This window comes from Xenopus laevis, chromosome 9_10L, assembly GCF_017654675.1.
Source record: "Xenopus laevis strain J_2021 chromosome 9_10L, Xenopus_laevis_v10.1, whole genome shotgun sequence".
Classification (NCBI taxonomy): Eukaryota; Metazoa; Chordata; class Amphibia; order Anura; family Pipidae; genus Xenopus; species Xenopus laevis.
In genome coordinates, this window is record NC_054387.1 from 1,493,145 (window position 1) to 1,632,558 (window position 139,414).

The 139,414-nt window shown below is 40.9% G+C and overlaps 6 protein-coding genes across 9 annotated transcripts in view; 5 read left to right on the top strand and 1 right to left on the bottom strand.

Moving 5' to 3' along the window:
- tns4.L (tensin 4 L homeolog) overlaps positions 1-7,638 on the top strand; it is a 12,712-nt gene extending 5,074 nt beyond the window's left edge. Inside the window, exons 4-13 of the mRNA XM_018234698.2 lie at positions 142-524; positions 1,168-1,254; positions 1,386-1,499; positions 2,849-2,941; positions 3,029-3,106; positions 3,420-3,491; positions 4,044-4,212; positions 4,303-4,371; positions 5,334-5,360; positions 6,571-7,638. Coding sequence (XP_018090187.1) covers positions 142-524; positions 1,168-1,254; positions 1,386-1,499; positions 2,849-2,941; positions 3,029-3,106; positions 3,420-3,491; positions 4,044-4,212; positions 4,303-4,371; positions 5,334-5,360; positions 6,571-6,712 — 1,234 coding nt within the window. The 3' untranslated portion in view covers positions 6,713-7,638. The remainder of the gene's footprint in view (positions 1-141; positions 525-1,167; positions 1,255-1,385; positions 1,500-2,848; positions 2,942-3,028; positions 3,107-3,419; positions 3,492-4,043; positions 4,213-4,302; positions 4,372-5,333; positions 5,361-6,570) is intronic.
- A 20,387-nt stretch (positions 7,639-28,025) lies between these two features.
- Positions 28,026-47,022, bottom strand: igfbp4.L (insulin like growth factor binding protein 4 L homeolog). Its single transcript, XM_018234699.2, has 4 exons — positions 46,503-47,022; positions 30,555-30,706; positions 29,650-29,778; positions 28,026-29,389 (listed from the first exon to the last, which is right to left on the bottom strand). Exons 1-4 carry the CDS (start codon positions 46,849-46,851, stop codon positions 29,255-29,257), a joined length of 765 nt encoding a protein of 254 aa, XP_018090188.1. The 5' UTR covers positions 46,852-47,022; the 3' UTR covers positions 28,026-29,254.
- Positions 47,023-55,338: 8,316 nt separating this feature from the next.
- On the top strand, positions 55,339-56,453 carry arf11l.L (ADP-ribosylation factor-like 11 L homeolog). The gene is given in 1 exon segment (NM_001096857.1): positions 55,339-56,453. A coding segment is annotated over 1 exon segment (570 nt). The 5' UTR covers positions 55,339-55,460; the 3' UTR covers positions 56,031-56,453.
- Positions 56,231-71,074, top strand: LOC121398112 (collagen alpha-1(XV) chain-like). 2 transcript variants are annotated; one of them, XM_041576693.1, is made up of 23 exons: positions 56,231-56,318; positions 58,048-58,143; positions 59,060-59,493; positions 60,158-60,269; positions 60,570-60,628; positions 61,000-61,053; positions 61,564-61,740; positions 62,330-62,788; positions 63,081-63,200; positions 63,281-63,334; positions 63,447-63,470; positions 63,871-64,023; positions 64,127-64,165; positions 64,655-64,726; positions 64,960-65,001; positions 65,988-66,012; positions 66,272-66,309; positions 67,297-67,425; positions 67,657-67,716; positions 67,922-67,990; positions 69,003-69,197; positions 69,372-69,487; positions 69,958-71,074. In XM_041576693.1, the coding sequence occupies exons 3-23, from the start codon at positions 59,119-59,121 to the stop codon at positions 70,166-70,168; spliced, it is 2,583 nt and encodes an 860-aa protein (XP_041432627.1). In that variant the 5' UTR covers positions 56,231-56,318; positions 58,048-58,143; positions 59,060-59,118; the 3' UTR covers positions 70,169-71,074. The 2 variants fall into 2 exon arrangements, with proteins under 2 accessions (XP_041432627.1, XP_041432626.1); XM_041576692.1 differs by lacking the exon at positions 56,231-56,318 and having other exon boundaries at positions 57,907-58,143.
- A 2,510-nt stretch (positions 71,075-73,584) lies between these two features.
- Positions 73,585-96,451, top strand: top2a.L (DNA topoisomerase II alpha L homeolog). The gene is given in 35 exon segments (NM_001089033.1): positions 73,585-73,683; positions 75,739-75,888; positions 76,106-76,196; positions 77,661-77,724; positions 77,811-77,956; positions 78,339-78,436; positions 78,759-78,971; positions 79,146-79,319; positions 79,404-79,505; positions 79,882-80,019; positions 80,105-80,243; positions 80,335-80,492; positions 80,684-80,809; positions 81,203-81,313; positions 81,402-81,507; positions 81,928-82,037; positions 82,567-82,659; positions 83,163-83,277; positions 83,383-83,504; positions 83,792-83,940; positions 84,815-85,046; positions 85,207-85,341; positions 85,703-85,903; positions 86,357-86,552; positions 86,636-86,727; positions 87,898-88,038; positions 88,632-88,715; positions 88,797-88,994; positions 89,106-89,238; positions 89,331-89,480; positions 89,906-90,080; positions 90,474-90,535; positions 90,721-90,879; positions 91,100-91,314; positions 94,582-96,451. Coding segments are annotated over 35 exon segments (4,740 nt in total). The 5' UTR covers positions 73,585-73,662; the 3' UTR covers positions 94,723-96,451.
- An 11,447-nt stretch (positions 96,452-107,898) lies between these two features.
- Positions 107,899-121,402, top strand: gjd3.L (gap junction protein delta 3 L homeolog). 3 transcript variants are annotated; one of them, XM_041576428.1, is made up of 3 exons: positions 107,899-108,601; positions 108,718-108,840; positions 117,496-121,402. In XM_041576428.1, the coding sequence occupies exon 3, from the start codon at positions 117,522-117,524 to the stop codon at positions 118,437-118,439; it is 918 nt and encodes a 305-aa protein (XP_041432362.1). In that variant the 5' UTR covers positions 107,899-108,601; positions 108,718-108,840; positions 117,496-117,521; the 3' UTR covers positions 118,440-121,402. The 3 variants fall into 3 exon arrangements, with proteins under 3 accessions (XP_041432362.1, XP_041432361.1, XP_018090189.1); XM_041576427.1 differs by lacking the exons at positions 107,899-108,601; positions 108,718-108,840 and adding an exon at positions 108,863-109,447; XM_018234700.2 differs by lacking the exons at positions 107,899-108,601; positions 108,718-108,840 and adding an exon at positions 109,471-111,899.
- The last annotated feature ends 18,012 nt before the right edge of the window (positions 121,403-139,414 follow it).

Sequence of the window (139,414 nt, forward strand, 5' to 3'; positions counted from 1 at the left end):
ATGCAGCAGGATTTTGTTAACAGTCTTGTTTTCTTCTTTCTATTGTTTATGTTGTAAAATTCAATAAAAATTACTCCTTACAAAAAACAGTCATTAGTGTTATGACGTGAGAATTAACATAATCTCTGTTGGAATCCACAGCACTCATTCTCTTCCTCAAGATGAATTTGATGGCCCAAGTTTACATGGAAGAACATTAGAAAGTCCTTGTGGATCTGTGGGGTCTTTTTCCAATATAATGAGTCCTGGACTAATGTCCCCTACAACTACAATCTTCAACTCCAACTCATGCCTGCCCAAGATCCCCAACCAAAAGATATATACTACCAAAGGAAATGCCAACAGCTGCCCTCCATCTGTTAACAGCTCCAGTATGGATATACCAATACTTTTGGTAAATGGGTGCTTGGAGAGAGAAGACAGTCTAAAAAAATCCTCAAGGACACTCCAGCGCAAAAGTTCTTCCAGTTTCAACAGACCAAACAAGACCTGCTCTGAGTCCTCCATTCATAACTGCACAGATAGTAAGTCACCCCAATGGCACAGCTCTTTATGATTCTGGAATGGAGGGCAAAGGGTTGCATCAATCTGCCTGCAGAGGAGATGATAGGAGGGTGACACATTGGTGTCCTCTTGATGAAAATGTAGACTTAGCCTCCCCAAAAAGAGATCAACTGATATCCTACATATTCATATATCATTTGTTCCCCTTAATGTTGTCATTTTATTATATTTTGATAAAAATAGTAAATTAACTTTAGTCTTGATGATGGGAATTGTCCTACAGTGGGGCCACGCCCTTTTGGACCTTGTTGTAGGGCATTACCCATCAACTCTACAGCAGAGCTAAATTCACAGCAATAAAATTTACCACATTTTACAGTATATCTAAGCATGGGCCTTGGAAATTAGGTTCTCTATTGGACCCTGGAAACCCAGCTGAACGTTGGTGCCATTTGCTCCATTTAGTTTTGCATGTAATTAATATTATTATATCAAGATATTATGTTAGTTCAGTATGTGTTGTTTGTAGAAGAAAAAAAGATTAGGTTGAGGGACCACACAAGTAAGCCATTCATTATCTAAAGATGGCGAGACCTGATGAAGCCAAAGGGGCATTTATTATCATGAATAATATGTATGATAATATATTTGCTGTTCACTTAGATTCTGCCAAAGACACTCAGCCTGGCATGAAATTTGTAATGGACACGTCTAAGCAATGGTTCAAGCCCAACATGAATCGGGAGCAAGGTAAATTGCTTTATATTAACTTTATTAATACATTTATAGCTAATTATTTGTAAACACAACTGTGCTTTGCTTGTGGTTGTGCCTTAGGAAAGAGATAAAGGTGAAGTATGTTTTCTTTGGTTTTTTTTTAGCCATTGAGTTCTTGAAGGACAAGGAACCAGGAGCTTTTATTATAAGAGACAGTACATCTTACCGGGGATCATTTGGATTAGCCATGAAGGTCCCTGGGATGACAGCTAAAACAGGTAAGTGTGTGTGTGTGTGTGTGTAACCAGATGTATCAATGATACTTGGATATTTCACCGGATATGATTAATGCATTCTAACAACACTATAGCAGTAGCATGAAGCTCACCTGCCTTTAAGGACTGATTGGCATAGAGAGTTCCCTAAATAAAGAATTAAATTTGCTTTTCTTTGACACGGGTAGAAAAAACAATCTCCAGTTTATGGGCAAAGTGAACTGCTGCCAGGAATTTTGCTCCAAAAATTGCCGCTTGGAGGGGTTTATTTTAGATTAACAATTTGTTAGTCACTGAAGCAGTGAAAGGCAAAGCGGTATGATAACCCTTTAACACCTCAGCAGTCTCTTGGTGACTGACTCACTCTGTGACTCACAATATGCAGTAATAAAGGTTGTCTCACCCAGGTGTTACTCCCTTGCAATTCTACACAAGATTGTGCTTTTCTGCTCCCAGTTCAGTGGACCTTTGTTCCCAATGTCAGGGTAAACAGCGTTGGTTTGATGTGGTTCCAGGATTGGTCTCTTACTGGAAACACAAAAAGGGATCTGATCCCATTTCTTTGGAAAGGACTTGTGAAATAGCCAACCTGTTTCGGAAACCGGTTTCCAAGAAAAAAATAAATCAAAAGCAGGCAACTGTGGATACAAATTAACTGATAACATTTGCATTTGCATTAAAAATATATTAATATATTAATATTATAACATATTATTATATTTTCATTTTCTATAGTTCACTATAAAGTTATAACCATTCAGCACATCTCAGCATACCCTAGTGCACATTCTAACCAGTTCAGACTAATTATTGTATCCCACACATTCTAATTATTCTTTCCAGACCAACACGCTTTTTCTAAATTTATTCTAATCATGGTGTCATTGGCTTTCTAAGTGAAGTTTAAAAATGATTCAGTAAGTCAGCATGCAATGGTTTCAGTTGGGTAATAGTAATTGTCCCTGAGGACCAATGCAATCCTCCAGGCCACCAGATTTCACTTAAGATGTATCAGTCCCTTCTTGGATGTATAGAAACCTAGGCCCAAAGAGGCAAATGTTTGAACAGGTCATAGTCACAGGTCCCACACATTAGCTTTAGATTTAAGAGTCAAAGCCAATAGGGCTGTCCGCTAGGACTGAGCACTACTAGTTGGCCATGTGATGGCTTTCCTCTGTATGTACATAATATTTATCCCCTTAGGAATTGCTGACTCTAGCCTCTATAATGAGGGAACTCATCGAAATGTCCAACTCAATAGATGCTTTACCAGTAGACATTTTCCTTCTTGTGGTTCTTCTGATCCAAAGTCAGAACATTGTGGTTTGAAACTGCCTGTCTTCTGCCCACAGGAAAGGGGACAAATGATCTTGTAAGACATTTCCTCATAGAGTCCTCTGCCAAAGGCGTACACTTGAAGGGAGCATGTGAGGAACCCCATTTTGGTGAGCATCTATTATTCCGTTCCCCATTCTATGTCAATGGGATTACACTGCATGTAATTAACATTTCTTTTTTGCTTTGGATTTTAGGGAGTCTCTCTGCTTTGGTTTATCAGCACTCTATCACTCCATTATCGTTACCCTGCAAATTGGTTATTTCAGACAAGGGTAAGTTCTCATAAGTGAACATATAAAAGGGAGTGGTTCATTTTGCAAAGAAATACAAAGAAACTTGGCAAAGTGATTTAATCTCCCTGTGTGGCAAATACCAAAATATATTGTGTGCCAAGGCTACCCCTGATAAGTTATGCGAGCAGTACTGCGTACAACCTTCATCTCAGCCTAGAAGTCTTGTATATTAATAAAAACATTTTCGAAAGGAAAAAGGCCGTGATGAATCAGTGGATTTTTACCAATAAAATGTTTTTTTTTCCTATTATAAGGATGACGATTATTAAAACTCATGTTTTGCTTCGTTCAGATCAGTCAGAAGGGGACAGCAGTCCGGATTCTCCCCAGGTGCCCACTTTGTCCGACCTGAAGACATCATCATGTAAGTTTAAGACTGAAGGCAGTGCTCTCTAAATTTGGGGAGATGCAAAACATATTACAAGACAATAGTAGAATCTATGTTTTAAATATTTCAGGGATAATATATATTTTACTTTTTTTGGGACTAGTAAAACAGCTTGGTGTATGGTCTGTGCCTCTTGAGTTGCCACTTTAGAGCCGATCTTTAGATACTTTTAGAATTCCTACTTAGTCATACAGAATGTTTATTTTCCTGAAGTGGTTCCTAAGATGGTTGGCTGCATTATTGGATCTACTAGATACTTCTGGAAGCCCAACATCGAGGTTAATTAGAGCAAGATTTATGGTGCATACTTCTTTAATACATTAAATCTTCTGGAACTATAGTTGATTCGCTGATTTAAATACGTCATATATGTTTGCAGCCTTATTATGAACTAAGACCAAATCTTGGGCCTCAAACAGGGGGCTTGATGACCATTGAGCTCCTCCTGAAGCCGAATACCCTGTACTATTAATATTTCAATAAACCTCAGCTGATTAACTGATTGTTGGCCTAATCCTTTTTCCACAGCTTGCAATGTCCTTTACTTAAATTCTGTTAGCACCGAGACCCTTACGGGGTCCAGCGCAGTCCAGAAAGCTGTGTCCACCACCTTTGAGATGTCCAACCAGTCCATGCCAACCATTGTACACTTTAAAGCCACTGATCAAGGAGTCACCCTGACGGATGTACAGCGCAAGTATGAAGTGACCTATCAAAGTATTTTGCAGTCATTCAATTAGTTTGTTCCTCCCAGGACTGATTGTGGTATTATCTTCAATTCTTTTAGAGTTTTTTTCCGTCGACACTACCCTCTGTCAACAATCACTTTCTGCAGTGTGGACCCTGAGCTCAGAAAGTAAGTCATTGCTAACTACTCAGTTGGGTAGCTTGGTTAGTAAAAAGTACTAATGTTAGATACTGTTCATGGGTACTCGCCCTAGTGTATAATTCTTTGATTTTTATATGTGTGCCACTCCAATTACTCAATGTAAATACAAGTGTAGAGACGTGGTACATTTGCAAGTCTATGGCACATATTTATCAAGGAGTGAATTTAGAGATCGCCACAGTCCTCTCCATTCATTTCTATTGGATTTTTGAAAGAGTATTTATGAATGGGTGAAAGTTCATCCTTTGATAAATATGCTTTTTAAAATCCCATAGAAATGAATGGAGAGTGGTAGAATTTCACTGTAGAGGACTGTGGCGATCTCTAACTTCACTCTTTGATAAATATGCCCCTTTGCCAGATCCCCTGGAAACTCAAATACACCTCTAATTAATACATGTTGCAGAGTTGCATTGATTGGAATTTCATCGAAACGCTGAATTTTTTAGATTTGGATTTGGTTAGATGTGAACGGTGATCTGGTAACCCTGGGAAGTTGTGCAACGTAATTGAAGGGTCCCTCATAGAAAGCAACAGAATGTTCAGCTTGACATTAAGCCCAAAGTATAACACAGTCACTGTTGTGTATGGCTTGTTGAGACACGGCTGGGGTGGGGATCGGATTCACACCCTATTAAATTATGATCTGTAGCTTGAGGGTAAGACTGTGAACAAACTGTGAGTAACTGCACATGTAAAGGTAGATGAGAATATGAATGGAACCGTTCCAAGCAGTTTTGAGGTGTGGCTCTCTCACTTCTCCATAAAGCTAACTGAGAGGGTCACAAAGACCTCCATTGAATCTGGATAGGCCACCATTTCTAATTATTCTTTCTAGTGCTTGGAGCAATAGTAGATGTTTTATTATTATTATTATCAAGCCTTTGTGCATAGCTACAAGCTTTAAGTTTACCTTTTTTCTATTGCAGATGGCAGAAACAGTGCAGATCTTCAAGGTAAGGCACCAAAACTTTACCTTACCCCTGCATGAGCTGGTCCTATTTTATTGCTTGCACATGTAATTCAGATAGCCGTAGCTATGCCAGGGTGGAGAACTGGAAACCAATGTAAATACAAGCCAGCGTTTCAGCTTTCCTTGGCCCACTTCTCTTCCTCTTGTCTTGAAGCTCAATACTTCACTGACTGTTGATTAACAGGAAATAAGGGAGGCAAGGGAAACCTTTTTTTTCCCAGAAAAACATGAATGTTCCAGCCAGCTTGTCATGTATTAACATATTATGTGAAAATGCTAAGGTTATACCAATATTTTATTAAGTGCTTGTTGATCTACCAGATTCACAGGGCCTTACTTGGGATGAAATCCAGGTCTCTTTGTGTTAGACGGAGGGGGTGAAGCACCACCAACTCCAATGTAATCATTGGGATTTCCAGTTTCTTCGGCATCCCCCAGTGATTATAAGCACTAACCCAAGACCTACGCTGGGTGGTGTACATACAAAAGTAGCGATTTTTTTTTCAGTAGTGCACATGTACATCCCCTGGGGCACCTTCAAGGAATCTCTGGGGAAGAGACAAGATGGCATCACCGCTCTCAATAGAATAGGCCCCTGGGTGCATTTTTCAGCAAGGAGAAGCAACAGTCGAGGTCTTAAGTTATTGCTTATAATCACTGGCAAATTGGTGCCCCAATGGATTACTCCTCATTTGTTCTTCAATTTAAACAGACTGAAGACCTCAGTATACATTTTTGTGTAGCATGGATATTAGAAGGACCTAATCGTGGACATCTGTGCCCCATAGCAGGGAAGGAAGCTGTGAATATCAGGGTGGGAGACAAGATAGGCATTTGCTGGGTTGGAGCGATAGAAAGTCTTGTAGAATGTGCAATAAAGCAGATTCTGAAATCATTTTGGCTTCTCAGAGAATGAAAACCAAAACATCCAGACATTGGGTGTCTTCTGTGCATGTAACATCCGGCTATTTCTGGCTAGAAAAATATCACTGCAGTACTGGACCCAAAAAAAGGGGCAAAAGCAACAGTAATTTCTCTTCATTCATGTGCCGATCTTGGGGTACATTATAATGACAGATACTAAAGCACAGTCCTGGCTAGTGAACAGTTACTTACAGACTATATTCAAAATATCATCCAAACCTGTTTTTCTTAGCTGATATTTACATATTTGTATACGTTTTTTTTTCTAGACTTTTTGGCTTTGTGGCAAAGAACCCGACAGATGCATCAGACAACGTGTGCCACATTTTTGCCGAGTATGATGCCATTCAGCCGGCCTCACCGCTAATAAGCTTCTTGACAAACCTAATTCAGCAGCAAGAAAAGGTGTAATCGGCCCATGGTAATCTGCTTTTAGATATCAGATAGATGTATATTGATTTCCAGCTGACGCTGATAGCTACTGGAGAATTCTGGTTCCTTCTGATCATGTCCATCCAGCAGTTTATCTGAATCTCCCTATATGAAACTCCATTTGGGACTGGTCTTCTTGTCGGTTATTGGTAGATATCTTCTCATGTCCGACCAACTGCATCTGCACTAATTAGCATGGTAGAGTTTGTCTGCGGCACTTATTGGCTGGGTGAATTTCCCACGTGCACTTTACATGGTCTTGGGCATGGTTACATAGAGCACTGGCCTAGGATTAGTTAAAATATGGAGAGTTCAGTAGGGTCTCGAGGAAAAGTCCAACTTGTATTATTTCAAATTATATTTTTGGCACTGACCATTTATTAGTGTTCCAGCAGATGACAGCTTCTTGGGCTGCCCTGATTTTGCACATACTTGCGTCCAAAAATGGAAATTATATCCATGTCTATTCCAGCCTAATGGAGTCAGACAGGGGAAAAACAGTCCAATACTCCCAGAAGAGAAGGCAATATGGTATATAGAGTTAGACAGCAGAAAGAGAATCCCATTGGCCAGAGAAATTATTATATATATTATACTATATATGGCTCCCTTCCTAATGACTATTTTTTTTTTATATTTTAAATAAAAGAGAACAGGGAAATGATAAAAATCTGTTTCTCTAGTGTAAAACCTCCTAAGAGGAGAGCTACATTATTGCTGATGGGACTTCTTGCATCCAGACCCGAAATTCTCTATGTTATCATTCTCATTCCTGTCCCTCGTGGGTAGATATTACTTTTTTTTAGGTTTGATTCTTGTTTTATATTAACAGATGTTTTATTTATATAGATTTTTTTTTAATGCAAATAAACATTGTTTCCAATAAATGTTTTTTTATAGATAAACTAGATTATATTCTTCACTGGTTGTTTTTACAATGTAGACTTTAATTGCTCATAGCAGGATCCCCAACCTTTTTAACCCATGAGCAACATTTGTCTCTGGGTGACAAATAAGGGCTGTGATTGGCTATTGGTAGCCCCTATGTGGACTGGCAGCCTACGGGAGACTCTGTTTGACAGTACATCTGGTTTTTATGCAACTAAAACTTGCCTCCAAGCCTGGAATTCAAAAATAAGCACCTGCTTTGAGGCCAGTGGGAGCAACATCCAGGGGGTTGGGGAGCAACATCCAGGGGGTTGGTGAGGAACATGTTACTCACAAGCTACTGGTTGGGGACCACTGGCTTATAGCATATTTATTATGGCCTTCTTAAAGGTGGTGGCCTATCCACTGATGAATGGGTCGCTAAGTCATCTTGTGATTAATCAAAGGTTATATTACATTTATACACAGGAAAAACGGTTTGCCTTGCGCATATTTTCTTTGTTAATGACTTTGATTGCATTCCTCCATTTGCATCACTGTGAGACCACTCAAAATGCTGTTGCGCCACCCAGTGGCAGAATGAGGCACTGCAGGGTTTTCAGCAATATAGTGTATGTGCCCCACTCAACTACAAAAGTAACGAGTATCCCTTGGCCATTGGAAAACTCCACTCTTTTCACATTAGATGCATACAATAAAGCCGTATTGCCCATTCCCTGGGATTGGCACATAATAGGTTACAGTGTTAGGGCTATTCACACTGACAGCACCAGCTGGCCCCCCGCCTGCCTCTCTCCCTCTCTGGGTTCGTGCAGGGTAATGTGAAATGATCTACAGAGAAATACATTTCGCCCTATAAATCTTGGGCCATCTGGATCCCATAAACACAACGGCTTCTTATGGAACATCAACAGCCAATGGTGCATGAGACTTAACCCATACATCACTGCCTATAGCGGCCTATATGTACATGCTCTATATAACCGCAATGTAAGTCTTCAGTGACTGATAGTAATATGCAACCGGTTGTTGATCAGCTGTCCTATAACATCCTGCTTTCTAGAAGAGACTGCTGGGAGTTGTAGTTCTATAATGGCAGATCCCATGCCTATGAGTATGATGTATGTCTGTACAGGTGTGGGACCTGGAGTTATCTGGATCAACATGCCTTAACTCTACTAAAAAAAAAATAATTTAGATATTAAAAAAACCAATAGGATTGTTTTGCTTCCAATAAGGATTAATTATATGTTAATTAGGATCAAGCACAAGGTTTTATTATTACAGAGGAGAAGGGAATCATTATTGAGTTGTTTGATTATGATATGGAATTCAGAGCTTTCTGGATAACAGTTTTCTGGATCACGGATCCTATACTTATAGGAAAGAGTGTTTATTAAGAGGGAAGATGGGAGAGATCCGATGGCTGTAACACAAGACATGAATTGTGCCACGTTCATTGAAGCCAATGCACCAGCTTACGTGACAGCGGCTATTTAACCCTTCAAAGACGTCGCAGTCATCAGATCATTATGCTGCTACATAGGGGCCCCGGGGTAAATCCATGGAAATAGGCTTGTCAATACAATACCAAGCAGAAATGATTTCTCAGCTGACGCATTTCACACACTGGAAAAAAAAATCAAACAAAAGGCTTTCTTTTTATTTAATAATTGCCATTTAACTGTCAGCTGTGACGGGACCCCCATCTAGAGGTCTAATATTGACTTTAATTCATTCCTGTCATTGGGTCAGTTTCCTTCTCAGCAGGACGGACCCTTTAAATGGATTTACATGTCACTGTCCTCAGGTCACTCTCTGTCTCTGTATTGGGGGCAGTCGTCGGGTTTCCAGACGGGTGGAATGTGGCACGGTTTGAACCAAGGACATGTCTGCTGCAGAACTGTAACCCCCTCCGGCTGCACAAGAAAATGTCTCGTTACACATGGCTGCCAGTCCGTGCCGCCTGGTTTTACATTAATTAACAGCAAAGCAGAGTTCCGCTGATTCATTGTTCCACACGCACGGATCAGCATTTTGTGCAGAGCTGCAGAGCATACAGTATTTATGGGACAGAATATACATTATTATATACATTAATAGCTGAGCCCCAGCAAGATAAGAGAAGGCAAGGTGGCACAGAAACATCTAGGCCACCATGTTTTTTCCCTGTGTCCCTGATTAGAATTTATATTTAAAGGAGAAGGAAAGTCATTTGGTAGTGATTGTATTGACTTAGCTGAAACCCCGGCCGGTGCTCCTATCAGCAGAAAACTGCACCGGCCCAGGGTTATACAGTGAGCACCACGGAACGATCCTCTTCCGGTTTCTTCTTTCTTCTCGCAGCTGCACATGCGCATTAGAGTGAAAAGCTGAACTTTAACAAAAAATTGGGCTTTTTCATTCTACTGTGCATGCGTCTGCCCCGGGAAATTTGAAGAAAGAAGAAGCTGGAAGAGAAGCTCTCCGTGGTGCTCGCCGGTGCAGTTTTCTGCTAATAAGAGCACCGGCCCGGGGTTTCAGGTAAGTAAATAAGTAAATTAATTAAAGGGTGCCTGACATCCAAGTGCTAAACGACTTTCATGCTCTTTTAATATGCAGAAAACAGAACAAATTGGGAATGAGATCCTGAAAAGATGTTGTTATGGGGTATAAAGTACAGGTATAGGATCAGTTATCCAGAAACCCGTTATCCAGAAAGGTCCAAATTACAATAAGGCCATCTCCCATAGACTCCATTTTATCCAAATAATCCAAATGTTTAAAACTGATTTCCTTTTTCTGTGTAATAATAAAACAGTCGCTTGTACTTGATCCCAACTAAGATATAATTAATCCTTATTGGAGGCAAAAACCAGCCTATTGGCTTTATTTAATGTTTACATGATTTTCTAGTAGACTTAAGTTATGAAGATCCAAATTACAGAAAGGTCCCTATGATTCCGGATAAGAGGTCCCATAGCTGTATCTACTAGTTATGCCGCTGTATAAGTGGAATGACCTTTGGGCCGATATCAGTTCTGCTCATGGAGCTTCCTGGAACTGAACCCTGTTATTCCTAGCTCTTTATCAACATGTATTAAATGGCTGCAAAGTGTTAATCAGTGTTAATAGAGTGCAGTGGATTGCTGCAGGAGGAGGTGGGTTTGAAGGGTCTCTGAAGCCCAGGGGGTAAATATGAGGGGTAATAGGACAAATAATTTCTTTGCCTTTGTACCTTTCCTCCATTTTGTTTATTTTTGCAGTTGATAAAGTGACCAGCAGTCACGTTGCCCATGGGATTCTGTGTTGATGTTACGGCTACAAGAGCTGACACAGTAATGGTTGGGATATTAAAACTTGGGGGTAGATTCATTAACGGGCGAATATTCGTCAGCTTCGCACACCTTGCGCCACTTTGCCATGCGTAAATGTGCTACGACTAAGCCAATTCACTAATATACGAAGTTTCGTCCTGGGAGCATTACTTCGGCAGTGCAACCTATCATAGGGAAGATGCGCTAGCGTTCGTTTGTGCCTAGCGAAAATTTGCTACTGATCTTACGCTTATGTCAATTTGCATAGGGGGGGTAATTTAAAGTTGTATGGACGTCTTTATTATAAATGGTGCAAATGCTTGAAGTTACCACTTTTTATTACAAATGTCCAGGGAACCTTAATAAAGAGAGTTAATATATTGCCCTACACAGGAGCCCACTGTAAAATGAATGTTCCATATGTTATGAAATGTCTGGAGAAAAGCGGTTACCCAAAATAAGTTTGAGTCAGGACTTCTGCAGGCAATTCCGATTAAAAAAAAGGAAAAGTCGCCAGCGTTTTTTGAACTTGATGCATTTTCGGCAGACAGGATATGATGTAAGTGACAGAAGATTGAGGAAGATTTCGCTTCTTTTTAGCACTTCGCCTGGTCTGAGATGGCAAAGTCAAATCTGGCGAAAGAGGTTACGTTCAGTAAAATCCGCACTTTCCTGAATTTGCGGAGTAACGTCCTTTTGCGAAAAGTCACCTAGCGATAGAGTGTGAACGAACGCGATGGTCTCTTTCGCTAGCGAATCAACGCCTGCGCTTGTTAGTGAATAGGCAATGTCCCTGCGGATGGTAACGCTGGCGAAAAGCCGCTAGCGTTAGCCACTTCGTCCTTGAACCTGCCCCTTGGACTGGTACAGCCGGATCCCACATTGAGAACTTGCAGAAGACGCACAATCATTAACTTGTATAACACTCCTGTGGCAACTGGCCCGTGCGATTTTATTCCATGTATGGAGAAATGCCGTTAAGGGTTAACTATTGACAGGGATGGACAGAAGTGAAATATGTGAGTAAAGGGTTAGATGTGATGGATGAAGGATTTTTCCCAGTAATTTGGATGAACAGCCCAATCACCCCCCACAGACAAGCAGCACTATTATTACCAGATGTAATCTAGGAACATGCCGTATTATACAAAGTCTCCAGCAATAGAGACATAGAAAAGAATGAATACACATCATGGGGTCTGTTTATAAAGCCTCTGGGTTGGTAGAAGTGTTGGCAGATTTTGCTGAAGTTTTTCAAAGTACAAATTTGATCGGAATAAAACTGCTGTAAACACAGAACTGATCCAGGGCACAGGGAACGGTTAAATGTCCACATTGAGCTGATGTTTCTGAGCAGCGGAGATTGAGGCTGTGGTGCAGGCTGGACCGGCAATCTATGTTCTGGCAACTGCCATCAGGTCCCATAGGAAGTCACTATTTACTCCGCCGCTGGGACCTATTTGGGCCTCTTTGTACCTCCCAACATTTTGGAAGTAAAAAGAGGGACAAAAATGTATATCGCATGTAGAGCAGCGATTTTTTTTACCACGCCCCTTGCTGTGGCCGCACCCCCTAATAACCATGTCAATTTTACAAAATTTAGCAGGTTATGAAAGTTTGAAAATATTTCTCCTTATCTAAACTGTTTTTTTGTGTCTGAAAATTGTTACAAAGTATCTTATTTGCACCTGTTTGCTGTTCTGGGCTCTCTGCTAAAAGCCAATTAAGTTAGAAACTTTGTTTCTTTTTCTGGCTGTTCAGTGCAGAGAAAAGAGGGACTTTCCAGTACAAATGAGGGACTGCGGGTTGAGCTGTCAAAAGAGGGACTGTCCCTCAGAAAAAAAGGGACAGTTGGGAGGTATGTACTTGGAATGCCAGGGCCTACTTTGACTCCCAGTCCAAACCTGCTGTGTTGGGACTTGATAAACAGAGAAATAGATATACTATTTTGGAAATGTTGTTGCTGGTTCATTGTTTGTACATGTAGTGTCACTTCATATGTGGATCTGGAGTAGGGTTGCCACCTTTTAAAATCATCTTTACCGGCAGGTGGAGGGGATGGGGTTAAAAAGGCGGGGCTGTGACGATAAATGGGGTGGGACCATGACACTCTATTGGCTGGCCGGGTCGTGACGTCAAAGGGGGCGGAGCCAAGCGTGCGCAATTGACAAGAAGCCCAGCAAAAAACGGTAAGTTTGAGCAGACTGGGGCCAGGCCACGGGCTTTTTCTTAGGTGTATTACAAATTTACCGGCAGCTACATTGCCGGTAAATTTGTAATACTGGCCCCGGCCTTGGCTGGTGTTTAAAATACCGGCCGGGTGGCAACACTAATCTGGGGACATTTATTTATGACTTCAGAGGTGAATTAGATGTGTTGTTATGGGAGAGACAGTGATTTGAGGGTAGGGTTGCCACCTGGTCGGTATTTTACAGGCCTGGCCGCTAAAAATGATGCTTGATGTAATGTTATTAATAGGAAAAAAAGGCAAGAATATAAGAAGTCCGATATTTTTTTCCAGAAAAAGCGCCAACACTATATGAGGGACATCAAGTGGTTTGGGGTTGAATTGTTCCTGATATTTCACTGCTCCGGCTTGGGCAGGATCCCTGCTTTTACTTTTTGCAGGTAGACAGTGGGGGAAACTCTCATAAATTGGATCTATTTGTATATTTGCTATAAATGTCTGTCTCTCACTCTGTGGTGATTCTGTGCAGGGAGTGGGAGGAGTCTTCACTCCTGGGAGCTGACAGGAAGTGCTGGGAGAGAGGCTGACAGGAAGTTCTGCTGAGGGAGTTGTGTGAGAGAAGGAAGGAGAATGAGAGAAAATGTCTCTCACTGTGTGTGTGGAAAGTCAGTGGGGAACCCCAGTGGCAGAAAAGCGCACTCTGTTTAGGGTGTGGAAGGAAAGGGGGTCCTTGTCAGGGCTCTGAAGAACAAAGCGTGCTCTTTTCAGGGCACAGAAAGCCAAAGGGAGTCCTTCTCAGGGCTCTGAAGAAACTGCCACATAAGTGGGACCCCCCCAGCCACTCAGTGACCAAACTATCTATAATATTATGTGACATTGCTCCTGGCTGGCAGGCTCATGTATCAAATATATATATATTTAAAGGTGCAGCGTCCTGCAAATACACCAATCCTATCTCTGGGGGTTATTGAGCATCATAGAAGTTCCCAGGGAGGGGTATTACAGCCTAATCTGCCCTGCCCCTGGCTGGAGGCTCCCCCAAATCATAATGTACCTGCAAGGCTGTTTACACACACCCTGTGTATAGTGCTGGGAGAGAAGCTGAGAGGCAGGAGGCCTGCAGAGTAAATGCTGAGAGACAAGGAAGGAGAATGAGAGAAAATGTCTCTCACTGTGTGTGGGGAAAGTCAGTGGGGAACCCCAGTGGCAGAAAAGCGCACTCTGTTTAGGGTGTGGAAGGAAAGGGGGTCCTTGTCAGGGCTCTGAAGAACAAAGCGTGCTCTTCTCAGGGCACGGAAAGCCAAAGGGAGTCCTTCTCAGGGCTCTGAAGAAACTGCCACATAAGTGGGATCCCCCAGCCACTCAGTGACCAAACTATCTATAATATTATGTGACATTGCTCCTGGCTGGCAGTCAAGTCAGGTCTTGACTGAGAATCAAAATAGGCCCTGGCATTTAAGTACACAGAGACCCACACATATGGCATTTTACAGCAGCCCCCCATTAAATAATGAATGTCTATGGCATCTTACAGCAGCTCCTCTGCCATGTCCCACAAGTCACACAATGTCAGTCTGTATAAATGCAAGTTATTTAAAGATACAGTGTCCTGCAAATAAACCGTATGTCTGGGGTGATTGTAGATCAGAGAAGTTCCCAGGGAGGGGAATTACAACCCAGTCTGTCCTGACCCTCGGACCCTGGCATGCCAAATTATAGTGTGACCCCAAAAGTTATTCCAACTGACTGCGCCTCTCACACAACAGATATCACTTGTAGAGGAAGCCGAGGCTGCTGTGCAACAGGAATAAGCAAAATGATAGTGTCTCTAATGTAGCGGACACACAGGACTCCTGTAGCGCCAGAAAATGAAAATCAGTGCAGTATTTTCCACCGCAGCAGAATTCAAGGTCAGTGACAATGTACAAACAGGGAAAAGAGCAAGAGTTTATATTCAGTGTAGGGCATCTCCCAAGCTAGCAGCAGGGGCCCACACACACCTCTGGGGCCCGCACCTCAGTTGTGAGGTTCTCCACATGCCCATGCTGCTTACCTTCTACTTTACCCTTACAGCTGTGGGGAGAGTGAGTGTGCCCTACTGGCCCAATCCAATACTGTCCTGAAGCAGTCCCAAATTAGCTCACAAAAATCCAAAATCTTTAAGGGAAGAGCAAATATGTTTTGCTCATTAAACAGGCCTCCGGGTTCAGGTGCAGTGTTTCTAATAATTGATGCAGTGTCACCAAAACCAATTTTACATACTGAGTACTTATGTTGTCAGCTCCATAGGACAGAGACCCCCTTCCTACTGTGTTATCTCTGGATAGCTATTCTTTCTACATTGTATACAATTGTACAATCCTAGAAGCGCAATATAAAGTTACACATACAAGTGTGCCTGGGTACTCACAGACACCCCTATTAACATGTATCCATCGTATAACCACACCTGGGGTGTACTGGAAGGGGTTCACTGGGTGCCATATATAATGGGTTCCTTTAATACGATTGGAAGTTATCCAGGAACCTCAGAGAGGAGCAGATAAAAGGAGGCTGCTCTTACAAAAACAAGCATTATGGATTATTATTTTATTAACATTTATTTATATATCGCCAGCATATTTGTCAGCCCTGAAATTAAAAGGTTATGCTTATTAGAACCCCAGGGGTTAAATGATCAGTGAGGTGTCATCATTTTTGTAGGTCGTTGACTAATGGATGTTTATTCTTTTTCTTAAAACACAGTGCTGCCATTTGAATTGAAAACGAGTGAATGGTAAGACGCATAATTATTACTTAAAGTTACAGTAGTTGTAATGTTGGAAGCAATCATTGAGAGATGTGTTTTGACTAACCGTGGCTATAGCAGGTCCTGAGTACAGAGGTCAAGTGATTGGTGCCATAAAGTGGATGTTTTTAGCTAAACTACCGTAGAACCCCCATTTTACGTTTTCTTTACCAGAAGAACAGGAAAATGTAAAATTAGGGAAATGTATTATACATAATATATAGGTGGGCCCACAAAACAACAATGTAAAATGAGGGAAAACTTAAAATCAGGGGATGTAAAATTGAGGTTTCACTGTAGTTGGGGGTCAACATGGACTTTTGATTAAGATGGATTAATGGACATACCCATAAAGGCTATGTGGTCTGGAAAGCAGATACAGTTGGTGTGTGAAGGGAACATATGTTTCTGTGGGAATAGTGGGACGTAATACATTTCATACATTTTCATGAATTCAATTATTCAAGACAGCGCAGATGAAAATGCATGAGCTCAATCTAAGTCCACACAATGTTCTATTCTAATATTGATGCATGAAGAAATTTGTTCAATGGCAGTGAAACGGTTGCGTGGTTTTCTCGAAAGTGGGAAAGTGCACAAAGAAACTTGCAAGTGCTTATGGTTTTCTGTCCATAAACACCAGAAATAATGCAATTTGCTCCCCTATTGACATAAAATACACAGCATCTGCCATTGCCTTTGGCCCAGTGTAGACACTATTATGGTCAATTATATATAATCATTTATATATATTCTCTGTTACGCCTCTCCTCCAGGTGGGTGCAGCCGGATCACTGCCCCTTCAGAATCTGATTTACACACTGAATGCCAACAAAGTGTCATGTTCCTTTTGGTTTGTATGAAACAGTCTTTCTCCGAATGTTTCATATCACAGTGAAAATTCTGTCTCTCTGCCTGTTGTCCTACCCCATAGCATTTACAGAATGTTATCTCTGCTTGTTTTATAAGCCATTCTGCATGTTCTCTTTCACTCAACGTGGTGTTATTAGAGGCCGATGGGGGCTGCATGTATTTAGACATAATTCAGATTTTAAGCTTGGACTAACTTGGTGGCGACTCAGTCTGTAGTTTATCAGCAACAAGATTAGATTAGCCAAATTTTCATGGGATTGAGGACACATTAGCTGTGGCAGCTCTCAGCGAGAGACTCCATTCCTGTTTGGCTCACATCTACTGTCCAGGGTTCTTGCCAGCATTGCTGTCTTTGCAGCTCTTCCAGACGGTCGCTTTTAGCTTTCTTTTCCCTCTTGTGTTTTATTATATCTTTGTTTCTATGTATCCATTGTGTTGATTGTGTTGCGGGTAGTCTCCCTACTCAGTGATCTCTTGGGTTAAATGTTTTTTCTGGCCCCATACTGTGCAACCCTTTATGAAGATGTTGGTTTGCACAGAAATATAGATAAATATTTTAATCTCCCCCAAGTAATTGTAATCACTTACCTGATACCCCAGGCTGGTGCTCTTGTTAGTACTTCTCAGCAAGCACTATGGAGCAGTTGGCTTTCTGCTTCCTTCAAGTGGTTCCCCAATAAAGCTGCCTATTTCACTCAACTGTTTGTCAGCTCGGGGGCATTGAAATAAAGGGCTCCAGATGGATTTTGCTCCTGTAGATTTTTCTACTCCTACTGGATCATGAATGACGTATAAAAAGGGGTGTACATAGAGGTAGGCCCAGGAGCAACCCAAATGCATTTTCTTAAAATAGCAGGCTCAACTCTTTGGCCTCCTAACTGGACAAATCTAGATGCAACCCCCAGTGGGTGAGGTACATTTATGGTTGTCAACTTCCTGGTGGAATCTCATGAGCCAGTTGTCAACTTCCTGGTGGAATCTCATGAGCCTGGGGGTCACACAATGATATCATTGGGGGTCAGGTCAATGCCATCACAAAAATGGGCAAATCAGGGAATGGGTGGATCGTGTGAAGGTTGGGGATCTGTATGTGGTGGGACCCGGATGAAGGGCTTAAAAGGTAGGATCAGGTAGCGGAATAATTCTGGGAGGGGAAGAATGATTGAGAAATTACAAATTTCCCAGCAAGTACAGTATATTTCCAGTAAATTTGTAATACCAGCTATCAGTCTAGCTGGTGATTTACTGGCTAAGCACAGGAATATAGAGATTCACCCCCATTCATATTATTTACCCCTTGATAAGTAGACCTCATAGGTTTCTACATGGATGTATGCAAACTGTGCTGGGAGAAAGCATATATTTTTATAACTATGTAACATCTGTCAGGCAACGTTACAAACCAAAGTGAAATATCGTTGCTATGAAGCTTTGGTTTAAAAAGAAAATCACATAAAATACATGAATCCATTGCCAGTGGTGATTAAAACTAATGAGATTCTTGAGGTTTTGGCGGGGAGAGAGTTTAGTACGGAGCATTTGCTAAATATCTGAGCCTACACACACAGCATATTTTGCTATATTGGCAAACTCTAAGGTTATTTCCTGCCCTTGTGTCCTTGGCTCTCCCTCTCACCATATTTATTTATTCCAAAAAGAGAAAAAAAACAGTATATTTAAATAAAACATGCAAGAATCCCTTGATTTTGTTTCATGCTGTTCAACATTAATAAAGCATTGCCGTCAGCTCCCTGTGAACAAGGATATGATTAAGTGTGAGCAGGTACCCCGGCGCTAACTCCATCTGCAAAATAATCACTGGCACGGCCCACTTCATCTGGCACCGGCAGTGCTGAAAAGAAACAGGCAAAGAGGCAAGGACACAAAGAGACTGAAAGTGATATAAATGCTCAAAAACTCAAGTTGAAATGTTCCTCTAACTCAAACCCCTTGAGTGCCATTTTTCATCTTGGATGCAGCCTCATTAGAAGTCTTTCTGACAATTGTTCCAAACAAAGCTTTCAGCAGACTGCTGGATAATAGAAAGACCTTCACATCTTCATTTCTGTCTAAAAAAAGGGAAATTAAAACTGTGAAACCATAGGCCTATCATGTTCTCCTCTTGGGAAGTTTACCATTTGAGGCTATGGGATGTTCTCTATTAAGCTATATACATACCGTAAACCAGGGGCATAACTATAGAGGAAGCAGACCCTGCAGCTGCAGGGGGGGCCCAGGAGGTATAGGGGCCCCCATGAGGCCCTAATTCATATACAATTTCAATAAATATTGGAGAAACAAGTCAACCTCTAAACATTTTGGGGGCATGAAAAATAATTTGCTGTGGGGCCCAGTAATATCTAGTTACGGCACTGCCGTAAACCTTTGAGGCTAACAATCCATTTTCATCAACAAGCTGGACTATGGGAAATCAGTAAGTAATCAGTAATGGTAAGTAATACCTTGTATTGGTACTGTAAGCTTTCAAGACTTAAAAAGCTTAAGTCTTTTGTCCTTCAGGTTCCATTGCTGAAGAAGAAACTCAAGCAGTGCCGAAAGTTGGCCTTTTGTAATCTACTAAATCAACAGATACTGGGTATCATTTTCCCTGCACCCCCGTATTATGTCAAAGTTTCCCTCAAGGGGTCAAATACGGAATAGATAAAGCACAAACGACTGCACTCAATGGGACTTAATGAAAAGTTTCCGTTTATGAAAATGTTAATATCATGAGTAGCGTTTGCTTCCAAGTACATTATGGAAGTTTCTTAGAAAATCCCCAACGTTTTTTGGAAAAGTTTATACTAAATTTGATTGATTGCTTATTGCCCAGGCACGAATTTGGGCAGAATTCATAAAAGAGCCCCTGTATGTGTAAATGTGTAACATATCCATTAAGGCTACACCATGGACCATATGTAGTAATATTTTGTATTGGATCACAAGATTAAAATGAGCCGCACCTTCTTTCATACCTCTCAATTCATTTATTTATCATTATTATTATTAATAATAAAAGTAATGCAATGTATCAATTATTAGCTATGGCGTTAGTAATTAAGTATGCATCTTAAAGTGTTCTGTGGGTTAAATCTGAACAATCTTCAAATATGCCTTAGGCCTCATCTAACAGCGATTGGTCACGAGAGAACAGGTAGATGTATAAGTAGATGAGTAATGCCTATAGAACTACTTGTTCTGCTGCTGGGCCTGTCTGTGTCCTCAGAAAGTGTTCTGTTTGTTGTATGGATGTACAATGTGCCAATCAAAACAGTTTCTACATCAAGTGCATAACAAGGGCACTTTTGAAGTTAAGTACATAAGGACAATGCATTGTTTCTATTTCTGCCCTTAAGTCCTAGCTAGACTATACTGAATTAAGCAGTTTCAGTCACAACACTTTGGGGTACTTTCTTCTTGGGTGCTGGCCACCATGTTTGATCTATTAGTCAAGTATCTAGGCAGGCGCTTGCAAAAGTGCTGTAGTGCATATGCATCTGCCCAGTGTTGATTGTGGCAAAAAGACATGGGGGTAAATTTATCAAAGAGTGAAGTTCCGCCACTAGAGTGAAATTCCACAGCTCTAAATTCATTTCTATGGGATTTTGAAAGGCGTATTTATCAATGGGTGAAAGTGAAAGTTCACCCTTTGATAAATACGACTATAAAAATCCCATAGAAATGAATGGGGAGTGGCGGAATTTCACTCTAGTGGCGGAACTTCACTATTAACTTCACTCTTTGATAAATATAACCCATGGTTCACTTCTTTAATAAAAACCACAGCAACTCCATTCTAAGGTGCTGTGCCACCATATTTGATCCCAAGTATCTGCTCTGCCCTGGGCAGGCTCATGCAAAGTATTGTCCAAGGTTAGTGGTTTGCCTCATTCGAGGAAGATTTAGTTCTATAAGTGTGGCAGTGATTCTTTAAACATCATCAAAATAGCAAAAAAATATGTGACAATTGCCTTGTTTTTTTACTCTCCTTGTGCTGGATGTACTTTGCACCTTCCATTGATAAATAATATCTAAATATGGCACCTAACAGCACTCCTGCACATCCTATGAAACATTCTCTTCCCACACTCTTAAGGACTTAATGGAAGATACCATTCACCAATTACTGGAGTCTATTCAACATATTCTAATTAGGACTTAATGTGACGCTCACAGCGAGTGATCTATGCAAGCAGTCTGCTCGTTTAAGTTGGGGCGTAAATTAAAGTTTTGTTTTTTAATGTAGTTTCCCATTTTATTGGCAGTTTTCCTGAGCCCCCCTATACAGACCACGTCATGCACTTATTCTGTTACACATTGTCTTGTGTTACTCTCCCCATAATTTCCATAGACCACTTTGCAGGACACCATTGTGATCTGACCCCCAACTTGTGAAATAGGGCAAAAAATATATTTATCAAAGAGTGAAGTTAGAGATCACACAGTCCTCTAGCGTGAAATTTTGCCACTCTCCATTCATTTATAGGGGATTTTGAAAGGGGTATTTATCACTGAATGAACTTTCACTTGCACCCATTGATAAATACTCTTTTAAAAATCCCATAGAAATGAATGGAGAGAGGCGGAATTTCACTCTAGAGGACTGTGTGATCTCTAACTTCATTCTTTGATACAGTAAATATACCCCAAAGTCTGAGGGGTACATTCACTAAAAGGCAAATTGTCGCCATCGACCGCTTCGCACACCTCGCACTACTTCGCCAGGCGCAAATTCACTACCACTACGCTAATTCACTAATATGCCCAAACATGGGCGACTTTTCAGTAGCGTTACTTCGGCAGTGCGAGCATTTCATAGCGAAGATGCGCTACCGTTCGTTTGTGCCTAGCGAAAATTCACTAGTGATCTTACGCTTAGGTCAATTTGAATAAGGCGGGTACGTTAAAGTTGTATAGACGTCTTTATTAGAGATGTTAAAAGTTACCATTTTATATTACAAATGTCCAAGGAACCTTAATAAAGAGTTAATATTATGCCCTACACATGAGCCCACTGTAAGATGAATGTTCAATATGTTCCATATGTTCTCAAATGTCTGGGGAAAAATGTTAAGCCAAAAAAAGTTCAAGTCAGGACTTTGAAGGCAATTCCGCTTAAAAAAAGGAAAAGTCGCCAGCGTTTTTTAAACTTGAATGCATTTTCGACAGACGGGATACGATGACACTGACATAAGATTGAGGAAGATTTAGCTTCATTTTAGCAGTTCACCTGGTCTGAGGTGGCAAAGTCAACTCTGGCGAAAGAGGTAACGTTCAGTAAAATCCGAATTTTAGTGAATTTGCGGATCAACGACTTTTCGCCTGAGTGAAAAGTCGTCTGGTGATAGAGTGTGAATGAACGCTAGCGACGTTCCTGTTCGATAGCAAATTGTCGTCTGCGCCTGAATTGGCGATGTCCCTGCGAATTGGATTTCTAGTGAATTTTCGCTAGCGACGGCTACTTCGCCCTTTAGTGAATCTACCCCTCAGACTTCCAGGTCCTAATTATGGGCTTATTTTTGCCTGAAGTCCCATCAATGGTAATATGGCACTCCCCCGAAGTTAGGCAGCTTGAAAAATATCCCAGCAGCACCCAGAGAAGAAATACAAAAAAAATGTCAGTTGGGGGTAATGTAATAAAAGGTCTAGTAACCCTTAGCAACCAAACAGGCAAGGCTTCTTATTAGTTGGGATTTGTGGGGTTTTTAAGCTCAGCTTCTACGTAACAATATATATATATATATATATATATATATTATATATATATATATATATATATATATATATATATATATATATATATGTAGCATTAGGTAATGGGAGCCATCCACCTTTAACCCTTTAAGTGCTGTCATTACTTCATCATCCCAATACCCAAGGTTAATAGTTTGCTTTATTGTGCTGTGTTAGCTTCAGTTTGCACAATACTAAAGATTTAAAAATAGACAAATAAATAGAAAGCTCCCTGGTTAATAAGATAATAAGAGAAACAGCTACGAGTTTCACTGGGTCCATCCTCTCCGGTCATTCTGCTGTTTATACAGATACAAATAACTGAACATAAAGAAGTCATTCCCAGCGGGAAGAAATCAACCAGCTTTCCAAAATAGTAACTAGACTATATTTCAGATGGGTAAAAAAAGAAACATGAATATATAATTCTGAAGTTCAATCTATGCTTAATCTAAAAAGGCATTCTTCTTACACTAACATGGGATAGAGACACTAAAATAATATATATATATATCTATATATCTGTGCTATCTGAAAGGTACGCCTGCTAGGGAACATTAATAAGTAGAGGATTTAGTATCAATTTCCGTTATCCGGAAACCTGTTATCCAGAAAAGCTCCGAAATACAGAAAGGTCATGTTATCCAAATAATCCAAATTTTTAAAAATTGTTTCCATTTTCTCTGTAATACAGGTATGGGACCTGTTATCCAGAATTCTCGGGACATGGGGTTTTCCGGATAATGGATCTTTCCGTAATTTGGGTCTTCATGCCCTAAGTCTACTAGAAATTCATTTAAACATGAAATAAACCCAATAGGCAGATTTTGCTTCCAATAAGGATTAATTATATCTTAGTTGGGATCAAGTACAAGCTACTGTTTTATTATTACACAGAAAAAGGAAATCATTTTTAAAAATCTGGATTATTTGGATAAAATGGAGTCTATGGGAGACGTAATTTGGAGCATTCCGGATATCGGGTTTCCGGATAAGGGATCCTATACAACTGTACCTAGTACCAGATCCCAGCTACAATATAATTAATCCTTATTGAAAGCAAAACCAGCCTATTGGCTTTATTTAATCTTTCATGATTTTCTAGTAGACTTGAGGTATGAAGATCCAAATTATTGAAAGATCCATTATCCAGAAAACCCCAGGTCCCGAGAATTCTGGATAACAGGTCCCATACCTGTATTATGAATACAAAGGGATTTTTTGTCAAGCCTTGTTGTTTCTGAGCAGCTACTTCTACCCCAGAATCAATGAATGTACTTCAATGCATGCCCTGCCCCAAAGGGCTTACAATTTAAAGTTCCATTTACTAATATTCCAAAAATATGTATTACAGGAAAGAAATATGTTACATACTAAAGTAGAGAGCATGAACAAAGCAATAAAATCATTTTCCCATCATAGGTCTCTGCAGCTTGAAGATACAACGGACCATAGTGTGTAAGAATGTGATAGGGACTTTAGATTGCAAGCTCCTTTGGTACAAAGATTGATATATAATCCCTGTAAAGCACTGCAGAATATGTCCGTGCTATATGAATAATAATTGCAATAATCTAGGAGATTTGACATAAGCGCTGTCTACTACTATGGAAACCATTCCAGTCTGTTTTTAGATGATCTTTTTATTATTTGCAGAAAATATGTGTCTGGAGGCGTCCGTCTTTATTGTTTCTGCATGTTTTGTGTTACGGAACATTTATGAGGGCAATTGAAAAGGCCCTGACATGGGAGAACAAAGTGCGTGTGTGAATCATATAGTTTCAGAGATACGAGGGCATGTGATCATTGCACATAGAACTAGGAGCTAATTAAAGACTCTAGACATAATACAATGTATATGACAACATTTGCTCCTGCTTTAAAGGAGAACTAAAGCTTAAAAAAGCAGCTCATTCTCTGCTGGATGATTTGCCACGACCCCTAGGCTTAGGGCCCATGGCTTGAAATAAAGTGGAAGCTATGAGTTTGACAGCTTTTGGGGAGTGCAAGTGAACTTCCAGTGACTTTGACCGAGACATTTCTTGGCATTGCAGATGGAGTATAAACAGCCAGGCAGGCCATTTGTGTAAGTGCCTGTGGTTTACTGGATGCTCTTGAACTTGCAAAATACAATACAGGCAATGGAGACGTGGGTGTTCCGTGTCAATTATTTCAGCTGGGCTGAACCAGTCTACTGGATAAATCCATTTACAGGCTTTGAGAAAAAAAACATGAAGGCGTATGCAAGTTGAGAATGACTTTAATTGCATATTTTGGTCATCGGGCTTGTAAAATATACCCACAAAGCTCAGCCATTGCACCGCACCCACCATGCCCTGTTTATGCTGTGACATCACAGTATGGCGTGATGTAAGCCTGCAGGTTGCACAGAGGGGCAGCTTGCAAAGACATAGGATTATCATGTCCCCCTTTAAAGCCCCCAGGTTAATTACAGATAAATGTAGATGCACAGAAACCAGAGGAGTCAATATCAGATGTGTGTCTGCTTTTAAAGCTACAAGATGGCAGCCCTAAGGCTACTGCAACAAGGGGCAGTTTCTCGGTTTCTCGGCCTACACTTATACTCAGATCAAGGAATCGTCCCATGTGGCAGTAGCCTAATGTGAGTTCAACTCCAACCGAGAAAACCATCCCCAATAAGGAAAGGCATATGGTCCCCACACAAACAGGACAGAATTAATAACAAGCTCATATAGAGGTTGACTGCAACCTCTCCTGCCTAGCCAGTCGAATTCCTTCTTTTTTTTTACTGTTTAATTGTCTTATGATCAGACATTTCTGTTTAATAGTTTCCTGACCGTAGCCGGATTACTGGCTCATGGATGTCACGCTCCCTGGCTATTTCACTGCATCATGGCTTGACATTTTGGCCTCCCTCTTGCCAAAACCAATATGATTAGAGCTGCAGTTAAGCACAAGTGTTGAAATATTGTTGTTGTTGTTATTATGTAGTATTTTCTTCTTTGCCACATTTGTTTCAACTGGTTATTAACCACATGTGAATAGTGAAAATTCAACATTTCAGATGTGTATAAAAGTGGACTTAAATCTAATTGTTAGTCCTTCCATTGCTCTGGAATGTAGTGGTATCACGTAGCACCCAGTTCTGTATATCAGAAGTATATGGACATCCTAGCCCACGGCTAGCACATGCTCTGGGTCTCATTTGAACCCTGTGTGTAGAAATGCAGGGTAGGGAAAGCTGGAAGAAAAGGTGAGGGAAGGGTAAGGTCAGGAATGTGCTAATGAAGTATAAAGAAAGGAAATAGGGACATAGAGGCCTAGGGCAGAGGAGAGGAAGGATGAGGGCTTAGATTTAGAAATGCCATTTACATTTCGGACATTCTCAGAGCTGCATATATATGAAGTATCAGTGTATAAAGGATGCCAGACTTTGCCCAAGGCCATCCTAGTCCCAAATGAATCCGGGGCTGGCGCCTGTGTATGAGGAGACTCTCAGGGACACCCAGACACATAGTGAGCCCAGGGACAATCTTAACCGGCACAGTGCTGGAGAGAAATCAACCTCATGCAGGCAAATATGAGTTATCAGAAAGATCCGACTGTGATAGCAGCAGTGTCAGACTTCAGGGCCTCTTGCTTCTAAACATTTGGCCTATTCTCTATTCCTTTACGGAGCTTAATTATGGAAAAATAGCATATCATATGTATTGATAAAAGACTAGGAGAATAAAGAGGTAAAGTTAGGAGAGGAGGAATCATAGTTTAGAACTCTACAGGGCAAGACTCTTTCTACACCTAAAAGACAAGGGACACTCCTTTGAAGATAGCAATGTCCAAAACTTGGATAAAGAAGACGCTGGTTTGAAAGAGGCGTGAAAGAGGCGATTCAGGTCAAGGTGGAGAATCCATCCCTGAACAGAGACGGGGGCCTTCGACACCACCTGTCTGCTACATACAATGCTGTTCTAAAATCTGTACCCCAGCGGTTTCAGAACACTTCATAGATCCATTCATGCAACTCTCACAAGTAACACCTGTATCTAGGAATTGCATGACACATTGGTAAACCTATCACAGTAACTACACAGAATCAACACCTCTGTGAATTTCTTCAGATGTCACCTTTTTGAAGAGTTACAATGTGCCGTTGTGATTGGATTATTGGAAGAGTTTTATATGCCAAGAACTTCCCCCACCAGTCAGTTGAACTGAAGAAGCTGCTCGGATGAGTAGTGAAACGTCTTCAATAATTACTCAGCAAGTCCAGTTGTTTTTTGAATTACTTATATCAGATATACCATGACCTGGATGAATGAAAATCTTCATAGTCATAATAGTTTAGAAAGTGGGTCCATTGTGTAAGGCTTTCTGGTGGGCCCCTGGCATCCCAGTTCAACACTGGATAGCAGTAGGATCAGTCACCTACAAAGCTGTGTTTGGGTAAAATGCTGTAAAAATAATACACCCCAAGAGAAATTCCAAAGATAGGGGAACAATTGGGCATGATATGCATAGGAACAGGATATTGTTTAGCTTGGATTTTGGGAAATATGTGGGTCTAGTCTTCGTGGGGATCCAGATGAGAGGATGCGTTAAGTTATATAGATTGTGTCTGGTAAGGATCATGGTTCTACTGGTCAGTTGATGGTTAGTTGGGTAGAAGGAGTGACAATGGCGATAAGAAAAAGACAGTAACTATAAGTGCAAAGGTTATTTTAGGGCAGAGGTCTGGCCTCGGGTGAAAGTGACTGAAAGGGGCCCTGTGGAAGAGCTGTGAATTAGATGGTAGAGAACCAGGTCTAGGGGGGACTGCAGGTACATTATCCACTCTTTCTTCCAGGTTGACAACCACTCAGAAAACCTAAGGCCTTAGGGCATTGACTGCTCTAAACACCTCCCATAAGTCTTTGCACCTTTTATTCTGCAAGTGGTTAACTCCAACCACTATGTGACAAATACTGATTTTCCGTGTTTAAACAGGTCCTAGCACACACGGTTCCGCTCACGCATAAAGATGTTCATGAATGGAAGTCATTTGTGCCAGCTTGAACAAATTAGGTGCATGGAGGGAAATGAAAGTGAACAGTCGGAGGAAACTTGTTTCACAGATCCATATTAAAATGCTTCTAGAACACAATAAAACAGATGCATGTGCTGCCTTTTTAATAGGCTGGGGGAGAAATATTTCTTTTACTCAAATACACATGTAGGTTAAGTGCAAATCTAACTTTTTTTCCCCGCATTATTCTTATACCGGCTCTGTGTCTTCCACCCAAGGCTAGCGGTGTTTGTGGTGGCTTATTATATCAATGCTGTTGTACAGTAGGGCCAATATATAAATATATATATACACACACACCGATGGTGTAATATATTGATATATATAGAAGCTAATTCCCACATTTAATCAGGTTCCCCAAACTCGCATCTCCTTCTTTGTCTCTGTTTCATATTAACAGGCACATGTATGTATTTATATAGGCACAGCACTTAACTGAGCAAATTACTGTCTCTGACAAGGGATGACTACATAACGAATGGTAAGAAATAATGTAACAGTGTCTTTATTGTTCACATTTCATTTCAAACATAGTAGATATGTACATTGAAACACTCTGACGCTACGTTGCCTTAGGCCTGTCGCAAACTCTAGACGTGTCGATGCGTCGCAGGGTCCAACTGGTTCTTGAAGGTTTAAGACTCTGCTTAGGTTTAAATGATGGAAGCATCTTGATCCACAGGAAGGGGTGCCTCTGTCCCCCTCTTTTTTTTAACTTTATTTATTGGTCCCCGGCAAATAAACTGCATACCAGTCTGTTGTTAATGGCAGCCACAGAGGAAAAGACTAGAATTCGGCAAAAATCGAAGGCCTTGGTAAAATAAACACATTTGCATAGTTTGTAGCAAAAAAAGTGACATTTTAGCTTTGTGATCCCTATGAAAGCACCCTAATAATGCTCCTTATTGCTCCCCATTATTCCTACTAGCTTACCTTATATATCTGCATACTGTTCCACACCTTATAACCTCCCCCGCCCTACAAGTAATCGAATTGTTCTAAATGCCCCCTGTATTCACTTCCCATAAATCCTCTCTCCCTCCGTTTAACACACCCCACGTGTATTCTATCATTTTAGCACCCAACACACTCACAAAAAATGATCACACTCTGGTTTCAGTCACAGGGCCAGATTCGATTCAGTGAGAAAAAGGTATCTCCTGGTTTATCACGTGAAAAGTCATGGACAAGATTCAATCCAAGGAGAAAAAAACTTTTCTCCAAATTCAGTTCCAGTTTTTTCCCATAGACTTCAATAGAGTTTTCACGTGATAAACCATGAGATAAGTTTTTCTGAATTGAATTGCATCTCAAATTGAATCTTGTTCATGACTTTTCATGTGATAAAACTTTTTCTCACTGAATTGAATCTGGCCCTTAAGCTTAATGTGCTAAGCATCAGCCACCCACTAAAGGCCAGCCCATTCTTAGATGCCTTAAAACCCAATAGCAATTAAATAAAAAACATAATATAATCCCACCCACCCCCTTAACCCTTCAAGTGGTATAATAACCCATTCACTGTCATATGGCCAGCAGCACAATGGATACAAAGCCCCATAGTACATGCAGGTCCGTATGGCAGAGATGAGGTTACATTTGTGGTGCTGGTTTTGATATGGTTGTCAAGGTTAGTTCCACAAGTCCTGTTAGAGTTGGATTCCTTTATTAGGATTCATTGAGCGGCATATAAGCTGCATGAATGACCCTTTCATTCCTTTCCCCGTTCAGATGCCAACTGACAGTCTGCATCAAGGACAGGGTCATATGGAATGTGGAGCTTCATCCCTGTTTTCCGATCCACACACCAGCACTTCCCACGCTGTCCATCGAGAGCCGGGTGACACTGTAAGGAAAATCATAAGTCATAAAGACTAACAATAATTCGTAGCTGCTGGGGTCAGTGACCCCCAACAACCAGATATCAAGTTACATTGGAAAATGGAAAGAGCAGAAAGTGAATGTGTAAAGAGGACAATTGGACTCTTTGCAACTATGATGCCCCTTCAATGTCCATGCCATGAGAGGTAAGCACCGGTGCTTGTATAGGTGAACTTCTAAATAATGCACCAAGTTCTAACAACCATCCCTCCCTTGCATATTTACCTGCTTAGGGTTAAAATTCCCATTGCGGTCACAATTTGGTATAGGAATACTCAGGAAATCCTCCTGGGTTCTGGTCTGATACGCGGAGAGTTTCTCCACAGCTCTGTGTAGATCCTTCTGGCACAAACCCTACAGAAAACCAGGTCAAGGTGAAGTGTTACATTTGCATCAAGAAGAAAAAGCCTGCAGCATCTGGCAGTTTTCAGTAGAGTTCAACAAGAACTGGAAAACTGTGGGTGGAACATCCTTGTTCCAGATAAGAAATGTGTTCTACATAGGAACACCATGACCTAATGACAAAGACATATCCTACCTGCCAAGTAATGAGAGATCAACAGTGTGCTAATCATTCATCCCTGAGAAGCACCAACAGTTCCCAGGACACTTTGCCGCTGGGCCAGTGCCTGATATGAGACTGTAGCTCTACACAGACCCAATGGAGTATATATAGGGTCGATATACTAGGGAATGTGGCTTCAGCGGTTGGGAGGTTGCAACCATAGCACTGTGTCCAGGTATAAGGTAAGATGGCATAGGTAACAGTTTATATGAGAGCTGCAACCTGAGGCTCTGACTGTTGACATGCAATTACTTGGCAGGAATGATGTGTTTTTCAATCCCACCGGACAGCAAAGTGACCTTATTAGAGCTCTATATTTAGTGCCTCCCACATATGGGCAAACATACAATAATGACTATAAAACACACAATTATTTGCTTAAACATTAGACTTTGTACGTTGTCTGGCTCAGGTGAAGAGTGGAAAAGAAAAACTTTCCCAGGCTGCCAGAAATAGCACATGTGCAATTTAATGCTTCTACAGATATGGGATCCGTTATACAGAAAGGTGAAAGCATTGATGGGCCATTAGTTCCAATTTGAGAGATTTGGACAGAGGGTCTCACCAAGTGGATTTCTGTCACGGGTGCATTGTTGGTGTTCTTGGTAAAGTGCTTTCCACTCTGCATTTGGTACCGGTTCTTGGCTTGATGTTTCTGGAGGCAAATCCTGTCCTGTGCACTGCATGGGTGGATGCTTATATTGGGGTGTTCACCACCTGTGGAACGAAAGGCAATTTATAGGTGAGTCAAAATGGTTCTACAATAGTCAGGAATGAAAGTAGCACCTATTACATAGCATGATGAAACTTGGTAGAATATGGGTAGAAGAAGCAAACTCAATGCACATATGCAAGGGGCACATGTATGGTGCAGGAGCAGAAAGTGTCACAGTCATGTCTTCTCTGTGCTGTACTGCTAATGGTTTACTTAATTCAGTCAACACTCTTCACTGGAATTCAGATGTTATACTAACCTGACTAATGTCCCAGACCAATCTGTTCTGGAAAGTCTGCTGTTGTATAACTTTCTGTACTTGGTCTCCATAGAACAAACTGTACCCAGAAGTGAGTATGCAATGTTTTATCTAAGAAATACAAAGAAAAAGCTCTTGGACTCATATTTCGCTAGGGAGGAAGAGGAAACTGCCACTTAAAATACCTCTAGGCTCCATGAAGGTAAAACAGCTGCTACTGCAACGTGCAAGGAGAAAAGACTCCACGTAAGCCCTACCAGACCTACAAGCAAGCTGTAAAGAGTGAGGATAGTCTGATGTAAAAGCTTGATCTAAAGGTGTGAATACTCAATCAGATCTATGGGGCGAGGGAGAGATTAGGACTGGAGAGTGGAGAAGTAAAGGAAATTATATCAGAAGTGGGTAGTTTAGGTTGAGGAGAAGAACTAATATTCATGAGTCAGTTAACAGAGTACTTAGATTACCTTACCCTACCTAAACAATTTTGCACAATGAAGTGAACTGGACTGTTGGATTTGTTTGAAAGGTGTAGATGGAGACCCTGCTTAAACTTGAGTTGACTGCCTTTAAGTGTTTGTGGAAGTCAAAGGATCAAGGCACCACCCCTATGTGTGATTATATCCATGCAAGACTGCCAGCACCAGTTTCATTCCAGCTGCTTCCTGGTGGGCCATTGTGTGTGCCAAGCAGAATAAACACCAGGGTGAACATGAATAAGGAAAGTCACATATTCATTATTTGCATATGAGCACCCTTTTCTATCTTACTTTTTGTTTTTCATTAGAGCGGAAGATAATTCACATGCACTCCCAGAGGAGGACTGGCAAAAACCCAAAGTTTAAAAAAGAACTAGTTGTGGTTTATGGGTGCTGAAATGCAAGTGATTTCCCGTAGCATGATTGTCCTTGTTCATGCATGCCCTGTGCCTTTTAGACTTGGCACACATATTGGTCCACCAAGAAACTGCCATGGTGTTTCCATTCTTGCATACAGTGTGGTGGCTCTTTCTTACTCTATGGTTTGTTACTGGGGCACAGTTATACAAAGCAAATAGCTTGGAGAATCTTACTTTAAATCATTGGAAAGAACAGGTCATTGTTTTAATAAAACTACAAAGCAGTCATGTTGTGCCAACATCTAGGATTATATGACTGGCTGAATACTTTACATTGCATTTTGTAGACTGCCCCAAGGTGGGCGCTGACTAAGCAATAAACTGGTGAAGAACATGTAGCAATGGAACTCATTATGTAGGCAGACACTAAGACACTGCAGGCCTCATGCAGTAATCTCAGCTCAATTTGGCACGTTCTAAAAACACTGAATGCCTACAAGAATGAGCTGTGTCTGGCAATTCCAATAGTAAGCAACCCATAAAAAATATAAGACATCTACTAGAGCCAGGGGATAGTATACTCATGGCCACAGCAAAAGACAGAGAGCATTTTATGCCAACATTTCTGTGTAATTTCTCACATAAAAAAAGAGAGAGCTTTTGAAGAAAATGAAAAGAAAGAGAATACAAACCACAAACAGCTTGTGTAAAATATTGTAGGGTGATCCACTTCCATTGTGGCCAAAACCAAAACCAAATTCTCACAAAACAAATGAATAGGAGACACAGCATGGGCGTATACTGAAAGAGGAGGGTGCTACAATGTGCTAAATGCACTCTTAGAGGGCCAAAGAAGCCTTTATAATAGCCAAAAGCACATAGCAAAGTCTACCATAGAACGATTTCCTTGGCACGGCTTTGTATCTGTAAAACAAGGCTAGGAATGTTAAGGTTCCCTTCTTTAGAGATTTAGAGGAATGCACTCTTTGTGAGGTCTTGTTACACAAAAATTAGGCAAGTTGTTTTTAATATATTGGTGATGATTTTTCTCCACCCAAAAAGACGGAATTTGTTTGGCAATCATGGCTCATTATCCCAATCCATTTTCTGATGGTGTCCAGAAGACCAAACATTATAAGGACAACTGTCCCATGCCTGAGTGAAATGTTTGGAGAGGCTTCTAACAGAAGCCTTTTCATTGGAGAAACCTTTTTGTGCATAAAGGTTCACAGAAAATAATAATGAAACCATGAAATTTCTCATTTTTTATGTTTGCTTTTGGTTACTTGGCTTGTGCAGAAGGATATGCAATTGATTCTCTGTTACTCCCTGTGCCACTCAAAATGTAGCATTTGTTATCATTTAGCCCATGAGATCTTTGTGACTGGCTGCCAGCCTGTTTGAGAACTCCATCCCATTCCCATGTGTGATCCTGTTTGCTTGGAACACTTGCATTGGAAAACCTTGTATCATGAAATATAAACAAAACCAAGTTAATCAAAAAAGCTCGTATTGTTTCCATTGCGTCTTCATTTGTGCAGTGCGCCCGAGGGTTCCAGTTTTAAGACGAATGAAGAGACTGCGCGGTGCCTTTATTGTTATTTTATCCGATTTTGTGAAAGTTGGCCACATCTGGTTAGAAGGTTTGCAGTGATTAAATCCTCTTGGCTTTTGTAGTTTAACCCTGCATTTTGAAGGGAAACTCAATAAATGGTATACAGTATATACAGTGTATATCTCAAACATACTGTGTATATTATAGAAGGCTGTGTTTGGAGCATGAAATTAAAGCTCATTGGCATGGTTATAGACTTAATTTTCAAAGGTAGAGCACACCAATGGGTCAAATTATCTCTGCTGGCATATGTTTGGCCCTGATTCCTAGAACCAGGCATGTCTGCTGTTTATAAGCCACAGGCTGCCAAGAAGAAGATCTATTTCCATCATTTAGATGTTCACCAAACATTTATAAACAGAAGAGCTGAAATGGGCTTAAATGTAATTCCTATTAATGGAACACAAGAACTATACAGTGCCTTGTATTTCCTAACTGGAACTTGCATTTTAGTGCCATGAGTATATCCATGCTTATGATAATGCCCCTTCTATATAGAAGATTTCAACCAATAAAACACTGCTATGTGATAAGAGTGCCAGCTCAGTTCATCTTTGTACCGGCTTTGTACATGTCATTTTTTAATAAGAACGACATGACAGATGTATACTAAATTTCCTTGCACTTCTCTATGACAAGTATACCATTAGATATTTTGGGAAAACAAATTCCTAGTAACATTTTTTGGATTGTTGACAACTATGCAGTGACAGAGGGGAGCTCTGGACTATGGAGTCAGTTCAATGCAGAGCAGTTGGACATATAGAAGGTAGCTAAGACATAAGATTTGCACCTCATGGGCTGGCACTGGCACCCTAGTGTTTTACCTTTAGTTCAGCTGCTACAAAACCATAAATATATGTCTACTAACCTAAAATCCTTTAATCTTGTGTTGGGGTGGGGCGGCCCCGGACTGGCAATCCATGAGTTCTGGCAAATGCAAAAGGGGCTGTTCTGAGATGCCATAGACATACACTGTGGAGAGGGCTGGTAAGGGACTGGTTGGGCCTCTGTGTACTTGAAGTGCCAGGGCCTATTATGAGGGGATGATAGGGATGGAAATGTTGGTTCCTGTCTGACTTTAAGCATAAGGGGATATGGACAGATATTATTAGTGTTACTCATGTAAAAGAGACCCAGATCCACATCCTGGACCGTTGATACAGGGAGTGCAAGGCCAAGGAAATGGGTTTAGCAATTCATTCCAGCTGATAAAAACTAGGGACCTGCCTTTATGATGTTTAGTCTACAAGGTAACACTGGAAAACCTATGGAAAACCTGCAGGACACACGGTGTGTTTCTACCCTTCCAAGGTCCTAATAAGAATATGTAAAATTTGATCCCTGTTACACAAGTTATGTGATGGCATAGTATATTGTCCCCTACAAGGTGATCCAATTGCACATGGTCTATATGTTGTATAGATATTATGCTGCTGGTTTTGGAGCTAGTGCTGGTGTTATATCCTCAAAGTTCCAAAGAAAACTCCAGCATTGGGTCTAAGGTGTTAACAAGGTCACCTCTGGCTCCTATTTCTTCCTTCAGCTGCGCTGTCTCCAAACAATTCTACTTTCTGTTGTTCCTCATCTCCAGCTTCCTCATGACCTTATGGAAAGTCTGACGGGTTCTCCAGAAGGTGATGTCTGGTCCAAGAATTTCTTGAGCTGAACAGAACTGGCGTGACTTTCATGCAAGATGGTAATCTCTGAGAGCGAGGTTGGAGCTCAGCCAGGTTGACAAGTGATGCCCATCCTTAAAGGGCAACAACAGAAGATGTACACATTTTTAACCTGTTGGGGGCTGGAGGTCTGTGGATACAATCAAGCCAGGAAGGGCTCCTAGTGCTGCCATCCATTGGATAACTAAGGCAGCAATGAAATCTTTGTGTCTTTGTCATCAGACAATGAAATTCAATGAGACGCAGATCTGCTATTTTTTCAGTCTGAGTGACCCCATTGTTCTTTGCCTTTTATTGCTAATATGTCTGTAACAAAGTGACTTTTGGACTTGGAATTTGGACTTAAATAGACTTAACTCCTTTTATGCCAACATGCACTGCAAAACAGTACAGCATTCTTGCATATTTTTGGCAAGATCTTTATCCCACAGCTTACGTCTTCGAATCGCCTCTCTCTCCGACCTCCCCCCCCTGTCGGTCTCTCTTCTTTCAGGCTCCCAGTTTCTATGAAAATATCTCCCCCTATTAATTCTTCAGCCTTATATTACCAATCCCTGGCCTTCTCACTTTCTACTCTAATTGCAGCTTTTCTCTGGCCTTCTCGAGTTCTTTGTTTCTCCAGCTTTCTTATCCTTTGCATACATCTCCAGTGGTATAACTAGCAGTAACAAGGGACCAGAACACTAACATTCCCAATGATCTGATCTTTTTCTACATCATCTTCCCCTTTCTCTTGTCGCCCCCGCCCTTTATTTCCAGTCATATTTAGTCAATACATGGTCTTGTGCTAAACGTTTTTCTATAGTGCCTTCAAAATCTATTTCTTCTCATATTTTATCCCTTCTATTCCATCTCATATAGACCTTTTCTTCCCCCACCTCCCCTACTTTTTAATAAAGTTTTCTGACCACACTTTCTGCTCTCCCCACTCTCCTTTACCTTTCCGTCCCCACTCTTCCTTCCCATTCGACCCCCTCTCCTTCTTTGCAAGGTGATGTATGCCGGGCCTTAAGCGTTTCCTTCTGATATCCAGGAAATCCTTGCATATTACTCCCTGCTGAAGCTTTATTGCTTTAAACTCGAGGAATGTGTGGACCGGCTCCAACTCTCACTGCTCCTCGATCTCCAGCTGCCGAGTGAGCCAAAGACCATATCCTTCCTCCTCCTCCTCCTCCTCTCTCATGTAGCTAACCATGTCTGCTTTTATAGAACTGTTATAGGGTGTCAGGGAGATTTATACAGAATTTCTTCTCATCAGCAATTTACCAGATGGAATTGAATTTGACAAATCAGTAATGCTTCCTATTTCTGCATATTGGATCCTTTCTTTCTGCATCATTTAATTTCTTATTGGTCCTCTCCCTCCCTATTATGCATTTTACTGTTCCTTATGCTTATTATAACCTCACCCTGTACCGTTTCATATTACTGCATATAACCCACAACCTGTAATGTCTACCATGCCATTCAATTTCCTTCAATTTTCTCCTGCTGTTATGTCATTCAGACTATTTCTTGGTAAAAATCCTTTAATTCCATGAAACACCCATTATAACTCATTTTATCCTTCCTAAATCTAAATAACTCTTCAAATAGTCATACTTTTTTGTTCCCTCTAATTCTTCCTATTACTTACCCACCCCTGCTACTCCCCTTTTGCTCTATATATCCATCACAACTATTGCACAAACTATCCTACTTCTCTAACATATGTAGACTTCCTATAGCTCCATTACAAGTCACTGTCCCATAAAAGCTCTGTAAAACACTGAGATGTGCCCTGCAATTGCCTATCATAACATTCCCTTACCCTCTCTGGGATGCAGAGCTGGAGGAATAGACTTTCTGAGTCCCACGAGCAGATGACCAAGCCTTTACAGTTTTTAAAACAGGAAGGAAAACTAATATTCTATAATATTTATAGGAAAGGGGTGGTGTTCTGGAGGGCTCTGCAGAGATATATCCAAGCTCATTAAAGATCAAGGCCAGGAGAAAAAGCCAAAATAGACCTTTATTACACTAATACTAGCAATGATTTCAAGTTAAGTCAATAAATAGTTATTGTTCTCTATTCTTTACATGCAAGTGAAGGACCCTTGCTCTATAGAGTGCCAGGTTATATAGATTCTACATTTCCAAGGGTATCATTTGGGATTATGGAAATCTCACACCTGTGCACTGCTGCCAGATGAAAGCAGTATTACAGTTACCATCAGTTATATAAAATCTGCATATGAAAAACTACAAGAATAGGTTTTTACCTTGCACCAGGGGAATGTGTAGGCTATATGCAAATAGCCCCCTATGCTTTGGTCCTGATATCATAAAACCAGCTTAAGTACAAATCAAGGAATGTATCTTCAAAAACAACAGGAAAAATTCTCCAGTGATGATGTCTCTTTAATTAGATATAGATGTGGCTTTTCTACACTGAAACAAAGTCTAGCCATTCTAATTCTTTACATGTTGATGAGTTTGGATTTCCTCTTTGCCTCCAGTTCCCACAAACTAATTTCCAATCTCCCACCTTCACTGTATAATTATTGTCTAGTTCCAGCAGATCACCCACCGTGATCCCTCCACCTTCTCCTACGTGCTCTCAATAAAACTAAACCTACATAATACCACTTGTCATCTCCTAGAATATATCTCTCCCGCAGCACTGCTCCCAGACATACTTTACTCTGGCTCCCTCTGTCATGGGATAAAATAATATCTGGAAACCATAAAAATATAAAGCTTTCCCGCCCAGTCATTTAAATTGTACAGACGGAAATAAAAATGGGGAAATCTGCAGAGTCTGTAATACAGCTAATCATAAGCAAAAGCCATGAGTAAGGAAATTATTCCCATGTGGTTTATCTATTCCGATTGTCTGCTGTCCCCACAGAGGCCTGATTTTTGCTCCCTGGCACAAACAATACAGAGTCGTGTCCTATCTGGAGAGTCAACAAAACAAGGTCAGATGAACCTCTTTGCTTAAGTGTATGTTAAACACTCTGAGCTATAATATTAGTTGTCTGTGTAGGTTGCACTGCATTCTTCTTCTCAGTATTCAATATTTATAGGCAATGGATGAGTAGCTTTGATTCTCTTTGCTTTAGGTGCTTCCTCTCTATTGGTATCCATCATCATCAATATCTAGTAGTAGTAATGTTATATTCATTGTCACATGATGGGTTGTTAATGTTTTGATTGTGCTTCTCGTGGGTTATTAACTCATGGTTTAATGGCTCAACCAGAAATGTCTTGTTTACATAAAGCTCTTTGTTTGGCAGTATCAGTATCCAACACATTCACTTTAACTCAAGAGTCCCCAACCTTTTTTACACGTGAGCCACATTCAAATGTAAAAAGAGTTGAGGAGAAACAGAAGCATCAAAAAGTTCCTGAGGGGGGTTCTAAATAAGGGTTATAATTGCTATCTGGTAGCCCCATGTGTACTGGCAGCCCAAAGGAGACTATTTTTGGCAGTAAACCTTGTTTTTTATGCAACTTGCCTCCAAGCCAGGAATTCAAAAATAAGTACCTGCTTTGAGGCCACTGAGAACAACAGCCAGGGGGCTTGATGAGCAACATGTTACTTGTGAGCCAATGGTTGGGGGATCACTGTTCTAACCTTTAAATGTTCTTTTAGGAACTGCCTTTCTTTTTTGCAAGATGTTTCTCTTGCTGAATCTCAAGTGCAACCAACTCAGAAGCAATACTCCAAACTTTAGGCCAAACTCCTATTGGCTCAGCCTTCTTTTTTTGCTAGGTCAATAACTCTCAACCAATAAGCATCATAGCTTAGCAGAGGATACTGAAGCATCTGGTACACAGCACCTGACCTGTCCATTCATTGGCATGACACTTACATAGTAGCTAAGGTTAAAAAATATCTACACTCCATAGTGTTTAACCTTTTTGCTCTAATTAATCCTTCCTAATATCCATTTGTTCTAGTTGTAAGTGCAAAATTGTAGCTGCCTCCAATTGGCCTCACAATCTAAAAAACCTTCTGGACTCCATTATGGCCAATAACAGACTACTTCTTGGATTAACATTGTAGAATTGTCTCTTTTCTCACTTCCTGAAACAGCACCCAACCCTTTCATAAAACAAATTTGTTTCCAGTAGAATCACTTTAGGGAGAGGAATCCACAAAAGTGTTTAACCAGATGCTTAATGTAGCCTGTTTGGTCCATTCAAGATTATTGAAGGACATGCAGAAGAAAAGGAAATAGCAGACACAAATAAAGGACAAATAAGGAAGGGATAAGAGGAGAAGTGATCTTCTGCCTTTTTGTATTGATGAAGGTGAGACAAAGAGTGAGTGGGAAGAATGATATACTCAGAAAGAAATAAACTAATAACAAGGGAGACGCCTAAATATCCGTTGGGCATTTGGCCTAAAATTGCAACTAGGGGAGTGGCTGAAGATGGGGGGACGTGGATGGCCGCAAGATTACAGCTAAAGTTCTCAGTATTGCTGGGCATTGACACTGTCACTGTTTGTGCGTCTGGTTAAAGTTTAATTTAAAGCTGAGCGCGGGGTTACAGGCAGGTCTCACAAAAAGAAATGTCCCAATGACACCCAAGTCCAGGATACATTTTATTTGGGTGAATGTATCTCTCCTAACGTATATATTTTATTTGTCCATATATATATAATCATCCATAAGGGCATATGGCATTCAATAATATCACACAATGAAACTAATTGCTCTTCAGCACTGGACAAAAGTATATCCTCGCCCCTCTTATTTTTCATACAAATATTCAGTCCTTTAAATAATGGAATAGATATTTTGCAGTTTATCTTGCACATTCTCCACTTTAAGGAAGAATAAATGAGACAACACAGCTGATAAAGAATCTAATCTCACCCGCACCATCTCGATGCTTCCTCCTGTCACTCTCAGCCCTTTCTGTGCAATTATGCACTTGACAGTTTTACACATTCTCACATGTGCCTTTTCTATCGCTTCCTTCCTGCTGTGGTGTGAGCAAGGCACAGGCTTTATAGCACATTCATCTCATTACAGTATGTCCTGTCTTGGAACAAAATCCAACAGCACATTGTTCATGTAGTCCGCAAAATAATTATCTTTATTTGTTCCCTTTCTTCTGGAACCATAGGCCACCCTGCATTAGTCAGGGACCTCCATTAATGCCATTTCAAACCCTTCTTACAGTATGTGGGGTCACATTCATGGATGACACCAATTTGTTTTTTAAACTTGGAAATGTGTTGCCCAAAATCTGCCCCTCTTTCTTCCTATTATGCTTAATGGCAGTGAAGTTATCCCTGAAAGACTCTAGCTGCCTCGTTCAAAAAAATCCTATTAAATACAAAAAAAGTCATAAGCAATTACAAGTATTTTGACATTACCAGTATTCACATTCTAAAAGAAAGTGTCAGTAATATCCCTTGGGTGCAATACACATACAACCTATCGCCTTGAACTTATCTCTTCTGTTGCCATATTTCTCTCTTTCGGGACAGGAGACTGAATCCAACTTTGACATTCATGTATTTGATTTTATCAGATCATGTTCATTGTTGAACCCCTATGTATGCAAAGGTGATGCTCACCTGTGTGGTACATGTATGGGACCTGTTATCAAAAATGCTCGGGACCTGGGGTTTTCTGGATAACTGACCTTTCCATAATGTGGCTCTTCATACCTTAAGTCTACTAGAAAATCATGGAAACATTAAAGGGATACTATTTTTTTCAAAATGAATCAGTTAATAGTGCTGCTCCAGCAGAATTCTGCACTAAAATCCATTTCTCAAGAGAGCAAACAGATTTTTTTTATATTATCTGACATGGGACTAGACATATTGTCAATTTCCCAAGTCATGTTACTTGTGCTCTGATAAACTTCAGTCACTCTTTACTGCTGTACTGCAAGTTGGACTGATATCACCCCCCTCCCTTTTCCCCCCCAGCAGCCAAACAACAGAACAATGGGAAGGTAACCAGATAGCAGCTCCCTAACACAAGATAACAGCTGCCTGGTAGATCTAAGAACAACACTCAATAGTAAAAACCCATGTCCCACTGAGACACATTCAGTTACATTGAGAAGGAAAAACAGCAGCCTGCCAGAAAGCATTTCTCTCCTAAAGTGCAGACACAAGTCACATGACCAGGGGCAGCTGGGAAATTGACAAAATGTCTAGCCCCATGTCAGATTTCAAAATTAAATATAAAAAAATCAGTTTGCTCTTTTGAGAAATGGATTTCAGCGCAGAATTCTGCTGGAACAACGCTATTAACTGATTCATTTTGAAAAAAATGTTTTTTTCACATGACAGTATCCCTTTAAATAAACCCAATAGGCTGGTTTTGCCTCCAATAAGAATTAATTCTATCTCAGTTGGGATTAAGTACAAAGTACTGTTTTATTATAACAGATAAAAAGGAAATAATATTTAATAATTAATGGAGTCTATGGGAGACAGCCTTCCTGGAGCTCTCTGGATAACGAGTTTCCAGATAATGGATCCCATAACTGTACAAGTAATATATAAATAACAGCAGTAGAGCTCAGAAGTTTGTGCCAGAGCAGGAAATATCCAGAGCAACTCTCACACGGTGGGGCCACATCAGCTTGGAATTGCTTTTCTTGAACCCCTCTGCATTTAAATCCACTGCTAAGGCTGTGGCAATAAAATCCACAAACTTCCGTGTTGATTTTAAAGGGCTCTAAAGGTTAAGGGAGACAGTGTCTATTCTCTAGTGAACATTTCACAGCACCTCTTGTTTCCATTCCCTGAATGTCAGAGCCTTTTATCTCGTCACAGAAATAAAGCCAATGAGTTCTCTATAAACATTCCACTCCTCGTATTAAATGAACATGGAAAAGGCAAATGTGTCCTTTACAATTCCAAGTTCTTCAAAAAGAATGTTTTCCCTTTGGCCATGAAATATATAAAATGGCTAACATTTTCTTGCACGAGGAGGCTCCCGGCACGCTATGCATCTGTAGCATATAAGTAATACATAACATAGGTAAGGTAAATGCAGTTTTGCATGGTTTTGCAGAACTCGGAGCTGGTTTTAATGCTGCTGTTGGACCTCAACCCACCTCTTCCCTACAGTCTGTGCATGAACTAATTGTGATTGCACCTATACCCCTCAGGTCCACCCCAGAATTTAGTCATCTGGTTGGCTGGGGGGACTTTATTTAAGCAATTTCTTCCATATAGGCCAACCCAATGAAGCCCATCCCTCAGGTACCTATATAATAAGAATGGCCCTGATTTTATCCCCAGGGTCAGATGCCTTGGGTTGGACAACTTTCTTTAAGAGAAAATTGATAAAATGCCACCAAAAAAAAAAACAGCCTACTGCTGGATAAAAAAGTAGCATTATCATAATCACCATTTATTTATTTTGCACCAGCAAGTTAAACCATTAATTGACTGTATAGTTTGAATATCTGGCTCTGGGAATGACTTGCTCATCAGATGTCAGTATCACTTTACGTCCCTTGGATTACCAAGAAGACTGACACAATTATATAGAAAAAGAAGTGGAAGTGAAGTTTCCAGAAATAGAGAGGGATAATGGCTGTAGAGTGATGTCTAGCACGCTGGGGGAAGGTATTTTGCTGGCGCTTCTCCTTTCCTGCTAGGGTAAATAGATCCCACCGTGTGCTGATGTCTTTCAGCAGGCTGGAGGAAACTGTTGTCCTGGCACACGCCACTTCTTGCTAGAGTTACACACACAACAATATCTATTTATAAAAGATGCGGTGGATTAAATCGGGTGCAAAGTCATTGCTCATTACATGTAAAAGAAACCATTTCCCAGGATAGACATTTTAGGAACCGGGAGCAATGACTTGGCACCATAGTTATGCCATCTCCCCAATCAGCACCAGTCTCCTAATTACTGTTCAGGCTGGATCTGTAAGGGACAGATATTTAGGCTAATGTTGCTCACAGAGTAAAGGTTAATCATATAAATACAAATAGTTTTAGCAGCAGACAGCTCATCTGCCAAACAGGAAGGGAAGAGAACGACCTTAAATTCCTTCCCTGGGAACAATGCTTTCCAATAACCAAGTGCAATGGGCAGCTATTCACGTGTACAGGTTAAAAAGACGAAGGGGAAATATTTGGGCACATGTATCCTTACTTTGTATATATAGATTTGAGAGCCTGCAGAATCATGGTGGCTCCTGTGTGATACTCATTAAAATGATACGCCATTAAAAAAGAATTTATTAGCCATTCCTTCTATGCCCCTGTCTGCTTCTCTCTCCAGCCTGCGTTTTAATTCTCCCTGTCTGTCATTCTGTCTAGTGTTTCTTCCACCTTCCTCCAACTGTCTGACTGCTCTCACCCCAGCAGAAAAGTAATCTTATTGTGCACTTGTCATCCCTTGGCAGGAAGGTTATACAAGGTCCCCAAATGAGTGAATTTTTGAATAATGTCTTAATGAATTTTTTGCTCCAGAGTCAACAATGAGATTCCCATACAGAGTGGCGCAATAGCATTTCCCAACCTTCCTGATCAATATGTGCCTGATATCCAGATATCAGATGGAATCACTGCTGTTCAGGTTTAAACCAACTCCACCTGGAGTCACTGGAGAGTTAGAAGACATGTCACATCACAAAAACATTTACAAATAGTTACCCCTTAAAGTAAAATTTCCCCCATAAATTATCTAGCTGAAATGGGCTGACTGTTGGCCACATCTTGACACTTTTAGGCAGGCAGACCACACGAAAGGAGATCGGACTTTGATCCCACCCATTAGGTAGACACATGGCTCTTATAATAAAACACTTGGCCATAAAATTTGACATTTTCCATTGAGCATTTTCACACGGAATCAGATACTGTACAAGAGCATGTAATGCATTTGTCTCACCCAGATGGGATTTTTCTCCAGACCTTTCAAGCCTGTTTGGTTTTTTTAGCTCTGCAAGTGGATTGGTCAATAAATGTTTTACTGTCATTGTAAAGCTGCCTTTGAATCAGAAAAGATAGCATGCACGTCTCATTTTTATTGGCCAAAGTCAGGTTGCAGTGTTGGGGTTCTTTAATGGATCCTAGCCATGGCATTATCTGCAAGGGCTTTGTCTATTCTCTATGATCCCCTCCAGACAGTGTCATAACTAGAAATTATTGGGCCCCACCGCAAATTATTCTTTGGGCTCCCAATATGTTTAGAGGTTGACCTGTTTTGCCAATATTTATTGAAATTGTATATTAATGAAGGCCTCATGGGACCCCTATAGCTCCTGGGCCCCTTCCACTGTAGTAACGTCCCTGCCTCCAGATGTGTTCAAGTGGTGAGAGATAAGAACATTTTATCTGATACACCTTCTGATAAACCCAGTTCTTTCCCAGTCTTTGGAAGGTAAGTTGCTATATCCACCTTGCAGGCTCTAGACCAGCAAGGCAATGATGTCCTATGATTGGCTACAGCACAGCAGCCCACAGAAATCCCTTAATGTTGCCCCTTGGCAAACCACTCATTATTTTCCCCTACAGTAGAGGCCCCCAACCTTTTTCACCCATGAGCCACATTCAAATGTAAATAGAGTTTACAAGCATGAAACATGTTCCTAGAGGGTACCAAAGAGGGCTGTGATTGGCCATTTGGTAGCCCCTATGTAGATTGTCAACCACTTTGAGGCTCTGTTTGACAGTACAACTGGTTTTTATGCAACCAAAACTTGCCTCCAAGCCTGGAATTCAAAAATAAGCACCTGCTTTGAAGCTACTGGGAGCAACATTCGAAGGGTTTGTAGGCAACATGTTGCTCCTGAGCCACTGGCTGGGGATCACTGCTCTACAGGATTGCAGAAATGACCATTAGCCAAGCACTACCTATTAGTAAGTGGATAGAGCCCAAGCCAAGCCAATTGTGTATGGTTGAAATCAGCCAAACAATCCGACCAGTTCTGTTCATGTATGCTCAGCATTACCCCATGCACAACTGGGTGTCATATGAAGTATAGGTTTCCTCAAGGGCTATCTCAGCAACCAATCTTCAGCCAAAGGAGGCCCAGCTCAACATGTCCATCTAATAGAAAGAGGGTAGCTCAGCTGGGCCTGGCCTACTTAAGCTGTTGAGATGTTCCTCATCATTGTATCTATTGAGAAGCATATGGTTGCCTCCAGCAGACCTGCTAGACATGGAGGCTCACAGACTTCCAGCTTTGGGAACTCCGTGTAACCTCGGACATCTGTTTCAACTTGACATCTTAAATAGAAATTAGTAAAATCATTTGGCAAGATTTTTTAAAAATGACCAAATGTTGCCTTTTTTGTGTGCCTGGTGATTGTTTATTGGCCCCAGGTTCCGATCAGGGCCCAGCACCAGACATGACATAGCACTTCCAGTCCACAAACAATTTTTTTTTTTTTTTTGCCAAACGAAACAACTGTTTCAGAACCAAGAACAGGAGGCTCATTGTTGTGCTTCTCTGATGGGGTAAAAGGCAGAACTTTTAGTTCCAAAAACAATCATTTGGGCAAAGCTACAGTTTCAAAGGCATGAGTATCGCACTAAAACATTTACATTTAATAGACTACTGATAGAATGGATTGTCACACAAACATCAGCAGGGTGGGCTACTGATGTCCATGGCACGTGGGTGAGAGTTCTGAATACAGTCACCCCATAACATCGTCCTATGTACAGAGTCACCTCTCCCCTTATACATTCCAATTCTCTACAAACCACTGCATGAGACTGATTGCATGGAGAAAGGCAAAGGCTTCATTTAAATTGCAAACCCAGTCGTAATTATGTGTTAATTAAAAAAGTCCCATTCAGTGGGGGATGTAGGTGATTAAAATGACATATTGTGTAGACATTTCCTGTTGATGAAATGCTTGCAGTAAAAGGAAAAATATACCCTATTTATACACAGGGTCTACCTTGCATTGAACATCAATAAACTACACAGCATATTCCCTTAGAGGAAAATTAAAGTAAACTTAAAGGTTCCAGCTAACTGTAGGCACAAAATATTCTTTCTTTGGTGTATTCTTTATAATAGCACCCCTAGTAGCATATAAATACATTTTGCTAAATTCCTTGGTTCAGACAAGCAATATGGCAGCTTCCCATGGTTGGTATAGAACTGACTATACATTAAACTATTTAATTAGTTTTAATACAGACAAAAGTATGTTACAAAGGATTAAGTATAGTAGGCCAGTGTTTAAAGGATATTTTTAAGGATTAACCCTGTCTCATACTAACACCACGCTGTAATTCTGCAACGATTCTTACAGACAGACACACGTGATACAGTGAAACAAGAGAGAGGTAACGGACAGAGATATATAACAGAAATACACTACAAATACAATACGAATAATGATGGGAGCAGTGTAATTGAATATTTTAGGGGTAACCAGTTAGAGTTGTATGTATCTTGTTAATACCTGGTGTCGGAAAACTTTCCAGGATGGAATCAATCTCCCCAATCTCAGTGCAGAGACCCTGCCCGTGCATGAGGGTGTGCAGTGGCTTTTCGCTCCCCCTGGGGGGGTAACAGCGGAGTCCAGAGCCACAGCGGGCAGAGTACACCCCACAGGGAGCTCCTTTTGAGAGAGCACAGGTAGCACAGCACCCACAACCTGGCTCTTTCACCAGTTCTTGGCACCCAACAGGGTCCGAGCAGCGGATGAGCTTTTCTTGAGAGCAGGGGGGGCACTGGATGGCAGCATCTTCTGCTATGCCAAAGGTTGCCAAGGCAAGTAACAGAAGGGCAGGGTGGCAATATCCAGACATGATGTTTAGGTGACTTGCTGGGCTGGAGATGAATGAGTGGGTGCAGAGTCTGCAGGTTTATAGGCAACGTTAAAACCCAATGACACACTCAAGGCTCAATGTACCAGTGTTGGCTTTGCTGCTCTCCATAGCAAGAACCAGGGGGACTGAGGATTTACTGCGCTGGGCTGAAAGATGTGGACTTTATACAGGAGCTAAGCCACTCCTATCTCTAGTCCCACTGCCAGCAGAATAGACGAGTGGGGGGGAGAGGGGAAAAAGCAGGGGAAAGAGACAGAGGAGCACGGTTGGGAGAAAGAAATGAAAAAGAGATGGAGAAACAGAAAGATGTTATATATACAAGTCCCACTCATTTAGGAAGGACAATGAACTGATGAGAGGAGAAGAAACTTTTCAGCCGGTGTCACCATCTAATAAAACTCCAAAGGGGAAATTAGGAGGAACATTCACCAATGTAATTGGCCACTTCGTTCAAGTGCCGAGAAGGTGTCTGTGGGCTCTTCAGCCGACATCTGAGAAGCGGTGGGAAGGGAAAGCCGGGACTATCCCTCATGGTCTGGACTTTTATTTAAAGGGGATCTTCATCAACAAGTGACATCTAAAAAAAAAAACTTTATTTTTGAAGCGTAGATTTAATATTAACATGATGTTTTAAAGGATCAACCTATTTCGCAGTGTTAGAATAGAAGTAAATACACGAAACATACAGATTATTTTCATATACAATCGGTAAAGAGGACCCTGCTCTTTGGAACTTACAGGTTTAAGGTGGCCATAGACGCACCGATAATATTGTATGAAATACATTTTCTTTTTACGATATTCAGTGAGTGTATGGTGGGAGACAAACTGATCGATATTGGATATCAATACTGGGCGCCTTTGAAGACACGTGAACTTCGCCCATTGTTAGTGCTTAATGGTCAGATACAGGTAGAATTGTATTGTTTCTCCTTGTACATCTGACCATTCAGCTCTACACGTGTGTATTGACACGAACAATCTTTCCTGGAAATCTATGGCCACCTTAGGGGTATTGGCCGATGGGAACATTTTGTCACTTGGAATAAATTGGTGCTAAAGTGGGCGACAAATCTCCCGAAAATGCTTCTCCGCCGGCAATAACTGAAATTGGCTGTGACAAAACCTACGCATCCCTTTGTTTTTCAGTCTTGTGAGGTTGCCTTTGTGGCATGTAGGTTTTACTCCAGTGATTTCCATTATCTCCCAGTCGGCCATTACCCTTAAAGAAGAAAGAGAGACACAAGGTGTTGCAATCAGAGGCCCTGCACAATATTTTTTAAGTATTATTTAGCACTTCTGTTCTACCTCTGTCAGGGTGCAAAGAGCAAAAACAGGAGATGAGTGCCATGTTTTTTATACTATAACCAGCGGGCTATGGTCCTAGAGCTGTATTTATGAGGGGTGGGCAGGGGGAGGCATTCTGATCCCTAAAGCCTTTAACTTGTGTGTTATTCAGACGTGCAAGTTAGGGTGCACCTCTGGACACAGGGTGCAAATGACCCACTAGCCGAGTGAACCGCACCTTGCAGCCGATAGGCCTCGGTGAAAATGGCTACTGAATGAATACTGAGGGGTGGGAATTTACACCCCTTGGTGCTTTTTGCCCTTGTGTCTGAGCAGTGTCAGACTGGAGTGTCTGGGCTGGCAACTCAGAGTCCCTTAGCCCCATCATGAATCCTCCACATGCCACCTGCCCAACTGCACTTTCCCTATGGACGGGCCCAATTTTCCTGCCAGCCCAATCCTGCCCTGATCAGTCCCAGAAAGTGGTATGAAAAGACATTGGATTGTTTTTTGTTGGTTTTTCCTCAAAGACCCGGCTTCCTTTTTTCCCGTTCATTTCTCATCACCATTATATGAGTGAATCCGCTATGTGACAGCTGCAAACATCTTTGTACCATTATGTAGAGCTGAGACGGCTGTTTATATGATATTATATGTGTGTGTGTGAGAGAGAGTTTTATTCTCCTCCTCAGCTCAAAATCCCAGCTCTGGCTTCAAAGATTCTCAGCTTGAATCTATGGGCTGGGGCTTAGCAGGTGAGAAGTTTGGTTGCTCATATTTATATATATATATATATATATATATATAGATTTAAGGAAGGGTTCTTGAATGCACCAGAAGTATCTCACAGCAGAAAGGTTTGCTGTCATTCTATCAAGTGTTCAGATAAAAAGTGGACATTGATCTGAAACCCTGGCAAGGTCTCTCAGAACTGGACTGTTGCGGCTCAACTGAACTGTCCTGGTTGAACTGGAAATGTAGAGCATGGAGAGTATATATCAGTTATTAAATGGAAAAGATTTGAGGAAACACAAGGTAAACAAACACATGGGAAATGGGTGATATTCTTTACAGTCAATATCTACCCTATTTAAAAGGAATAAACATTGTCTTAAGGACAAGTATTTGACATTACATTACTCAGGCCCAGATTGGCAATCTGTGGATTCTGGTAATTGCCAGAGGGGCTCTGTAAAATGCAAATTTAGTGGCTGAATCCCAGTCTGGATCTGGTGGTACTTGCAACTCTCCCTTAAATATTAAGCTTAATTAGAGGTGTCTAGTAGTGTATTTGTCCCAAGATTTTGTACATTGCACTGACACCAAATATAACTTTATTTGTCTCATGCCTTAATGACATATTAGTATTCACTTCTTTGGTGTAGGGTCATCCACAAAGACACTGTTCCATAAGAAAATGCAGACAGTTGAGAGCTTATAAATTAAAGTAAAGGAAAATAATTAGGAACTACCTGGAGGGCACACTTGGGCATTGTTTGCAAAATTCAGATTTTTTAATCTTTGGTTGATTGATAAAGACTAATAAAGTGATCAGCAAAATATCTAATAAACTGCATCATGTTTTGGATGCAAGTCTGGAAAGTTTTAATTCCCAGACTTCAAGTATATTGTAGAATAATATCGCCTGATTTTCCCAATCAGTCTCAAACTCCCTGCACTGTTGGTAAAGCCTCTGGTTATGTAATCAGTGCCAGAACACTCAGTTTAAGGTTGACACAATAAAGTGCTCTGTGATAATACAAGAAAGTGGAAATATTGACCTGTTGGAATTCATGGGATAATTATTTTCCATTTTACCCAGGCACATGGACATTAGATTTAGACTGGGCCGGTCTCTCAACATGTTTTGTAGAGTTTATCCTAAGAGCAAGTATAATGATATCTGGAAATAAATAAGGTCCATCCCCTGATAAAGTAAACAACTTCTTCAGTTTTAAACATGCTAACTAGCTAGAATACAACACAAGTGGATGGGCAAGGTGAGAAATGAGAAGAGAGTTGACAGAATACAACACAAGTGGATGGGCACGGCGGGGAATGAGAAGAGAATAGACAGAGTACAACACAAGTGGATGGGAAAGGTGAGGAATGAGAAGAGAATTGACAGAATATAACACAAGTGGATGGGAAAGGTGAGGAATGAGCTAGAGGTTTTTTTGAGATATCACTGTAGACAAAGTTGAATATCTTCTACAAATAGAGATGGAAAATAATTATTGGCCAGATTGAACAGATATCAAGATATCAAAGCTATGTGAAAAATGTAATCGTTTCAGCTCTGAATATTCAAATGATAAGTCCCATTTCAGAGGATGAGGTTAAATCAGTATTAAATCACTGGCGAATGGAAAAAAGCCCAGGACTGGATGGTCTGACCGGAATTCTCTAAAACATTTTGTTGACTGTTAAGCTCGACATCTTGCACTCTTTCATAATGCAATGCTGGCGTTGTGTGCAAAAAGAGTATTTTAAATAAATGAAGTGCTCTGGGGCCCACACTGGGCCCTTGAGCTGTATTAGCTAGAGGCAAGTTGCACAGTGCAAACAACAGACAGGCTTTGCACCCATTTTCAACCTTTTCCGTAATTGATAAATGAAGCCTAACATTTATTTATTTAAAAAGCCAAATGAAAGACTATAGGGCTATTTGCTAAATTTGATCAATTGTGCCAGTGCAGTTTCCCATAGCAACCAGTCAGATCTTTGCAACCCTTTCCCAACTGGTAGCGGACTGACGGGCAACTGCAGCTGTGCTATTTGGCACCTTGTGTTGGTATTTGGGCCACTGGACAACCTGTCATTTGTTTGGAAAGCGTCTGCCGCCATGACATTTAATAATAATGTTAATGAATTGTCTGAAGGATGAACGCATAGATTCCTTGGGAGCTAGCTCATATTCCTCCCTGCCTGTTCCTTTAATAATAGAGTCTGGAATGAAATGGTCAGGTAGGTCATATGCTCATTTGGCTTGTGCCGCAGATATGTTGTAAAAATGCCGTCACCTATTGCTTGTGATATATGAGTCGGCTAAAAGCTGCAAATTCACTGTATAGTGCTGTATCCTCCATAATGAATGGTGTAAAACAGGTACAGTATATGCCAGGGAAAACTCATATGTCTTTTGTTTGATTGCTTTGTTTAAATGTTAATGTCATTTGAGGAATTAAACGGTATTTTATTACAGTAATGTTAAATAGAAAAGTCCTCCTATTGCACCATAAAATCTTTATTCAGGGAGTCCTTGAGTTACATACATCCGACTTACATACAACTCACACTTACAGTTGGGGGCTGCTACAGTAACATACTATAGTTTGCTTGACTTTTATTCGTATTTAGCTTTAATAAAGCACCTGCCCAAATCCCCTCCGGTGTGTGTTGTCTATTGTGGAGCACAAAAAGGTAAAAATAAATACTATGTTAAGACAGACGTCTGTCTAATTTGCATTTAATAAGTAAATGTTTATGTTTCAACTTACATACAAATTCAACTTAAAAACAAACCTACAGACCCTATCTTGTACGTAACCCCAGGAATGCCTGTATATCTCTTCTATATTATGTTATATAACTCTCCCTATAGCTGCTTCTATTGCTCCATATAACCCTATGGATCTTCTTGTTGCTCCATATAACCCTCCCTATAACTCCTCCTACTGCTCCACCATATAACCCTTCCCTATAACTCCTCCCATTGCTCCAATAACCCTCCCAATAACGCCTCCTCTTGTTCTGTGTACTTCCATATTCTCTTTTTCCTCCCAAATCTGCCCCATTTATAAGAGGAAAGCTCAGTATTATGGACCCAGAAGAGGGCTTGCTGTTAATTGGAGGTGGTATATTATTGCATGATACAAACTCTTCCTAGAACTCTTATAGCTGCACATAAAACCTCCATGCAGCCCACCCTACAGCTTTCCTTAACACTCCTCCATAGGGTTGCCACCTTTTCTGGGAAAAAATATGGCCTTCCTATATATTTATCTTTTTTCCCTATAAATAACATTGGGATAAGCCATGATATTATACCGGCCAGGCTGTTAAAATACGGGGTGGCAACCCTACTCCTCCAGTAACTTTGCCTATAACTCCTTTGTCTTCCTTATAATTTCAATTTCTCCTGTTGCTCCATACCTTCTCCTATTTCTCCATGTAAATCATGCCAGTAATGCATTTCTCTATGAAATCCCAAAGTCTCCATCTCAAGCACATTATGCTTATGCTCATTAGTGGCTTGTGCATATTTCCCCAGGAATAGGAAAAATCCTACATAAAATCCCTTGTATTCACCTCTCTTGTGACTTTTCATGCTCGGCAGGACATGTCTGACATAGTTCTCTGTCATACTGGAGCTGGCAGCTGGCCCTGACTTCCAGGAACACTCCCTGCTTTTGACTTTCTGTCCCTGGAAATGTTGTGTCCCCTGGAAATGTCCCAGCTTATTAAATCTGACCAACTGCACAGAGGAATTTCAATCATCTTATGGCCAGCAATCAGTCCAAACAAGATCGCAATGGTTTCATCATGATCTTATGGTCTTTCAATGGCAGGTATGGCCCCCTTTTAGCTCAGTTCTTATATGGTGCTTGGGACTGAGGACAAAGGGTTCCTGGAAATTATTTTGAAATATTGCAGCTAATGCTCCATTCACCTTGGACTGTGGGCTTTGAACGGCCATCTTCTGAAATTTCATCAAAACAATTTTGCTGTTGTTTGTTCTATTATCTTCTTAAATTCAACTATCCAACCAACACTATTCTGCTGTTTTTTTATTACTATTATTATTACTATTATTAAAGGGATACTGTCATGGGAAAAAAAACTTTTTTCAAAATGAATCAGTTAATAGTGCTGCTCCAGCAGATTTCTGCACTGAAATCCATTTCTCAAAAGAGCAAACAGATTTTTTTATATTCATTTTGAAATCTGACATGGGGCTAGACATTTTGTCAATTTCCCAGCTGCCCCAAGTCATGTAACTGCTCCATCTAATGCCATTCCCCCATCCTCTGACATTAAGAGCAAAAGCAACCTGGGGCAATCAGGAATAGTTTGCCTCCTGCTCAGCAGATGGGATCTATTATTGACTTATATGGTAACCACCTGCTCCGTGATGGTGCTCTAGTGGGTCTGGCGATTCCCATTTAGGACATTTGAGGGGCAACTGTGAGTGTTTGGTGCCCACTTGCTGAGCTGCCAATTGAGTGGACAGCAAAACACTATTTGCTATTTGCCCTAATACAATTCTAGGGCATTGTGCATGTATGTTTTTTTATCAGCAACTGTTCAATGCTAAATACAAAAGTAGGATTATACTGTCCCCGTCTGGATGGTTTTTGTACAGCAACTAACAAATGCCGTACTTCCCAAGAACACATGAGTGTGGTTTCAGTTAGTTTAAACTCTTTTCTTTCAGAGATTTAGGGGGTTATTTATTAAAGTCTGAATGCAAAAAAACTTCTTATACCCCGAGGATGGAAAAAGTCCAAATCCAAAAATCCTCCATCTCAGACCTGCCGAGGTTGTATATCAGTCAATGGGAGAGGTCCCTATCCTATTTGGAAGTTTCTGTGGTTTGTGCTGGAATTAGTCCAAAAATCTGACTTTTTCGGGCAAAAATTTCTGAAAAAAGACCAAAAAAATCAAGTGACTGTCTGGTTTTTGTTAGATTTTATCGAGTTTTTCCCTGATCTGTGCTTTTTAACAATAAATAAGGTCAAATCATGGATTTTAGTTTGCTCTGACTTTTTTTAATAAATTATCAGAAAAATGCATTTTGATAAATAAATGAAGGATAACTTGCACCCTCAGCTACTAACCAAGCCTTATAAAAACACAAATATGCAGGGACATTTATTTCCAATTTATTTCCAATAAAGTGGGTCATATAAAGTAGTAGATTTGCTCAGACTGTGTGATCCCCTGTGAACATTTCTACAAATAAATGATATAGTCCTCAAGGACAAGGGGTGCAATTTACAGGGGTGCTCTCTGAAATCTCCCCTGAATCTTTCCCTCTGTCTGTCAGCTCACAGTCCTGAGTCCTGAATATTATGGTGTCAGATATTTTGCAATATAATGCTGCTGCAGTGTGTGGAAATGATCACAAATGTGTCCATTCTTGGTGTATTATTACTCTTACCTATTTACTGGCTGCAAAATCAACAATCACCAGCGATGATCTCAATGGCTTATTATCAGGGTATCTGTACGGCCATCGTGAGCTGAATCTTTCATTATTTTAATAACTCAGAGCCTGTTTTCCACTTTGGAATTATTGTTTGGCATAGTCCTACCGTGTACCAAAGGAGTGGAAAACAGTGATTTTGTTTATGTTTATTTATTCAAACATCTTTCTAGCGAATGCACCCATAATAGTATTCAGCTTCAGGCCATCAATTATAAAGTAATACAGTATGAAACACATCTCCTCAAATGCAAATATCAGGATTTAACACCAGATGGAATTCGACCTTTGCTGTTACACCCTATTCCTATACAGTATATACAGTATATCTGCCCCTTCACCTTTGCTATTACACCCTATTCCTATACAGTATATACAGTAAATCTGCCTCTAGACCGTTGCTATTACACCCTATTCCTATACAGTATATACAGTATATCTGCCCCTAGACCTTTGCTGTTACACCCTATTCCTATACAGTATATACAGTAAATCTGTCTCTATCTATCTGCTATTACACCCTATTCCTATACAGTATGTACAGTTAACACAAAGTACTTCTGTTGTAGTTGCAGTATGTGAATATATGAGAGTTGTAATTCAGCAACAGCCCCCTGAATGAAGAACATACTGGCAGTGAAGTTAGGCAGCAAATAATTCAGCACCCGTCGAAGCACTTTCGGCTCAGTTTCAGTGCTTTTTGAAACCAGTGTATTTTTGTTAAACTTCAGTTTGAAATAAAGTTGTCTCGTTTTGCGTGAAGTCACTTCCTATGCTGCTGTCATCTCTGAGTGTGTCACAAGAGACTGCTGTGAATTGTTCCAACAGAGCAGAGAGTGACGGAGCAGGGAGGGGAATTCCTGCAGGCGCAGCGTCTCTCTTGCCAGGCAACCAGTGTTGTCTGTCCAGCAAAGATGGGGATATATAATGGAAGCAGCAGACAGAGCTCATTACACAGGCTGAATGAAGGAGACAGATCTCCAGTGAAGAGGCTGGAAAGAGCAGGCAGATTCCCAGTGAAAGTAGATCCTAAGAATAACTGTCAAGAGCAAGAACATCCCTCGTGAAAGGACAATAGAGAAGAACTGCAGCCATGGGTATTCTTTTTAGCTCCCTCTACCAAGCCCTTGTGGGCTTCTCTGGCACCAAGGCTAGAATCATTATGTTGGGTCTCGATGCAGCCGGCAAGACCACCGTCCTGTACAAGCTGAAGCTTAATGAGACCGTCACTACAATCCCCACTATTGGTTTCAATGTTGAGACAGTGGAGCCCATCCGTAATGTGTCCTTCACTGTGTGGGATGTGGGGGGTCAGGAGAGGATCAGAGCCCTTTGGAAGCATTATTTCATTAACACGGATGGCGTGGTCTTTGTTGTGGACAGTGCTGATTGGGAAAGGTTCCAAGAAGCCAGACTGGAGCTGGAAGCAATTCTGGACGATGATAAAATGAGAGGGGTCCCATTTCTGGTGATGGCCAATAAGCAGGATCTTCCCGGTGCCAGGAGGCCAATGGAGGTGGCAGAAGAATTGGGCTTGAGGAAGATACAAGGCAACCAGTGGCACGTGCAGGGCTGTTGTGCAGCTACTGGGGATGGACTTGTGGAGGGCCTGCAAGTATTCACTGACTTGGTGAAACAGTTCCAAAAGACCAGGTCCTACTGAGCTGAGACTCAACTACAGCTGTTATCTGTGCACATATAATGCACTGATTATATTCACATTATTGTATCAGTGCTCAGATCAAGGCTACTTAGTGTGCATATGTGGAAAGACAGTGGGACATCTGATCATTTCAGTTTTCCGTTGGCCACCAATGACTTGTATTCAACAGAAATTCAACATTGCAATATTCTGCTTCTCTGCTGAACATTTGTATATGCAGTCCCTGACCTTTTTACTTATTTAACTACAAATCTCTCCCCACCTCCCAACAGCAAATTGCCATTGATTGTAAGTGGTTATGTATGTTATCCCTATCAAATATGTATATGTCTCTTGTTATCATTTCTCTTCTGCTGTTTTTCTTCTATAAATATTTGACTAAATTAAAGTTTATTTTCTAATAAAAAATACACTCAAATGGTACAGAAAGGAGAGATTCCTGTAATTCTTGCACTTATTCTGCACCCCACAATATAGAATTAGATGTTCTATTACAGATGGCTGTCATTTGACTTTTGGTTCCCCCCATCCCTGTAAATACCCCTTTCTCCCTTTTTCCTCCCTCACAAGTCTGTTTTCTCCCCTGCTAAATGCCTTACCTATGTCTCTCTTCTTCGCCTATTGTTCTCTTTCTATACCCCTATGTTTGAGGGTCCTTATGACTCTTTGACTTCTACCCTAAATTATTTTGTTTTTATTAAGTATGCCTTCAGAAATCCCCAGTATAATGCTGAAATTGTAGGAATAGGCTCAGACTACCATGAGTTGTATAAAGGGCCCTGTATTACAAAAATATTGTGTTTCCCTAATCACACCCATATTCCCTAAGAGGGGTCTCCATTGAACAATGAAAGAATAAGTCATTCTAAGCAGCTTTCCAATATATGTTAATTAAACATTTTCAGTGGTTTATTTGCAAATGCAATTGCTACTGAAAGTAATATTTGGAAGAGCAGTGTTTATGGAATTCATTAAAGCTCTATTTGCTTTCTATAAAGAATTTACTTCAAAGTTTGTAGGGAATGGGCCTTCAAAGTCCTAGTTCAGGAAGGGACTGCCTCCAATTGTCCTTCTACCAGCTTGTTTTTCATCAGGTGTATCATCCATAAGGGGGCTTAAACATGCCTATAGAGCTCCCCTTCCCCATTTTTATGAACCACTTTTCCTCTGATCCCTGCCCTAAAACCTAATTTGGGTTCCCACCAATAAGTCCTTGAGGAGAACTGAAAGAACAATATGGAAGGTAACCAAGTTCTAGACTGGAAGACTCTTGGTTAAGCAGTTCACCAAATGTTCACGTTCTTTTTATGCAAAAGCTTTGTATCTGCTATTTACCCGACAAACTGTTTGTACCCTGGATTAAATCCAGATTTAAATGAATACAACTGTCTATACCATATTTCAGGAGATATATCTGTATGTGAAGGAACTAAAGCATCTAATTGTAATCATCTTGGGAAGCTCAAGTATGTCTCTAGTCTGGGTGGAAATTACGAGGCAAAACATCCTTTAGTGGAAATAAGTACAGCCGTATTATTGTACGTAGTATGTGGGTGCATGTAAATTCCTTATGGGTATCAGACTGGGCGCGGCAACTGGCCATGGTATTTATTGTCATTTATCAGATGGTTATGGAGCGATGTGCGTTAGTGTTTGTAGTCCATCTGTCTGCTATATGTGACCATGTATAATAAATATATATATATATATATCACAAGCACCTGCACAGATCCATGTACAGCACAGATATACTCAATATAAGGCATGGGGCAATTCTAGGAGCATTCCAGATTATCCTCCAGGATGAAAGGTGAGCTCAGGGCGTGTGCTGGCTTCATTGCACAGATGATAAGAGCACTGGGTGCCAAAGGTTACACTGGTAGATCTTTTTGTATTCACAAAGACTACAAGAAACCTGTGTTGCAGAACCTGGGATCCGCATTATCTACCATGGAAAGAATGGGATGCAGGACCCTATTAATTGTTGCACTAATAACAATGAACCATCTCCTTCCAGCGCAGGCTCAGTGGTTGATATTTGGAGACCGGGACAAAGAAAAAGAGATCAGTGCTCCAAAACCCACAAGCCCTTCACCCACATCCAAACAATCAGGTACAGAAGGGGCAATGGGGCGGGTGTCATTTTCGGGGTAGCTGTTTGCAAAGAAATATTTAGATATCATATTTACAGATCAGATATTATAATCACTTATTCTGTATGCGTTTATAATTCTAGCGCCTCCTGTTTTCCTTCCAGTCTTCCATTGCATTACAGATGTACAAAATGTTCTAAATTCATATTATTAGGCTTCAGACTAAGACTGATGAAGATGAAGATGTTTTCTCTGAAAATATGGGTCTTGATTTTTAACAAAATAAAGCATATACAGTACTGAAACGTTTATTGTAGAAAAACCTAGAAGAGGTGTATGCCATGGATTTTGGTTTATCAAGGAGGCTCAACACCAAACCCCAATAATATCTTTCTCTTGCTGTTACTTTAACTCTCCTCTGGCTTTCCCCTTGTCCCTCATACTGTCTTGGCCATAAACAGAAATCTTGAGAAACGCACACTCAAATAATTGTGACTATGAATATGTTAGTATATGCTTAATTTAAAGCCTTGTTATATGAATTTAGAACATTTTGTATGAAGGCAACATATGACCCACTATTTTTTCCCCGTATGCTTCCTTAATCATAGACTAAATCCTATGACTGTAACAATTGTGTATTTGTACATTTACGTTGTTGTCATGTGGTCTAAAGACATTTGATTTCAAGGGATCTGGTTTTGCACAGGTGCTTGGGTTCAGCCGAATCTCAATCCTGCAGAAAACAAAAAAAGGCTCAGATTTGGCTGAAACCCAAACTAAATCCAGAATTCAGTTCATCCCTACTTAGTCCTTTACCAAAATCTTTCCCAATAAATGAATGAAGTTCATAGTTCTGTTTATAATATCATTAAAATAAGGTATTTGTGGTCTTGGTTTCAATGCAACCCCCTGCTATGCTTGCCCCGTTAACAGAAAATGAGCTTGATGACCTTGATGAGGAAAGTGAAAGCATCAAGCTAACCCCACCACCAATGATGCCTCATTCTACCATACACCCTGAAGAAAAGAAAGAGCTTTTTCACCAGACAGAACCTCCAATAATAATAATCCCTGAAGAAACCACTACTCCTGTAAAGCCTACTACTACAGCCATGAAGAAGACCACCGGCATGACCCAAGGGCCTACAACACTAAAGGAGGCAACTGTCTCAACAGCTGGTAATATAAAGATAAGAGAAAGTGAAAAACCTGCAAAAGAGTTCCATGAAACCCCTCGTTATTTCAGTGAGCCGAGGGAACCACCAGCACTACAACCTGAGCTGCAAACTACAGTTCCTGCGGCCGCACGTGAGACCACCCAACTTCAGAGTACAACATCTCACCAGTATCCCCTTACTGAGGGTCAAGTAAGTATGAATATGCAACACAGTTTTCACCTAGTTGTTCTTAACTGACTATATATATTCAGGCCCCTTTTAGTGTGACCACAGCTGAGGTTGCAAATGAGCTGTTTTTTATATTGGTTTGGACAGGGCTGAGCATAATTTTTGATGCAATCCCATCTCTTCCTTCTTACTAGAGCACTCACAGGAACAACGGCAGCCAAGAGTTGCTCAACATGTATGCACTCACTGGCTGCCGTTGTGCCTGTTACAAAGTGTGTGAATAGGAGTTCATTGTCTTAAATAGCTGAAGAACAGCCTTAATCCTTGCAAGGAGGAGAGACATTGGACACAGAGAAATCTTACAGTCCCAGTTATCTCACTGTCATCTTGAAAAAGGGCCAGAGAGCAAAGTCCAAAGCTCATCACATCCCTTTTTATTTCCAAGTAACTATACAGAAACACAAAACAAATAATCAACTAGGGATTTGGAAACTAAGCCCCAACATTGGAAACAGTATCAAAACTATGCTGGATTATCACTGATTTTTTTTTAACCTCAACGAAAAGTAGTAAAGAATATCTTGTGGCATCAGTGACCCACCTACCTACATATTTATATGGACAGATGATATAGAAATGATAGCATGTAACAGATATAAATTGCTGGTGTTGGTGTCATACATAGGGATTTGCTGAGTTGATTCCATCAACCACAACATTGTTGCCAGATATTCATAAAGCCAAGAGTGAGGAGGATTTTAGTCCAGAGGAAAGCATTGTGGGAAAACAGGATATTGGTGAGTCTGTATATAATTATGGATAATGTTATAATTATGGAAATCACCCTTTGTCCAGGAATTGCTCCACTTTGTATAGTTGAATTGGCCAACAGCTGCCATGGATCACTTGGCTGGGTTATCCATCATTCATCTGTTAAATGTGGAACTTTGTGTATAGGCAAATACAATCTGGCAATTGCTGGCTACAGCCTTTATGTAAAAAGCGGACACCTCTTTATTTTTGGATCACTTCTTTTCCTTCCTGTTTTCATGAAGCTTTCCCATGTTATGTTTTCCTTCTGCTCTCTCTCTCTCCAGAACCAGTAGAGATCACACCACGTTCTCCCTACCGATTTCCTGATATAGACCCTGAGAAGGTATATTTTCTGTATTGTTCTGACTTAATTGAGTTGTGCTTTACTGCTACAATGCCTGCAGCTTCGGGAGATGTATTTGCGCAATATGCAGAATCAGATAAACTCAACACAAGCCTCTTGTCTTTAGTGCACTGGATTGCAGAATTTGGCACATTGTAGCAGGTGGAGTTCAAATGTGGCCATTGATACTGTAGGAAAGATTCATTATTCCGTGTATAAACAATTATGGAACTAGTACATGCTTGCATTAGATGTATAATTTACAGCAGGGCAATGTAATAAGCTTGGACATCAGGTTGCAAAGTCAAGACAACATCATCATCCCATCACAGATTTAATGCTTACTTTGTGTACCTTTTATTTTTCTCTAGCTCAATCTCTCAGGCTGCACCTGTCCTGCTATACCTGGGCCACCAGGATTAAAGGTTAGTAAAAGTAGCCCGTGGCAAATGCATTTCAGTTACTGAAGCTTAGTCTTCCATTACTGCTGCCAAGAGACCATTTTGCATTGCTCTAGCCAACCAGGTAAACATTAGGGGTCATTTATTATATGCATAGTATAAAAAAATCCTGCTCCAAAACTGTATTTGGCAGCACATTATGCATTATGTCTGAAAAGAGTGAGCATGAATGTTCTCCAAATTCAAAAATATATTTTTAACCAGTGTTTAGAGTCCCAAAGCCCATTTCCAATAGCTCTAGTGGAAACACTTTATAACCGAAGACAGAAGAGATTTTCCAGATACTAAAAGGCAGACATATTTTGGAAGGTCATACAGGTTTCCAACTGACCTTAAACTAAGTGAACATGGTTTATGTGCAGCACTGTGACCAAGACCAAGTTATACATTCAGGGTATCTAGTGGTCGGTTCTGGTGCACTATTTCTATTTGTCTTGGTAAAATTATTTCATTTACAAAAACATGTTTTTACAGGGGGACAGAGGCGACCCTGGACCCCCAGGACTTCCAGGAAGCCCAGGTCATACTGGCGAAAGGGGTTATATGGGGATGCCTGGACCACCAGGCCCCCAGGGTCCTCCTGGACCACAAGGAATTCCAGGACAACCTGGAACAGTGGGGATATTTAAGGCAAAAGAGAGTGAAAATGAGGTAAGGGAATGAATATCTGGGGAGAGATTTGTGGGATAAATGTTCCTATAAAGCTTCAATAGGTTGAAAGGAAGTGAACTGGTTGTCAAAGTATTAATCAACATGTTTTTGTAGAAGTAAAATCCCATTATTTCAATGTCATTTCTGTTACTTCAAACAATTCGCCAGAAAAAAAATTGCATTATTCACTCTCCCATAGAAAATAATGGGAGTGATATAATACAATGAGTCCACGCTATTTCTAGAGTTCTAGGACTGAAGAAATTAAATAACACAGGTTGAAAAAGACACAAAATTCTTCCCTGCCAAACCTCTCTGATCTTGGGGAAGGCAGACAAACCATAAAACAGTCTTTCAAGAGGGTACCCTTCTAATTGACCAACATACTGTAAGTCAAGTTACTTATAATAAGTGGCGCTTAATATGTGTAGCAGACAGCTATTTGCTTGGTGATCTTACTGATGTCTGGTAGCTTACTCCAGTGATTTAACTTATTCCTAATAAAAGTTTAACTTATGTTTTGTTTGTAGTTCCTTAAGGGTTGTGTATGCTACTTGCCTAGTTTTTTTAACACTGTCACCTATTTTAGGTTGTTCTGGATCGTCCTGGACCTCCAGGGCCCGAAGGACAACGTGGACCTCCAGGGCTTCAAGGTCATCCTGGACCTCAAGGACCCGAAGGACCCGAAGGTCCTCAGGGACCACCTGGACTTCCTGGGCTCCCAGGAGTTCCAGGACACCCTGGACTTATAGGCCCAAAAGGAGATCAAGGTCCAGAAGGTCTGCCAGGTTTAAGAGGACCCCCAGGCCAGAGTGGGTTTCAAGGTTATGAGGGGCTCCAAGGATCAGAAGGCCTAAGAGGACCAGAAGGACCACCTGGACCTCAGGGTCTTCCAGGAATAGAAGGCCCCCAGGGACTTCCTGGCCCAGAAGGTAGCCCTGGCATAGCAGGGTTACCAGGTTTGCCTGGCATGGATGGATCACCTGGACTGTCAGGTCACCAGGGACCAGAAGGGGCCCCTGGAATACAAGGTCTCATTGGACAAAAGGTAATTTACATTACAAGTCTTGCACTTTGAATTTCTTTAAGTCATCCAGGTGGACTATTCCCTATTTTTTTAAGAAAGAGTCCCTATTAGCTGGCAAAAACGTGGCCATTCATCTGCAAAAATTCTGACGCCAGTCCATGGACAATGTGTTAGCTAGGGAAGCATACATAATAATTTCTAAATTGAGATACTCCTGACTTCTTGTAGAGTGCAGTATGTAGTCATATAATAAGCTTATACTGATTATTATGATTGTTTTAGTATTAACGTCCTGAATAACCTTTCTCCATAGGGAGAAAAAGGGGACACTGGTGCTTCTGGTCTTCCCGGAATCCAAGGGCTACATGGGCAAAAGGGAGAGCCAGGCCCACAGGGGCCACCAGGGCCAGCATCTGAAGGATTGTGCTGTAAGGTGAGTACCTGCACTGAATTATTTCTCTGTAGGACAGAGTTCCAGTATCCACTGATTCAACTTTCTGTTTCTGTAAACAGGGTGAAATAGTTCCATCAATCCCTGCAGTTGTGCCTGGGCCCCAAGGACCTAAGGTCAGTTCTTTACCACTTCACAGATCAGTAAGATGAGCATTGTGATATTCATTGTTTGCATACATGTTTGTCAATGTACTTCTATTGCCTGATGTTTTTGTTTGCCTTCTAGGGAGAAAAAGGAGATCCAGGAGAGGTCTGTATATAGTAAGAATACTTTATTGTAGAGGGGAAGTTTCAAGTGAGTCAAAAGCAGCCTGGTTTAATAGATATGCAACCTAACTGTATTGACTCATTAACTAGCTTAAAGGAAAGGAAAGTCATACCTCTGGTCAACTAATTGGAAATCCCATCAGCCTTCACTAGCACGGATGAGGATGGATGAGGATAATAGGAATTTTACATTTATTAATGAATAAGCACACGTTTTCTAGCTAGAAAGGTAGACCAGCTGTTTGTTTTAAACCCACCTTTGGTGCTGTAGGCCACATTTCTACAGTATAAGGGCTATGGCCTATGTATATAATGCAGACCTTCTGTTAGGTTCAGTATGAGTTAGCCCATACTAGAAATAACTTACTTTTTATTTGCTTAAGGGCTGTGCTAATCACTGCAGTCATACTTTATCTAACGATATCAGTCCCCATGGGCCTCCTGGACCTCAGGGCCCACCAGGTCCTCCCGGACCCCCCGGACTACCAGGACCCCCTGGACCCCCACAAACAAATCTGCCTTCTCGATTCCAAGAGGTAAGAGAAAGCTGTGTCAAAGTCCTATGTTGTCCATGCATTTATTTTCAGTCTTCACCACTTTCCTGGAAAACGAATCAACAAAAATATTTATTTTTAACAGGATGGAAGATCAGATGTATATGGCTCTCTCCTGTACTCTGTGAGTTGAATCCCCCCATCCGTATATTGGCAGAAACATGTAGAAAAGATGCCAAGGGAATTCACTTGAACTTATAAATTGATTTCTAGCTTTATCCTCTGAGGTCAGACAGTACCAGCAATGGCTACTGGGTTGTTTTTGGATATGAAAAGAGAATGATAATTTAGGGGATGGGGAAACACATTTGTTATCCTAAATATTCTTGGGGCTGTGGCTGAATAACTGATACATCAATGTCACCTTGCTGTGAGGTAAGAGAGTTCTGAGCAATGGAGGAAGAAGATGTCTAACAATCACTGCAATATAGTTTCATAAAGAAAACAGTGACTAAATGCCACATTTCCAGAAATACAGTGTTTATGGTAGCTACTGTTGCTAGCCTACAATATAGACTGAAGCCTGCCCTTGAGAATTACTCCGCTAAATGAAAATATGAACACAGCTTTTGTGTGTGATGGCTACATCATCGTCCTCTACATTCATTTATAGGGTCTTCCTGGAAGCCCAGGTTCGCCAGGACCTCCAGGCCCTCCCGGACCCCCAGGAGTGGTGTACATCAATGTGAGTTTTGCTTTTGCACAAGCGTTAATGTAATATTGCCTTTCCTTGTTCCAGTGCCAAAAAATAGCCTTTTTTTGGTGATAATTTATGTAACACCAAAATATATTTTTGTTTCCAAGGCTCATTGTGAATTATGTTAAAGTACAATGGGGACAAAGTAGTGCCTTTTACCATCTTATATTTGAAATGTTTCAGTATATCAAACACATTTCATCTCATGTCTTTCCTTGCAGAGAGTGTATCCGGTACCGCCGCGGCCACACTGCAAACAGACGGTAAATTAAGATATTGTGATGCATTCCTGTGTATAGGCGTACAGCACCTAGAGCAGTGATCCCCAACCAGTAGCTCATGAGTAATGTAGGTTGACAATCTACATATGGGCAACCAAATGGCCAATCACAACACTTATTTGGCACCCCAAGAACATTTGTCATGCTTGTGTTGCTCCCCAACTCCTTTTTCTTCTGAATGTTGCTCACAGGTTCAAAAGGTTGGGGATCTCTGACCTAGACCCTTCAAAGCTGCATTAAAGCCCATGATACCTCACATGTTCCTGCAGAATAAGGGTTACATATACCTAAACTGCCACAGATTCATGAAATCAGTCATTACAGGTTATCTGGAAATCTATGTAGTTTTTCTTGCTATGAAGACTTTTCATATGACTCTGCCCATTTAGGCTTCTTCTGATGGGATTATAAACACAGAATGAGATCTAGAGAAGTGGCAAGGAGCTTGTAGCCAGCATGCCAGAAAGAAAATGGCTGAAAAATTAATGCAAGTGGTAGTAACCCTAAATATATGTTCAGCTCTTAATATTTCAAAATGGTAAATCAATAAGAAAAATTAAAATATTAAATCTCATCATATACACATCCTCTATTAAAATTGACATTTTAATTGGGATGCTAATGGGCTTTTTTTTTTTTGGGATGCTAATGGGGTTTTTGTATCTGCAACATGCTGGAACAGTGTTATTCTCATATTTAGTCACATAACAATGGGTTATGGAATCATATTTAGTAAAGATTATATTTTTTTATGTAAAATGTTAGTTTGTACAATAAGTACATGCATTAAACAAATACAATAAACAATGAGCACAGGTGGCAGTATCTTGAGTCACATCAATACTAGTAGGCAGAGGAATCGGGCCTCTCAAAGCAAATACAGGAGGAGTGATACTCACACCTACAGGATTATACTGATGTTAATTATATAGGCTCTATTTATATATCTTTCATTTTTTTCCAATTAGGTACCCATTGAATCAAAGACCACAAGTAAGATACCAAGCAAATTCCATTTAATCTGTATCTGTTTTTCTTATGCTGTATAACTGTTCACAGGTATTCTGGAGTTGTAGTTCAATAAAAGCTGGAGCTGCAGGTTTTATACCATGACTGCCTATGTATTTCTCTCTTCCATACTTCCATATTATGTATATATACATTGTGTTTCTTGTGTTGTTACTTACAGTTTATACATTACCTGTGTACCTTTATTAAAACCTGTTATATTTATTCCATTGCTTCCTCCAAGGATCTGATTCAGCTGCTGAACCTCAGAAATATCTAAAGGTAACTTTCCTCATTGTCTCATGTCTCCTGTGCTGCTTTAGGACAATGGCACACTAGGGAATTAGTTGCCTGTGGTATAATCTCTGCTACTGTGGGTGATTTAATGGTAAATTATACAAAAAAAATCTCCTTTTCTCTAACATCCTTTGGGGGACACAGGACCTAGTGGTTCCTGTGTCCCCAATGGACTAGAGAGAAAGAGATTTAATGGTAAGTTATACAAAAATTAGGGATGCACCAAATATTTTGGGTTCCTTCGCAAAAGATTCGGGCGAATACCGAACCGAATCCTAATTTGCATATGCAAATTTGGGGTGGGAAGGGGGAAACATTTTTACTTGCTTGTTTTGTGACAAAAAGTCATGCAGTTTCCCTCCCTGCCTAATTTTGCATATGCAAATTAGGATTCAGATTCAGTTCGGCCGGGCAGAAGGATTCTGCCGAATCCGAATCATGCTGAAAAAGGCCAAATCCTGCCCCAATCCTGTAGATGCCTACAAAAAAAATCTCATTTTCCCACCAGCGATAATATAAATCACATACACAAAAAAAACATACACGTCAATTCAGATTTGTCAGGGTTCCTCACAAGGAAACAGTGGCCTACTTTGGAAAGTTACTCTTATGTTTCCCACCGGTGATTTACATTATTGCCGGTGGGAAGGCAAGTAAGGATACTTTGTCTCTTGTAGTAGTGCAGATTTATCATGGGTGCCAGGGACCTTGGAGAGTTCTCAACATTTTAGTCCAATGGTTTTCAAAGTGTTTTGGTTCAAGCCCATGAAACCATTAATGTATCAGCGACTGATGAATTATTGCAAGTATTTCTAGGACATCAAATAAGTGTTCACCATACTCACTGAGCGGCAACTGCTTCGTGTTGCAAGTGGGGGTAGCAAATAATGCTGAAGGCTCTGAAGGCTCTGAGACATGCGGTTCTGTCATTGCAAACATTTCATTGTGAAACAGCATTTGTTTTTCTTGCAGAGTTGGGTATTTCAGACCAAGGATGAGATGTCCCAGGCATGGGAGGAAGTGACAGAGGGTGCTTTGGTTTATGTGAAGGATCAGAGTGCTGCCTATTTCCGATCCAGTGTCGGTTGGAGTAAAATCCTGGTAGGTACTATCAATTCATTAGTGCTAGTGTAGCATTTATAGTTCCATGTACCTTCCTAAAAAATTCCTGAGTCCATATAAACATTTCTAAAATGTATTTTTATACATACAGTACTGTTTTGCTTCACAAGACCTCTCCCTATTCCTATTGGACAGTACTGACAGCCTATCTATCTGTATCTACAGTATATGTATAGCTTGTCCTAATTCTTTTCATGTCTTTTCTTCCAGTTGGAGGATATAGATCCCATTTTATCTGCTGATGATCCATTAGTCCAAGAGGAATATGCAGTTAGTAGAAGAACTTTACTATTCCATTTTATTCATATAAATTCTTATTTACAGTATAGTGTGTATGTAGGTGCATTTGTGAGAGGGTCCACACACTGTTTTTGATAAATGCATGCCTCTCTCGAATATTGTGTGTGTGTGAGTGCATTGACTGTTTTTGTATGTATATCTGCCTCTTTTCAGTATTGCCTTCCTTTGTCTACAGGAAGAAGACCCCGAGAGTACCAATGAGCATGTGTCAGTGCCACAAAGTATCAGTTACCGAATCCCTTCTGTAAGATAACGGTGGTTCTGTAGTGGGGCTGGGGCACCTTACTGAGGTTCTTCATTGTGTCTCTATCTCTCTCTGTCTCACTATGATCACAATGTAAGACAATGACAACAATTTTCAGGAGATTTGTTGACCACGGTACTGCAGATTTACTAAAGTCCACAAATCTTATAATGTGCAACTGCCCTTACACACACTGTTTTAACTGTCCAATGCCACGTATACAGACTTGTACTGTCTGGGAGGTATTTAATAAAGGCACAAAGTTTACACCAGGTCTAGTAACCCATAGCAACGAATCAGATGTTTGGTGACTAGAAAGTGCTCTTTCTAATTGGTTTCTGTGCAGTGTCGGACTGGGAAAAAACCCGGTGGGCCCCGGCCCTCTTGGGCCCCCCGCCGGCCCAGACCTGTCCCCCGTTCAGGCACCCCCTTAAAAAACTTGTGCTGCTGCGCCTCAGCACAGGCTTGTGGCATTATGACAGCACCAGCATTCGCGCAGGCCCACAATACACCAGCATTCGTGCAGGCGTGCGATGAGGTTAGTTGGGAAGGGGCCCCCGTTGACTGTCTGGAGGGCCCTTCATGTGGCAGTCCCAGTGGGCCCCCATTGCTCCAGTCCGACCCTGTTTCTGTTGGTTATTAGACGTAGGGAAAACTTTGTAACTTTTGTTACATTACCCCATTAAAATAATGCCTACTCCAAGCCTGTGTAATCTTCCAGGTACATTTCACACTCTGCTGACTCTTTTGTATGATACTTGTATGAACTACCTTTTGTATGTTACTTATTTTATTTTTCTAATGTAAAGCAAATTCCATGTGTTTTTTAGCCCATTCTGATTCTTTCCTTATGTCCTCTTTTTATCTTTGTTATTCTTTGTGGCCCACTCAGTTGTCTCTTGCACTATATCCAGTCTATTCCTCCTGATATCTCCTTCCAAGCATAGCTCTTCATCTTGATGCTTAAGCCACTTTGTATTTGCTCGATAGTCAACCTTTTGTCTGCTTCTAGCTGCGCCTAGTGGCTCTCAATGTTCCAATGTCGGGTGGAATGAGTGGCATCCGAGGGGCTGACCTGCAGTGCTACAACCAGGCCCAGGAGATGTCCCTTTATGGAACCTTCAGAGCTGTTCTGACCTCCTCCAGCCAATCCCTCTCCTCCATAGTGAAAAGGACAGACCAAAACCTTCCTATAGTGAATATAAGAGTGAGTACTAATAAGACTTGTCAGCTACTTACAACTATATTGACTGTGTGCAGAGCATAGACTGAACTGCAGTGCCAGTCCCTAGAAATAGGTTGTGTTTTTCTCTTCAAATCCAAAAAAACATAATGCAGAGAAAGTAATTGTTTTTAATGCAGTTATTTGGTTCTTGTGCAGGGTGATCTTCTCATGATGAGCTGGAATTCCCTGTTTGAAAATAAATCCAAGCCATTTAAGTCTAATGCTCCTGTTTACTCATTCAATGGAAGAGACCTTCTCACGGACACTCTTTGGTGAGCACAGGAGCTTCACATTTTATATATTCCGTCATCTTGTCCCTCTTCCCATTTCTCTACTTTGTCAACGAATCCTCTTCTTAACACGTGACTATCCCTACTCTTTCTCCTCTTCCTTCTCCCATTCTATCTAGCGCTTAATCATTTCATTATTTGTTGCATTGTTGGACCATTGATAAAATGGTTGGGGCAGATGCCAGTACTAAGAGCTTCATGGTGCTAGTAGAATGATACTGGTTGTTCAGTAACTCCTAGGGACCAAGTTATTATACTTGGGATGAACCCAGGGCCCAGAGCTATATAAGGTGAGCAGGATGGCCAATAGTTGGGGGTCTTCAGGCTTGTGTCTGAGTTACTGCCCTTCTTATGTTGTCCTTATCATACACCCTTATTTGCACCCCTGTCCTTCCCGAAGCAACCACTTTCCAACATATTATATGACAATAATGTTACTGTACTTGTTTCAGGCCACAGAAAGCATTCTGGCATGGTTCAAGCCAAAAGGGGAACAGTATCAGGAACAGAAACTGCAGGGAATGGAGAAGCAGCAGTGTAGCTGAGGGGCTTGGATCCCCTCTGACTGGGAAATGGATCCAGGACAGTGACTCATACGAATGCTCTAAACCCCTTGCTGTCCTGTGCATTGAAATTGCCTTCCCCTATCAGCACATGTGGTGAGCTGAAGTATTTACAGGGCTTACTGAATGAAGGAACAGGCGATGCAACACCTCCACAAATCTGCCTAAAATGTTACCTCTCCTACTGCTGCTGTGGCATGGGCTGAAGAAGAAGAAAACGGTGGGGCGCTGCTATGTATATAGCTATAACATTAACAGGATAGCTCCATTTAATTGTATTCTTGTTATTTTTGGGTGGTGAAGGAAAAAAAAAATCTGAGGTCTGTCTATGTTACATTCAAAATGGATTCTAAAGGAGAACAAGGTCTCTGCAATATTTTTTATTTAATCTAAAATTGAAATCAAACATTAAGCACTGGGCTTTGTTCCATTACACTCAAATTAAGTTAAGTATTGCACTTAATAAAAGGTGTAAAATAATTGACATATATCCTCATTTACAGGAAAGCAGAGAGGAAACTTGCTCCTTATCCAGCTACTGGCTGCCTGGGAATGTCTTAGACTTTCCATGCAAGAACACGGTATATAGGAAGAGGGAAATCTCATATATAAGGATATGACACACAGTAATGCAGGATATCGGGGGGTAACATGTCTGTGTGGGTTCCCCCAGGTACCCTGGTTTCCCCCTCACCCTCCGAAATGAAAACATACAGGCCGGTTAATACTTTGGGCATAGTTACCTTCACTTAACGGCTTTTTGTGCTCTTTTATAAAGCACAGACAAGAAGTGCATAAAACTGGTGCTAATTTATAATACTGAACATTTCTAGAAAAATAAAGCAAATGGAATATCATTTATAAGGTATTCATTTTTCCTTTGTCTACCCATGATGTATGCATGTTTGGCAGCAGAATATGGACGGAGCCCCTGTATAATAACAGATAATGTACCCAACTGCCAATAAAATGATGATACTGGAACTCGGCTCAGAGTTCAACTAAAGCTCTCTGCCTTTTGCCTTTATATTGTCACAGAACTCCTCTGGGATTTGTCTTCTCTTCATTTTTAACCCCTTGCCTGTCAGCTGTTACAGTAGATCCAGAAAGACGATATTTATGTATGATCATGTCCATTCTAGAATTTGGAAATGTAGAATCTAATAGTCTCCTAGCACTTAGTTTCCTTAGTTTCCCTTCCCATTCCCTTTAATTTCCCTTCCTTAGACCCATTTTCCTCTTTTGCTGGAGTCAATTTTTTTTTACTTTTGTTGTGATCTGCTGGTACAACTGTGGAAGTGACTTGGTCTGAGCTGGTACAAAATTTGGGGGGGGATTAAGTAGCTCACAGGGACCACGAGCAGTGGGGTAACTAGATATCTATTGCCCCCACAGCAAATTATTTTTCAGGCTCCTAAAATGTCTAGAGTTTGAGCTGTTTTACCAATATTTATTTAACTTCTATATGAATTAGGGCCTCATGGGGCCCCTATACCTCCTGGCCCTGCTTCAGCAGCCGCAGGGTCTGCTTCCTCTGTAGTTACCCCTAGGGTTGCCACCTTTTCTGGAAAAAAATACCGGCCTTCCTATAGACTTATGTTTTTTCTCTATTAATAACATTGGGATCAACCATCATTTTTACCGGCCAGGCCGGTAAAATACTGGCCAGGTGGCAACACTAGTTACCCCCCTGACTATGAGATTACCCCACAGATATTATTGACTGCAAGTGCCTGTACAGAGAACTGGGCTTTTCACTCGTATTCTTTTCACTCTCTTACAATAAAACCTTTCATTGTGAATTTCTATATAATACACAACATCCATGAATATCCTGAAAATGATATGTGATGTCATTGGTTATAATCTGAGTTTAGCGTTGTCATTTCTGTCACGACTCACTGAAACGTGTGTATTATAATAAATAACGTACCCCCTGTTGTAAAATTTAAGGATAGTAGACGTCACCATGGAGTTCCATGACCTGTATAAAAACACTCGGCTTTCGGCCTCTTGCTTTTATATGGTCATGGAACTCCTTGGTAACTTATATTATCCTTATATTTTACATAAAGGGGTACTTTATTCACTATATAATACACAAAAGCCGTGAATATCTTGTAAATTATATCCTTATAAACGGTGAGTAGTGATGTCATCAGTTATAAACGGTGAGTAGTGATGTAATTTCTGTCACATGACTCACTAAAATTTGTGTATTATAATTAATAAAGTACCCCCAGTTGTAAAATATGAGGATATTATAAGTTACCTCGGAGTTCCATGACCTGTATAAAAACACTCGGCCTTCGGCCTCGTGTTTTTATATGGTCATGAAACTCCTCGGTAACTTATAATATCCTTATATTTTACAAGAGGGGGTACTTTATTCACTATATTAACCACAGGGCGCCCCTCAGTCAGGAACATTCGTTGTGCCAGTTTCCCGCTCCCTCTCCACGTTCACATGCCCAAGTCTTATCTTGTCGGGGTCCGGAGCACGGCATTTGGCATGCAGGAAGTTTAAAGGCTCCCACATGTCCCCAGAGCTTCCAAACCCTTTGTGGTATGTCTGAGCAATTTAGGGGTGCCACCAATCTGGTTTTGACCTCGACAGCTCGGTATTTTGAAGGGCTGCCGGGTTAAAATTGCCTGCTCAGTTTCGAAATTAGGAAAATGGGGCAGAATTCTCTAAGATTCACACGAACGATTCGAAGGATCTCAATTCATCGATCGAACGATTTTCCTTTGATCACAAATTGCTAGGAAAGCCTATGAGGACCTTCCCCATAGGTGAACATTGGTGCTCGGTAGGTTTTAGGTGGTGAAGTAGGGGGTCAGAGTTTTTCTTAAAGAGACAGTACTATCGACTATCGAATGGTCGAACGAAGTAGCCAATTCGATGGTCGAAGTAGCCAAAAAAATACTTTGAAATTCGAAGTATTTTTCCTTCTAATCCTTCACTCAAGCTAAGTAAATGTACTCCTTGGTGTCACACAGAGCAGCAGCAGCAGCACAACTAGTCTGTGAGGAAACTCTGTGTAATTAACTCCTCATTCAACACGGAAGTGCAAGGATTTCTTTTCTATAATGGCTGCAAGTAGGATTTTAATAGAATCATCTGAACGCGACAATAATTCAACATTATAACAACAACCGATTCATTTTGCCACTGCTTTGTAATATCTCAAGCGTGGCGCCTCTCTAGTTATTGGCTGGTGAAACTCAGCGTTTCTATTTGATTAGGCCATCAACCCATCAATCACAAGACAAGACACCGCCCAACATCCCTTTTTCCGCCACTTGTCTGCGTTCTGGGCGCGTAGTTTTAAAAGGAAGCCTGATGACAGAGCGCTGCCTGTTGTCATTCGCGGATTCGTACTGAACACCGCCCCCTGAATGAGCTGATTGGTTAACGCTCACTATCTCGCTGATTGTGGTTGGCGCAGACGTTTAGGCGGGATAGAGAGGTTTGAAGTTGGTAGTACAACGGCCGGCTGGGTTACTGTAGAGAAAGAGAGCGGGAAGCGAGGAGCGCCTGTGTTAGATTCTGAATTTTAGGTGGTTTTGGGGACTTTGTAGCAAACGCTAAACATGGAGACCGAACCTTTGCAGGTGAGTGACAGTGAGTGAGTGTCTGTGAGGAGGAATTGTGGCGCCTGCTGTGAGGGAAACTGTGACTTTGTTGCGTCTCTAGTTAAAGGGAAATGTCGGGAGCAGCTGCCCCTAATGTTCCTCGTGCTCACGGGTTTCTCACTTAATTCACAGGAGAAGTAAAAGTGAATGAGAACAGAAGAACACGTGACCGCTCCATATTCTGTGTCTTTGTCTAGTTCCCCCCCATGATATTGGGCTTGTCTCACAGCTGACACTCACCTCATAGGCCTAGTGTGTGTACATTTGTTTTATTCACTCCTAACTCTGCCCATCACTTCACTCGCCCCCTGTGTAATGTGTGTGTGTGTAATGTCTGTGTGTATATAATATGTGTGTGTAATGTGTGTAATATATGTGTGTGTTTGTAATGTCTGTGTGTGTAATATGTGTGTGTGTGTGTGTGTGTGTGGGCAATTTGTCCATTTCACTTGTACACTGTACGAGCTGCACTCAGTGTGTAGGTTTTCTAACAACACAGACCAACACCACGATGGAAATCACTGAGGCAGTCCATGACGTCACTGTCTGCTTCACTGGGCGTGGCCTGCTGTTAGACCCTCCCATCCGCTCCATCATTTCCCTTGGCTTTTAGAATCTCCCTAAGTTTGAAGTGCAGTGAGGGCTGAACGAGTTGTGTGTATTCAGTGACATGAGACACAGGCCAGTGTGCAGTTGTGTGATACTCGCCACACTTCATGCACCCTGACAATCTGATTTCAACACAGGATACACAGTAGATAAGAGAAACTCTGTAGTATACAATGGGATTCTTAAGAACTTATCTGTTATCTACTGTGTATCCTGTGCTGGAATGGCTGCCCCCATGGCTACACAGCAGCTTGTTTATATAAACTTTAGTAGTACTTATCGGTTAACTACTGTGTATCCAGTGCTTGAATGGCTGCCCCCATGGCTACACAGCAGCTTGTTTATATAAACTATAGTAGTACTTATCTGTTATCTACTGTGTATCCTGTGCTTGAATGGCTGCCCCCATGGCTACACAGAAGCTATCCAGTGCTTGAATGGCTGCCCCCATGGCTACACAGCAGCTTGTTTATATAAACTATAGTAGTACTTATCGGTTATCTACTGTGTATCCAGTGCTTGAATGGCTGCCCCCATGGCTACACAGCTGCTTGTTTATATAAACTATAGTAGTACTTATCTGTTATCTACTGTGTATCCTGTGCTTGAATGGCTGCCCCCATGGCTACACAGCAGCTTGTTTATATAAACTATAGTAGTACTTATCTGTTATCTACTGTGTATCCTGTGCTTGAATGGCTGCCCCCATGGCTACACAGCAGCTTGTTTATATAAACTATAGTAGTACTTATCTGTTATCTACTGTGTATCCTGTGCTTGAATGGCTGCCCCCATGGCTACACAGCAGCTTGTTTATATAAACTATAGTAGTACTTATCTGTTATCTACTGTGTATCAAAATTTGTACCATATGCCCCTAATTTACGTATGCAAATTAGTATTCAGATTTGCTTCGGTATTCGGACGAATCGTTTGGCGATTCGGCCAAATAGTGAATTAGGTGCATTCATAATTTAAATCGATGATGATTGCCAGTATATAACAATTTATATCTGCTGTGTTTTTTCATGGCTGTTACGCTCATTTGGAAATCCCTGTTCTTGCTGAGCATAACTTTGGCCAATTTGGGCAGCTAAGTGTCAGGCCTAATCGAGGTGATTCACTCATTGGTAGTGTGAGTACAGTTGGAAAACTTTCTATACTCGGTTAGACATTAAAGTTTGTAAGTTATTATTATTAAAGCACACCCACTCTGTCACAAATGTATGAAAAGCCAACGCCAAATGTAATAAGTGTCGTTCAGTTAGACTCAGGACCGCGCTAATTTCTGTAAGTAATGGTCAGCCAAGCAAACTGTCATCTCACAGGTTCCATGTACAAATCCGATTCTCTGACTGGGAAAATGTTAAATGAGAAATAGCCTTTCTGTTCTACTGGCTCATTGTATATTGCGTTTCTTCCTAGCCTCTTGAGAACAAAACTGCTGTGGGTAAAGTGAAGAAAAGCGACAACAAGCGTCTCTCTGTTGAGCGAATTTATCAAAAGAAGACCCAGTTGGAGCACATATTGCTCCGTCCAGACACCTACATTGGTTCTGTGGAGCCCGTTACACAGGTGAGCAGTCTCCATTATCTGAAGGAAAAGAACTGTCCTGCATCAGCTGCTGTACATAATACTATTGCTTACTGCTGTTATATATATATATATATATATATATATATATATATATATATATATATATATATATATATATATATATATATGTATGTATGTTTAGCTGTCCCTCTAATCATGCTTACAGCACAACTGATTCTTTTATTTGTCCTTTCAGCAAATGTGGGTATTTGATGAAGATGAAGGACTGAATTGCAGAGACATTACGTTTGTCCCTGGATTGTATAAAATCTTTGATGAAATATTGGGTGAGTCCGTTTACCTTGTGAATTCATTGTGCAGCAGGGCCCATAGTTAGACGACAAGACGCAGTCATTCGGTTTAACAATCTGTCCCAGTGAATTTTGCCTAATTTCTAGTACAGGTGTATAGGATCCCTTATCCGGAAATCCGATATCCAGAAAGCTCTGAATTACGGAATGGCTGTCTCCCATAGACTCCATTTTATCCAAATAATCCAAATTTTTAAAAATTATTTCCTTTTTCTCTGTAATAATGAAACAGTATCTTGTACTTGATCCCAACTAAGATATAATTAATCCTTAGTGGAAGCAAAACCAGCCTATTGGGGATATTTAATGTTTAAATGAATTTCTAGGAGACTTAAGGCATGAAGACCCAAATTATGGAAAGATCCTTTATCCGGAAAACCCCAAGTCCCGAGCATTCTGGATAACAGGTCCCATACCTGTACAGGTATGGGATTCGTTACTCGAAACCTGTTATTCAGAAAGCTCCGAATTACGCTAAGGCCGTCTCCCATAAACTCCATTTTATCCAAATTTTCTAAAACTGATTTCCTTTTTCTGTGTAATAATAAAACAGCCGCTTGTACTTGATCCCAACTAAGATATAATTAATCCTTATTGGAGGCAAAACCAGCCTATTGGGTTTATTTCATATTTACATGATTTTCTAGTAGACTTAAAGGGGTTGTTTACCTTCCAAACACTTTTTCAGTTGAGTTGTTTTAAATTACTTTTCATTTTTTATTTTTTACCTTTCTTCCAACATCTAAGTGTAAAGTTGAATGTTGGTGTCTCTGGTGTTTGAGTCTGACAGCTCAGTAATTCAGTTGCAGATTCTGAACTGTTTTGCAACATTTAGTGGATACATTTCTCAGCAGCATCTCTGGAGTATCAGTAACTATTGTATCAAGTCTAACAGCTGCCTGTAATGAAACCCAGAGATTCTGCTCAGCAGGGGCAAAGATAAGAAATGTATCGACTAAATGTATCAATTTAGAGCAGTTTACAGGGTCAGCGACCTCCCCTCCCAGAGATGCTTTAGACGGTGTAAAAAAGACACTTTACACTTCAATATTAGAAAAACTGTGACACGTAGAAAGTAATTGGGGGGGAAAAAGTCGTTATTTCTGGTGAACTATCAAACCAACTGAACTGAAAAAATGTTGCACGTGATCAACCCCTTTAATGTATGAAGAAAATTACGGAAATCCCTTATCCAGAAAACCTCAGGTCACGCTAAATTTTAAATCTGTTCCACAAGTAACTCTAGTTTCCTTCTCTATAAATGATTTGCTTTAGTCCCACTTAAGGACTATGGCTCCACCTGCCAGATGGATTCAGTTCTGCACATGTTTTACATTTCTTCTACCTTTGCATGCATTTTTTTTCCCTGATTTTAGATATGTCCTATTTACAGTGATTGAGAAATACGGGCACTAATGTAGAACTTTTTACTATTCACAGTGAATGCAGCCGATAATAAACAGAGGGACCCAACTATGTCCTGCATAAAGATCACCATAGACCCGTAAGTGATCTTCTCTCCCAGGGCAAAGTGAATGTATAGATAATGTTGGCTTTTCTACAGTTCTAAACTTCCTTTTACTCTTCCAGAGACAATAACACCATCAGTGTGTGGAATAACGGGAAGGGAATTCCTGTTGTTGAACACAAAGTGGAGAAAGTTTATGTCCCTGCCCTGATATTCGGCCAGTTGCTGACTTCCAGTAATTATGATGATGACCAGAAGAAAGTAACAGGTAAGTCTAGCAGTCTGACTAAAAACAAAGTCCATAGCCGGTCACCCTAACCCTCTGAGCACCTGCTATTGGAAACAGAAAATCCATTTTGGGCTATATCTTGCACACAGGGAATTAGTAGTAATCGAATGTATATTATTTATATAGTGCTACTTATGTACACATCACTGTATAGCAGAACAATAAGTAACAGAACAAATGTTATTACAATAATATATACAGAGTACAATAAAAATGCAAAGCACAGTTACTATAAAGATTAAGAGCTTGGTGTCAGAGACAAGAGGATGGGGCTTCCTTGCTCCATAGAGCTTACAGTCTAACTTTAATAACGTTTGAACTTTGTTGTCTGTGGAGTTGACAAGTATTTTCTCCTGCACAGGTGGTCGTAATGGATACGGTGCCAAACTCTGTAACATATTCAGTAACAAGTTCACTGTAGAAACTGCATGCAGAGAGTATAAGAAAATATTCAAGCAGGTATGTTTTAGGCTGTTTGTTCACACCTGTTCCCTTAAACTTTTAGCAGTCTTCTTCCATTCACTGACTGAATATCATAACACAATATTATTGTGCAGTAAACACTTTAAAGAACGGCAATTAACCAGATGCCTATAAAGTGTATTTACACATGGATGTTCAGTGCCTGCTACTTCCTGCTACCTTTCCACATTTTTATTTATAAGGTTTATCAATGACTTTATACCTCTGAAATGCACTGATTTTCTTCTCTTTGTAACAAGCTTTCTTTAAAATTCTATAAAACTTCACTTCAGCAAGACTTTTTATATTTTATGAATAGACTTGGACCAACAACATGTCAAATGCACCAGATCCAAAGATTAAGCCATTTGAGGGAGAAGACTTCACTTGCATCACTTTTCAGCCTGATCTGAGCAAGTTTAAAATGCAGATATTAGACAAGGATATTGTAGCCCTGATGTCCCGCAGAGCTTATGATGTTGCTGGCTCTTCTAAAGGAGTAAAGGTGTTTCTAAATGGGAAAAGGCTTCCAGTAAGTAGACTTCAAATGTTCTCTTTTAGAAAAAGCAAAAAAAGCCCCTATCTTAAACTATTTGTAATTAATCTAATCGCACAGAAATGTAGATCTCGTGGAAAAAGTATTAATGTTTATGCACCCACTTCAGTGACTTTACCCCCTTGAATTTATGCCTTCTCTCTTTTTAAGGTATCTGGCTTCCGAACTTACGTTGAGATGTACCTGAAAGATAAACTTGATGAAACTGGTAATCCATTTAAAGTAATGCACGAGCAGGTGAATGATCGCTGGGAAGTTTGTTTGACCATGAGTGAAAAGGGCTTCCAGCAAATCAGTTTTGTCAACAGTATTGCAACCACAAAAGTAAGTTCCTGTTTAATGTCCCATATCCAAAATATGATTTAATGTCGGATGTTTCCTCACGGTAATCTGTGCTTTCCTCAAAAGGGTGGCAGGCATGTTGATTATGTCGCAGACCAGATTGTAACCAAACTTATTGATGTTGTGAAAAAGAAGAATAAAGGCGGGATCTCTGTGAAACCTTTTCAGGTATGTGATTCTGCTACGGTTATCTGCTGCAAGATCTTAGGAATAACAATACTAAAAGGGAATTAACCTAAAACTTATCCCTTAAATAGTGAGCTGTGGATCTATTCATTGACTCTATGGATCCCTATAAGTGTTTTATTATTAGCATGGGCTGTTATGTGGCCAAGGACATTATAACAAGAAGAGCATGAACAGCTCCAATATAATTTGCTACAATGTAGCCTTTGGAAGACTGTTCAGTTTTGAGTAAAAGATGGAGACCCTACAATTTATTAAAATAAGCACTAGAATACAATGTTGTTTATAGCAGTAATGATAAACAGATGTTTTGTGGCTCTCTTCACCCTATCAAAATCCTTCAATACTTTCTTTACAGGTGAAAAACCACATGTGGGTCTTTGTGAATGCCTTGATTGAAAATCCAACTTTTGACTCTCAGACTAAAGAGAATATGACCTTGCAGTCAAAGAGCTTTGGATCTAAATGTACTCTGTCAGAGAAATTTATCAAAGGCGTAAGTTTTGTGAGGGTTTTTTAAGGCTAAACTTATTCAGCTTTGTAACTTTATTGAAAATTCATAACATATAATATTATTACAGGCAACAAGCTGTGGAATTGTCGAAAGTATTCTGAACTGGGTAAAATTCAAAGCACAGACTCAGCTAAATAAAAAATGTTCCGCAGTGAAGCACACAAAGATCAAGGGCATTCCGAAACTGGATGACGCGAACGACGCTGGTATGTGAATAGCTCTATGAATTACTAGTTTCATTATAAATGTGAAAAGGCTGTTTTGCAGGTTTATAATATGACTGGCATTAAATTGCAGGCAGCAGAAACTCTCTCGAATGCACACTTATTCTAACTGAAGGAGACTCGGCCAAGACATTGGCTGTGTCTGGTCTTGGTGTGGTGGGAAGAGATCGCTATGGTGTATTCCCACTTCGAGGCAAACTTCTCAATGTTAGGGAAGCTTCTCACAAGCAGGTATGTAGGAACTTCGAACAATGGGGAAAACTGACTTTAGGTTGTGTTTACTCTGATACAAAGCAAATGCAGTATTCTAAAAACTGTTCTGACAAACCTGCCAATGAATACATTGATGAGATTTGATTGGATCAGGTCAGATTTTAATTATTATTGGCTGTATCCTAATATCTCACTCTCTTTTGTGTTAGATAATGGAGAATGCTGAAATAAACAACATCATCAAGATCGTGGGTCTGCAATATAAAAAGAATTATGATGATAACGAGTCCCTAAGGACACTCCGTTATGGAAAGATCATGATTATGACAGATCAGGTTTGTTTTTTTCATTTTGGAACTTGGAACCATGATGGTCTGTTACTGCTGTGTGTAATAAAGCCTGCTTGCCTAAAGGTTAAAAAGGCTTTATTTATATCCTCATTTATATCAATATATTGATAGAGAAATGTATATAATAGATACAACTGACAACGTGTGCCCTAGGATTATTTGCAACACAGGGGCCTGTATGAGTTAGCGAAACAGACTCGAAAATGGTGGCTTTACTTTGGGTTAATGAAGAAAAAATAACTGTCATAGGCTCTATCGCGGAAAAAGTACTGTATTTTAAATGTGGTCTTTCATTTCATATATTTTTATAGAGGGCTACAGTGTTCCACTTAAATAATGTATGTAAAGATTGAGCTAATTAAACACATTTTGTTTTAGGATCAAGACGGCTCCCATATCAAAGGCTTATTGATCAACTTTATCCATCACAACTGGCCATCCCTGCTAAAACATTGTTTTTTGGAGGAATTTATCACGCCTATTATCAAGGTGTGTGCATGCGATGCTAGTCTTTCTGCCACAATTGCATGCTTTTTTTTTTATGGCATCTGACTTTTTTTCCATTCCCTTCCTGCAGGTCACAAAAAATAAGCAGGAACTTTCATTTTATAGTATCCCTGAGTTTGAAGAATGGAAGAACAATACTGAGAGCCACAAAACCTGGAAAATAAAGTACTACAAAGGTTTGTTAAAAACCCCTGTGTGGTAGTGCTCTGCCAGACACGTAAGAACCCCTACATTTGTATAATCACCCGGTGAAGGTCTTTCTCACGGTCGTGGTGACATGTTAGTATTAAAGGAGCACCAAACTTGTTAATACACAACATTGCAGCAAGTTCTAATTAGCCCACAGTTTATAGCCAGATAAATCTGTTATGGAGCATTTGTTCTACACTGAAGTATAAAACTTGATATACCTAAAAGTCTATGCACACTTTCTAGCAATAGTATAGTATTTAAGTTCTTCCTCCTGCAGTTCTATACTTCAAGCATTCTCAAATTGCACTTTAGCAGCTTTATTAGGATAAGAAAGCTGTTATTTAAATGACTTTTTTTTTTTAAACAATTTCTGTGCTTTTGACTGTTTTTTTTGGCTTCCCTAGGTCTGGGTACCAGCACATCTAAAGAGGCAAAGGAATACTTTGCGGATATGGAGAGACATCGTATTCCCTTCAAGTATGCGGGCCCTATAGATGATGCTGCGATCACCATGGTAATTTCTACATTTTCTTTTTTAAGTGTTTGCTTTCATTGAACTGTGAGAATTTTTATGTGTATAAAAAGCAACTGAGGCTGAACTGTTCTATACCGGTATGGAATCCATTATCCGGAGAAACCATTGTACAGAAATGGTGGGGGGGGGGGGGGCGACCTTGTATACTGATCTAAATTGATACATTTCTTATCTTTGTCCCTGCTGAGTAGAATCCCTGAGTTTCAGTTCAGGCAGCTGTTAGAATTGATACAATAGTTACTAATACTGCTGAGAAATGTATCAACTAAATGTTGTAAAATTGTAGCAGTTCAGAGTCTGCACCTGAATTACTAAGCTGCCGGACTCAAACACCAGGAGACACGAACATTCAACTTTAAACTTGGATTTTGGGAAAAAAAGTAAAGAATAAAATGGAAAGTAATTGAAAAGAGTCTTTATTTCTGGGGAATAACCTTAAAACAACTGAACTGAAAAAAGTGTTTGGAAGGCGAACAACCCCTTTAATTCTCTGTATCCTAACATCTAGGCCTTTAGCCGAAAAAAGGTGGATGACCGTAAGGAATGGCTGACCAACTTCATGCAAGACCGCAGGGAACGGAGGCTGCATGGCTTGCCAGAGGTAAGGCACAAAGTTACAACAGACACCCCATGCCTAGACTTTTTGGAGAAAAAAAAAGTTACAACCCAATAATGAATTCGGAAAACCTTGCATGATTTTTCTTTTAAAAATGTCTACATGTAAAGTATTGTATAATATGGTTGCACTATTTCATTGCAGTTCAAAAATTGCAGTTGTAAAAATTTGAAGGGTGAAGAGTAGAGCTATAGTCTTCCAATCTGTATGTGAACAGCACTAGCAAATGTCAAACCCACAACCATGCAAATATAAAGTCTTGAATATTATAAGGCCTTCAAACAGCCACTGATCATCTGCTTTAAATATACTGGATGTTGTAGTTAGTAGCACAATTCCCTGATCCATTGTGAGACTTACTGGTTTTACAGTGTTTTATGCTTCCACAAGCAAAAAGTTAATGTGCTCTACTTATTGTGTAACTTTTAAATGTGGCCCCTTGCAACAGACCCTGACTATTATATAACATACAATATTGTCTCCTTCAGGAATACCTTTATGGAAAATCCACAAAATATTTAACATTCAATGACTTTATTAACAAGGAACTGATTTTGTTCTCAAACTCGGACAATGAAAGATCCATCCCTTCCTTGGTTGATGGTAAGTAATTTTTTCTTGATCAGATCTATCTGTATGAATGTATGTAAAGAGTTTACATGCAATTTTTTTATTCATTGCTTCATTTTTTTTTTTTTTGGTTACAAGGTTTAAAACCTGGGCAGAGGAAAGTATTGTTCACTTGCTTCAAAAGAAATGATAAGCGTGAAGTTAAGGTGGCCCAGTTGGCTGGTTCTGTCGCTGAAATGTCTGCATACCATCATGGTGAGGTAAGTTATGGCAGTACATTACCTTTCAAAAGCATTACAAAGTTAAACCAGTAAGCATCTGTAAAATACATTCCTTAGTGTGTCAGATTCTTACAGATTATAAAACCTGCTTGTGCTTTAATCCAAAATATTGCACTTGCATTTCAACTCCTGTAGTTTGTTTTCCTTAAAACTCAACGTGGTTAATTGTTATAGGCCCTTTGCATAAAGGAAGTCACTTTATCTGTTAATATGCAAAAGAAATCTACAATGTTGTGTATATGTTAACCTTTTGTCTGTCTTTCCAGATCTCTCTCATGATGACCATCATCAACTTGGCACAAAACTTTGTAGGAAGCAACAATGTTAATCTCTTACAACCGATTGGTCAGTTTGGCACTAGGTTGCATGGTGGCAAAGATGCTGCCAGTCCTCGATACATCTTCACCATGTTAAGGTGAGTAGCAAACATTACCATATGCGTCAAGTGGATAAGACCATTCTGAGGGGTATATTGAGTTAGGTACTCTGCATTAGGCTCTCAGACAAGGAAATTAGTCTAATCCTGCTTCACACCATAGGGTCCAAATTTTATCCAGTTTTCTCTGTGTGCCCCTTGCTTCTGAGGTTAGTTTAATTAAAGGTATGGTTTTATTGACCAATTGCTTCCATGTTTTAACTGATGTTGGCGAGGGCCCGTCCAGTGCAAAGCAATATTCTTTCTTGCATAAAACAAGAGGGATCTGAATCTATTGGTGTACTTAGATGCCATAAGCTCATCCATGACCCCCAGAAGACAATTTAGTAGGCAGACAATGTTGCAAAATTCTAAGAGATCAAACAAATCTTAAGGACTTTGGACCAGTATTTGGCTATATCAGGACAAGACCATTTCCCCCTCTTTTAATATGACCTTTCAGTGGCAATGTGCCTTTGTCTAAATGGGCAGTTAGCCTGCTGATGCACACGTAAGAAATCAGACTGCTTTTACCTTAGCCAAGCAAACGGCTCAAGGCCAGATATTTACATATAAATAAATTCATTGTTACATGTGTGCTTCCCAGGTGATACCAGCTGATATCTATGTACTATTGTTATGAGTTCATTGATAAGGCATGTCAGATTTTATTATGTCCATGTACAGTCATCCATGGCTTTGGTGCAATGCTATATATGATGGGAGTGAAAATATGATGCTGTTCTGATTATCTGGTTTTTGATTAGCCCATTTATAGCTTCCTTAATTCTGCAGGTGTTGCCACAAAATTCCCTGGATATGTAAATCATGGAGTTGTTTTGACTAAGCTGTAACCCATTTTTTTTTTTGTCAGCCCTCTGGCTCGTTTGCTTTTCCCTGCACTGGATGACAATGTCTTAAAGTTTATGTATGACGACAACCAGAAAGTTGAGCCAGAGTGGTACATTCCTATCATACCCATGGTTCTGGTGAATGGTGCAGAGGGTATTGGCACTGGCTGGTCTTGCAAACTTCCCAATTATGACACCCGTGAAATTGTGAACAACATTCGTCGTATGCTGGATGGAGACGAGCCTCAACAAATGGTTAGATATTTAATTTCTTTTTTTAGTCATTTAGCATTTGACAGTCCAGATATCTAAATAACTTCAGAATCGTTCTGCTGTGATTTGAGAGACAAATTTCACTCTCTAGTAGCGAAAGTGAATTTTAAATTGCACTTTTTTTTTTTCTTCTGCCAAACAGCTTCCCAGTTATAAAAATTTCAAAGGCGTGATTCAGGAACTTGGCCCAAATCAGTTCATTCTGAATGGTGAGGTGTCTGTGCTCGACAGCACAACTATAGAAATCTCAGAACTTCCAGCCAGGACATGGACTCAGGTATTGCGACCACTGATTTTTATGCATTGTGTTAATGTTTTCTGCAATTGTATTTGTATTTTGTGCTATTTACCATTTGAGGATTTCTGCAATTGTATTTGTATTTTGTGCTATTTACCATTTGAGGATTCCTAGCTATGTGGAAATGGCCTTAAATTTGTTCTTAGTGAAGCCACTCGTTCTATGGCATCCTTAAACTTGTGTATTAAAATTCGGTTATTACTGGATATTCAATAGGGAGGGGTTATTCCCTACATATATGCCCAATATCTGTAATATAGTAGCTTATGTGAGTATATTTGCCCCCTTTTTTCCCAAGTGGTATGTACCTGACCTTTTTGTCATCCTCTTCTGCACCTAGAACTATAAGGAACAGGTGCTGGAACCTATGTTGAACGGAACAGAGAAAACACCACCTCTGATTACTGACTATAAGGAGTACCACACTGATACCACTGTGAGGTTTCTGGTTAAAATGACTGAGCAAAAGCTAGCAGAGGCTGAAGCTGCCGGCCTTCACAAAGTCTTCAAGCTGCAGGCCTCTCTTACATGTAATTCTATGGTAGGTGTTTATCCTGCACTCATCTCCCACAGGATGGCAATGTGCTCAAAAGGCACATACATTTTATTTTTAACATTTCTGAAGAATTTACACCTAAATGTAATTACAAGTTTCTATTTTGAAATGTGTCCCATTATATGTATTGATGCATTATTTGAAAACAATATAAAAACTGCATAGAGCATGAACTTAGCGGTGGAGGTCTGGATCAGTTTGTGACTTTCTCCACTGATAGCGAATATATTGTAAGATACTGAGTTGAGGTTGTATACCAAGATTGGGTTTGACTGGACAACTGAGAGGTGGTTGCAGGAGCAAGCTTGTTGAGCTGATGGAGAGCATTATTCTAGAGAAACTTCAATGTACCAATTTTGTCAGTGTACTTTTTCATTTTTATGTGCCTTATACCAATTCTAGTAGCATGTTTAATGTGCAGGCAATGTTATTTTTCAGGTGCTATTTGACCACGTTGGGTGCTTGAGGAAATATGAAACCGTTCTTGACATCTTACGGGAATTTTTTGACCTTCGAGTTAAATACTACAGCCTTAGAAAGGATTGGCTCGTGGGCATGCTAACTGCAGAGGCCTCAAAGCTCTCAAACCAAGCCAGATTCATTTTGGAAAAAATAGAGGGCAAGATAGTCATTGGTAAGGAATTGGACACCCTAACAAAATCGCACACTATGTTGTGGATTTTTTTTATCTAACCAAGTGGAAAACTTCCTTTCCAGAAAACAAACCAAAGAAAGAGCTTATTCAGATGCTGGTCCAACGAGGATATGATTCTGACCCCGTCAAAACCTGGAAACAAACTCAGGAAAAGGTATTTATCTCTATGCAAAATGTCCATGTCTTGATCAATTTTTCCTCACAAATCAAAAGCAATACATTTTTCTTTCTCGTGTAATGAAACTTTTGCTAAGCCTCTCCACCCCCCCAATACAGCAGTATAAAGAGCTCACTAGTTTTATTTATTTTAATCAAAAAGTGTTTGTGTTCACTTGCACCGAGTAAGAAATTTAAAAAAAAAACATGCACCACCTTTGTATCATCAGCTTATCTGTACAAAAGATGATTTAAATGTATAATACAGCGAATGAAGGGTCTGGTAGAAATGCACAAACCTTTCACTATGATGGGCATGTTCACATGCTTTAAGACATCTGTCGCGGGTCGATCACTCTGATTTGGTAGACCGTGATCTATGTTTTCCCCTAACATACCAGAGCTTTTGAATGCGGCTGCTCCTACAATCAGTCTGTGTAGATTCAAAGCAGAATAGAAATTTAATCCCGTCTGGCCTCTGTAAATTGTTCCCCATATCACCTGCTACTGAACAGCAGCAGAGAGTGCGCGAAAATAGGAAGCGAAGCCAATTGCTCTCCTGATAACCTAAGCAGCAGCTTCACTGCCCTCCCACACAGTCAGGTCAGTGCATCTGGTTTGGTCTGTTATTTTCTCATGAAGGCAGTAATTAGCAATATAACAGCAGGGCTGTCAGACAGACCATTGCTGCTCTAAAACCACTAGATGTAGTGAAAGGTCACTTCTTCCTTAATTACATTTGAGATTATCTATGACCTTTTTAACCCTGATTAGTGAACAGTGGATTTTTCTCCCACGTCATGCATAAATATGTTTCATAATGGGCTGATAAGGCTGCTAAGTGTTTTTAATTGGAAAACCATAACAACAGCATTTTTTTACCACCATAGTGTATTTTTGTGGCTTTCACTGAATGGTAGACTGCACATCTTATGACAGTTGCCAGGTGGCTAGAGTAGATCACAGAATGGCAAAGTCTGGGCACCCCTGCTTTAAGATGAGGATGCTTTATTGCAAATTCTTCATCTTCGTGCATTTGCTCTGCCATCTGCAGTGATGAGTTTGCTTTCTACAATTACTGAGCTTATGCTACTGAAGTGGATAATGAAATATGGGCACCCCAGTTGTTTTAGAACAGCTAACATCATGCGAACCTCTACTTCCCCAGGAAGAAGCAGGGGAACTGATAGAAGAGGAAGAGGCTGAGGCAAATGCAACTGGCCCAGATTTCAATTACCTACTCAGCATGCCTTTGTGGTACCTAACCAAAGAGAAGAAAGAGGAGCTCTGTAAGCAGAGGGACACTAAGGTAAGACGCCATATACAAGTGTATTTCAAACTTAAACTTGAAATTGAACTATGAACAATGCTTTAGAGTTTGACCCAGCAGTTAATAGATTTTTCTTGTGTGTGAATGTATGTGTATTTTTTTGTTCCCAGTCATTCAACAGATAGAAGCAGTGTCAAATTAAATGCTTGCACTTTTATATCAACTCACCTGGACTGGTTTACTTGAGCATTTTAATGTTTGTATTTATGGATAAGGGGTTAAAAAATATTCTGTACTGCAATTTCACAGATGGTCTAAATGATTAATAGCTCATGCTTTCCATCTTATCAAGTAAAATGACCCTGTCTGATGTGCCTAACTCTATTTAAGATACTTGCTTGTGAAATAAACAAAAGATGGTTTGGTTTCTTGAGACAGCAATGTATTTCTGTAGCCAGATAATCATGAGAGAAATGTCTGCTTGTTGTTTTTACATTGTAGCGTTTATTTGTTGAATGTGTAATTGGGTGTGTTGATATCAGTTTAATAAGAGTTAAATAATTTAGTCTTCGAATATCACAATCTGGCTGTGGCAAATGGCATTTTCAATTAAAGTTGTCATTTGTTTGCAGAACACTGAGCTTCAGGATCTAAAGAGGAAATCTCCTACTGACCTGTATAAACAAGACCTTGTTGCATTCATTGATGAGCTAGATGTAAGTAAAGCAACTACCCTGCCACAATTGCTGTTGCCTGTTTTATGTAATTTTTGAGTTTGAGTTATCTTTGTTTGACAGAGTTTGGAAGCTAAAGAAAGGGAAGAAGAGTCCCAGTCATTAGCAGGCAAAGTGGTTAAAGGCAAGAGTGGGAGGCCGCAAGTAAAGAAAATGCAGTTGCAGGAAATTATGCCATCTCCACATGGTAGGCGTGTTATCCCAAGAGTCACAACAGCCATGAAAGAGGAAGCCACCAAAAAGATAAGAAAGAAGATTAAGGTAAAATGAGCTGTTTTGGTTTTAATGCCTGTGGTCTCTACAATAATCAACCTCTTTGAGCAGTTTTATGTAACTTTTTGCAAATATACAAAAAAAATAATTTTTTGTTAGGGAGAGGATGTTGCCAAGAAGATGGAGTTTGACGATGATGGTGGTGAAGGTGACAGCTTAAATTCACCAGAACAAAGTCCAGAAGGCCTAACACTTGCTGAAAGATTAAGCAAAAAAATTAAGAAAGAGCCAGGTGTGTGCTTTGTTTTTAATGAAAGCTTCTCTGTTTGCATGCCTGTGTTGTGCTGCAGTGTAACATCTGTATAACTACTCTTTAAATAAAAGGCACGAAGGCTGTTAAAGACAAGAAGCAGGCAACATTACCATTCAAGCCAGTGAAAAAAGAAACAAAGAGCGCATTCCTGGATTCAGAGAGTGAGTCTGATGTGGAAGAGCTGGTGCCGCGTATTGCTCAGCCACGACGAAATGCTGCAGGTGAGACAAATTCTAGTAGCAAGCTGCTGTTTGGGCATAATGTTAGCATGGTGTTACAGAACTCTTTAATCAGTGGCATAGGTGAAAGTGCTGGCACAAAATTGTGTCCCTATAGAGAGAGCCCATATAAGGGAACTCTACACTTGCACCAGGATAACAATTGAAGTCAACTGTTCCTTGATCTTTCAGTAGACTGTTTGTGTGCATGTAACTATTCCTGCTGTAATCCCAATGGAAACATAAATGTATTTGAGTGGGAAATATTATCACAGGCAAGTGAGATCACTGGAGTCTGACGTATTTTAGTTTAAACTTCCCTTTAAGATCTCATCGCTGTTTGGCATTCACTGATTGTTTGCAGTGTCTTGTTGTTGAACCACATGAAATGTTCTGCTTTATGACTCTGCTTTTTTAAATGCTGCTAGCTAAAGCAAATTATATATTGAGCTCTGATGAAGAAAGTGCCAAAGAGGAAAGCAGCTTAAAGAAATCTATAGACAAGAGCGACAGCGAATTCAGCGACTTCAACCCAAAATCTGATTCAGAAGACGAATCCTTTGTAATTGCAAAGCCCATCAAGAAACCTAGAGCTGCACCCAAGTGAGTACTTTCCCTAACTTACCTCTATGGCACAATAGAGTTGTCATTATTCTAATTCTTGGTGGCATTTGTAAGCAGAAAACTGGGTCATCCTGAAAACTGAACATGGCTAGAAGCTCTGATATATTATAATTTGGGGTTGAATTGCCCTTTAACTGAACTCTTCGTATGATGTTGATAACTTGCATTTCACTTTGTTTACAATGATTTGGCTTTTGATAAGAAGCTCTCTAGTTTGGAAGATCAGGAAATGTCCACTTTACTTTAGCAACCAGGCAGGAGCTTGAATGCTTGACCTTGAAATATGGAGAGTGTGAATAGAAAGACAAAAAGTAGCAAAATTATAGCTTCACAGAGGTCAGTGATCCAACTAAATAGTTCTAACTTTAACAGGAAAGCAGAGAAAGCGAAGAAGACTGAAAGCCCAGAAAATGCTCCACCAAAAAACAAAGCAGGTATGTTTTATCGAGAATATTTCTTGGGCCATTTATTAGTTCTACATTGAGGTATTTTTCATAACAATACTTTTACTCTCCCCTGTGTACACAATTTATCTTTCTCTTGATCGTATTATAGTATTATACAGCTTGATTTGGGAATTTGAAGTATATGTTGTAAGGTTGCTGTATTTGTTGCCTAGTTCCAGATATTGAAATAGATGAGGATACTCCCATCATGATCAGTGCACCAGCTCCTGCTCCCAGTGCCCCCGAACCAGCTCCAAGGGCAAAAGTGTCCAGTGCTAAAGTGGCTGCAGTAAAACCTGCACCTAAGAAACGAGTCCAGAAACCGAAGAACGGTGAGAACTTCTCTTCTTCTACTGATATTTTAATTTTTTAAATGTGCTAGTCTCTTGCCTTTTGTATCCAGTTTATATTTATTTGTTTCATCTTGGTTTAAACAGATTTAAATCTGTATTGTTTGCCATGTACTTGTGAATTCAAGTTCTACTTTTAAAACTTTTAATAAATGTCCTATAACCCTAAAGTAAAACGCTTATTTATTTATATTTTCCCCAGAGGACAAACAGCCATCCATTTTGGATGCTTTAACTAAACCAAAAGCAACCAAATCTAAAGCGGCTGCCAAGAAACCATCATCTGATTCAGAGGATGCTGCTCCGGCCCCCAAAAAGACCTCAAAAGCAACTAAACAACAAAAGAGAAAGAACTCTGATAGTGATTCTGGGTCTGATTTTGGGCCAAAGAAGAAATCTACAACTGCAGCAGCCAAGGTAAGAAAAAATAAATATGATTTAAACATTAAACCCAGTATGCAGTTATGTTCCCATTAAGAACAAAGAAAATGTTTGTTTTTTTTTAAATATAAAAAAATATTTGCTCAAAATGGCTTATTTCTTAATTTGCAACTTTTTTTGTATAATGTATTTCTCTGTTGTCTCAGGGGGACACAGGGAACAGCTGGGGTTAAGCTCCACCCTCCGGAGGCAGGAAACTTTTTAATTGATTAAAAGGGGGTGTGCCCTAGGGTCTTGCTTAACCCACTGCTACGCCAACCTAATCAGTTTTCAAGTGTCCTGCTAGGAGGTTGGATATTCTGCACACAAGTCAAGCCAGATCACCTGACGGTGAGGGGTCCCCTGGAGCAGGACTACATGCATAATGAGGGGTATCTCATTCGTGGGATACCATACCGTCTCATCCTAGCCTTCGGGCTATACCGACCACCCAATACATTAGAGTAACTTGAGTTTTCTCACTTGCCTGCTCTCCCCTAACAACGCCAGTCTAGCTGCTATCACCTGCCTCTTGGTTGCCGTCACCTTTTCCCTCACATCGCAGTCTGCTTCAGTACTCCTATCTGGACGACCTTCTGAAGTCCAGGACAAGGGGGAAGGGATTTCAACACCCTCACACAGCAAGTCACGCTACCACCAGACAAGCAGATGAGGATCAGAGACCAGATTGGCAAATTAGCCCACAATCACCATCCTACCACTCACCAGGCCATGGGGGTCTTGGGATTGACGGTTTCCTCCTTAGAGGTGGTACCGTTCCCTCAGATAAACCTGCGTCCCCTGCAGGCCAACATCCTGTCCGGAGGAAAGGAGGCTCCCTCTACCAAAAGATCACACTACTGCAATCAACGAGGGACTCCCTCCAGTGGTGGCTACAACGAGACAACCTAGCAAAGGACGAATCCTGGGCGACTCCAGATTGGACAGTAATAATGACAGATGTCGGCCTACAGGGCTGGGGGGCAACATGGAACACCCTGTCAGTACAGGGTCCACGTCCAAAGCAAAACTTCCTATAAACATTCTGGAATTGCGTGCGGTGCTATTGGCTCTCCTTCACTAGACCCACCAATTGCACGCAAAATCAGTGAGTACAGAGTGACAACTCCACCACAGTTGCATACATATACAGGCAGAGGGGAACCTGCAGCAAGGCAGCCTTAGCGGAAGCCCAATTGATTGAGGTGGGCGGAACACAATCTAGTGAGACTATCTGATTTCCTGTTGTCTACTCCGTGAATGTGGATGGCAGACTTCCTCAGCCGGAATCAGCTGGATCCAGGGGAATGGGAACTTCACCCAGAGGTCTTCTCCCCACTTGTCGGCCATTGGGGCCTTCCCCAGATCCATCTGATGGCTTCCAGATCCACTCGCAAGGTGAAGAGGTTCTTTGCACGATCCCGTGATCCGTTGGCTGTAGGGGTGGATGCCATGACACAGAGTTGGCAGTTCGACCTAGCCTACATATTCCCCCCTCTTGCCTCGGGTCCTCAAAAAGATAACAGTCAACAACCACTGTCATTGTGATAGCTCCTTACTGGCCCTCGGTTCTCCGATCTTCAGGAATTGTCGGTGGCACATCCAATTACCTTCCAATCAGGAATGACCTCCTGTGTCATGGGCCCATAGCTCATCACAAACCAGGCCTATTCGCTTTGACGGGATGGCTATTGAAGCAGACATTTGGTGACGACGAGGCATGGCTGAAGAGGTCACTGCCACGATCTTAGTCACGTAAACCTACTTCTTAAAACTTATCACAAAGTGTGGCGCAGCTACTGGAACTGGTGTCAAGACGCTCCACTACCGTTCCTTGAATTCAACATTACAAGAATTCTATCCTTTCTGCAACGCGGCCTACAGCTAGGCCTCAAGCTCAGTTCCTTGAAGGTACAAGTATCGGCATTGTCGGCTCTCTTGTTTCACTCATGACTGGCTCTGGAAGATTCCGTTCATAACTTCTTACAGGGAGAAGCTCATGTGGCACCTCCCTTTCGCCCTCCGACCCCAGCATGGGATCTAAATATAGTCCTTGAGGCCTTACTGGAGCCACCATTTGAGCCACTATGGACCATTTCTGGCAAGTGGCTCACCTGGAAGGTAGTGTTTCTAGTGGCGATTTCATCGGCCAGGACAGTTTCTGAGCTCAGTGCCTTATCCTGTGATCCAGCTTATCTAGTTTTCCACAAGGACAAAGCAGTTCTACGCACGGTCCCTTCGTTCCTACCCAAGGGGGTGTCTTCATTTCACATAAACTAGGAAATTGTAGTGTCCGGAGCCCAAGAACTCTAAGGAAAGGCGTCTTCATAACCTAGATGTAATCAGAGCCCTTCGTTGGTACTTGGAGAAATCAGACGTTCACAGAAACGGTTTGTCGTTCCTACGGGACCTCGAAGAGGTATGGTGGCATCCAAGACTTCCATAGCACATTAGTTGAAGGAAACCATTCATGAGGCCTACGTATCCAAGGGGAAGCCACCACCAGAAGTATTGCGAGCACTTTCCACTAGATTAATGGGTAATTCCTGGCCATGGTGTAACTCCGCATCCCTGAATCAGATTTGCAGAGCGGATACCTGGTCCTCTGATCACACATTCACCAAATTCTAGAGTCTACACACCTTTTCCTTCTCGGAGGCAGCCTTTGGCCGAAAGGTGTTAGTCAGTGGTACAATAATTTGTCACTATCTCTCTCGCTCCCACCCTCAGGGCTGCTATAAGTCCCCAGCTGTTCCCTGAGACGACAGAGAAAACAGGATTTTTGTTACTCACCGTTAAATCCGTTTCTCTGTAGTCGATGGGGGGGGACACAGGACTTCCCGCCCCGCGGTGAGATGTTGACCATGTTGGTCCATGAGGGAATTCTTCCCTGATTTACTCAATTCAGCTAGTTTTTATGTTTCTGTTCAGCAGTCTCTTTGGTACAAACTGATTAGGTTGGCGTAGCAGTGGGTTAAGCCAGACCCTAGGGCACGCCCCCTTTTAATCAATTATCAAGAGTCCTGCCTTCGGAGGGTGGATCTTAACCCCACCTTTTCCCTGTGTCCCCTTGTCGACTACAGAGAAACAGATTTAACGGTAACAAATCCTGTTTAACGAATTAGGGATCCCATACTAGTAAAGTAAATCTGTATTTCCTGTATAAAACACACGCTGCCTTCATCCTCATTCTTTTATGTTATGTTTATTCAAGCTTCTGTTATATTTGAGGGTAAATGTTTACTTTTCCTCTTCTCTTTCCAGAAGCGAAAGCCAATGGAAGATGACAGTGTGATCATTGACTTCTCTGATTCCGATGAAATGGAGAATATTGTACCTCGCGCACAGGCAGGTCGCCAAAAGAAACCCGTCACCTACCTGGAGGATTCTGACGATGACTTTTGATTTTAACGCATGAGGAAACAGTTTCTTTTTGTGTATTTATAATGCAGCTTTCTGCTTTTACACAAGGTGATGCACTTGTAGCATTTGAACACCTTTAATAGTACTGTAAGTGAAACCTGGCCTATACGTTTTAACTTGGGTTTTAAGAACCATAACTTTTACCTTACTTCTCTGCTGTATTTCACTCATAAGGTTTAGTTTCGGAGTAATTGAAGCCAATCCCTCTGTATGTGGGAAAGTTGACTATCCCTCCCCTTTGTTTTTGTGATACAGAAAATATAAGCAATTACAAACTGAATATGGATTGTGGAAGAGTCTAGGAATATTCCATTGACTCGACAGGGGACCGACATCGTTAGTGGGTGAAATTTTAACACACGACTGAAACCGTCTCTTGACTTTCATAAAATTAGAAATAGGGCAAAGCTTATTATGATCTTAAAATAGTGGTTCCCTTTTGCAGCGCTTCGGCTAATGTCACGTGGGGTTGTTACTCTGCCGACATAGAAACGCAGACGAAGCTGATCTAAGTGAGATCCACTCCTTCCACTGTGTGCCTGTGCACATACAGCGAATTTCAGCGCACAATCGCAAACATATGCATTTTGTTGCTAAAATCGGCTGTCTACTCTGTTGTTGTAATCAACTTAAATTGCATATGCAAAATAGGGGCAAGAAAGGAAAAAGTGGGAGTGTTTACTTCCTTGCTGCATGAGAAAAAGTCACTCAATTTCCCTTCCTGCCTCTAATTTAAATATGCAGATTCAGTTTGGCCAGGCACAATCCAAATTCTGCTGCAAAAGACAGAATTCCAATCCAAATCCTGGATTCGGTGTATCCCTACAAATAACACACGGAGCAGATCCACTTAGGTTGGCAGATTCTACACATCAGCCTTGTGACACGTTAGCCTTAAATATTCCCCCTGGAGATAAACCCTAATAACCGCAATCCTAAACTAGCTGAGGTCTACTCAGAATTAGAAAAATCTACATTTGTATGTAACTGCCCTTGAGTAGATGGAAATCCATAGCAGCGACTGCCACCCCAGCAATTGTTTTCTCTGTGTATGAAAAACGGAATAGGCCTGTATTCAGTTGGTTTCAGACAGTTCACCAGAAATAAAGACTTCTTACAAATATTTTCTATGTGAGACGGTTTCCCTAATATTGAAATGTAAAGTTTCAGTTTTCACTTTCTAAAGCAGCTCTGTGAGGCAGGGTCGCCAACTCTAAATTTGTCCCTGCTGAGCAGAATCTCTGAGTTTCATTACAGGCAACTATTGTATCAATTCTAATACTCCACAGATACTGCTGAGAAATGGATCAACTCAATTTTGTAAAACTAACCGTTCAGAACCTGCGCCTGAATTACTGAGCTGCCTGACTAAAACACCAGAGACAAAGACTTTAAACATAGGTTTTGGAAAAACTGTAAGAACTAAAAGAAAGTGATTTATGGTGAACAATCTGAAAACTGAACTGAAAAAGGTGTTTGAAAGGGAAACAACCCCTTTCACAGGTTGGAATTTTTAGAGATTGTGACCCTTTCGCCTTTTTTTGTAGAATTGATGGAGGATTTTTGGCTTTTATTTCTGTTCACTATGGAATGTTTTATCCAAGTGATTTGTTTAATCCCAACTGTACATAAACATTTCCCCTGTTTGTCCTTTGTACATATTTTCTATGTACCTGTAGATGGTTTGTAATAAAGGATTTGTAGTAGTGAAGTGTGTGATTGCAAGTGTGGTCTTTATGCTGTCGAATGTCATTTCTTCTATTCGTTCTTTTATTTTCCTTTCTATGGCGCCACAATGTTTACACGCTGAGAGTTTATTACTGCCATTCCTGCCCCACTATATATGGTCTCCGTGACATTAGGGATGTTCATCTGAGTCAAATGAATTCAGGTTTTTGGGGGTGGCTGGAAACCCGAATACCCAGTAGAAACCCACACTGGCTGAGGGAGTATATACAGACTTCACATTGAATCCACGATCCCAGGGATGTATCACTCTTTATAGGGGTGACCTTGTAATTAGAAACTTCAACGCAAGGGGTCTAAAGTAGAATGAGCAACCTGTTGCCCCTTATGCCAAATACTTGGAGGTGCCACAAAAGTACTTGGCTTAGTTGTGTGACGTGGAGGTGCCAATGTCTTGTGCTGTGTTGTTTCTTTCCCACCCTCTCCTTTACAGAATAATTCTCTTCTGTGCGTTACTTACTCCAAGGACCCCCAGGAGTCTCCCCATCATAGCACCGCTGCTGCCAAGCCCCCACTCCCAAAGAAATGACACCAGACCACGGAGATGTGGACGGAGAGAGGCGGCAGCTTGATTTAATTCACCCATGGGAACGTGAACACGGTAAATCATTGTAGCAATTAATCAGCACGACATGATCTGTTTTGTAATATTTATTAAATATAAAAATATATACAGGTGATAAATATTTAAACATAGTTTTTTATATAAAATATAAATATTTAAACAGTTTTTTATATAAAATATAAATATATACAAAATAAATAAATATAATGTGGGCGTTCAGTGGCATGTAGACAACTGTAGATCTTTGGGCTCTGGTGCAAAATTAGCAGCGGCCCCCCCTCCTTCCTTGCCACTGGTTGAGGAGCAGCAGCATTATTGTGTCTATGGCTTCTTCCAAAAGAAGTAAAATGCCACCATTGTAGCGGAGCCAGCTATAAAGGCCATCACTTTACTTCTGTTGTCAGCAGAAGAGGCCGCGGCATCCGTTGGTTCCTGGAAGCTCAGTGATTTTCTTCCTTTCTTCTTGGTTTTTTGACACTTGTACCACTTATTCCATGAGCCTCTCCTAAACCAGTCTTGCCAATTGCTGCCCAAGTACAACTGTGCAGATAATCTGTTCCAAGTCTGGAAACCAAACCTGAACCAGTCCTGCAACATGTTGTTAAAGTGGATTCTGAAACTGAGCAAAGGGGACAACTCCTTCTTTTTAAGGAAATTGTCTTTCACTTCATCTTCTTTCTTTTTCTCAACTTCTTTCTGCCCTTTCTCATCCTCTATCTCTCTCTTTTTTATAACCATAGAGGATTTACAGGGCAGTCTCTTGCTTTCCGTTAAGCCAAATCTTCTGGGGAAAGCAGTAATCTCTCCCCTCTCTAAACAATTAATTAGATGTTTTCTCATCATCTTCCCATCGTACCTACAAGTGGGGTCTCCATTGGACAGGAACTCGAATGCAATAGCAATGGCATAAACCCCACAGTCATAGCCATTTTGCTGCTGATCTACATTGAGTTGCTTCATGGTTTTTGTAGGTTCGCATATAACTTGCCCATAGCATTCGTTGATTTGTTTCTTCACTTGATAGGGAAGTTTGCTTGCTTTCATGCTGTCTGCTATTTCAACATGGTCTGATTTGAAACAGCTGGTCAGCCAATGATTCCTCGTATTGTCAAAATGAATTTGAACAGAGGGTCCATGAACAGCTTCGAAACGAATCTCAGACAGGACACAGGTTTGAAGTCCCTCTGTGTTAAACTGTCTCTTCAGAAGTTTCTGTGCTGCGTCGATGGTTGTGTCATCCAGCCAAGCGTTACCTTGTAATTCTTCTTTGTGCTTCCTGGTCAGATTGAGATCTGGGAGCCAATCATTGGTTTCAGGAGCAAAGGAAACTGGTTTCTCGATCTTCTTTAGATTTTTCTCTTCTGGGAGACAATCATTGGTTTCAGGAGCAAAGGAAACATGTTTCTTGATCTTCTTTAGATTTTTCTCTTCTGGACGAGGTTGGGTTTCTACTGACACCTCCTGTGAGAAGATGACTTTTTCCTTCTGTTTCTTAAATCTCTTCAAGATTTTGCACTTGGGAAAACAGCACGTTTGGCCTTCATCATCGTCATTCTCTTCATTTATTGGTTTAATACTATTTTTATTATTCTTTTCTTTGCTAAAAAGCTTTTTAAAGGGTTTGACTATTGATTTTTTGATTGCTTTCAAAAGACGTGGTGATTTAACAGAAGCCATCATATATCAGATATATAATTAGCCTAAATGGTAAGAAACAAAACAGAATTAGATATTTCTGCAAAACAACAAACAATTCTAAAGAACAACTTTGTTTAATATTGACTCAACTCTGCCAATCAGCAAGTGTAAATGCAGACTGGTACAAGTGTGGTTGTGTCAGTTATAACCTGTTGTCATGAGACAATCACATTATGACATCATACGTCATTTAGATACAAACAACTGTCGTAAACTTTCTACTGACTGTGTGTTTAATAAATAAATAAATAAATATAATATTGTGAATATAATGTGAAAAACAAAACTCTTTGAAGAAAAAACAACAATAAATTTTGAAGCCAAAATTAGACCTTGTCTAAAACCTTAACTCACCTCTGTCAGTCACCAAGTCTGAAAACAGACTGATCATAATGTGGCGGTGTTACATGTAAACTTTTTTTATTGTGATGTCATAATTTGAGGGTGATGTCATAATGTGATAGTCACATGCAAAAGCATGTGATAGTCACATGCAAAAGCATGTGATAGTCACATGCAAAAGCATGTGATTGTCACATGCAAAAGCATGTGACCAGATGATTTGTGATGTCATAATGTGATTAGCCAAAAAGCCAAAGCCGAAATTAGAACTTGTCTAAAACCTTGACTCACCTCTGTCAGTCACCAAGTCTGAAAGCAGACTGATCATAACGTGGCGGTGTTACATATAAACTTTTGTACTGTGATGTCATAATGTGAGGGTGATGTCATCATGTGATTGTCACATGCAAAAGCATGTGATTGTCACATGCAAACCCGATATCCAGAAAGCTCCAAATTATGAAATGGCCGTCTCCCATAGACTCCATTTTATCCAAATAATCCAAATTTTTAAAAATGATTTCCCTTTTCTGTGTAATAATAAAACAGTTGCTTGTACTTGATCCCAACTAAGATATAATTAATCCTTATTGGAGGCAAAACCAGCCTATTGGGTTTATTTCACCTAGATATTAGGTGCCACTGGGAGTATAGGCGCTAGATATTAGGTGCCACTGGGAGTATAGGCGCTAGATATTAGGTGCCACTGGGAGTATAGGCGCTAGATATTAGGTACCACTGGGAGTATAGGCGCTAGATATTAGGTGCCACTGGGAGTATAGGCGCTAGATATTAGGTACCACTGGGAGTATAGGCGCTAGATATTAGGTGCCACTGGGAGTATAGGCGCTAGATATTAGGTGCCACTGGGAGTATAGGCGCTAGATATTAGGTGCCACTGGGAGTATAGGCACTAGATATTAGGTGCCACTGGGAGTATAGGCACTAGATATTAGGTGCCACTGGGAGTATAGGCACTAGATATTAGGTGCCACTGGGAGTATAGGCACTAGATATTAGGTGCCACTGGGAGTATAGGCACTATATATTAGGTACCACTGGGAGTATAGGCACTAGATATTAGGTGCCACTGTTTCTTTGTTGGAATGTCAAATGCAAATAACCAGGCATAACTGACAAGGCTCCATCCAGGGTGAGTAACATGTATTAACTATAGGAACTTTGGGCATTGAAAAGTGATAGCGGGGAGGCAAATGTGTCCATAGCGGCACATACACATTTATTGATTGATTAGAGGATGGATATAGTTGCACCAAATAACTTGAGGTACACTCACACTGAAAGCCTTCACATATCTGGATACTGGGCTGATACTGGAAGGGCTAATTATTGGCCTTTTATGGCAAATCAAAGTAGTGTGTAACTTGATTGATATTAATAATCATACAGTGGAGAATAAAAATTGCTGTTTTGTAACATTTGTATTAGTTTTCGGGAAATGTCCTCACCTGAGTGGAAAGATGTCAAGATTAAAAAAAAAAGTAACCTAGGAATTTAAAGGGGAAAAATGATTCAACTGTTGATCTGTCCCTTGTTTCTGTGAATGAGACGAACCCACGTAACTCCCCACCAGGCTTTGGGACTGGTACAGTAAGTGCAGCAGGAATTCATAGATGTCAACATGTCAACACCTCATGCGCCAAATCACACGGCTAAACCGTCGGCTGGATAACACAGACGTGTGAAGTTACACTGAAATTCTTTGCAATGGACTTTGAGAGAGAGACCAGATGTAAATGTTCTCCTTGCATTACAGTAAAGAAGTAAGCAAGGCTGCCAACTCGTGGTGTTTTGGAGGACCCCCCAGCATCAGCAGGTACCCATGATACATGAGACAGATAGGGAGTGAGAAGCAATTTTAATTCTATAGACAATCTCCTTTCAGAAGAGCTTTCTTATCACAAATGGATTCCAGCAATGGCTGGTAGATCTGTGACAAGCCAATTGTGAGTTCTTAGGGCTTTGCTGGAGTCCACCACAAGCAACCTAAATACGTTTAGGCAGGGCCGCCATTAGAAATCACGGGGCCCCGTATAAAAAATATTTTTTTAAAAAACATTGGTGGCAGGGGCCTATAGAATATTAAAATAATACATTGGTGGCCAGGGGATTAAAAAAAACAAAAACACAAATTGGTGTTCGGTAGAATTGAACTCGTGGCTTCAGGACTTCAATTTCGGCTGTTTTCGTGACTTCGGGTCTTATCGCTGCTTCGGGACTTCGGCTGTTCGGCACTTCCGCATTTTCGGCTGTTCGGAATCAAAAATGGCCGCAAATCTAAGGCGCTCGAAAAGTGCAGCACTGCCGGGCCCCCTTCATCCCCGGGCCCAGGCCACTTGTCCCCCCTGATGGCAGCCCTGCGTTTAGGGGTGGTTTTTAGCGTTGCACATTTATGTTATCACAAAGTAAAGACATATCTGTTATACAGGTGCCATTTTTAGACCCTGTTGGGTTATAACTTACCTGCTCCATAATGAAATCTCTAACCCGTTTGTAACAGTCTCATGTATAATTGCTTAGTACCTGTAGCTTCCCTGTCTCACTGCTTGGCCATCCGGCTGCAGAAGTGGGGGGTCCCAGGCGCAAGGCAGTTTTTGATAATGGTGAGGTAGGAGTATGGAGCATGTCATCTTCTTTGAATTTTTGGAACTGGTCATCTCTAGTTATACCCTACACAGGAATATGGCTCTTCTGGCCGGGTCTCCTGTATGGTAGTTCCTCCTCATTTAGACTTTAGGGCATCTGTCAGGAACCAGGTGAGGAATGGGGGTCTGAGGATGCATGGAAAACCCAGACTGTCGGGTTCAAACCAGAAGGTGGTAAGTACAGGCCTGGAAGATTCACAAGTTAGTGGACTCTTAGTTGCCACCCCCTGCCCCTCATTGATACATCGCTGCCAATCCCAGGGAGCAATGTATCGATGGCTGAATGCAGGTGTCCCTTTCGGAGCACAGGGACCTTTGGCAATTCATCTACATTCAGGGCAGGGAGCAAAGTGCAAAACGCATGTTGAGTTTTCCCTGTTTTTTTTTCCACCTTGTTCTGCCTGTCATAAATGACCCCCATCTTCTGTATGAGGCTCAGATTAATTTTTAGTCTGTGGCATCAGTAGAAGCACTAGCACATTCACATCCCAAATATCATTGTACGTAGCACTGCAGTGAAGAGGTTCATGTGTAGTGTTATTGGAAGGCAGGACAGTGTGACTCGACTTGCCAGTTTTTCCACAAAGCTTTTAAGATAGTGTCTACTGAGTGGAAGCCAAGCAGAGGAACTTCTCCCAGCCTGACAAGCATCAAAGTCACTTTCTTGGGAGCTGCTGTGCTATTCTCGGAGTGATTCTGTAGCAGCAGGAAAAAAACGGGTGTTATCAGTGATACCGGTTCCCTTATCAGTTCTGCAGTGACCCGCTAGGCCTGGCTTGTGTATGGAGAGATTGTGCCATGCGGATGCCAACTTGCCCTCAGAGGAAAGTCTGCACGTTCTGCTTGTTTTGGGGAAAAGGATGAGATGGTGCTTACAGCCTGTGTGGACCAACGGTTTTTTAGAAAGATGGAAAAACTATTCCCACAGTATATAAGTGTAATGTGTGAAATGTCAGAAGTTCCTCATTATCCTTGATTAGGAAAAGGGTGAGAACAATCAGGATATTGTAGTGTGAACCGGACCTCTCAGAGAGGGAACTGGAGCAGCTGCAAAGTGAGAAGTTCCAGGGCCCTTTTACTGCGACCCAATATGTCAGCAGCATTACTTGCACTACTTCTTATGGCACCTTCTGTAGCCATTGATTTTTAATTTTATTTGATTAAAACTGTTTTCACAATGAGATGTTCCTCCTTTCTCTTTCCCCGCTCTGTTCATAGACCTTGTTGCCCCTTCCCCTTGGTTTTGATCCAACAAGAAACCCCAGATAAAGGGGGAAGCTAAATGGCTCTGCCACATTTAAGGCTAAATTGGACCCTAGTCTTTTGGGGCCACCAACTTCAAAAAGCATACCAAGGCTGCCCCCCAAAAAGTACATTCAATTTCGTTATCCCCTTGCTCTTCCGTTCCTCACCATGGCCTTCCATTTATGTTTTCTATCTCGGTTGGCCTCATCTTCTCTCCATATCCAACAAACTTTTCTTTCTCTGTATCCTGTCCAATGGGAGAGCTTTTTGTTGACAAAACTTGCAACAAAGCTAATTGTGGTCTGGACAAATTGTGGCCACTAACCGTGGCCCTAGGTGAGTGCCTTGTTCAACCGTTAATTAGCCAAAGTGCCTCTGTAAATCCGCTCCTTTTCTTCTTTAAGCCCTGAAAAACAAACATATATATCACCAATATTCATATTTTTCATTTCCTCCTAGAACCTGTATCCACCCATTTCAAATGAAAGAAAGCAGATTGCTTATCGTTACAGAAGCCATTGCTTTAGGCACTTTGTAGTTTGAGATCTGTGAGCCATTCAGGTAGAGGCTTTTCCATACCTACCATCCTTATTATATTAGCTTAACCCACCCCATGTGCTGCTCCTATTTTCATATCATATCCTAATTAAATAGTAAAAAATAAAATACATCAACCCCCTAAGCCATATATTTACCTCCTTCAGCTTTTGCTCCCTGGACCAGCGCTTGGACCTCTTAAAATACCTTGGAGTCGCTTAACTTATTCTTGATATAATTTTAGGAAGTAAAAGTGCCAAAACTGTTGAATTCACTTTCCGCTTTCTACAACAAGGAAACTTACCTTCTTTGTTGGTAGCACATTGGTCTGTTATCTGTCCTCAGACCCAAGATCCCAGTCTTGACCCAAGATATCATTTGTTAGGGGGTGTGAATGAGCTGAGAAGATATTCAGCTTTTAAATGCCCGTGTATATCTATATTATTTTCCATGGCATCACCACTTTGTTTTCTGTTTGGTTAATATTATTCCTGACCAACCCCTCCATCTATCTCTTGTTTGTGATGAGGCCACCAGACGGGAGCAGAGATTTCCCCCTCTGTATCCCCTACATTTGCCAGTTATTCTAGGCCTGGCCTGCATGACAGATAGATAGAACCACATGCCTTTTATTTTTGTTTCCAGCAGATACACAGAGCCTGTTGTGTTCAGACTATTATCTCAGGATATGTGTTAATCCTCTCCAACATATATGGAAAATCCACTGGCACCGACCCTCCCTGATGCCTTCAACAACATGGAAAATTAGTGCTAAATATTGCAGTCTTTCTGCCAAATACCAAGCCAATGGGGAAAGTGTCACCAATATTTACTCTTCTCTTCTTTAATGTTTTGGTGGGGATGGTCTGCCTGGCACTGCTCCGCATTTGTCTCCAAATCAGGCTAATTAATAAATAATGGTGTATAAGGTTAGAATCATTGTCACAGAGAAAGCGGCATTTAGTCTGCTGCTGACATTTGTGCCCGTTTTACACGTGTTATGCAAAAATTGGCCATTGGGGACCATATATTGGGCTCAGGGAAGCAGACAGTAATACTTTTGCCCAGTTAAAACTTGTAACTGGTGTCTCAATTTTCATTCATCCAGGTCATGATAGACAGTATCTAGTAGAATTATGTCTAAAGCAACTGGACTTTTCTAAGTTTTCTTTATAATGTTTCAGTTGAACTGAGTGTTGGGGAACTGAAGAAGCTGCTTGGAGAATGCCTGTGTGTTCTCCTTTATACACCATTTGAGGTGGAAAACATATTTGAATCTTACATATTTATTTTATTCCTTGTTATGAGCAAAGGTGATCCTTGGCCAAGTTCTGTCTCTGAGGGGGTTTGACTGAAAAGCCTGAAAACGGCTGGTCTACGGACATGGGAAGTGACATTGGAGTTGAGGTTGTTAAAGGAAGACATGATCTAGTTAGAATTTACTCTTATCCAGAGGGAAAAAACAAAACAACTGGAACTGTCTCTGGATCACAATTTGTATATTTAGAAGTAATTGTTATGCCTTGTTTCTGAGACTGGAGCTTCTAGCAGAGTGGCTTGCTTACTTACTAAAATCATAGTTTCCCTTTAAGAGGAAAAGAGTACGTGAGGTTGGTCATCTCCTGGCAGCTGCAGTCACTGCTTCTTATCTCCTTTGTATTGTTAGTGTTTTAGGGTTTGTCCATGTTCTTGGCACCCGACACCCACTTCAGTTTCCCACTGGGTGAAAAACTGGAATCCCCCGTCTTTCTCTGACTCTTGGTCTTTGACCTGAAAGTCACTTTTGTGCAACATGCACTAGATCATTTTCAGAGAGCGGAAAAGCAGCTTCTGAAAGCTCCTGTATCTGCAAGGAAACGCCTGCATGGACGACCCCAACATGTGAGATCATGGATATATAACACGGATGCATTTTAAAGGATCTTGGCACAGGAAATCCAGATGCCTTCAACATCATCGGGCCCTCAATGGACCCTGAGACTCTGTTTCTTGAGTGGGAGAGTTCTCACAGCTTCATAGGAAACTAAAAATGCCCTAGCGCTGTAACATATAGCAAGTAAAAAAAACACTCTTAGAGTTCTCCAAATTCAAGATTTGAAAAACTTAAAACCTTCTGTAGAATCAATGGGAGCAGTTTTTTTCCACATTCCATAAGATATTTTATTCTTCAAGGTTTTGTTGCTACGTTAAAGCTGCTTAATTAGGAATGGGGAAAATTTTAATCTTGAGGGTTTTTTTTTGTTTGTTTGCAACTGAATTTTAAAATGAATAAATCTGCCGGCCATTCTTTGTTAGGTGTGGTGGCATGTGCAAGAATGGGGGAAGGGGGTGGAGGAGGTTGCTGGGGTGGGGGGCCCTGGACACCCCAGTCCGACACTGTTTAGAACTAACAAAACCATCAATTTTAAAGGGCATTTACAAACTCAACAGAAAATGAAGGTTCTCCAGCAAGATAAAAGCATTTTCATGTTTTTAGGGAGATAACATTTGCTTATGTTGATGTAGTCTTCAGAGTTACCCTGTCTTGATCAATGCTCCCCAAAGGATCCAATTAAAAAAAATGTACCTCTTTTATTAGGGGAGATGGAAAAAACCCGCCAAGAGGCAGCAGCAGCTTAAATGTTATGATGGATTCAGTGTTTCCAGTGTAATCAAATCCTGGATACACCATGATACAATCAGAATATAACATAATAAAAAGATTAGCAAGAGTTTTTCCAGAGCTTCCGAGGTTTATGAATTAACCTGTTCCCAGTGGCGGAACTAGGTTTTACTAGGCCCCACAGCAAATTAAACATAGGGCTCTAAGTTGACCAATTTTGCCGATTTATATTGAAAATGACCACTAATTAGGGTCGTACTGGGTCCCTAAACTCCTGGGCACCCCCACAACTGCAGAGTATACTTGCTCTGTAGTAACAACTCTGCCTGTACATACTTTACAGATGATACACCATACTCAGTCTCAATCAGTTCTTATGAACCCAGTTTACACAATCTGGAACTATGCTTCTACCTACCGTATACACCCACAGCCCTGATCTATTAATATCTATGACAAACTATAGACTGGAATGCCCAAAAACCAGAATTGGAATATTGGATAACTGACATTCCACACCTCTTCATTAGACTTGACTAGATAAAGCTTGTGGATCCTCCCATCCAGGCTTCAAGTTCTGAGAAATGGAGCACAGAACATACCTTGCCACCAAATGAAGATGGGCCACTGGATTCTTTAAATCGCCTGCCATGTTGTAAACCCAGAGTTATGGGAAGGAGGTTCCCCCTGCTAAGCTTGGTGGATGCAGAAGACTGGAGTCACCATCTAATGATGGGTCATAGGAAAAGACTTGAAGCCAAAAAGGACATGACGGAAAGAGGGCAACATTTGGGGATAAGGAACAGTGTATGGGTAAAGAGCCTGGGTTTAATATGCGTGTCCTGAAATCTGTGGTGTGCCCACATCCAGCCTATACGCCACCCATAAAGTAGAAATGGCCAGCTTGCACCGCCATCCGTACTCCATTTAGTAAGCACAAAGAGTTAAGGCAATGGGCACCAGAAGTAAATATATGTCCAACCGTTATACCAATGCCCCCGCGCACATCTATACATAGGACGCATTTTATACATTCAAGAGACCAGAGTTTATGGGCCTTGCTTTCCACTGACACCATTCTGGTTTGTGTTAATAAAAAAATGTATTTATACAACAATGTAAACGAACCTTCACGGCTAAAGAAACAAACGTAAGCCGCGTATAAAATGTGGCTACCATAAAAATAGTTTTGAGACTTAGGAAATGCACTCGTTCTTTTCATTCTTCTCCATTATGGTTTTTTTCCCCCCCCCCCACCCTTTCAAGTCTTATTTTTTTAATTATCCATTGTGTTTATGGAATAGAAATAATAAAAATGGTGAAGGCAAAGCAGCCGTAGTGAAAAGCCTTAATGGAATGAAATAGGAGATAATAGGACAATGACGAAGTAAAGATTTAATAGGAAAGTGCAAGTTATTTATGTGTGGAAAATATGGAAGATTAAAAAGAGAATAGAGCTAGTGATTAAGTGCCTGTAGGGCATGAAACGCGTAGGGCCATTGCAGATGTTTAATTATTAAGTGAATTGAAATAAACAGTGTTTTTTTACTTTATACTTGTGGATTTCCTAGAGTGCCTGGAGGGCCCCTCTGATCGTATTGCTGACAATTCATTAGAGGTACCCAAAGCTGCTCATTGTACTTTCACATAGTTTTACTTAGTGTGGCTGCCTCTCTCTCTCCCTCCCTCTCTCCCTCTCTCTCTCTCCCTCTCTCTCTCTCCAGTGGAACCCAGAAATGGTGGAGGGAGGTCCAGGGTTCCAGTAGGCAACTAATATTAGTTATCTGTAATAACTGGGAACCCTACAGTTGTGTTGGCTGTACCCACTTCCATGTTCCTAGCAACCAAAATTAGTTGTGCTACTACAGGAAGAAAACTGCAGCATGCTGGACCTCCCTAGATTTGTTAAGGGCCCTCATCAGGCAATTTCTGGGGTCCCGACCGCTAACTGTCCCTGATATGAATGACTATATTATGCTATACATAGCCTGGATATTGCCCATAACCTCATGAAAGTGGCATATTCTTGTTTACAGTGGCATATTCTTGTTGAGACTCTAATATTCAAAACATCCGTTGAGTGGAATCTTGGCACAGGCCCCTCCAAGAGAGAGAGAGTTGAGGGGGAGCTGATTTCCAGCGCTTGTCTTATCACAAGTTCCCAGTAGCTCTTCAGAAGGAATAAAGCTGGGAGGCTGTCAGGGCCTAGGAGAGAAATGGGAGGCAAGAAAATTGAATAGGGAGAGCCCAGACCAGTTCATTTATCCACCCAGAAATATCCTGGAATCTTTGATCTGCCATAAATACATATATTTCCCGTATCAGTAGACATCTTTCTTAATATATTTGCATCTCCTTGCCTCCATAGGAACACAGCTGATCGTGATATATTAACATTTGGTGCCACCGCCCGTACGTCTTCTGCATTGGGCTGGGACACCCAACTACAGAGCTTTTAAAGTGAGTTTATTCTGCGCTGATTTGTGTAAATATTGTTTAACCACATGCGTGTCCCTACCTTATAAAATGTATTATATGAATGGCTGTATGTTTATTATATATTGCCTCCATGACAGGTGGTGGGCTTCTTGCACAAAGATGGTTCCTGCATTGGCAAAGCTAGAGAAGCTGGAGAAATCAGTCCTGACTAATCACAACCTGCCTTCACTAGAACAAGTGGCCTAATCCTGCAAGTGTCTGTAAGTATGCACATAGATCAATACAGAGATTAATGCTTTCATGGTGAACCCTATTACTCTCTGCAAGGAGGCTGAAATCACTGACATTGAGCTCAGTTTTTGAATGGCTCAAGGTCTCATAGAGTTTAAAAAGGACAGAGGAGTGTTGGATGCTGTGGGGTAATGAATTCCATTGGGTGTGAAGTCCAGTAGGCATGCAAGTCATGAGGTTACTGGGGCAGAAGAAAGTGTAAGGTGATTAGAGGAGCAAAGTGGATGATTTGGAGAGTATGTGGAGGCTTGGAATGTAAGGGGAAGTATTGTTACTGGGAGATTTACAGAGAGGTGCAGCACCAGGGTTTTGTGTGGGAGGTGGATGAGTCTTGCAACTCTATTCTATATGGATTGGAGAGAGGAGAAGCCAGCGAGTGGTAGGAATGGTGCTATCACTTTAAGAGAAGGCGGAGCAAACAGCCTAAATATTCCATCAGCCTGAAACTGTCCAGGGAAAATGAAGTGAAAGCAGCTTGCGGAGCCTTATGGCTATTCACTCTGAGATGTGAGACCTGACAGCAGCAGCAGCAGCAGCAGAGAAGAAGAACATCCCTCATTCCATGTTCCCCAGCAGGTACACAGCTCTCCTAGAATTACTGCTTGTAAGGGAATGCTGGGCTCTCTGTCTAATGTTGGACTCTCTGTCTAATGCTGGGCTCTCTGTCTAATGTTGGACTCTCTGTCTATTGCTGGGCTCTATGTCTAATGCTGGGCTCTCTGTCTAATGTTGGACTCTCTGTCTAATGCTGGGCTCTCTGTCTAATGTTGGACTCTCTGTCTAATGCTGGGCTCTCTGTCTAATGTTGGACTCTCTGTCTAATGTTGGACTCTCTGTCTATTGCTGGGCTCTATGTCTAATGCTGGGCTCTCTGTCTAATGCTGGGCTCTCTGTCTAATGCTGGGCTCTCTGTCTAATGCTGGGCTCTATGTCTAATGTTGGACTCTCTGTCTAATGCTGGGCTCTCTGTCTAATGTTGGACTCTCTGTCTAATGTTGGACTCTCTGTCTATTGCTGGGCTCTATGTCTAATGCTGGGCTCTCTGTCTAATGCTGGGCTCTCTGTCTAATGTTGGACTCTCTGTCTAATGCTGGGCTCTCTGTCTAATGCTGGGCTCTCTGTCTAATGCTGGGCTCTCTGTCTAATGCTGGACTCTATGTCCAATGCTGAGATATCAATCTAATGCTGGGATCTCTGGCTAATGCTGGGCTCTCTGTCTAATGTTGGACTCTGTCTAATGTGGACTCTCTGTCTAATGCTGGGATCTCTGTTTAATTTTGAACACTCTGTCTAATGCTGGGCTCTCTGTCTAATGCTGGGATCTCTGTCTAATGCTGGGCTCTCTGTCTAATGCTGAGATATGTATCTAATGCTGGTCTCTCTGTGTAATACTGGGATTGGGGCAGGTTTCTGTTTAACATACCATGATCCCCTAGCTATGAATTTTCAGGGACAGTCTGAGGCAGGGCTGGTGACTACTGCAGGCAACATGCAGAGACTGCTGAGCATCAGGGACAGAGTCATGCAGCGCTGGCTTTCCTCCTGTATTGTCACAACTGCATTCCTGCATGTGCTGCGCTCTTTGCACATAAGCCCCAGTAACTGCTTGTTGTGCTCACAATATATTGCTGTTGGGTGACTGCTGTGTGTCCGTGTCTGTCCCTCCTATGGCTTTAAGGATAAAGCCTGGATATTAGCGAAAAGCAATGTGTCCTGATATCTATAGGGAGCAGGTAGATGTCCAGATGTCTGGATTTTAGGAGAAGAACCTGAACCTGAAGTGTAAATCTGTCTTTCTGATGTCCAATCCCTTGTTATTACAAAGATTTGGTAAGTGGAGTTTATAATATTAGGAAATAGTTGGAGTCTCGTGTCCTAGACGTTAGATATAGGTGTTCTGGTGTCTGTATATTAATATATTAACACTGGAACTGCCTGTTTATTGGGAGAATGATTGTGTCTATGTATTGAGAGATTGTGAGTGTGTAGAGTTAGACTATGTGTATTGACATGAGCCCAGTGCTACATTTTCCATTAGTCAATATATTAGGAGGCCTGTGTATTACAAGGAGGCCCCTTTATCAATATCAGTCAGTATGTATGACCTCCAATGACTTTGTATTACAAGTATAATGTTTGTAGTCTATTGTCTCTCTATTGGGATGAGGAAAGGGGCAGGAGGTGCCATCTGTGGATTTAGAGGAGGCTGTTGACATATAAGGAAGGAGTGAAAGGTAAGTGTGGCCTTTATAACCGGAGCAGGTGAGATATGGAAATCCCCGGGGTTTATTTATGAGCAGAAGGTGAGAGGACAAGGTCCCCAATGTTGTGCAGTAAGAGAAAGTGAAATGATCAGGTCCCTGGTGTCTGTGTATGAGGAGGGACAGTGAGGAGCTGTGATATAAGAGGCAGGTACTGGGAGGAGACGGCAGGTAAGTGCCATACACTGTGTGTCACCTGGAGATGACAGGTAGGTACTTGATGTCTGTGGATCAGAAGGAGATTGGTTCCCAGTAGCAATCGTTATCTTTGTATTATGACAAAATGAGTGACTTGTGTGTGTGAAGAACAGATGGGAGGTCGATACTGAATAAATGTCGATTATAAAAAAGTGGGAGGTTGGTGCTCAGGTCTATGCGGTGGAGTAGGTGTGTAGTGCCCATGTGCAGCTACTATATGTGCGTGTCCTATAGGCTGAGTATGAGGGGCATGTGCAGGGGTGCCAGGCTGGGCCCTATGTTCTTACACTGCTGCAAGTACACTTTGTTGCTTTTACCCTGTATAACAGTGCCCAGGAGCTGACACTCAAGGCTTCCATTTCTCATTTGCCTTCTTTACCAGCTACTTATTCTCCCCTCCTCCTCCTCGTGTGTCTTGTTGCATCTGATCAGATCAGGCCAATGATGGCATCTGGGGTGCCACTTAACCCTGCGAGCGCTTGTTGTGTTTGCAGCAGACGTGCCACTGTCCCCTCCCTGAGTCCAAGAGGACAGACCTGTGTCTGATGTCTGTACAGTCCAGTTGAGAGGTATGTGCTAAATACAGACATCCTTATCCTTTATCTGTCTGCCCCAGAGAGAGAGAGCTGGAGGGAGGCTCTGACGTTAACCCCTGCAGTAAGCCTGACCGGCCGCGCGCTGTGCTGAAGGGGTTAACTGCTTAGCAGATGAAAATCATAACAGAAGGCACCAAATTCTGTCTCATCTTTTTATATTTAGAGCCAAATTTATTCAACTTCCCCAGAGAAAAGTGCAGTAGAATAAGGAGGGGGCGTAGGATCCTCTGCCTGTAATTACTGTAATACTGCGGCGGGGCTAATATATGCCCAAAATACACACTTCATGGTTTCCAATATTAACCTTTGGGTAACCACTGAACTGCAGCCACAGCAAAGATCCAACAACAAAGTGTGAGCTCCGTGTCACAGCATCACAAAAACACTTGGTATAATTCCGCCTTCCTCTATAAATCACTCTGGCCCTGAGAGCTTACATCTTGCTAAGTACAAAGAGCAACCCTAATGTATTCAGTTCCCTGGAGAAATACACTAGATCCAACACCAATTAATTCAGCGCCGAGCTGCTGAACTGCTGCTCCCAGCACTTCAACCTGGAGGATGGGGGATATGTCTGCAGCATAGTGTGTGTGTGTGTTTAATAGAGCTTAGGTGTGAAACTCCTGTTTATTTCTCATTGTCACCAATGAGGCTCAAATGATACGTAACCAACTCAAATACATTTATTTGATTTATTGTGCTGCAAGGGATCTTTCATTCGCTCCTGTTCTCTTGCATCCGTTTGTCCAACCAGAAACCAGAAAATCTGCCAAGCTTTTAATAAGCCACAATCATAAGGGAAAAAGAGGAAATGAAAGGAAATCAAAAACTTCCTTTTTTTTTTATAAATAATCTTATCCCCCCCAAACCTGAACTTTGCAGCATAATAAATCAGCCCCTGTGTATTGTCTATAAAAACATAAACTGCAACGAGGGAAAGGGTTTAAATATTATCCAAAAAACTCCAAATCACAGGACTCCGTTTTATCCAAATAACTGGATAATCGCTGTAATAATAAAACAGCACCTTGTACTTGATCCCAGCTGAGCTGCACGGATTTATATTGGTGTCAGAACAATCCTATTGCTTTATTTCATGTTTAAATAATATTTTAGTACCCTTAGGGGGTTTTTTATTAAAGCCTGAGTTTTTTTGACCATAAAATCTGAATTTTAGTGAAAAAAAACCCTTAATTTTTTTTGTGATTTATTATACCCAGAGGATAGAAAAAGTCTTAATCCAAAAATCCAGCATCTCAGCCGTGCGAGGTTGTATATAAGTCAGTGGGAGAAGTCCTGAAGATATCCTGCGCTGGGTTTCTTGAAAAAATCCAAAGATTTTGTGGTTTTCGGGCAAAAATCCAGAAAAAAAAAAATACTAACAATTTGTACGATTTTCATGAGTTTTTTTCCCACACTAGAGAAAATGTATTGAAAAATAAGGGGAAATAACCCATGCGGCTTTGGTCGGAGTATATTTCAGAAAATAATGCGATAAATTAGGATTTAGATAAATAACTCCCTTTAAGGTACAAAGACTTTTGAAAATAATTATTAAATACACTTGAAAAATGATTTCCTTTGTCATAAATACCTTTATGAATTCATGAATGAATATTTATTGGTGGCAAAACCAGCCTTTTGGGTTTATTTCATGTTGAAATGATTTTTTTTAGTAGACTTGAAGTGTGGAGATCCAAATTACAGAAACACCTCTTATCCAGAAAACCCGAGGTCTCGCGTGTTCTAAAATACATCGTTTGCAACAATAATAATAATAATACAGGTATGTGATCTGTAATGCGGAATGATCGGGACATGGGGTTTTCCAGATAAGGAATCTTTCTGTAATTTGGATCTCCACACTTCAAGTCTGCTAAAAAAAAATAATTTAAACATGAAATAAACTCAAAAGGCTGGTTTTGCCACCAATAAGAATTCATTCATGAATTCATAAAGGTATTTATGACAAAGGAAATCATTTTTCAAGTGTATTTAATAATTATTTTCAAAAGTATAGCTTTAAAACGGACCCTGCGATTCGGAGCTTTCCGCAATATTAGACATAATACATGGTTTTCAGCCATAATAAATATCTTATTTAAATTGTAGCTTAGACTTATTGTCAAATGCGAAAGGCCAATTTCTGATGATTCACCTACAGAAAATGTAGATTTAGATGAGCTTGAACTACGCACCAACCTCCCCTCCCATATTTCCACTTAGGTCTAGTGTTCACTAAATGCCAGTTTCAACTGCCAGCCTTCACAGCAGCCCAACACAAATACAGTAAGTCATTGCTCACAACCAGCAAATGAAAAAAAAAACGTTTTAATTGAACCTATTTAAGTATTTCATCCTTTGCTATTGCAGCAAAGCCTTAATTACCTGTCCTGTGTGCAGCAATATCCACACAATAATTCATTTGTGTTGCCAGTTGTATTCATTTGTGCGCAGGTATGTTGTCTAGTTGTCTACAAGACAGATTGCCGCACATCCTCACCACTGACTCCGGGGAATCTATAAGCCGATATTCCCATGGACACTGATGAATGAGCAATTGACCGGGTTCCATCACAAATCCATACTGCTTTTAAATACATTTATAAAAAGACCTGTTAAGTGGCAGCCAAGCAAAGTTACTAAATAGGATACCCAAATTTGTAACGTATTTAATACTGGCTCATTTTATATAAGGGACTGAGACGGTCATAGAGGGGTAAATCTCAGTATTAAATACATTAAAAAAATAAGCATTTAGAGGCCCATTTACCAACATTCTCATTTTAGTGGCTTTTTCCTTTTTCTGTGTAATAATAAAACAGTCGCTTGTACTTGATCCCAACTAAGATATAATTAATCCTTATGATTTTCTAGTAGACTTAAGGTATGAAGATCCACATTACAGAAAGTATCTGAAAAAACCCAGGTCCCTGAGCATTCTGGATAACAGGTCCCATACCTGTACTTGATCCAACATAATTCATCCTTATTGGAAGCAAAACCAGCCTATTGGTTTTATTTCATGTTTATATGATTTTCTAGTAGACTTAAGGTATGAAGATCCAAATTACAGAAAGATCCCTTATCTGTAAAACAGGTCCCGAGTATTCTGGATAACAGGTCCTATACCTGTACTTGATCTCAACTGAGATATAATTAATCCTTATTGGAGGCAAAACCAGCCTATTGGCTTTATTTCATGTTTATGTGATTTTCTAGTAGACTTAAGGCATGAAGACCCAAATTACAGAAAGATCCATTATCTGGAAAACCCCAGGTCCCGAGCATTCTGGATAACAGGTCCCATACCTGTACTTGATCCCCAACTAAGATATAATTAATCCTAATTGGAGGCAAAACCAGCCTATTGGCTTTATTTCATGTTTATATGATTTTCTAGTAGACTTAAGGCATGTAGATCCAAATTATGGAAAGATCATTATCCGTAAAAACCCAGGTCCTGAGCATTCTGGATAACAGGTCCCATACCTGTACTTGATCCCAACTAAGATATAATTAATCCTTATTGGAGGCAAAACCAGCCTATTGGCTTTATTTCATGTTTATATGATTTTCTAGTAGACTTAAGGTATGAAGATCCAAATTACCAAAAGATCCCTTATCTGAAAAACAGGTCCCGAGCATTCTGGATAACAGGTTCTATACCTGTACTTGATCCCAACTAAGATATAATTAATCCTTATTGGAATCAAAACCAGACTACCAAACTAAAATACACCATTAGACCTTATTACTTACGAATTAATCGGATCAGGGACAAACACGGAAAAATCGAGTAAAAATCCGAATCGTACGATTTTATGGGGATTTTTTCCGCCTAATCGTTCAATTTTTTTTTTAGGGCTATTTTTGTCCAAAATAGTCAGATTTTCTGGCTAATTCCAGAGTAGACCACAGAAACTTAGTTTCTCCCATTGACTTTTATGCTACCTCGGGAGGTCTGAGATGCGGATTTTTAGATTCAGACCCATCTCTGGGGTACAATAAATCTTGAAAAAAAATTTCCACTAAAAATTTGGATTTTATAGTTGAAAAAACGTGTTTTTTTTTCATTCCTACTTTAATAAATAACCCCTTAAAGTATGGAGATCCAAATTATTGGAAAGATTCCTTATCTAGAAAACCTCAGGTCCCAAGTATTCTGGATAACAGATCCCATACCTGTATATTTATCATGCTCAATCCACATATACGGGTATGGGACCTATTATCCAGAATGCTCGGGACCTGGGGCTTTCTTTAATTTGGATCTTCATACCTTAAGTTTGCTATAAAATCATATAAACATTAAACAAAGCCAGTAGGTTTTGCCTCCAATAAGGATTAAATATATTTGAGTTGGGATCAAGTATAAGCGACTGTTTTATTATTACACAGAAAAAGGAAATCAGTTTTAAAAATTTGGATTATTTGGATAAAATTGAGTTTATGGGAGACGGCCTTTCATAACTTTCTGGATAACGGTTTTCCCATACAGCATAATATTTGTATTTTCTTTAATTTATTTTTTTTAATTTCATTCCTTTAAAGTGTTCTCACCAGCCCAGCAATGATAATATTGCAACATTGCGGAGCTGTATAGAGAATGAAGAAGGAATCTCAGGGATGATTAAACCAGGGAGACCTTGGCACGCACCGGGCAATTCATTCATAGTTATAGTCATCACCTTATGTATAATAATAATTAAAATGTTTACAGAAGCTTTAATAATCCTTGTCATTTTGGGGCACATTCGAGCTTCCAATTTCATATACAGGATTGACACACTGAAATATTAATATCATTAAATATCTTTAGAATATAAAACGAATCTTCCTTCCATTGTCATAAATAGATTCGTCTCAGGCTGAAATGCAGATCTTACTTATTCTTAAATTCTCCGTTCATGTATTTGTCTGTTACTATTTATTTTTTGTTGGGCTAAAACACGAAATTCCATCTGCACTAATCGAATTTGATCTCGTAGGGTCTATAGGTGCAACTGATGGTCAGCTCTCCTCCGGCCAAGATTTCATTATGGTCACAATGAGATTAAGGGATTGCTAGAGAAGAAGGAGAAGTGTGCAAGGCATTGTGGGGAATGGAGCTTGTAATGAATTTATATGGGGAAAGTTGCTTAGAGTTACATTTTCTTTCATTAGGCAAATTTTTATTATTGGGTCTGCAGCGCCTTTAAAATATTGCTCTCGCTAGCAAGACTGCCGATGTAGTGCTGAGTCGCTGTTTCTTTCTCGCCAAAGAGAATTCCCAGTGAAAATACATGTAAATCTTAGCAGCACTTCATCTGAGGCCATCGCTTGGCTTTATGTGCTTCAAATATCTCCACATCTGGCAGCTTTTCACAAGAAGTGGCTGAGGAGACAATTATCCAGAAGCTCCAGGTATGGAGGGGACTTAATCTTTGTCTGATGATAATGGCACCCGACCCATAACCTTGTATTCATTAACCGCACACATGAAACAACGTACAACTTGAGTATATGTGTTTTATTATCTGATTGATTTTCTAATTGATTTTCTAATTAAAGTCTGTTCCCCCAACAGAGCAAGTTTACAGGAAGAGAGAAGACATGGGGGAGTGGGGCTTCCTAAGCTCGTTGCTGGATGCAGTGCAGGAGCACTCTCCTATGGTGGGACGTTTCTGGCTGGTGGTTATGCTCATATTCCGCATCCTTATCTTGGCCACGGTTGGGAGTGATATGTTTGAAGACGAGCAAGAAGAGTTTGTGTGTAACACCATGCAGCCGGGTTGCAGACAGGTCTGCTACGACCGTGCCTTCCCCATCTCCCACTATCGGTTTTGGGTTTTTCACATTGTGCTGTTATCGGCCCCAGCTGTGCTTTTCGTCATTTACTCCATGCATCAGAATTCCAAGATGGGAAGAGACGCCGAAGAGGAGGAAGCCGCAAGAGCTGTGCAGCAGACTAATGTGAGGTCAAAAACAAGGGCAGACCAGCGCGGGCGACACATACGTACCTTTTATATCGTCAATGTGGTGATGAGGATTTTAGCAGAGGTCGGATTTCTTGTCGGACAGTGGCTTCTCTATGGGTTTAGGGTGGACGCTCAATATCTTTGCCAACGTGCTCCCTGCACGCATACTGTGGATTGCTTTGTATCAAGGCCCACAGAAAAGACAATTTTCCTTCAATTTTACTTTGTGGTGGGCGTCATCTCTGCCTTTCTTAGTGTGTGTGAACTTCTGCACATTCTGCTAAAGGGAAAGTGTAGGTCGGTGGAGGCTGATGGCCCAAGCCCACCTCCAGCCTACGAAAGGGACAACTGGTCTAACCGGGAGCATGAGAGAACCAATCATTTCTTGCTCCAAAGTCAAACACGGGACAACAGGGAAATCCGAAGACCTGATGGACACCGGCTCTCCATCCCATACTCTCAAAGCACAACCTACAAGCTCAAGGTGGTTCCCAGCTCATCTAATAGTAGCAAATCTACCAGGTTACTCGTCAAAGGAGATTTAACTGTGTAGTAGGGAATGTGTTAACTTTTCTGCTTTAAACTTGTTACTACAAAAACAAGGCTTTATTGGAAAGTATCTCCATTTCTCAAAAGATAATCCTCGTAGTAACTGGGATACAGAACATGGCTTCTTGGCTTAGGAAACAAACATTTGTGTATTATTGTTACTCTAGGATTTCAGACTCTCCTCTGCAAAGACATCGGAAAAACAAACGCCAAATGCCCTCGCATTAAGGTCTCTGCTGTTTCAACAAATTGGCCAGGCGTGAGGCCCATTAAATATGTGCCAGATGTTTAACATAGTGGGTGAACTCTTCTTGACAACATTATCTCCTGAGTGCCTTAAAGGTAAAACATACCCGATGTATATATGGCAATCATCTTCCATTTGTTTTCCAGTTTATAAACAAGCACAATGTGACATTTTCTCCAGCTAGATAGGAGCTGACATATTTCTTGCCTCGTATGAGAGACTCGTAGCACCAACAGTCATATGTTGTTCCTCAGTGGGGCAATCACTTGTCCAAGGGGAGCAATATGTCAGCTCTGTTACGTTATGGTTTATAAGGGCAAATAAATGGAGGATACAAAACACTGTATATCTGTAGGGTATGTTTCATTTCAACCTAACGATTAGCCAGTGGGGTAGGTGAAATGTGCCTTTGTGGAGAAATAGGGTGCTATTAAAAACATAAAAACAACAAGCTGCACCTTTGAGACAGTTTATTGCCAAAATTCCTCGTTCATTTATATATGCACTCTCCCTCTGTGGCTTGCCATGTTGTCATACCAGCTTGAAGAGTGAATCGCTAGGCTATAATAACAGAATAATGTCCTACTTTTCACCCATGTCACAGTTCTCACTTCCTGCGTTATTTATATATGTAAATATTTGTATTTTTTAAGTATTTTTATTGCTTTAAAAGTAAAGGCAGGGCTTAGAATATTTGCTTTACCCTGTCTTTCTTCATATGATGAATGCAACAGTTGTGTATTTTGTGTGATACTACAATACCATTGGCCCATGCTACGTAGCAGATTTAGTCCATACATACAGTTCCCATATGTGATTTCTGCAAGGTATAGCCTGAGAAAATGACTTCTGGAGGCATGTCAGATACTTCTAGGGATCTATCACCAGCAAAGTCATTAAAATGGGATATTGGCAACCGATCCACCCAATGTAGCATCTAAATTGACCCTGTGCAAGTCATAGTTTTTATAATAATGAGACAAGAGGTTGATGCCACATGAGACGCGATTCTTTAAATAAAGGGATTTGCCCACGTTGGAACCAAAGTGGTTCCTACACAAGGTTGAGTCCCAGAACTTTGGCTGGGTGGGGTCTAGCCTAAGAGTAATAATGATCAAATTTGTGAAAAATACCCATTGGCTCTAGTTTCTCCTGTAAGCTAAGCTCGATGGTCAGTTACCATGAGACTTGGGTATGAATATGTATTTACTATGCTAGATGCAGCAATGTTCTTAAAATGTCTGAAATCTTCTTATGAGATCATTAGAACCCTGTCCAAATGTAGGACCTCATAGTGCAGCTTCAACCAAAACTGCTACAAAAACACCACCATAGAGCAAGGTTCCTTCCACTGGGCATTTCCAACTTGTACCAAGCCAATAGGTTTCACAACATTTGTTCTCCTCAATTCTGTTTAGACAATTTTCCATCTGAAATCTCTCAAAAGCTAAACACAGTGTGTCCTGGTGTGACCTCAGAGGGACAAAAACATTTGCCTTAACTCCTCTTTTATTTTTTACAGGTTAAAATGCAATAATGTTCGGGCTGCTATGTGTAATTTTTTGGGCGGGGAATCTAATTTTAGAACTTGTAAAATGTATTAATGCTCCGTTCATTTAATTGCGGGTGGTGATACCTCTTCGTTGCCAAGATATGTCTGTATAGCTTCGTACAGGGCAACTTGTATCTGGAGCACTGCAATTAAGATATTACAATACGTTCATTCAACAGGCAGCAGGGGAAACAAAGATGGCAATAAATATGCAACATTATATAGAATAAGTGAGACACAGCTGAAAGGAGGTCCTTGCCCGCAGAGCTTACATTGACTAAATGTTGCCAAACAGAGAAAGCTCTGGCTGCCTCTGCTTCTTCCTGAATATTTCAGGTAGTTTCTTACCTCAACAGACCTACTGCCAATTAATAGCAGTGGAACAGCAATACTGTATATGTTGTTCATTAAGGAGAGGAGCTCTCCATCTTGGATCTTGTTGGGCCATCTTTTGAGTGTCAGCGGCACCGCACATGCTCAGTGGGCCCTGGGCTGCTAGTCAGATGCTAAGCTTAGGGATTTTCAAACAGATGATGGGGCTCAGCTGTCATTGAAGCTGATACTAGAAGGCTGATGCAGAATAATGCTCTGATCTCTGAGCTTTTATGTAATTTGGCTTCTGAATTAACATCAACATCTAATTAGTTGGTCCCTAAGGCCAGATGTGCTGTGTTCTTTAGTTTGGCACAAGTCTTCTCTACTAAAGGGGCTGTGATCATGTAAGGCAGCTCAACATATAACGTGTAGCATTTTTTAGCCTTATTTCTTATGCTATCGTTTTCCTTTAAAAGAAGCTTTGCTGTAATTGCAGTGCAATGAATTAGAACATTGAGAGTACAAAGTCTCAGCGTATAATGTATTCATCCCTACAGACCTTCCCAAACCAACTGTCAGCTCTACATTGGCCTGTTTTTCCAGTTCTACCAGGAAAGAAATTGCACTAACTGATCGATTTAATGGCACCCAGAATACCATAATGCTATGCATATCTTCTCTGTGTATATATATATATATATATATAAAGATTCTGTAAGCACAATCTGCAGATGGGATGTATGTATGTATCATTAGCACTGCAGTCACATGGTTTTGTTTACTCTGTACATAATGAGAAGCCATGATGCTTTTGTCTTGTAAATACCATGTGAATACACCATTTCTAAACTTTGAGTGTTTCCTTTGAGGATTATTTGGATTTAGGAAGGCTGAAATTTACAGCAGGTTACCAACATGAGAATAAATACCTAATATTAGCCAAAAACCCACAACTGTCTGGCTTTTCCCTCAAAATCCACAGTCTAATGAACATTGCTTGTCCTGCCTTGTCTAAGCCTGCTAATGATAACAAGTAGATAATCCACAGGCAGCCCAATTAGTCAACAGTGTCTGAACCCATTACTGATAATCGGGAGAAAATCCACAGGCGCAACATCATTGGACTCTTCTAGGAAACGGGGCTCCTAAAGTGGGGCTTAAAGGGGCATTATACTAGCTCTCTATATACTTATATACCTGCACCCAACCCACCCATGTCCGACATCGAACGTTGTGGGGTGAAATATAGTAATATTATATAAATATCGATGTCCGGAGGATGAAGTGAGGAATGCCGATGATGGATTGGCCATGGGTAGAGTATGGCCATGACCTGCCCATGATGTGTGTTTGTTGCACCCAACCCGCCCAACTGGTTCCAGTTTGGCCCACACACCACCACTAGGCCAAACCTCCATTCTAGGGCTTTCATTGTAGAAAAGGAGGATTATTAATACAAGAACCAGACAACATATAAGAGAACATTTATAGCTTGTTCACTCCCCCCAATTAGAGAATATTTTGAAACCCCCTCCATATGTCAGCGCAAGGTGCAGAACCCAACACCATGGAAGATGAACAAGGGTGCAAGTGATAGTGTAAGGGTTCTAGAGGGGTTCTGCCTTGCTCTAGTACTTCTACCCCCGAGAGAAGATATACTTCCTACACAACATGGTCTATATGTTTTTTATTCAAACAGTATTTGTGTAATGATTATTGGTTGAACATATTGCTGTTTCCAGATTCTTCTTTCTGTTTCAGTTTTGTGCAAACCTTCATTGTTCCACACCCTGACTTCATTTCAGGTAAAGATACCTGGTGCACAGAGGTAGAGGCTCGGCCACCTCACGTGTAGTAAACAATAGAAAGAAATCCAATGGCACACAGGAATGATGCAAGCAAGATAGTCTTGAGTGTTTAATGCGGAGTGCAATGTTTCGCTCATGGCCCTTTATGATGCTTGATAAAGGGTTGTTACCCCGGAACGTTGCACTCCGCATTAAATACGCAACGCTATCTTGCTTGCATCATTCCTGTGTGCCATTGGATTTCTTTCTATGGATCCCTATCTGTCTTGCCATAACCTTTCTTTCCACTTTCCTATGGTTTCACTTACAGGACGACAGTGAAGGACCGGGTTGGGTTGAATGCACGGCCCGCCAAATAGTTTCTACTCTCACCCTCCTGTATCACACAAGTCAAACTGTTTTATGATGGAGAAGGTCAAAGTCTCACATGACTAGAATGTGCTTTGCATGCCAAGGTGATCTTTTTAAAGATTTGCTTTTTATATCTTACAATATCTTATCTTTCTGTCATCGCCCTCGTTTATTTCTATCCCTGCCCTGTTGTCTTATGCCTTACTCCACCATTTCTGCCTCTACTTCAAGTGTATTGTGTGTTTTACCCTCCCTGCTTATTCCTTTTCTCTTAATCTATTGGCCACCAATATCTATTGTTCTACTTGTGTTCTCGCTATCTATAAATATTCTTCCCAAATCCTTGTTTCTCATATCGGGAACCTTGAACTTCCTCAGTTTCCTTGGCTGAAAGTCTTGTGACTTCTCAGAAATCTAGTGTACCTTATCTGATAAGGGGAAATAATGAATGTTCTTGTACAGTTCCCCCATTCTGTTTGTACAGAATCACAAATCATTTGCAAATTAAATCATTTGTTCTCTTTTTGATTATTTCAACATTTACATTTTATACTCAAACATCACGAAGCATTACAGTAAGTCATCTGTGAAATCTATAGCATTGACCGGACTGCTATAGGTCCTTGTGAACTGCCGAGCAATCTCAGTAGCCAACATCTGGCTCTTATCTCAAGTTCAAATAGGTTACTACTCAGGATTCTGATACTGACAGGCTCATTTATTAACCATAGGGACCAAGGTTACCAAGATTTTCTTTTATATACGCTGAGCATGACCAACGACATTGAGTAATGGCTGGTTGGACTTTTGCTTTCCTTATGTTTACTAGACGAACATGAGATTAAAAGCAACGCTATAAAAAAAACATACTATATACAAAGAAAATCTAATGAAATGTAGAAATGGAAGAGGTTCTACACCATTTATACAAAAACATGCATCATAAAAGAACAAACAATGGAGACTCTTGGAGAGTCACAGGAGGCTTTGGATACCCTAAACTACTGATTGGGTGATATAGGGGGTAATTTGGGGAATTAGAGCATACACCAATCAGAGATGTTGCACTCAAATAATGTACAAAAAGCACTGTAGAAAGGGATGAGTTCAAGAGGCATCATGCATTGGGGTGTCCTGTTGAGAATTGGAGCACACCCCAAGCAGAGAGGCATCTGAGATAGAAGCAGCAGCAGGGAGAAGCAGGAAGATGGTGGCAGCTGGAGAACAACTGTCACAACAAAGTGCCACTTTTACGGTTTTGATGATGCAGGTGTGTTGTCTAAGGTGAGTTCTTCATGGCAGAAATGCTCCCCCAAGTGTACCTTATTCAATGTGAAATACATAACTGTCCAAGGAAAAGTGTCTGGGGTGGTGTGTGCTGGCCAAGTTATATATCAAAGAAACTAGTGCAGTCTGTGGGAAAACCATTCCAGTGTGTCATGTACAGACAGGAACAATTTAACCTGAGCTAAATATAACGCTGGAAACATTTCCACCTTCCCCTTTAAACCTCTTTGGCAATGTTTTTCTCCCCATGATTATTGTTCCATACACGGGGTGACGGGTGGCTCTGTCCTTTCTCACAGAACAAAGAAAAGGAAGAGAGAAAAAAGGTGCGACTTGATTCAAACTGACATTATTAAGCTTGCCGTCTAACATATATGCATAAGCGGACATACGCTGTAACCCCCGAGCAACCAAATGTTTGGCTTTCGACCAATCCTGGCCATCTATGTGAGTAAGATACGGGGCAATGAGGGGCCCTCTGGGTGAAGCCTTTTGGAAAATAGGGTTTAGTTCTCCTTTAAGTTGTAAGCAAAAATAATAAAAACAGGTCCTGCATCCTGCTCTTGGTGATACAACTGATTTTAACAGTTGTCTATGTAACCCTTTCCTTTTGGCCTTTCCTTTTGTTACAAATATTGTATCATTGCATACACAAATGTTCATTTAAAGGCATAGACAGAACCTAAAGTGCTATAAAATAAGGGCAGAATAAATGTATGCAGAAGAAAATCCCTCAGACATTCTACTGGTCTCTTTGGCACCGGGAACAATAACAATGTTCCAGTCATTGCCTTATATATACATTAGCCAACGCACTCATTTCAGCTTGTAGCAAAGCGTGGGCATGAACTTCTCATTCTGGTTGAATAGCGAGCCTCAGCCAAGCTGGGATAATAACAACTTTTTTGTTCATGTACGATAAATGCGTGGAAATTCCCAGATTGCTCATTATCAGTAACAGGCACAAAATCTTGGCAGGCACAGAATTCTGGGATTGATTAGGGAAAAACTCTGTGTGGCTGGGATGATGTAGCCCTTCTAGTTACTGATATTGGTTATTTAAGCCACAGACGCCACTGCTGACACAGGTGCCACTACCTCATTCAGTGACAATTATGTGTTTCCGACTGTAGGGGGAACAGTTTGGGGAGACGCTTTCCTGTTTCAGCAGAATAATTACAAAAGGAAAAAAGTAAGGCCTATACAGAATGGCTTTGCTGAGATGCGGAGTGGAAGAACTTTGAGCTTTGACCTCAACCCACCTGAACACCTGTGAGATAAATTGGGGTGCCAACCGTGAGCTGGGCCTGATGCCCAAAAACAGCCCCCTGTAGGGTCGCCACCTTTTCTGGAAAAAAATGGCGGCCTTCATATATATTTATCTTTTTTTCTCTATTAATAACATTTGGATCAACCATCATTTGTACCGGCCAGGCCACTAAAATACCGGCCAGGTGGCAACCCTAACCCCCTGTTGTGTTTGAATGGAACCAGATCCCACCAACAATGTGCGAACAGCTAATGGAAAGTCTTCCCAGAAGGGTAGAGACCAACTTTTCATATTAGTACCCTTTCTTTTGGAATGAGACATTGGAGAGGCAGGTGTAGAGATCATGTTTGCCCATACAGTGTGCTAAAACAAAGATTATTTATCAATATTGAGCATGTTGGTAGACTGACCCATATGAAGTACATGTAGGTACAGCAAAACGAATGACCTGGAGGCAGAGGCTTGCCACCTTTCCTGGAAAAAAAATACCAGCCTTCCTATTTATTTATCTTTTGTCCCTATTAATAACATTGGGATGAGCCATCATTTAACTGTGATACTGGATCATCACAGGAGCCAATAGACCTGTTTATGCCAAGTGTGTTTTAGCTCTTGCTGTATAACCATTACTGTCCGGTGTATACAAGCTCAATGTACTTTGTTTGCAGGGCCAACCCCCTATAGAAGGGCTTATTTACTAACAGGAGTTCAAAATAGTGGGCTTTCACTACTTTTAGAAATGTAGGTTTGTGTCACTTTAAGAAAATCAAGTTCATATTGTTATACATCATTGAGGGGGTTTTAAGATCAGCTCCTCCTTTTTGAAGATTGGAGGTTATGTCACTTTAAATAGATGAGGAGGAAACTACAGGTATATAAGTGAGTTATTTAATTTAATAGTAAGGCCTTGCAGAAGTATTAATGGGGTGATACAGGCCTCACAATATTTATTTGAGAGTTTCAGTGGCTTCCTTGCTTTGGCCGCCATTTTGTGCTTCACATTCCACTCTGGAACACACCGCCATCTTGGAAACAAAGCCTTTGGCCACTGAAGTGGGTTTAATTAGGCCATTTCCCCCTTTGTAGGTGATTGGTGTACTTTGCAGAGCTCTTAATTCAGTGACACAGAACGTACAGCGCCGTGTCCTTGTTTTAGTTGCCCTCTTGTGGCTTGCGTTCCACTGTGGAAAAGAGCGCCATGTTGGAAACAAAACTACGTTTGATTGAGCGTGTGGCCCTGACAGGAAGCAGGAAGTTGATGTATGTGGAGAATGGGGGGGAGTTGCGCAGTGGGCGGTGACCGAGTGGAGCGGAGATAAAGCGGGGGAGGAAGACTTCAGGAGAACAGGTGAGAGTTTGGGCCTTGGTATTTTCTGTAGCAAGTTGCTGATAAATAAACGTTCACTCGGTGTGACAGTGAATTAATAGTCGTCATTGTTACATTCTGCCTCCTCCATTAATAACCACGTGACTGACACAAGTGCGAGTTCATTTATTTATGTGGTGGGACCGACCTGTTGTTCATTTTACTTCTCTCTGTGTTTATTCTGCTTTTCTGCTGCTCCACTCGTGTCTCTATTATTATTATTGTTTTATTTTATTGCTCTGAGGGGATTTTGTATGTTTAAAGGACAAGTGTGCCTATTGCTTCTTCACACAACTCTCCATTTGTATCTTTTTAAAGCTCAATTTCACAATGAATGATTTAAGAATGATTTGATATGACTTTATTGAATTGAGGAGGGCGGTTAGTTTTACACAAGGACATGTTGGTTATTTCTCTTCACACAGGTCACGAATCTCCACATAATAACCCTCGTTTACTATTACTTGTGTATTAAACAATGTGTTTATGTCTAATGTTCTCGCCTCTCTAAGGGCTTTTACACACGGCCGGTTGCACTTTCCGCTCAGCCGCAGGAATAGACGCACTCAGTTATTGTGAAGGAGGCTGTACTCACACAGACGCATGTAAGTGCCGAACGCAAGTAAAATGCAACATGCTGTGTCTCACCTGCATTACATGCGTCTGTGTGAGTACAGCCCCATTCACAATAACTGAGTGCGTCTATTCCTGCGCTCCCCTGCGGCTGAACAGAAGAAATCACAACGCAGGGGAGAGCAGGTAAAACGCATATGGAATCGACAGGCCGCATGGCTAATTAGCTATTCACAGACTGAACTGATTAATGTGCAGCCATGCATCTGAATTTGCTAATTAGCCATGCAGCCTGTGGATTCCATATGTGTTCAGTTATAAAGAGGTGAAGCGACAACCCTATATACAGGCACGGACTGGCAATCTGTGGGTTTTGGCAAATGCCAGAGGGGCTGCTGTATGGTCCCACTATTTAGTGGGCTGGTGGAGGACTATATGGGCCTCTGAGTACTTAGAATGTCAGAGTATGTTGCCACCTCACCCCTTTAAAAATAAAAAAAATGATTGTGAAGGGGACTGTACTCACACACACACTGAACGCAAGTAAAATGCAACATGCTGTGTCCCACCTACGTTACATGCGTCTGTGTGAGTACAGCCCCCTTCACAATAACTGAGTGCGTCTACTCCCCTGCGGCTGAACGGAAGAAAGAGCAACGCAGGTAAAACCGCCCGTGTAAAAGCGCTAAAACTGAACACATATGGAATCCACAGGCCGCATGGCTAGCTATTCATTTAAATACATACTGCCGACTGAACTGATTTATGGGCATCTGAATGAATTGCTAATTAGCCATGCAGCCTGTGGATTCCATGTGTGTTCAGTTATAAAGAGGTGAAGCGACAACCCTATATACAGGCACGGACTGGCAATCTGTGGGTTTTGGCAAATGCCAGAGGGGCTGCCGTATGGTCCCACTATTTAGTGGGCTGGTGGAGGACTATAGGGGCCTCTGAGTGCTTAGAATGTCAGGGTATGTTGCCACCTCACCCCTTTAAAAATAAAAAAATGATTGTGAAGGGGCTGTACTCACACAGACGCATGTATGCGCCAAATGCAGGTAAAATCCTCCTTAGGAAATGTATTCTTCATACAACATGCTGCGTCCCACCTGCGTTTGGCTTTCACATGCGTCTGTGTGAGTATCTGTGTGAGTACAGCCTCCTTCACAATAATTGAGTGCGTTAACTCCTGCGCTCCCCTGCGGCTGAACGGAAAAAATCGCAACGCAGGGAAAACGCCCTTGTGTAAGAGCCCTAAATGAATTGCTAATTAGCCGTGCAGCCTGTGGATTCCATATGTGCTCCATTTTAAAGGGGTGAGGTGGCAACCCAATGCCAGGGCCTATTTTTACTCCCAGTCCAGACCTGCATAAATATATATATGTGTATTTTATTGTATATAGAATGACAGAGAGTTATCAATGCTCGGGATTCATGTGCTAAAACAAAATTGGGCCTGTGTGTGTGGATTGAGCGGTGCCCGGCCATGAGTCTGACCCAGGGGCCACTGCTGTGGGTGAAATACAAAACCCTAATTAAAGTGATACACAAAACTACTGCTCTTCGATATATCCATGTGCATTAAAGGTTACCTCTTGTTCATGTTGATGTTTTTTTGCCGATTTGATTTGCTTTTGTAAGTAATTGTTACTGAAACGGATCACTGCTGCACCAATATGGCTGCCCACTCATAGAGGAACGTGGGGGATCAGACAGGTAATGTGAAACCTTGAGAAAATGATAAATCACATGCAAAGACAATGTTTATTTAAATGTTTTTATTTAGTTTTACTGAGTCTACCTGGGCTTCATATGAGTCTACCAACCTGCTTAATATCAATAAAGAATCTTTGTTTGAGCAAATTACGTGGGCAAAATGATCTGTACACCCGAATGTCTCATTCCAATCCCAAGGCTACTCATGTGAACTTGTGGCTTCTGCTTCTATTGTTACATCACCATTTGATCGCTGTTTAGGTGATCAGGCCCCACTCACACTTGTTATTCCAGCTCATCGCAAGGGTGGTCTCAACATGACAGTCAAGTTCTTCCTCTCCTGTCTCAACAAATCCATTCTATGTGGACTTTAGGGGTAGATTTATCAAAGGTTGAATTGAAAATTTCAACCCTTCATAAATCTGCCCCTTAGTGTCTCTTTCTTTAAAGGGCACCTGATGCTAAAAAATATTATCCCCAACCAAAGGTGTGGGCAAATAGCACCCGTACTCCTGCTGGGGGTAACAGTCATTGTTTTTTAAATTGAACCAGCGCTAGGCTCCCACACTGAGAGTGAGCCCCGGAGTTGGCGGCCATGTGTTTAGTAAGCTTGTGTCGTCCTGAGTCAATTCTTTTTTTTAAGGTAAAACCCCCCAAGTGAATGGGGCTCAGCTAAAAGAGTCCAGAATGAGCGTGGCAGCCAAAGAGTTCATTAAAAATTAAACTAAATTAAAATTTGTTTCTAAAGTACAAGTCCAACTGCAAACATGTGAATGTGCTGCTCAAATGTCAGCCATTGGGAAGTATCATTAAGTCTGTGATTTTCTTATTGTCTCTCTGAAACGCCTGTGCAGCAACAGCAGCCCCTTCACTGTGGATTCTTCCCCTTTACTGGAGACTGTGTGATGGGTTACATTGTGCCGTCACTCACTGGTGCCGCGTGATGGGTTACATTGTGCCGTCACTCACTGGTGCCGTGCGATGGGTTACATTGTGCCGTCACTCACTGGTGCCGTGCGATGGGTTACATTGTGCCGTCACTCACTGGTGCCGTGCGATGGGTTACATTGTGCCGTCACTCACTGGTGCCGTGCGATGGGTTACATTGTGCCGTCACTCACTGGTGCCGTGCGATGGGTTACATTGTGCCGTCACTCACTGGTGCCGCGTGATGGGTTACATTGTGCCGTCACTCACTGGTGCCGTGTGATGGTTACATTGTGCCGTCACTCACTGGTGCTGTGCGATGGGTTACATTGTGCCGTCACTCACTGGTGCTGTGGAAACAAAGTGGCCGCTCACTGGGGAATGGAACACTAATGGGAGACTGAGGAAGGGATAATAATAGGCAGTTATTTAGCTCAAGTGCCATCTGCCTATATGTCTCCCCACTGGTCCAGCAGTACAGCGTTGTGCAACTATATCCCTCAACGTTACTCGGTTCTTATTACACCCGGGTACTGACACTTTGTTCACTGCTGCTGAGGTGAGAGGCCTGATAGTTCCACACATGAGATCTGTAATCCTCCAGTTTCATATAATCCTTTTATCTGCTCAGCCCTCGCAATACAGGCGAGTATGTGGTGGGCCCCAGGGACCCCTTTGGATTAGCAGCATCAATGTAGGGGAGGGCAGAACAACCCCCAGGGTCAGTTACAAGGCATAAGGATATTCAACCCCCGGGCACTTTATTCCTTCTTCTGTGTTCACTGGGGGCTTTCTTGGCTGCATTTCTGCATTCAATGGAAACCCACATGTTCTAATAAAGTCTTCTCCCAATTCACTTGTTGGGGTTCTGTCCTCTTCAATAGGGAATTGCAGTGTAACCCCACATGTTAATGATTTACACCCCAACATTTTGGGGGAAGAAGGAGCCCAAGTAACGCGGGGGTCTCTAGTGAAACAACTTATAGGACTGACGCCCCTCTGAGGAACTTGTGAGTCTGGGAAATGTCGGCTTCTTCTTTTCTCATATCGGGGCTTTATACCACCAGTCTGATCACTGCTCACAGTCTGGCTACCAACACGGCTAGTGCCACAGGCCAAGGCATATTTGCCAATCATTTGCTTTTTGTCTACACTCAAACTGGGGGCAAGTACTGGATCAGCTGCACAAAACACACATTTACACAAACATTTGGTCTCACCTTCCTTGTGACTTGTACCCACTCACTAGTGACCCCTGATGGGCTCGGCCCTCTCCTCGGCCCGTTGCCTCTACTTTTATTTGCCACAGGCTACACTTTGTGTGTGTGTGTGTGTGTAACAGGCTGTATAGAGGAATGTGGGGGGGGGGGCAGGAGGCTGCACTATATGGACTAGTGGGACAGGAGCTGTTTTATTTGGGTTTATGGCAAGTTCTTGGTTTATAAGCATAGAAAGCAAAGTGTGAGATTTCTTTATATAGTGAATAAAGTACCCCCTATTGTAAAATATAAGGATATTATAAGTTACCGAGGAGTTTCATGACCATATAAAAGTACGAGGCTGAAGGCTGAGTTATACAGGTCATGGAACTCTGAGGTAACTTCTAATATCCTCATATTTTACAACTGGGGGTACTTTATTTATTATAATACACAAGTTTCAGTGAGTCATGTGACAGAAATGACATCACTACTCACCGTTTATAACTGATGACATCACTGCTCACTGTTTATAAGGATATAATTTACAGGATATTCATGGCTTTTGTGTATTATATAGTAAATATACATTATACACTAACTCCTCTCCTTCCAGATACAATATCCATAATAGCTGCAGTGTCTGCTTTGTGTCACACTCACTCATGCCCTTCATACACACCTTCAGCTATTAACCCTTCATACACACCTTCAGCTATTAACCCTTCATACACACCTTCAGCTATTAACCCTTCATACACACCTTCAGCTATTAACCCTTCATACACACCTTCAGCTATTAACCCTTCATACACACCTTCAGCTATTAACCCTTCATACACACCTTCAGCTATTAACCCTTCATACACACCTTCAGCTATTAACCCTTCATACACACCTTCAGCTATTAACCCTTTATGTGCCATAGAACATAACATATAGTATCTACATACTGGGCATAAAAGTACCAAAATGACACCCAATTTACATTCCACATTCTGCTGCACTTCTGCCTCTACAACTGAACAAACTAGGGATGCACCAAATCCAGGATTCAGTTTGGGATTTGTCCAGGATTTGGCTGAACCGAATCCTAATTTGCATATACAAATTAGGGGTGGGGAGGGAAATCGTGTGACTTTTTGTCAAAAAACAAGGAAGTAAAACGTTTTCCCCCTTCCCACCTATAATTTGCATATGCAAATTTGAATTTGGTTGGGTATTCGGCTGAATCTTTCACAAAGGATTCAGGGGTTTGGCGGAATCCAAAATAGTGGATTTGGTGCATCCCTAGAAGAAAGCACTTAGAAACCTCTCCCTCACAACTTGCTCCTTCCCCCCGGCCCCAGGGCAATACTTTCTGTAGGTTACGTTCATTTTTACCCATTTTATCGCATTCTCACATCTACGCACGTGTCATTCGCTTCTTTCTGTCTGTAGAAATGATTCGGCCAACCCAAAATAATCACACTGCGATTCTGACTGCTCATTATTATACTCGGTGAGGATATTGGATTTGAATCATTTATTTGTATTCTTAAACTCTGTCTGCTGGCGTGCTTGATTAGTGTGTTATAAAACCAGGGCTGTAGAATGGGCTAAATTGCAAGCTTTGTGACACATTTCAGACATTTCATAAAAACTGCAATGTTTTGCCATGGAAAGATGTATTTACCAATTTTGGATTTATCAGAATGTGTAGATTTGGGAAATCTATGGTTTTCTATGGTCTCCATATTGTCAGGGGCATTTATGGCACATAATACACTTACTGGGGCCTTTTATTGCAGCAGTGCAGAGTCATATGTTACATATTGGCCATGAAAGTGTTCAGGAGTCCCCTGCTGTTCATATTTAGGCTGTTTTATGCTGGAACCTTATCAAGTCTGGGCTATATAATGGGTTCAATTGCAAGCTTTGTGACCATTTCAGAAAAAACCCCTATGTTTAGCGTAGCTTTGCACTTTGCTGTACTACACATTTAGGATTTTTCATAAAATGTACTTTTAGAAAACATATATAAAAAAAGGTGCTGCTTTTACCCCACATAAATCAGACGGTATTTATTTTGGTAGTAGAACTCTGGAGCCCTGGCATTTATATTCCGCATGTTTGTTCTTGGTGACTTATGTGACAGATGCAAAGTGAGAGTTTTCAGTTCATTATTCAGAACTGCCCAGTTGGGAACAGCTTTGATACCTGACAGTTGGGAGAAGAAAGACACCGTTAGCCATTTTGCATTTGCCAGACAAATATCTGCTTTCCTGGGGTGAACTTACTGTTCCACCAGTTGTTGCCTTTGGACTGTAAACTATTCACATCTGCTGCTCGAATGTCTCAGAGACATGGACAGGAGATTTGCTGGCACTTAAATGGTAAAAAGGATTGTTCCCCTTTAAATCAACAATTGGTCTGATGTACAGAGGGATCTTCTGAGACAATTTGCAATTGGTTTTCATTTTTTATTATTTGTGGTTTTTGACTTATTTAGCTTTTTATTCAGCAGCTCTCCAGTTTGTCATTTCAGCAGTCTGGTTGCTAGGGTCCAAATTCCCCTAGCAACTATGCATTGGTTTGAATAAAAGACTGGAATATGAATAGGAGAGGCCTGAATAGAAAGAGAAATAATATAGCCTTACAGAGCATTTGTTTTTTAGATGGGGTCGGTGACCTCCCCATTTAGAAGCTGGAAAGAGTAAATAAATAATTTTAAAACTATAAAAAAGAAAAAAAGACCATTTGCAATTGGTTTTCATTTTGTATTATTTGTGTTTTTTTTTTACTTATTTTGCTTTTTATTCAGCAGTCTGGTTGCTAGGCTTCAAATTCCCCTAACAACCATGCACTGATATGAATAAGAGACTGGAATATGAACAGGAGAGGCCTGAATAGAAAGAGGAGGAATAAAAAGTAACAATAATAATACATTTGTAGCCTGACAGAGCATTTGTTTTTTAGATGGGGTCAGTGACCCCTCATTTGAAAGCTGGAAAGTGTCAGAAGACAATTCAAAAACTATATGTATAAAAAAAAAGAAGACCAACTGAAAAGCTGCTTAGAATTAGCCATTGTATGACATAGTACAAGTTAAGGGTTCGGTGCAATGAATGATGGGTGCAAAATGAATATGCAAATGATGTGTTGTACCCAGAATGCAGCGTGTGATTTAATAGAAGTGTTTGCTGGGGTTGTGCATAGATCTGTATGTGGAGATGACATGAAAGGGTTACATTGTGTCTGATAGTGACACCTCTATTGTCTCTTACTTTGTCCCCCGTTTGTTTCTGTGGGGCCCCGTCACATTCACTGCCAGTTTCTTACATTCACAAACCTAAAGTTAGTGGGTCCCACAGTAAATTGTGTTTGTGTCTAATTGTCACACTCACTGACCCCCCCATACTCCTCATATGTTACTACTCTTGGGGCCCTCCCATACTCCTCATATGTTACTACTCTTGGGCCCCCCATACTCCTCATATAGCTCTTGGGGCCCCCCATACTCCTCATATGTTACTACTCTTGGGCCCCCCCCATACTCCTCATATGTTACTACTCTTGGGCCCCCCATACTCCTCATATGTTACTGTTGGGCCCCCCCATACTCCTAATATGTTACTGTTGGGCCCCCAATACTCCTCATATGTTACTGTTGGGCCCCCCATACTCCTCATATGTTACTGTTGGGCCCCCCATACTCCTCATATGTTACTGTTGGGCCCCCCATACTCCTCATAATGTTACTGTTGGGCCCCCATACTCCTCATATGTTACTGTTGGGCCCCCCATACTCCTCATATGTTACTGTTGGGCCCACCATACTCCTCATATGTTACTGTTGGCCCCCCCCATACTCCTCATATGTTACTGTTGGGCCCCCCTACTCCTCATATGTTACTGTTGGCCCCCCATACTCCTCATATGTTACTGTTGGGCCCCCCATACTCCTCATATGTTACTACTCTTGGGCCCCCCCATACTCCTCATATGTTACTGTTGGGCCCCCCATACTCCTCATATGTTACTACTCTTTGGGCCCCCCCCATACTCCCCTCATATGTTACTGTTGGGCCCCCCCATACTCCCTCATATGTTACTGTTGGCCCCCATACTCCTCATATGTTACTGTTTGGCCCCCCATACTCCTCATATGTTACTGTTGGGCCCCCCCATACTCCTCATATGTTACTCTTGGGCCCCCCATACTCCTCATATGTTACTGTTGGGCCCCCCCATACTCCTCATATGTTACTACTCTTGGGCCCCCCCATACTCCTCATATGTTACTGTTGGGCCCCCCCCCATACTCCTCATATGTTACTACTCTTGGGCCCCCCCATACTCCTCATATGTTACTGTTGGGCCCCCCCATACTCCTCATATGTTACTGTTGGGCCCCTGAGCTGACTAATATGGACTAATGTAGTGATGTACATAATACAGTTGTGTATCAGAACAAAGGGCCCCTCAGGTGACAGTGTGTTACACAATGGCTCATTCTAAGCAACTTTTGTTCTTCAGTTTTTAGCTTTCAAATGGGGCCCCATGTAAAAAACAAATACTCTGTAAGGCTACACATGTATTGTTACTTTTTATTCCTCCTCTTTCTATTCAGGCCTCTCCTATTTATAGTCTCTTACTCACATCAATGCCTGGTTGCTAGGGGAATTTGGACCTTAGTGACCAGCCTGCTGAATTTGTAAACTGGAGATCTGGTGTGTGAGTGGTGTGTGTCTGTTTGTGGGTCTAGTGAAGCTCCTTCTTTATTCCTCTGGGCTTAGGCCATTCCTTGCTGACAGGCTGTGTGTGTAATGTGTGTAATGTGTGTAATGTATGTAATGTATGTATATATATATATATATATGTGTGTGTGTATGTAGTTATGCAGCACATGTGACCCCTCCAATCAGTCACAATATTTATAGCTCCCCTATTTCCTTCCTTTATTCTGCTGGGAACTGTTTCCTCACTGTGTGTGTGTGTGTATATATATGTGTATATATATATATATGTGTGTGTGTATATGTGTGTATATATGTGTGTGTGTGTGTGTGTATATATATATATATGTGTGTGTGTTACTCTCCTGACTATTCCATACAGTGGGAACAGACCATACGAGTGCCTCTTACCTTGGTGCCCAACATTGGGGCTTGTGTTGCTCGACTCCTGACATACATACATACATTACATTCATACATACATTACATTCATACATTACATACATACATACATACATACATACATACATACATACATACATACATACATACATACATTACATACATACATTACATACACACATACATACATACATACATACATACATACAATACATTACATACATACATACAATACATACATGACATACACTCTCCATTGTATTTGCCTTTCTGTGTGTCTCTTTGCTTCACTCAAACTAATGGTACGGGGCTTGTAGGCAAATATTAGTGTAATTGTGTTACTGTGTGTGACTGAGACAAGTGCTGAGATATATTATATATTATATATTATTATTGCTCCTGCTGTAATGACATCAGTGTATTGTCCCATCATGTTCTGCTGCAGCTCCTTCTTATCCTTTATACACCGGCCAATCCTTCATTACTTCTTCACTTATTTCTCTTCTTCTTTCCAGCTTTCAAATGGAGCCAAAAACGATTGCTCTGTAAGGCTGTAATGTTCTTATTATTGCTATTGTTTTTATATTCACATCCTGTTGCTATAGTAATCTGGAACATAGCAACCAGATCTGGAGAGTTTGGTCTCAGAATATGACTGTATTACTTAAAGCTGAACAGCCCCAATAATCCAGTAACACACGGGCATCTTGATTGGCTCCTGATAAAACTGACCCCACTGTGTGTCACTGTGATTGGGACATTAGATTGTAAGCTCCTCTGGGAGAGGGACTGATGTGGAATGTGTCTCCACACTATAAATAAAAGCTAACGAATAATGATGTAAATGTGACATATAGAACTTCTCCAGGCTCAATAGTCTCTCCCGTATCTGCTTTACTTCTAACAACATTAGGGACATTTAGGAACATTCTCCCTGTTTATTCACATTAGTTCTCCCTGTATTCTGGACCTGTGATTGGTCAGGTCACATGGGATTGGCTAAAGACCAATGAAATACTGCCCCCCTGTGGCCTGAGACACATCCTATAGGTTGTATCACACACGGGATTGTGTTACTTTTATTTCTACATCCACAATCACTAAATTCCTCCTGAGTTTTATCTGCATCTCACACTGGATCTGCTGGTGTGTAATGTGTGTGTAATGTGTGTGTGTGTAATGTGTGTGTGTGTGTAATGTGTGTAATGTGTTTGACTAGTGTGTAATGTGTGTGTGTAATGTGTGTGTGTGTAATGTGTGTAATGTGTTTGACTAGTGTGTAATGTGTGTGTGTAATGTGTGTGTGACTAGTGTGTAGTGTGTGTGTAATGTGTGTGTGTGTAATGTGTGTAATGTGTTTGACTAGTGTGTAATGTGTGTGTGTAATGTGTGTGTAATGTGTGTGTGTGTAATGTGTGTGTGTGTAATGTGTGTAATGTGTTTGACTAGTGTGTAATGTGTGTGTGTAATGTGTGTGTGACTAGTGTGTAATGTGTGTGTAGTGTGTGTGTGTGTAATGTGTGTGTGTGTAATGTGTGTAATGTGTTTGACTAGTGTGTAATGTGTGTGTGTGTAATGTGTGTGTGACTAGTGTGTAATGTGTGTAATGTGTGTGTGTGTGTAATGTGTGTAATGTGTTTGACTAGTGTGTAATGTGTGTGTGTAATGTGTGTGTGACTAGTGTGTAATGTGTGTGTAATGTGTGTGTGTGTGTAATGTGTGTGTGTGTGTAATGTGTGTAATGTGTTTGACTAGTGTGTAATGTTTGTGTGTGTAATGTGTGTGTGACTAGTGTGTAATGTGTGTGACTAGTGTGTAATGTGTGTGACTAGTGTGTGTAATGTGTGTGTGTGTAATGTGTGTGACTAGTGTGTAATGTGTGTGACTAGTGTGTAATGTGTGTGACTAGTGTGTGTAATGTGTGTGTGTGTGTAATGTGTGTGTGTGTAATGTGTGTAATGTGTGTGTGTGTGTAATGTGTGTAATGTTTGTGTAATGTGTGTGACTAGTGTGTAATGTGTGTGTGACTAGTGTGTAATGTGTGTGTGACTAGTGTGTAATGTGTGTGACTAGTGTGTAATGTGTGTGTGTGTAATGTGTGTGACTAGTGTGTGTAATGTGTGTGTGTGTGACTAGTGTGTAATGTGTGTGTGACTAGTGTGTAATGTGTGTGTAATGGTGCCCTACAATGTCCAAACAAAGACAACTCTTCCTTAAGTTTCACTTTCTCTCAGGCATAAATAATATAATGTGTGTGTGTAATGTGTGTGTGTGTAATGTGTGTGTGTGTGTAATGTGTAATGTGTGTGTGTGTGTGTGTAATGTGTGTGTGTGTAATGTGTAATGTGTGTGTGTGTGTGTGTAATGTGTGTGTGTAATGTGTGTGTGTGTGTAATGTGTAATGTGTGTGTGTGTAATGTGTGTGTGTGTGTGTGTGTGTAATGTGTGTGTAATGTGTAATGTGTGTTTGTAATGTGTGTGTAATGTGTAGTGTGTGTAATGTGTGTGTGTGTGTGTAATGTGTGTGTAATGTGTGTGTGTAATGTGTGTGTGTGTGTGTAATGTGTGTGTAATGTGTAATGTGTGTTTGTAATGTGTGTGTGTGTAATGTGTGTGTAATGTGTAATGTGGGTGTAATGTGTAATGTGTGTAATGTGTGTAATGTGGGTGTGTGTAGTGTGTGTGTAATGTAGGTGTGTGTGGTGTGTGTGTAATGTGTAATGTGTGTGTGTGTGTGTGTGTGTGTGTGTGTGTGCCAGTCCCAAGAGAGACACAATGTCACAATGTCACAGCTTTCACTGTAAAATCCTTTTTGCACCTCCAGTCTGACCAGTGGGAATACAGCCCCCCTTCTTTACAGCTGAACCCCTCCAGCTCACACCCAATGTGAATGTTACTGTTGTTTTAACACAAAACCACAAAAGAAGCTTAGCAACTTTTCAATTGGTCTTGATTATTTATTCTTTTTTTTATATACTTTTAATTAATGATTTGGCTTCTTCTTACTCTTTCCAGCTTTGAAATGGGGGTCACTGACCCCATATAAAAAACAAATACTCTGTAAGGCTACCAATGTATTGTTATTGTTACTTTTTATTACTCCTCTTTCTATACAGACCTCTCCGATTTATAATTAAATCAGTTTTTGGTTGTTTTATCAATACAAGCTACTGTTTTATTATTATCTACCAACTTCTCTCTCTTCTCTCTCCTGCCAACTCCTCTCTCTTCTCTCCCCTGCCAAC

Excerpts from the sequence above, each read along its gene's own strand:
- igfbp4.L (XM_018234699.2), bottom strand. The coding sequence starts at position 46,851 with ATGTCTGGATATTGCCACCCTGCCCTTCTGTTACTTGCCTTGGCAACC. Across the intron at positions 30,707-46,502 it reads GGAAAGTTTTCCGACACCAG|GTGGTGAACACCCCAATATA; the intron begins GTATTAACAAGA and ends TTCGTTCCACAG. Across the intron at positions 29,390-29,649 it reads GGAATTTTAACCCTAAGCAG|TGTCACCCGGCTCTCGATGG; the intron begins GTAAATATGCAA and ends TTTTCCTTACAG.
- LOC121398112 (XM_041576692.1), top strand. The coding sequence starts at position 57,981 with ATGGAAAGAATGGGATGCAGGACCCTATTAATTGTTGCACTAATAACA. Across the intron at positions 61,054-61,563 it reads CTGGGCCACCAGGATTAAAG|GGGGACAGAGGCGACCCTGG; the intron begins GTTAGTAAAAGT and ends ATGTTTTTACAG. Across the intron at positions 66,013-66,271 it reads CATTGAATCAAAGACCACAA|GATCTGATTCAGCTGCTGAA; the intron begins GTAAGATACCAA and ends GCTTCCTCCAAG.
- gjd3.L (XM_041576428.1), top strand. The coding sequence starts at position 117,522 with ATGGGGGAGTGGGGCTTCCTAAGCTCGTTGCTGGATGCAGTGCAGGAG.